Raw genomic sequence first — 144,179 nt, 5'->3', positions numbered from 1 at the left:
CTGTTTTCTCTTTAACTCTATCCTGGTAATTTCTTACTACATTGTCAATTCTTTGGTGCTTTGATGTTTTTCAAGAGGATGTTAAATAATTTAGTCAGCATTTTTAATTGTATGCAGTATAAGGTAACTTAGTTTTCAATTACCTTAACTAAAAGTCCTATGTTTTTGCTAATCCCACTCTTTTATTTAGGAGAGGGTCATGGTTTTTCTACTTTTTTTTTTTTCTAGTTTTTGAGATAAAAGTAAGGCTTGCTTATTCTCACTTTTCTAGTGAATGCATCTAGCTGTATCATTCTCTAAGTACTGCTTTGGCTGCGTACTGAAAGTTTTAAAATGTTAATTAATTTTAAATAGTAATTTTTTCTTTACCTAGCAGTTATTGTCTTTTTTCCTAAGGCTGCCATAACAAAATATCACAAACTGGGTGGCTTTGAAATACAGAAATTCATTGTCTCACAGTCCCGGAGACTTAGAATCTGAATTCAAGGCATCAGCAGCAGCATGCTCCCCCTGTTTGCTCTAGGAGAAGATTCTTCTTGTTTCTTCCAGCTTCTGGGAGGCCAGGGCATTTCTTGTTGTCCCTTGGCTTGTAGATGTATCTTCATGTAGCCTTTCCTCCTGTGCGATTCTGTTTCTGTGTGTGTTCTCTCCTTTGACAAGACATCACTCAGAAAGGACCATGACCCACCCTACTCCAGTCTGACTTTGTTAGTTGATCACTTCTTCAAAGAAAGATCCTATTTTCAGCAAGGTCACATTTGTTGGTACAGAGGTTAGGACTTACAACATATCTTTTGGGGGAACACAATTCAATCCGTAACAGTTATTAAAAAGGGTTTCCAGAAGAACTAGGTGGTGCCCAGCTGCAACCACCGACAGCTTTGACAGGGATCACAGTATAGGGTCCCAGGCAGAGCAGGAGAAAAATGTAGAACGAAATTCAAATTCACAAAAAAAGACCAGAATTACTGGTCTGGTAATGACTATAGGAACCCCCAAGACTATGACCCCCAAATACCCTGCTAACTCAGAACTGAATCCATTCCAGAAGTCCACTTTTCAGCCAAAGATTATAAACAGGAGCACTGCTGGTATAGTGGCTAAGAACTCAGCTGCTAACCAAAAGGTCAACAGTTTGAATCCACCAGCTGCTTCTTGGAAACCCTATAGGGCAGCTCTACTCTGTCTATAGGGTCACAATGAGTCAGAATCTGCTCGACAGCAACATTTTTTATATTTCGTTTTGTTTTTTACAAAACAAACAATAACACATGTGAGGAACATGCTTCTTAGTTCAATCAAGTATGTGAGACCAAATGGGCGACAACTGCCCAAAAGCAAAGATGAGAAGGCTGAAAGGGACAGAAAAACTGGATGAATGGACACTGAGAACCCAGGGTAGACAGAGAAAAGGCTGAGAGTGTTAACACATTTCTGGGATTGCAACCAATGTCACAAAACAATTTGTGTATAAAATTTTTGAATGAAAAACTAATTCACGCTATAAACTTTCACCTAAAACACAATAAAATTTTAAAAAGGGGGAGGTTTCTCTTTACATTGTTTAGATATTTTAGGATCTTCCCCACCTTATTAATTTCTTATTTCTATTTACTTCGTGTTATTACTTATTATATGAGTTGTTTTTTGAAATTTATTTATATTAACTTTGTTCCCTAATACTTAAACAATTTTTGAAACTTAGATATTTTTAAAGGCATCAAATATTCCCTTTTTCTGGGATTAGAGTTAAGTTTTCATTTCTCTCTATTAGTTTATCATATAGATATTTATTGAAGGAGCTCTGGTGGCTAGCCATTGCTTAACTGAAAGGTCAGCTACTCTGGAAGAAAGACCTGATCATCTGCTCCCATAAAGATAACAGCCTAGAAAACCTTATGTGGAAGTTCTACTGTGTCACATGAGTTCTCTCTTGAGTAGAAAATTGACTCAACGGCCCCCAACAACAATAACAACCTTAAGTGCCAACCTCTGTCTTGGGCTATGAGGCCAGAAAAGCCAACATAACTGACAGTTCCTCTGCCCTCAATGGAATGTACATTCTAGTGAAGGAAAAACCAATAAATAAATAAATGTACAGTGTATCGTCCGTGATAATTTCTATGAAAAAAATAAAGTGCTATAAGGAAATGGAGAGCAACAAAAGTGTTAGTGGGGTCATCAGGGAAACTTTTCTTCAAGTCAGACATGGAAAACAGACCTGTATGAAGTTGGGAGTGAGCCACATAGTGATGTAGAGGGCAAGAACCTTCCAGGAAGAAGAAATAGCAAGTTATAGATACAGCTCATTAATTATATTATTTAAATCCTCCATATCCTTACTTTTTTTTTTTTGGCTATTCTCAGTTTCTCAGTAAGAGGTTTTTAAAACCTCTACCATGATCAGGCTTTGTAAAGTTGACATGTTTAAAACAGGAATAAATTGAATAAAATGAAATATTTGTGCTAGTATTCCACTAGCTCTTAGTATGGATTTATTGACAGCTTGGCCTATGTATTCATCCTGGAAAAAATTCAGAATGTTTAACTTTAAAGAAATTAACTGCCCTGGTTGCGAAGTGGTTAAGAGCTCAGGATGTTAACCAAAATGCTGGCAGTTTGAATCCACCAGCCAGTCCTTGGAAGCACTATGGGGTAGTTCTACTCTGTCCTATAGCTTCATTATGAGTCGGAATGAACTCCATAGTACACAACAACAACAGGGAAGTATTGGTGGAATTGCCTCCAGCATAAAGCTCCTCTTATTTTAGTTGAACAGTCAGATCCTTGTCTAAGTAACCCAGAGTAAAGTCAAACAATTGTCAAGGTCAGGTACACAGAGCTCCCAAGTATTCTTCCAATTCAGACAAAATGGGAAACCACACCACCCACACAACAGTGGAGAAGGCCCAAAATACCTACCAAGGAAAAGAATCTATCCCATAATTCTTAAGTATAAAAGGACAACCAAGGATAACGAGACCCCAACAGTGTCATAAAAGAGAAAAATCAAGTTATACAAACAGAAGAAATGATCCTGGCGTAATTCATGAAAGGCAAGAGAACTTAAATCTTGTAGTTATTATCCCAGAGAAATTTGAGAAGATATTGCAGAGTACACAGAAGTTTAAAATATGAGGGCTAAAATACAAATGTCAATACGAAAGCTGGATGAATCTGGGTTAGTCAGAAGATAAAATCAAAGACATTCTGGAGAACTGGAAGAAAAAGGTAAAGACATAAAATATAGGAAAGGAAAGAGTAGGGACAGTGAACACATATCGTTGCACCAATGTCCAGCTAATAAGAATCCCAGAAGAAAAAAGGGGGGGGGGTGGGGAAGGAAGAAAGAAATGGACCAAAGAAATATGAAAGAAAATTTCCTGAGATAAATGCACTTACCAGGTCATATATTAAGGCCTTCTTTGCCATATTAAAGAATTTGAAATTAATCATATAGACACTGGAGAACCACTAGTAGAATAAAAAAAATTTTTTTTTTCTAAGAAGTTATTTCCTATCAATAAGGTGGATTGTAGGCAGGTAAAAATTTAGTTAAATATCTTATGAGTTTGCATTTTACCAAATTCTTTCATATCTATTTTCTTTTTACATCAATTATATGAAAGATATCTGTTATTACCATTTTGACAGTTGGAATTTAGAGAGGTCCTATCGTCCATAATTGAAAATCTGAGACCAAAACTCTGTTTTTCTGATTCGAATAGTGCATCCTCTTTCTTCTCTATTATCCTTTGCTCTTTACTGGTATTTCTTACGTATGGCACCATTTTTGCAACAACACTTAGTTTGTTATTCACAAGGAAAATTTATCTTGGATAAATTTAAGGACATGTCAGAGGCTTGCTTGCTCTTCAATAAACCTGTTTTCTCTTATTCCTGGGAACACAGATAATATTTTCCATATCCCTTAAAATAAGGTATGGTCAAGTACTAATTTCTAACCAATGAATGTGAAAGGGAGTTGTGTATGCCTCTTCCATCTGTGGTTCCTAAGAACCTTTTGCGCTCTTTCCGCTTTTGCCATCTTGAACTAGATAAGCAGAAAAACATTGGAAGCTAAGTGCTGAATAGGACAGAGCAATGGGATGGAAGAAGCCTGACTGGGTCATCATTAGGAGGAAAGCCATCTGATAATCAGGATTATGTCTTATGAATTTGACACAATAAATAAATTGCTATCCTTTTCTGAGAAATCAGAATTTTAATACATGTAATATAATTATGTTATAATTATAATCACAAATATTATAATTGTGTGCATAAACAGCAGCTAACTAAAACTAAGGAAAATCTGAAATCTGCATGTCATGCTATTTCATCATTTCAGAGTGAAAACAAATGCTTAAAGTGAAAAAGGCTTAATTTCCAATGTTACGTAAGGATTAAAGAAAAAGATCCTGAGAGCAGTGCCTGCCGCACAGTTGGCCTTCAATGTATTGCACTTCTTACATCTGTGGATATTGCCATGAAGTCAGCCAAGATTAGAAAATGTTGCAGTTTAAAAAAAAAAAAAAAAAAGGTTAAAAACATGTACATTCATGATGTCCTGGTGTGATCTGACATGGAATCAATAGCTCCCGTGATTTCCCGAAATCTAGTGAATCACAAATATATCTCTATTAGTTTATGGTAGTTCACTGTCTTACCTAAATTAGGTTAAAACTTGAATTTTCTAGAACAAATGAAGTGTAAACCTACAAATGGGGAAAAAATCGATACCTTAACAAAATACATTTCATTAGGATGTTCTTTCATTTCCTATTTACTCCCCAGGGCCTCATAGAACACAGCCAAATTTGAATCCATGATTATAAGTAGTCATTTGGAATTGCTTGATCAATGCTGACTTACAACGGAATATGTAGACAAATTTTCTCACAGCTACTTTCCAAACGAATCTGTAAGGATATATGTCTCAATGTATAATGTAACTTTCTTTTTATTTCTCTAGATAGCATCAATTAAGCGGATTAGAAGTAGACCTAAGTACCCAAAGTATAGGGACATGCTTTCTTATGAGGAGTGGAGGATTTATTTCTAACGAAATATTTACCCTGGAAGTGGCCATGTTCTTCATAGCCATGGAGAGCTCGTACTGAGGGCTGTCAGGGTATAAATGTGCCAATGTTTCTGGAAGGAGTCCTGGTGGCCCAGTGGTTAGTTAAGTGCTCGGCTACTAACCAAAAGGTCTGCGGTTCGAACCTACCAGCTGCTCCGTGGGAGAATAATGTGACAGTCTGCTTCTGCTCAGATTACAACCTTGATAACCTTATGGGGCAGTTCTGCTGTGTCCTGTGAATTGGAATCGACTCGACAGCGTACAACAACAACCTGATTCTCGGTAATCTTATGTCTTTGAAAAAATCTTAAAATGGTTTTATAATAAAAAGATCTAGAGGGTTTTCAAACCAAGCAACAATGGAGAAAAATATTTATGCAGTTTTATAACGGCCTTTATATCCTGCTAGGTTTGTTGCCCCTAAATAATCTGGCAGCTCTTGAATGGTGTCGTCTTATTTGGGTTTGGTTCCCCTAGGGATGTTTAACTGAGGAAAAGAGACCACCATGTTTTTCCACTCAAGAGATGCTTTCCTTTATTCAAACAAACTGTATATTTAATACTGTTAAATTAGGCCAAGTAGGATTCTTAAGATATGCTTACTTATAATTAGGGGCTCCCTTACTAATGTCCCTGGCTTGAAAAAAAAAAAAATCCCTGAAATCTTTTAATTTGTACTCAAAACAGTCTCAAGGCATATGCATGTTGATTAATATAATTGATATCACTAAGTTGTACACCTGAAAGATATTGAATTAGCAAATGCTTCATATATGTATTTTTATAAAAAACAAACAAAAAAAAATCAGTGAGTAGAAAAAAAATAATAACCTATATGTCTGTTACACCTTTCCTTAGCACTTGATTTAGGAGGTGATATTGGAGCCATTATTCCCTGTCCTTGGGTATAAAGAATGTGACCCAGATGGAGCTGGACTCACAAGGACCCACAAAGATGCACAAGGACATATCAACTGGGCCCTGAGGTATAAAGACAATAGCTAGGACAACCTTGGAAAATATCTTTCAGGGAACCTTTCACATAAACTAATCAAACAGCAGAAAAGACTCACAATCTTTCTGCTCTTATCTTTTTCTTTTTGGACTGGTACTCAAATTTTATTCCATATTTGATGAAACCAGGAAACATCATTAATTCCTTATCTTAATATCAAGAGAAGAAAAGCAGATGTAGGAATGCTAACTGACCTAGCAGAATGGAAGAAAGTATATCCTAGGTGTTCACGAAAGGAGATACCAATGAAAAGCAAGTCGATTCTCCCTGCAAAACCCCAGATAGTCTCAGGAATTGGAGGAGCCATGTAAATTTGACAGTGGATACAGGGTTGAATACTTGGAAAATATTTAGAACTCTTGTTTACAGAATAGTTAGGCCTCCAAATCCTTAAGCCCATCCAGCACAAGGAAGTCCCCAAACCACACAACAGACAGGAGGAATAATCTTTAGAGGAACTGAAGCTGGGAAGCTCTGAGCGCTAGCAAGCCAGTCACAGAATAGTGACGCATGAGACTGAAAAAAGGAAAAATAATTGAAAAATCTGCTTCTGAAATGAGATACCCTCTTGCCTTACATCAGAATGCAAGCAACCAGGCTTACCTGGTTTCCCCACAAACAGTTGATTAAAGAAACTGTCTCTGGAGAAACTGAACAGCCCAGTGATGCTGATATTTAGAGGATCCTACCAAAGAAACCAAAAGGCCACATGTTGATAGTATCCTTTGAAACACAAAAGTTTTTAATTTTGATGAAGTCCAATTTACCCTTTTTTTTTTTTTTTTTTTGGTTGCTTTTGCTTTAAGTGGAGCCCTGGTGGGTAAGTGGTTTAGAGCTACAGCTGCTAACCAAAATGTGGACAGTTCAATTCTACCAGCTACCCCTTGTAAACCCTATAGGGGCAGTTCTATGTCCTGTAGGGTCACTATTGAGTCAGAACTGACTTGGCAGCAATGGGTTTGGCTTGTTTTTTTGGTGTGCTTTAGGTGTCATATCTAAGAAACCATTGCCTAACCCAAAGTCGTCAAGATTTACCCCTATGTTTTCTTCTAAAAGTTTTATAGTTTTTGCTCTTACCTCTAAGTCTGAACCATTTTGAGTAATTTTGTATATGGTATGAGGTAAGGGTACAACTTCATTCTTTTGCATGTGGATATTCAGTTGTTCCAGCACCATTTATTGAAAAGGCCATTCTTTCCTCATTGAATTAACACCTTTGTTACCTCTGGACTTTCAATTCGTTCTCTTCCACCAATCTATATCTATTCTTATGCCAACACCACACTGTCTTGATTGCTATAGCTTTGTAATAAGTTTTGTTTTGTTTTTTAATTATTACCGTACTTTAGGTGAAGGTTTACAGAACAAACTAGCTTCTCATTAAACAGGTAGTTGTCATATTGTTTGATGACATTGGTTAACACCCCCATGACATGTCAACACCCTCCCTTCTTGACTTTGAGTTCCCTGTTACCAGCTTTCATGTCCCCTCCTGCCTTCTAGTCCTTGGCCCTGGGCTGGTGTGCTCCTTTAGTCTCATTTTATTTTATGGGCCTGTCTAACCTTTGGCTGAAGCGTGAACCTCAGAAATACTCTTATCTTTTTCTTTTAGCTTTTAGTGAATAGTAAGCTTTGTTGAACCAATGAAGACCCTCCAGACTGAAACCTGTATTCAGAAAGACAATTCAAAATGTAGAATCACAGTGATTTGGCAGTTTTTACTCAGTCTGTGAAAAGGTGAAGCTTTTGATGATTTTACACATTTGTAATGTTAATATATACTGATGATTCTGTAATGTTCTTCAGACTTGGACAGGCACAGCTCTGGCAGCATAGTTGTCCATTTTTGACTTTTGCCTCTTTGAACATGTGCCAAATAAAACCTTTCTTTTTCCTTTACTGTAACTTCGTGGTGATTTTACCCTACAACATACTTCAGAGCAGTTCTGGTATCAAATTCCTTTTAGGTAGGATTTTTTTTTTTTTTTTCCATCAACTTCCATTTGTCATTGACACAATTAGTCTGCAGATAATGTAAAAAAAAAAAAAAAAAAAAGAGATAAACAGATACCTCTCTCTCTCTTTTTTTTTTTTTTTTTTAAGTGACTCAACTTGAGCTTAAAGGCTTTAGACAGCTGGTCAACATCAGGGAACACCTGAAGACTAGGTAACTCTCCAAGTGGAAGCAAGGTTGATATTCTACCTGATGAGGAAGAGAGAAGTAAGTGTTCTTGTGGTTTGGCTCAGGTAGCAGGTTTCATCTTTAATTGCTTTGAAACTTATAGTTGGAGTTTCCCAGTTTTTGTGCCTCTTGCTCAGGATGGTTAGTGCAATTTCATCTTGATAATTGTCTTAACAGTACTCTCCAGTTGTTCTTGTAAGCCTTATGGTTTGTTGGTTAAGCAAGTTTGGAGTAGGGTGGAGTACGGAAGTAGGAAGAAAAAGGAAGGAGACAAAGGGAAAACTGGGGACTTCCTATCATGTCTGTTTTGGTCCTTATACATAGTATAAGGCTCTGAATTTAATAGACAAGGAACATGTCCCTTATCCTTACAGGTTTCTTCATTTATATTTTTCTTGCTTTTTAACTCACAACAGAAAAAAAAAATCCTTATTATGTAACACATCTGCATTTCTACAGTCACAACGATGCTTTTTCTATAGTAGCAAAATTTCCTATCGCATTCTTCCTGTAAACTAACTAACTTTATTAGTTTTTAAGGTCTCTTTCCTGTCTTCCACTCAGTTATTAATATAGCTTGCATCCCATGGTTAAATTTACGCATTCAATTCTCCCCTTAACAACATTGTTAGTGCCCTAAAACTTTCATGATTTCACTTTTGACCTAGAATACTTTCTTAAAGACATTAGAATGATAAGATCTCAGCAATATCAGAGCATGACTTTGAAATACACATTTAAGGTAAAATGTAAATTTTCAAAAAGAAAACATTGCCTTCCCCAAACATGGCAATAATTTTAAAATCTACATAGATAGTATGACTGTATCACAAGGGTCTTTCGAAGCTTTCAGCAATCATTGGGCCATCTATATATATTTGGAAGTTAAAAACATATATTATGAATTTTTTTTAACAAGGCATATTTTTCATACAAATGAAATGGTCACAGGCTTGTAGAAGTTCAAACACACAAATACTATATTGGAACTACTGATTGGGATATTGTCCCTTCTACCTTCATTCTCCCTCCAAGAAAAATGATTTACACACATAGGACCAAAAGTGAACGAAAGCCAATCATTATAAACATTATTCCTCTTCATTGGATTTATAATTTATAAGGATTTTCTATGCTTTTTAAAAACAAAAATCTCTGAGAGAAACTGCTTTGACAATGTTTAAGGCTTCTCATAGCAACTGAGATGCGTGAGCAATCACTAAGGATTGATTGGTTTTTTTTTTTTTATACCGTAAACTACTGAAGTATGTTATCATAACATTAATTTAGGGACAAGTCATTTTACTTTACATTCCAGCTCAGACTTGTCTGCCCATCAAGTAGATGGACCTAGCACTTTGCTGAAATCCAATAAATATTAAGTCAATCTATTTGCTGTCTTGATGGTTTGACCTGCCCCAGAAGGCTGTACACTATTCATTTCAATTCCTTAGAGTCATTTGCAAGAGCTTAATGGTTTGTGTTTTCTACTCTGAAGAGTGCCATAGCACTTAGCTGCCCTACGTGGAGAGAGAAGAAAACTTTTGATAACTGGATAGTAAAACTCACAATCAGAAAGGGAAACCATTTCCTAGGTCAGCAATCTGCATGAGATCCAAGCCATGAAAGGCCATCTTCTGCAGGATTTTTTCTTTTCCTTCCATTATTTACAGCTTGAACCACTTGCGTTGTATGTGTTGAATTCCCGTAAATGGAACTGAACCACATTGTTGTTGCCATTGGGGACTGGCATGGGTGATCTAGAAAATGCAGGTGGTTGGTGGGTGTGTGGAATGGGCAGTATAGGCCTTTGGAGAAAATAAAACTGCCCACCATAGGTTAAGTCCTAAGTACTGGTGATAATTAACACATTTTATAACAATTTCAGTTCAGACCAATGTTTTCCATACTCTAACTTACAATAAGAGGGCAGTGGTTCAGTTCCAGAATTCTTGCCTTGCAAGCAAGAGATGGGTTTGATTCCCAGCCAATGGACCTCAAGCACAGCCACCACTCACCTGTAAATGGAAGCTTGCACGATGTGGTGATGCTGGACAGGGTTCAGTGGGACTTCCAGACTAAGAATAGGAAGAAAGCCCTGGAAATCTATTTCTAAAAGTCAGCAAAAGAAAACTCTATGAATTGCAACAGTTTGAGCCCACTCTACATGGGGTCACCATGTCAGGGGCTGACTTGACAGCAGCTCACAACTACTTAGAACTGCACATTCTGCCCAGTTGTTTGGAATTCTGTTATTTTGAATTATGATGTTGAACAATGAAGAAGGGGAAAAGAATTTTTGATTTCACACTGGTTATGTGACTACTGACATGAAAATAAACTACCCCTCAGCACTTTTTTATATGACTACTGACATGAAAATAAACTACTCCTCAGCACTTTAGAACTAGAACATGGTAAATAATACCATCAACGTGATTTATGAGCAAACTTTCAACAATAGGGGGTTTTCTACTAGAATTCTTAAAGTTTTGAGATTTATCTTGGATTAAGTGAGAAATAGAATTTTAGATTATTAGGTTGGAATGGTTTTAAAGGCCTCAACGATTTGTTAAGCAGCATCGATCAGTAGTAGGTTGGACACCTTAGTGGCCTCTAATGACTTGGGAAGGAAGGAAGGATAAACACGAGGAAAGCAGCCCCATTCTCTGACCAATAGGTCTAATATTAAACTTACGTAAATTCACAGAGGATAAACTTCCACACGTTTACACCTGAGAGGGCAAACATTTTCTCTCTCTTCTCTCTTCTCCCCTCTGCACTTTTCCAGGTAGGAGCAGGGTAGCTCATTATTCAGCTGCTCAAATCTATCTCTATGGATTTTGAAGCCACCAGTTCAGCTGTTCCTTAAGCAAAGAGATAACTTCTAGAATTTAAGAATCTTTGCAGGTGCACAACACTTACTGTCTGTCCTAGCACTTCTGCCTCCATTCCAAGGACAATTAATTTAGTGATAGAGCCAAATGGCCTCACCTACATCAGGTTGATGCTTAAACGTTTCAGATGGAAAAGAAGACCTCAAACACACTCTTTCTGGATTTCTTTTGTCAGAATTGCTAAAATTAATAGTATCGTCAAAGTGGCAGACTTAATATTTACCAGAGGACCTCATCTAGGCTTTGGGTCAATGAGTTGTTGAGTTTATAGGAAATTTTCATGAAATGAATCCTGTCTCTCCAAAATACCATTATACTTGAAAGCTAACAGCCTAAAACTGTAGTACTTTTCAAGCTGTTTGCTGAATCTGGAAGCTTTGTGATTCAGATTAATCCCCTGGTGGCTGCCTCCACCCCCATTGTTTTCTTTATTAGGAAGGAAAGATTCCCATATGTTTCCATGTAAGACAGAATGACTCAACTGTTTTATATTTAATGCACCCTTGGATTTTTTTTTTTTTTTTGGATAGCATCTTTAGATTTCATATGCTGGTACAAGAGTACAGAAATTGACTGTGACACCATCTGTTGATTAATGCAGGGAATGACCCTGGAGACAGAGAATTTTATGTTCTAATTGAAAATATGCAGAAAATATGAATCTGTTCAATGCTATTATCTGCCAGTATCTCTCAAATAGATGTTTGGTTCCAGCATCAAATCTAATCAAATAATAGAAGTGATGAGATTGTTCTGATAGTTGTAATGATCAGGTAATGGAAGGTGCTTATACCCTGATACTCCTCAACAACTAGTAACATATTTACAGGAAGTCATGGTCAGTACTGAAAGGGAGAGCTAAGTGAGAGGGCCTCCATTTTCCTCAAGATGAGTCTGCCAAAACTATCTTTCTCTTCTCTATATCTGCATTCAATACATGTGGGGGAACTTGGACTGAAGTGTATAGTATGTACAGGTCTTCAAATATCAACCCAGAAAATTGGACAGAGAAAAATGCACCTGTTGTCAGTTTCTTTTGAGTTGATTCCAACTCATGGAGACCCATGTGTCCAAAGTAGAACTGCTCCATAAGGTTTTCAGAAGCAGATCACCAGGCCTGCCTTCTGAGGTGCATCTAGGTGGGTTAGATCCACCAATCTTTCAGCTAGTAGTCAACTGCTTAACGATTTGCACCACCCGGGGACTTCAAAAATGAACCCACCCCCCTCCATTTTAATACACGATTTTTTGTGCCCTTTGTTAGTGAACTTCAGAACCATTCACCCAGTTTTTTCATTCCTGTCAAAAACCTGAAGATCATTGTCCATTCATATCTTACAAATCCATAGTCACCAAGTCCTAAAGACTCTGCTCACTAAATATAGACACCTGTCCTTTCTGCTAATTTCTTAATTTAGGCCCAATACCCTGGTGGTGTAGTGGTTAAGCACTACAGCTGCTAACCAAAAGGTTGGCAGTTTGAATCTGCCAGGCACTCTTTGGAAACTCTATGGGGCAGTTCTACTCTGTCCTAGAGGGTTGCTATGAGTAGGAATCAACTCGACGGCACTGGGTTTTGTTTTGGTTTTTTGGTTTAGCTCTACTACTGCATTATGGTAATATATTCTTAATTCTTTTCTGTCCATTATCCACGCCCCCATCCATTGTCCCAACAAACCATTGTCCAAGCTGGTAACAAAAGTATCTTTCTAAAATACAAATTTGGCCATATTAATTCCCCACTTAAGATTCTTTGATTCCTGTCCTCATATAGGATAAAACTGAAACTCCTAACTTGTCTTTTGAGAATTTTTTTTATCATCTGACCCCCTAACTACAGTTGCCTCTCAGTATCTGCACGGGATTGGATCCAGGACCCCCTGCAGATACCAAAATCCAAGAAAGCCCAAATCCCTTATATAAAATGGTGTAGTATTTGCATATAATCTACAAACATCCTCTGTATACTTTAAATCATCTCTGGATTACTTATGATACCTAATGCAATGTAGATATTATGTAAATAGTTATTTCATCACACTTGAAGACTTGCTCTGAAAGGTAGTTTATCTCTTCTATGAGTTTCTTGAACTCTTTTGGGGACGCTGAAGTTGCCTTAGCATCAGCCACTGCTGATTTTCCCATGATCTTTAAGTTCTTGAGGCTGTTGCACTTTACAAGGCCTGGAAGCTATGATGGTTAAGGTTGTGTGTCAACTTGCTAAGGCCACTCTTCTCAGAGGTTTGGCAGTTATGATGTAGTTTGGCAGTTATGTAATGATGTAAAATCAATTCCACTATGAGATCAGCTATGAGCAGCCAATCAGAAGAAAGGGAGTTTCTTTGGGGCTATGGCCTGCCTCCAGTATATAAATAGATGTTCCTGCAAGGCTCTTGATCTGGATCCCACCTCCAGCTCGTCATAATATGACCTCCAGTTCTTGGCACTTAAGCTAGCAGCTTACCTTGGGATTCATAAGCCAGTGCAGCCTATGAGCCAGCCACCTGCCTTCTGACCTGCCGATCTTGGGTCCTTCAGCCCCTGCAGCTGTGTGAGTCAGGAGAAGCTCCTAGGCTGATGCCTGACCCATGGAATTGAGACTTGCTAGCCTCTAAAACTGCCTGAGCCATCTCTCTCTCTCTCTGTGTGTGTGTATATATATATATATATATATATATATATATATATATAAATAAATCTATTTCACATGATAGAATTTTGCAAGACATTCATGACAAATGCCTTTTTCAACAACATAAATGGTGACTATACACGTGGACCTCACCAGATGGAATACACAGGGATTAAATTGACTACATCTGTGGAAAGAGACAATGAAAAAGTTCAATTTCATCACTCAGAATAAGGCCAGAGGCTGATTGTGGAACAAACCATCACTTGCTCATACACAAGTTCAAGCTGAAGGTGAAGAAAATCAGAACAAGTGCACGAGAACCAAAGTATGATTTAAGTATATCCCACCTGAATTTAGAGACAATCTCAAGAACAGATTTGACGTGTTGAACACTAATGACTGAAGACCAGACCAGATGTGGAATGCCATCAAGGATACCATGCATGAAAAAAGCAAGAGATCATTAAAAAGACAGGAAAGAAAGAAAAGACAAAAATGGATGTCAGAAGAGACTCTGAAACTTGCTCTTGAACGTCAAGTAGCTAAAGCAAACAGAAGAAATGATGAAGTAAAAGAGCTGAGCAAAAGATTTCAAAGGGTTGCTGGAGAAGACAAAGTAAAGTATAATGACATGTGCGAAGATTTGGTGTTAGAAAACCGAAAGGAAGAACGCTCTTGGCATTTCTCAAGCTGAAAGAACTGAGGAAAAAATTCAAGCCTCGAGTTGCAATGTTAAAGGATTCAATGGGGAAAATACCAAACAACACAGAACGTATCAAAAGAAGATAGAAGGAATACAGAGTCACTATACCAAAAAGCATTTGTCGATATTCAACCATTTTAGAAGGTAGTATATGACTAGGGACCGATGGTTCTGAAGGAAAAGGTCCAAGCTGCACTGAAGGCATTGGCAAAAAATAAAACTCCAGGAATTGACAAAATACCAATTGAGTTCTTTCAACAAATGAATGCAGTGTTGGAGGTGCTCACTCATCTATGCCAAGAAATTAGGAAGACAGCTGCCCGACCAAACATCTCAAAGAGATCCATACTTATGTCTATTCCAAACAAAGGTGATACCACTGAATATGGAAATTATTGAGCAATATCATTAACACCACACAAAAGTAAAATTTTGCAAATCATTCAAAAATGGCTGCAGCAGTATATTGACAGGGAACTGCCAGAAATTCAAGCCAGATTCAGAAGAGGATGTGGAATCATTACTGACGTCAGATGGACCTTGGCTGAAAGCAGAGAATACCAGAAAGACGCTTACCTGCGTTTATTGTCTGTGCAAAGGCATTAGACTGTGTGGATCATAAAAAATTATGGATAACATTGCAAAGAATGGGAATTCCAGAACACTTAATTGTGCTCATGAGGAACTTGTACAAAGATCAAGAGGCAGTCATTTGAACAAAACAAGGGAATACTGAGTGGTTTCAGTCAGGAAAGGTGTGTGTCAGGGTTGTATCCTTTCACCTACCTGTTAAATCTGTATGCTGAGTAAATAATCCAAGAAGCTGGACTATATGAAGAAGAATGGGCATAAAGATTGGAGGAAGACTCATTAACAATCTATGTTATGTAAATGACACAACCTTGCTTGCTGAAAGTAAAGAGAACTTGAAGCACTTACTGATGAAGATCAAAGACAGTCTTCAATATGGATTAAATCTCAACATAAAGAAAACAAAAATCCTCATAACTAGACCGATAAGCTGATTGTGGATAAATGGAGAAATGGAGAAAAGGTTGAAGTTGTCAAGGATTTCATTTTACTTGCATCCACAGTCAACACCCATGGAAACAGCCATCAGGAAATCAAAAGACACATTGCATTGGGCAAATCAGCCACAAAAGACCTTTTTAAAGTGTTAAAAAGCAAAAATGTCGCCTTAAAGACTAAAGTGCATCTGACTCAAGTCATGGTGTTTTTAGTTGTCTCATATGCATGTGAAAGCTGGACAATGAATAAGGAAAACCAAAGAAGAATTGACACCTTTGGATTATGGTATTGGCAAAGAATATTGAATATACCATGCACTGCCAAAAGAACAAACAAATCTGTCTTGGAAGAAGTACAGTTAGAATGCTCCTTAGAAGCAAGGATGGCAAGACTACATCTTAAGTACTTTGGAAGTGTTATCAGGAGGGATCAACCCCTGGAGAAGGACATCATGGTTGGTAAAGTAGAGGATCAGCAAAAAAGAGGAGGACTCTCAAGGAGATGGATTGACACAGTGGCTGCAAAAGTGAGCTCAACACAACAACGATTGTGAGGATGGCACAAGACCAGACAGTGTTTCCTTCTGTTGTACATAGGGTCTCTATGAGTTAGAACTGACTCAATAGCACCTAACAACAACAATCAATCAATAGATAGATACAGGCTTCACTGGTGTTCTTCAGAGAATCCAGCCTAAGACATTTGGTACCGAGAGTAGTTCTAAAAGTTCTAGAGAAACAAAATTGTAAGGATGAGTTTTCTAAATTGGTTCTCAAGTCTGGTTAGTCTTAAAGGTGTTGATGACTGTGCTTCCAGTAGTAAAGAGGGCACTGCCAATCATGGTGTGAAGTGGCAATAGAAATACAAAAAATATTACCACAAATAGATCAAACTTTGGCAAGAGACGAGACTCTGGGTGATCACATATTTGATATTTTTTACAATTTTGTTAGAATGAGAAGTGTAAGGAAGCTGATTGGGTGGTCCTACTTTCCCTAGACAAAGTGGTAGAAGAAAGAGATCAGCTCAGGGATTGAGAATAATAGCTCAATCATCACATAAATTACCTCAAAGTTACCACTTATGCCCTGAAGAAAGCCTTATTCCTTGTAGTAACAGAGCTGATATTGCCAAAAACCAAACACAGAGTCTTATGATAAGATTGGCTGAATTACAATGCCAATTGAATTTCCAACCTCAAATCTTGTCTGAAGTTAAAGTGAGGGCATTGATTGGGAAGAAATGGGAATCTAAAATTTGGGACAGAAACATATGGGCAGATAATCAGGAAGCTGGGGGCACTGAGCCCCTAAATTCCATTAAATCACTCCTGCCAAGAGAAGGAACCCTCTCACTCCCATCTGAAGATATTACTCCATCTTTGTCACCTAAGCCACCATCCCAGTAAAACCATTAGCCCCTCCAACCCATCCGATGAGATTAACCTAATTGTGTCTGAAGAACCTTTGTCTGAGTCATTGCCTGGGAAAGCATCTAAGTTATTGCCTGGGGCATTGACTGAGACAGATGCTTTACGAGACATTGCTGAATGTTCTCAGAACACATTCCACAACCCATTTTTTTTCCTTCTAGACCTATAACTAGACTTAAGTCCCAGCCAGCCCCAAAATGTGATCCAGGAGGAGGTACACTGCACTCCAAATGAATTTCTGGAGTTTTCTAATAAGTACAAACATAAACCTGAAGAATATGTGTGGGAATGGCTATTAAGAAAATGGGATAATGGTACAAGGAACATAAAGTTGGGTCAATCAGAGTTTATTGATATGGGTCCACTAAGCACAGATTCTTCATTCAGTGTTTTAGTATGAAAGATTAGGAAAGGACTTAATAGTTCTAGTAGTTTATTTCATTGGGTCGCTGAAGCATGGATTACAGAGTGGCCTAAATTAAGTCAAGCTGAAGTACCAGACCTGCCTTGGAATACTCTACAAGAAGGAATCCAAAGCCTTAGGGATATTGATATGTTACAGTGGATTTTTCAGGTTAGGCCCACAGACCCACACATGGCATGCCCAGAGAACATACTTTTTACTGCAACGGTGAAGAACAAATTTGTGAAGGGACCCCCAGCATCCTTGAAGACTGCTGTGATTGCTATTTTATGTAAGTCAGATTCAACAGTGGGAACTGCCCCAACTGAATTAAGACACTTAACTGTAATGAGGCTGATTGGACCCTGTGATGGTAGGAGTCAACTGGCAGCACTCAATTGCCAAAGACAAGGTGGATGTGGCTACCATAATGAACAGCAAAGTCAAAACAGTAATCAGAATTTTCCAGATTTTATGGACTTATGGCATTGACTATTTATTCATTATACCCCTAGGAGTGAAATACATGGGAAATCTACTAAAGATTTACTTGATTTGTACAAGTGCAAGAATTCCAGGTCAGGTGAATGGCAGTCTACCTCAAATTGTCAGAATAGGGAGTCACAGATCCTCAATCAATTCCCAGACTTGAGCCAGTTTACAGACCCACAATGCTTTGAATGGAGGGGAGGCCAAGTTCCCTTGAGGAAGACCCCAGTACACTGCCAAAAATTTATACTGTTAATCTTTCTCCAAGACTTTCCCATAGAGAACTACAACCTTTTACAAAAGTTATTGTATTGGCTCTGACTTAACACTAATTCCAGGAGCCACAAAACATCACTGTGGCCCCCACCAGTCAGAATGGGGGCATATGGAGGTCAAGTTATTAATGGAGTCTTAGCTCATGCCTGTCTCAACGGGTCCAGTGGGTCCCCAAATCTATCCTATATTGATTTTCCAAGTTCCAGAATGCATAATTGGAGCAGACATTCTTAGCAACTTGCAGAACCCCCACACTGGATCCCTGACAGGTGGAGTAAGGGCTATTATGGCAGAAAAGGTTAAGTGGAAGCCATTAGAACTGCCTAGGAGAATATTAAACCAAAAGCAATATTGCATTCCTATAGGGATTGCAGAGATTACTGCCACCATCAAGGACTTTAAGGATGCAGAAGTAGTAATTCCCACCACATCCCCATTGAACTGACCTATTAGGCCTGTGCAAAAAACAGATGGGTCTTGGAAAATGACAGTGGATTATTGAAAACTTAACCAGGTGGTGAATCTAATTGCAGCTACTGTTCCAGATGTGATTTCATTGCTTGAGCAAATTAATTCATCTGCTGGTACCTGGTATGCAACTATTGACCTGGCTAATACCTTTTTTTCCATAGCCATTTCAAAGGACCACTAGAAGGAGTTTGGCTTCAGCTGACAAGGACAGCAACACATCTTCAATGTCCTGACTCCTGGTATATCAACTCTCTAGTCTTAGGTTATAATTTAGTTTTCAGGGAACTTGATCTCCTCTCCTTTCCACAAGACATCACGCTGGTCCATTACATTGATGATATTATGTTGACTGGACCTAGTAAGGATGAAGTATCAATGACTCTATATTTATTGGCAAGACATTTGTGTGTTAAACATAGGAAAATACCAGAAAATTCAGGTGTCTTCCACCTAGGTGAAATTTCCAGGGGTCCAATGATGTGGGACATGTTTTAAGTAAAGGATAAATTGTTACAACTCGTCCCTCCCACAACTGAAAGCACAATGTTTGGTGGGCCTCTTTGAATTTTGGAGTCAGCATATCCATCATTTGGGTGTGCTACTCTGGCCAATTATTGAGTGACTCCAAAAGCTACTACTTTTGAGTAGGAACCAAAATGAGCGAAGGCTCTGCAACAGGTTCAGGCTGCCGTGCAAGCCGCTCTGCCACTTGGGCCATATGATCCAGCTGATCCAAATGATACTCGAAATGTCAATGACAGAGAGAAAGTCTGTTTGGTGTTCTTAGCAGGACCCTATTGGTGAATCACAGAACAGATCCTTAGGATTTCGGAGCAAAATCCTGCCATCCTCTGTAGATAATTACTCTCCTTTTGAAAAAGTGCTTTTGGCTTGTTGCTAGGCCTTACTAGAGACTGAATGTTAAACCACGGGCTACCAAGCCACTACATGGCCTGAGCTGCCCATCATGAACTGGGTATTGTCCGACTCACAGAGTCACAAAGTTAGATGTGCACAGCAGCATTCCGTCATTAAATAGAACTGGTACATACAAGATCGGGCCTGAGCAGGACCTGAAGGCACAAGTAAATTGCATGAGGAAGTGGCCCAAATGCCCATGGTTTCTATTCCTGTCACTTTATCTGCCCTCTACCAGTCTGTACCTATGGCCTCATGGGGAGTTCCTTATGATCAGCTGACTGAGAAAGAAAAAACTCAGGCCTGGTTTACAGATGAGTCTAAGAGATATGCAGGCAGCACTTGAAGTGGAAAGTGGACAGCGGCAGCACTTCAGCCCCTTTCTAGGACCTTGCTAAAAGCCTGTGGTGAAGGGAAATCCTCCCAATGGAAAGAACTTTGAGCAGTGCACCTGGTTATTTACTTTTCTTGGAAGGAGAAATGGTCAGATGTGCGATTGTATACTGATTCACGGGCTGTGGCCAATAGGTGGGCTGAATGGTCAGGAACTTGGAAGGAACATGATTGGAAAATTGGTGATGAGGAGCCATGGGGAAAAGATATGTTAATAGATCTCTCTGAATAGGCCAAAGAAGTGAAGATATTTGTTTCTCATGTAAATGCTCACCAAAGGGTGGTCTCCGCAGAGGAGGATTTTAATAATCAAGCATAGGCTGATGAATTCTGTGGTAACCAGTCATCCTCTTTCTCTAGCCATTCCTGTCATTGTCCAGTGGGCTCATGAATAAAGTGGCTATGATGGAAGGAGTGGACCTTATACATGAGCTCATCAACATGGACTTCCACTTAACAATTGCAACTTGGCTACAGCCAGTGCTGAGCGCCCAATCTGCCAGGAGCAGAGACCAGCACTGAGTCCCTGATACGGCACCATTACTCAAGGCAATTAGCCAGCAACCTGGCTGCAGCTTGATTTCACTGGATCACTTCCATCATGGATAAGGCAGCATTTTGTTCTTACTGGAATACATACTTACTCTGAGTATGGATTTGCATTCCCTGCATGCAATGCTTCTTCCAAAACTACCATCTGTGGATTTACAGAATACCTTGTCAACATCATGGTAACTCGCACAGCATTGCCTTAGATCAAAAGACTCACTTCACAGCACATGAAGAGTGGCAATGGGCCCATGCTCCTGAAATTCACTGGTCTTACTGTGTTCCCTATCATTCTGAAACAACTGGCTTGATCGAACGACTGTGTGGCCTTCTAAAGGTACAATTACTGCACCATGTAGGTGGCAATACCTTGCAGATTTGGGTCAACGTTTTTCAGAAGGCCATATTTTCTCAAACCAACATCCAATATATGGTGCCGGTTCCCCCATACCATAGGTTCCAGGTGCAGGTGGGAGTGGCACCATTCACTATTACCCCTAGTGACCCACTTGCAATTTTTTTGCATCCTGTCCCAGCAGCCTTATGCTCTGCAGGTTTAGAGGTCATAGCTCCAATGGAAGGAATGCTCCCACCTGGAGAAACAATATAGATTCCATTGAACTGGAAGTTAAGAATGCCTCCAAGCCACTTGGGTCTCCTCATGACTTTAGATCAACAGGCAAAGAAGGGAGTTACCATATTGGCTTGTGTAATTGATCCTGATTACCAAAAGGAAATCAGATTGATATTACATGATGGAGGTAAAGAAGAATATGTTTGGATTACGGGAGCTCCCTTAGGGTATCTCTTAGTACTGCCATGCGCAGTGATTAAAGTCAATGGAAAACTGTAGCAACTCAATTCTTACATGGATTCTGGTGGCCCAGACCCTTCAGGAATGAAGATTTGGGTCACCCTACCAGGCAAAGAGCCACAATCAGCTGAGGTGCTTGCTCAGGTTAAAGGGAATAGAGAATGGGTGATAGAAGAAAGTAGTTCTAAATAGCAGCTATGACCACATAACCAGTTGCAGATACGAAGACTGTAATTATTATATGAGTATTCCTTCCTTTTATGTGTACATCAAATATTTTTGTTTTCTTCACTTATATAAGATGTGAACAGAGCTAGTGCTTTTTCAGTTTATGCATGTTAGTTGTATCATGTTAGATAAAGTGTAATTTTTAAGTTGCCTTTACTTACAGATTGTGTATGGTTTAAGGAGATGTGTACAGATGCCAAGTTGACAAGGAGCCATTTGTGATGGTTAAGATGGTGTGTCAACTTGTCTGGGCCATGATTCTCAGTGGTTTGGCAGTTATGAGGCAGTTTGGAACTTATGTAATGATGTAACTTGGCAGTTATGTAATGATGTAATCAACTCCATGATGAGATCTGCTATGAGCAGCTGATCACTAGAAAGGGGGTTTCTTTGGGGATATCGGCTACCTCCAGTATATAAACGGATGTTCCCACAAAAGCTCTAAGTCTAGATCTTGCCTCTGGCTTGTCAAGATATCACCTCTAGTTCTTGGAACTTGAGCTAGCAGCTTACCTGCCAATCTTGGAATTTATCAGCTTGACGGCAGTGGGTGTGGGTGTGGTCTGTGAGCTAGCGGCTTGTGGTCTGACCCGTTGATCTTGGGTTCTTCAGCCCCTGTAGCTATGTAAGTTAGGAGAACCCTCCAGTTGATGCCTGCCCCATGAACTTGGGACTTGCTAACCTCTACAAGGCATAAGCCATTTCCTTGAGAAAAATCTCTCTCTCTCTCTCTCTTTCTATGTATATATATATATATATATATATATAAGCTTCACTGTTTTTGCTTCTCTAGAGAACCCAGGCTAAGATATCCATTAAACTCTTTCCTGTTGCTCTTCGAAACCTCCTCACACTTCACCTTTGTAGTATTGCTTAGACTACATGATTGTTTTTCAGAAGCCATTTTTCTACAGAAACAAAGGGTATACACAACACAAGTAGCAAACGAATGAGACTTGAGGGAACAATGCTCCAACAATGAGTGCTGGAGAGAGGCTGAGGATCTGTGAAATGGCAAGGGGCTATAGTAGGGTATGCCTACACATCTCTTCATTCGTGTGGGCTCAGCACAGTGCTCGGAGAGTGCCAAATTCAAGTTTTGCTTTTGCACCTATCTTTTCTTTTTTTTTCTGAATATTTTTAATCCACGGTTTGTTGAATCTGTGAATGTGGGACCCACAGGTAGATAGGACCAACTATATTTTTCTATGCTTCCCAATTTCAGACATATTGGATCATTTACAAGTCTCTATAACATATTCTTTCTTTGCTCTGTGTCTTTGCATCATCACACATTTTTTTTTTCCTTCTGGAGGTGATTTTTCCTGACTTATTTGACTACCAAACTCATATTTCTTCATTCTTACTGCCTCTGTGAAGCTTACCCTAGATCAAATTATTTACCCCTGCCCTGATCACATAGCACCTTTTACATCATTCTAGCTTGGACTTATAAAATTGTATTCTCACTGATTGTTTATGTGATCCTTGGAGGTTGTAGGGAGAGGTAGGTAGAAGTTGTATGTTTTTCATATCATCTTCCTAGCACCCATCATAGTATTATAGGCCTTGAAAATACTCTTGTAAAATGTTTCAACTAAATTAAGGAAATAACACCAAAAAAAAAAAAAAAAAAGCCTGTTGCTGTCGAATCAATTCTGACTCACAGTGACTCTATAGAACAGAGTAGAACTGCCCCATAGAGTTTCCAAGGAGCATCTGGTAGATTCGAACTGCTGACCTTTCGGTTAGCAGCTATAGCTAACCGTCAGGGTTTCCACACATAGCACCAGGGCCTAGAAATACAGACTTTAAGTGTTTTCAATAGTAGCAAATCTCCATTTTCTGAGGGTAGTTTTTTTTTTTTTTTTTTTAAATAATCAAGTACAGCTTGGAACTACATCTAATAAGGAATGTGAATAAGCCACAATTTTCAAAAATCTATAAGAAAAATATTTTTTCATGTGGTTTTAAATAATTAATTCTTAAGGTTTTAAGCAAAAAGCATATCAATTATATGAGGACTTATACCCATGGACTTCCAAGGACAGCACTGATTTGGATAAATGAGATTAATATGTTTTGTTAACAAATTAGTCTCAGTATTCTACTGATGTTTGCAAAGGTTATGTTCTCTGTGAGTTCTTAGTAAGTATATGTTGACAAAATATTTTGGAGTATTCCTATTGTTTCTAAAGCGTCACTGCAAAACGGGGATTAAGTTCCTTTGCATAACCAGTTTAACACATTGGCTGCACAGTAAAATCCTAACACATTGGCAGAGCTTTAAAATCCTGCTCCGCTCTGATAATGAATCCATTAGTTCGGCTTCTTGCAATGCTGAGGCACACCCCCACTAAACAGCCGCTTTACGTCTGCTAGTGAATTATCTTCACTCACTAAGCGTGCTTAGTCTGATTTAAAGTTGGGTTCACATCTGTGAGCATAACTTATTCAAATCCTCAAAGTCTTTGGAGGAAAAAAGATATTCTTTAAAAGAGAGCTCAAGTCTGGTTACATTAAATTAACTCCACAGAGAGAAAAACATGAGCCCAAGTGTAGTTGATAAAAAGTGAGACCGAAAAACTAAAAAAAGTAATAATTTAAAAAAAGATCTTTTGTTGAACATCATTTATATACAGTGAAATTCAGAAATCTTAAGTGTGCAGGACAAAAGTTTGGACAAATGCATGTTGTAGTTGTTGTCATTAGGTGCAATCAAGTCAGTTCCCACTCATAGCGACCCTACGTAAAACAGAAGGAAACACTGCCCAGTCCTGCACCATCTTCATAATTATCGCTATGTTTGAGCCCATTGTTACAGCCACTGCATCAGTCTGTATTATCAAGGGTCTTCCTCTTTTTCTCTGACCCTCTACTCTGACCCTGATACCAAGCATAATGTCCTTCTCGAGGGACTTGTTCCTCCTGATAACATGTCCAAAGTGCATGAGACAATGTTTGGCCATCCTCGCTCCTAAGGAGCATTCTGGCTGTACTTCTTCCAAAACAGATTTGTTTGTTCTTCTGGCATCCCACAGTATATTCAATATACTTCGCAAACATCATAATTCAAAGACATAATTCTTCTTTGGCCTTCTTTATTCATTGTCCAGTTTTTGTATGCATTTGAGGGAATTGAAAATTCTGTGGCTTGGGTCAGGCACGCCTTAGTCCTTAAAATGACATCTTTGCCTTTCAACACTTTAAAGAAGTCTTTTGCAGAAGATCTGCCTAATGCAATATGTCATTTGATTTCTTGACTGCTGCTTCCATGGTCATTGATTGTTGATCCAAGTAAAATGAAATCCTTGATGCCTTCAACCTTTCTTCCGTTTATCATGATGTTGCTTATTGGTCCAGATGTGAGGATTTCTGTTCTCTTTATGTTGAGATGTAATCCATATTGAAGACTGAAGTCTTTGATCTTCATTAGTAAGTACTTCAAGTCCTCTTTACTTTCAGCAAGCAAGGTTGTGTGATCTGAATAACGAAGGTTTTTAAAGAGTCTTCCTCCAATCTTGTCATCCCGTTCTAATTCATATAGTCCAGCATCTCAGATTACTTGCTGAGCATACAGATTGAATAACTACAGTGAAAGGATTCAGCCTTGACACATACGTATCCCCTTATCTGTTCAAACAACTGCCTCTTGGTCTTTTTACAGGTTCCTCATAAGCACAATTAAGTGTTCTGAAATTCCCATTCTTCGTAATGTTATCCATAATTTATTATGATCCACACAGTTGAATGCCTTTGCACAGTCAATGAAACACAGGTCAACATCTTTCTGATATTCTCTGCTTTCAGCCAAGATCCATCTGACATCAGCCATGATGTCCTTCATTCCATATCCTCATCTTAATCTGGCTTGAATTTCCGGCAGTTCCCTATCGATGTAGTGCTGCAACCATTTTTTAATTATCTTCAGCCAGATTTTACTTGTGTGTGATCTTAATGATATTGTTCAACAATTTCCACGTTGTAAAATTATTCAAATTTACACAACAACCTCTAATGCCAAGATGAAGGAATTGAAGATTTTTACCAATTTTGGCAGTCTGAAATTGATCAACCATGCAATTAAGATGCATTGATAATTACTGGCAATTGGAATGCGAAACTTGGAAACAAAGGAGAAGAATTGGTAGTTGGAAAATACAGCCTTGGTGATAGAAACAATGCTGGAGATTGTATGATAGAATTTTGCAAGACCAACAACTTCTTCATTGCAAACACCTTTTTTCAACAACATAAATGGTGACTATACATGTGGACCTCACCAGATGGAAACACAGGAGTCAAATCAACTACATGGAAAGAGACGATGGAGAAGCTCAATATTATCAGTTAGAAGAAGGCCAGGGGCCAGCCTCAGAACAGACCATCAATTGCTCACGTACAAGTTGAAACTGAAGCTGAAGAAAATTAGAACAAGTTCACGAGAGCCAAAGTATGACCTTGAGTATATCCCACCTGAATTTAGAGACCATCTCAAGAATAGATAAATGCATACATTAGTGTAAACCATACCTTTATCAAGACACAGAATATTTTCATCACCACAGAAATTTCCCTTGTTCGCCTTCCCGGTTAAAGCCCCACCTGAAGCAAATGCCATAGGTTTATTTTGTCCATCCTACAGATTCTTATATATCTTACAGTAATTACTTTTGTGTACGTGAATGTGTGTGTGTGGTCTGGTTTCATTCAGCATAATAGTTTTGGTGAATCTCATAATGGTGAATCTCAAGATTCACCCATATTATTGAACCTATCAATAGTTTGTTTCTTTTGGTTAAACCTAAACCAAACCCATTGCTGTCAAGTTGATTCTAACTCATAGCAACCCTATAGGACAGAGTAGAAGTGCCCCCACAGAATTTCCAATGTTGTAAATTTTTATGGAAGCCATTTGTCACATCTTTCTCCCTTGAAGCACTGGTGGGTTCAAACCACCAAGCTTCTGAGTATTATTTCATGATATGACTATACCACATTTTGTTAATCTTTTGTTTGTTTGTTTGTTTGTTTTGTTCTTGATTTGGTGTGCACCTCAGCTGTTCCCAGTTTGGAGATATTATGAATAAAGCTGCTATAAAAATATTGTACAAGGCAATTTGTGAATATCCATTTCTCTTGGATTGATACCTACAAGTGAAATTGGTATTGTATGGTAAGTATATGCTTAACTTCATATGAAATTGCCAAACTGTTGTCCAAAGTTCCTAACTGTTTAACACACCCAGAAGCAATGAGTGAGAATGCTAGTTGCTCCACATACTCTCCAACATTTGGTATTATCTGTCATTTTCATTGTAACCTTTTGTCTTAGTTATCTAGTGCTGCTATAACAGAAATACCGCAAGTGGATGGCTTTATTTAATAAATAATGTAATTTATTCTCTCACAGTAAAGAAGGCTAGAAGTCCAAATTCAGAGTGCCTGCTTCAGGGGAAACTTTCTCACTCTGTTGGCTCAGGGGGAAGGTCTTGTCATTAATCTTTCTCTGGTCTAGGAACTTCTCATTGCAGGGGCCCCGAGTCCAAAGGATGCACATGACCCTGGTTCTTCTTGCTTGGTGTTAATGAGGTCTCTCTCCTCCCTGCTCAGTTACCTCTTTTTACATCTCAAAAGAGTTTGACTTAAGATACAACCTAATCCTGCAGATTGAGTCCTGCCGTATTAACATAACTGCCTGTAATTCTGCCTCATCAACATTTTAGAGGTTAGGATTTACAATACATAGAATAATAACATCAGATCACAAAATGATGGACAATCATACAATACTGGGAGTCATGGCCTAGGCAAGTTAACACATTTTGGGGGGACACAATTTAATTCATGATACCATTCAAGCTGGTGTGTGGTAGATTCTCATTGTGGCTTTTTTTTTTTTTTTTTTTTTTGCGTTTCCATGATGACTAAGATGTTGAATATTTTTCATGTGCTTATTTTATTGGTCAAGTGGAAACCCTGATGGCATAGCGGTTAAGAGCTACAGCTGTTAACCAAAAGATCGACAGTTTGAAGACACCAGGCACTCCTTGGAAACCCTATGGGGCAGTTCTACCCTGTCCTATAGGGTCGCTATGAGTCGGGATCGACTTGACAGCAACAGGGTTTTTTGTTTTGTTTTTATTGGCCAATTGTATGTCTTCTTTGATGAAGTCAAAATTCTGTCAAGAATTTTGCTTGGATTTGTCTTTATGATTGAGTTGTAAGAGTTCTTTATATATTCTAGACACAAATTTTTCACCAGATATATTTGTTATAAATATTTTATCTAGACTGCACTTTGTCAATTTACTTTCTAAATAGTGTTTTTGGTGAGTACCCATAAACCCAGTACCTTCGTAGAAGTTTTAATTTTGATGAAGTACAGTTTATCTATTTTTTTTTTTAATGATTAATGTTTTTTGAACCTGCTCTAAGAAATCTTTGCCTACCCAAGGTAGTGAAGATTCTCTTAAGTTTTCTTCTAGAAATTTTACCTTTTAGGTTTAAGTCTGATTTATCTCAAATTATTTTTGGTTTATCATGTGCAGTAGAGCCTAAAGTTTTTCCTTTCTACATGGGTATTCAGTTATTCAAGCACTATTTGTTGGAAAGATCTTGATTTTCCCCCTAAGTTGCTTTGTTTCTCTTTTTTAAAATTATTTCCTATCGGAAAGATAAATTAATTTAAATTTGGGCTGAAGAAAGCCTTTCTAAGCAAGATTCCAAGGCTGGCACAATAAGGAAAAAAGAAAAAATAATTGATAGATTTTCCCATAGCTCCCTAGACATTAAAAATGTCTTCATATTGGGAATGATGTCACTAAGACGGCAGAGTAAGAAGCTACACACTCCCATCCCCCAAAATAAACATTTAAAAAATTAAAAAAAAGGAAACTGTCAGAACTTGGTAAACAGTCATGTGACCATTCACTCAAGAAAAAAGCAATGTCAAGAAAACAGTGGAAAGCTTTTGGCTTTCTGTTACTGGACCATGCCACTCCCTGATCCCAGCTAGGCAGCCAGCTTGAAGTAGCAGCCTACATTTCCAGTTGTGACCCCGGTCCTTAGTTCTAAAAAGAGCAGACCACACCTCATGTACAAATTATTACGTTTGTCTGTTTGAACCTGTTGGATGGCTACCTAAAGGACTGTGGCAAAGAGTGTGTCTCTGTTGCATCCATTTGGAAGTAGTACAAAGTGAAGGAGTGGCAAGCATAGCTTAGAGATGTTTAGGGATAACTAAAAGACCTGTTGCTTCCTGGGGCAAGATAGGTCAACACAGAGTAGAAAGCTTGGGACCAGGATTAAGGAACCAGGAAGAGAGTGTCTTTGGCAAGTTGGGGCATTTAAAAGCACCTACCTTATATTTTTTTTACCTTATAGGAATTAGAAAGCCACACTCATGCCCAGAGCAAATCTCATACCCGTAAAAGACCTGAGAAAATCCTAAACTTTCACGTAGTGCTGATCTCAGGTATAACGTAAGCCTGGGTGTTGAAGGGGTGCTACAGTAGAGCCAATAGGAAAAGACTGCAAGAGGTTTTTATGTTGTTTTTTTTTTTTTTTTCATTTTTAACTCCTGATGTTAAAGGAAATCTATGTCAGAAAAATAAATGAATAAAAAATAAAGCACAAGTCAAGTAGTCCAGTGTTAGCAAAAATACTTGGGAAATGTCATTAAACCAATGTAAAAAAAAAAAAAAAAATTTTTTTTTTTTTTACTACTACAGGCTTCAACAATAAAGAAAAGAAGCAAAGAAAGAAAGATAAATGGAAGGAAAGAAGAGAGGAAGGAAGAAAGGAAGAGAAGGAAGGAGAAATGGGTAGAAAAAGTGAGGGAAGAATAGAGAGAGAAAGAAAAAAGAGGAAGGAAGAAAGAAGGAAATAAAGAAAAATAGAAAAAAAAGGGAGGGTGGGAAAGAGGTAAGGAGGCAGGAAACCAGAAAACACTGAGGAAGGGGGATAACCTGATTTGCAGAGTAACCACATTATATTACTCAAATGCTCTGTTTTCAACAAAAACAAAAACACAAGGCATAGAGAAAAACAGAGAAGGATGGATCAAAGGAACAGAATTTACACACACAAGAAGCCCAAAGATTTCCAAGTTGGATAAACCCAAAGAGATTCCATTAAGACATAATCAAACTGTCAAAAAAGAAAGAAAAAATCTTGGAAGTAGCAAGAAAGAAGCAAATTGTAACATACAAAAACCCAGAACTAAACCCATTGCCATTGAGTCAATTCCAATTCATAATGACCCTGTCGAACAGACTATAATGGCCCCATAGGGTTTCCAAGGAGAACCTGGTGAATTTGAACTGCTGACCTTTTGGTTACCAGCCAAACTCTTAACCACCACACCAACAGGGTGTGTGTGTGTGTGTAACACACAAAGGATCCTCAAAAATATTAAATGCCAATTTCTCCTCAGAAATCATGGAGGCCCAGAAGGCAGTAGGATGACATATTTAAAATTCTGGGGGTGGGAGGAGGGAACTGTCAATGAAGAATTTTATATCTGGCAAAATGGTCCTTCAATGACAAGGGTAAAATTAAGGCATTCCCAGATAAACAAAAGCTGAGAGAGTTTGTTACCACTTGACCTGCTCTACAGGAAATACTAAAGGGAGTACTCAGGGTGAAATGAAAGAACATTTCATTTCTTCAGTGACTTGAAGCCTTGTGAAGAGACAAAAATCTACAATAAAGGTGATTTCATGGGAAAATATAAAAGCAGCTTTACTGTACTTTTGATAGGTAACTCTACTTATATACTAAAAAAAAAAATTTTTATACTACATAATATAAAACACAAATTCATAATAATAATTATAAATTTATATTATTGAGTGAGCAAGGTATAAAGATGTAATATTTTACTGCAACAACATAAAAGAGTGGGGGGTACTGAGCTGTATAGGGACAGAATTTTTATATGTATCGAAGTTAAGTTGGTATCATTTCAAAATAGATTATTATAAATTTAAGATATTAAGTGTGATCCTATGGTAACCACAAAGAAAATATCTTTAAAAATTTACACAAAATAAATGAAAATAGAGTCAAAATGGTTCACTACAAAAAATCGACTAAAAACAAGAGAAAGTAGTGTGGAAAAAAATGAGGGGCAAAAAAGGTATAAGACATACAGAAAACAAATGGCAGTAATTGCTGTACATACAAGGGAATATTATTCAGGCATAATGAGAAGTGAAGTTTGGATATATGCCCCAACATGGATGAAATTTGAAAACATTGTGCTACATGAAATAAGTCAGACCGACCTACAAAAGAACAAATATTGTATCATCTTGCTTACATGAAGCATCTAGAATAGGCAAACACATAGAGATAAAAAGTAGATGGGTGGTTACTAAGGGCTGAGGGAGGAAGGAAAGGGGAGTTATTACTTAATGGACACTGAGTTTCTGTTTTGAGTAAAGTGAAGGTTTTTGGAGGTGGATGGTGGCAGTGGTTTCACACCTTTGTGAATGCCATTAATGTTACTGAATTGTATACTTGCCGATTGGCAAGTTATGTGTTATATGTATTTTACCACGTTAAAATAAAAAATAATAACAAAAAACAATTTTATGTCAAAAACATGACAAGTGTACTCCATAATATGCTCTGAATCACTTTCATGCCCACAGCCTGTTTTGAAGGGAGTAGACATAATCTTTTTTTTTTTTTTTTCTAATATTCACTGTTCCCTAGCATCTACTGATGAGAGATGATACACAAAAGAAAGAGTAGGGAATAAAATTCTACTGTATCTAATATTGGCCAGTGTTTAATATCACAATTACCACTGCCTTCTATAAAAAACATTGCCACATGGAATTAGCTGAAACCATAGCTTAAGCCAGGAGTCTTAAAGGAGACTTAATCACTTCCTATGCCCTTACTTTTGAACCTAAATTCCGCTTATCCACACAACCACAAGACAAGAAGCTGGAGCCAGCGAGAAAATTGTTCCAATTCATTGACTCCCTCATTCACAATCATAACAAAAAAGCTGAGAGTATAGGCAGGTCAGAAAAAGCCAGAGAGATGGCTGCCTTCTGAGGTAAGCCCACCCTGGAAATCCAAGACGAGACAGGTTGCCATTATAAATGCAAGTATGACTTTAAATTTAATGATACTAACCAATAGTAGAGGAACCCTGGTGGTATAGTGGTTAAGAGCTATGGCTGCTAACCAATCAGCAGTTTGAATCCACCGGCTGCTCTTTGGAAACCCCATGGGGCAGTTCTACTCTGTCCTACAGGGTCACCAGGAGTTGGAATCGGGTCCGCGGCAATGGGTTTGTTTTGTTTTTTAACCACTAGTAAGTAGAAAGAGTTCTTGTGAATGTGCCCTCTGACCAGTTAAATTAGCCACTCTTCCTCCTCTGAGGAGGATTGTGATGGGTTGAAAAAAAAGTCAGATGTGTTGTTCCCTTAAACACATCCCTAAATGGGGAAGCTGGAGAGCATGTTTACTTTTTCCTATGGGCAGAAGCAAAACATGAAAAGGAGAGAAGGTTCCACTCAACAGTAATGTGTCCTTAAAAATATTCATATCTTTTGACTGAGAGGCATCTATCTGAAATGAATAATTGAATATACACTGGAAGATTTATTTCAAGAATATCCATTGAAGAGACACTATACAAAAATGAGAGAGTATAAAGTAACCAGTGTCTAACAATAGAAAAAAAAAAGGCTTTTAGTAAGAAAGCATATTATATTAATACAGTAAAAAACTAAACCCATTGCTGTCAAGTAGATTCTGACTCATAGTGACCCTATAGGACAGAGTAGAACTGCCCCACATGGTTTCTGAGGAGCACCTGGTGGATTCCAACTGCCAAATTTTGGTTAGCAGCCGTAGCTCTTAACAACTATGCCACCAGTGTTTCCATTAATACAATAAGCAGCTAAGCTGCTGTTGTTAGTTGCTGATTCATGGCAACCTTATAAATAACACAACAAAATGTTGCCAGTCCTATGCTATCTTCGTGATGGTTGGTATGCTTGAGTCCATTGTATGGCAATCAGTCATCCTTGGCCCTATACTTTCCCAAATATGATATCCTTTTCAAGTGATTGGTCTTTCCTGATAACATATCCAAAGTAAGCAGGTTGAAGTCTTGCCATCATCACTCCTAAAGAACATTCTGGTTTTATTTCAACTAAGTCGTATTTGTTCATTTATTTGGCAGTCCATGGCATATTCAATATTCTTCACTAATGGCACATTTTAAATGCATCAATTCGTCTTCTGTCTTCCTTTTTCACTATCTAACTTTTGAATGCATATGAGATGATTGAAAATACCATGGCTTAGATCAGGCACAAGTTAGTCACCAAAGTGACATCTTGCTTTTTAAGGCTTTAATGAGGTCTTCTGTAGCAGATTTTGCTCAATGCAAACATTTGATTTTTTGACGGCTACTTCCACAGATGGTGATTGTTGATCCAAGCAGAAAGTAGAGAGTAGAGTGCTACATAGCCATCAAAATAAGATTCAAAATAAATTAGGTTGAAATATCTTATAAAATATCATATAAAATATTGTTGTTGTTAGGTACAATTAGGTCGATTCCATCTCATAGAGATCCCATACACAACATGATAAAAAACTGCCTGGTCTTCCTGTGCCATCCTCACAATCATTGCTATGTTAGAGCCCATTGTTGCAGGCACTGTGTCAATCCGTCTCCTTGAGGGTCTTCCTCTTTTTCATTGACCCTCTATTTTACCAAGCATGATATCCTTCTCCAGGGACTGACCCCTCCTGATAACATGTGCAAAGCATGATAGACAAAGTCTCACCATCCTTGCTTCTAATGAGCATTCTGGCTGTACTTCTTCCAAGACAGATTTATTTGTTCTTCTAGCAATCCATGGTATATTCAATATTCTTCTCTGACACCATAATTCAAAGGCATCAATTCTTCTTTGGTCTTCCTTATTCATTGTCCAGCTTTCAGATGCGTATGAGGCAACTGAAAACTCCGTGGCTTGGGTCAGACACACCTTAGTCCTTAAAATCATATGTTTGTTTTTTAACACTTTAAAGAGATCTTTTGCAGCAGATTTGCATGATGCAATGTGTCATTTGATTTCTTGACTGCTGCTTCCATAGATGGTGATTGTGGATCCAAGTAAAATGAAATCCCTGACAGCTTCAATCTTTTCTCCATTTATCATGATGTTGCTTATTGGTCCAGTTGTGAGGCTTTTTGTTTTCTGTTGAAGTGCAATCCATACTAAAGACTGTGGTCTTTGATCTTCATCAATAAGTGCTTCAAGTCCTCTTCGCTTTCAGCAACCAAGGTAGTGTCATCTGCATAAGGCTGATTTTTAATGAGTCTTCCTCCAATCCTGATGCCTCATTCTTCTTCATATAGTAGAGCTTCTTGGATTATTTGCTCATTATACAGATTGAGTAAGTATGGTGAAAAGATATAACCATGTCACACATCTTTCCTAACTTTAAACCATGCAGTATCCCCTTGTTCTGTTCAAACAACTGCCTCTTGATCTATGTACAGATTCCTCATGAGCACAGTTAAGTGTTCTAGAATTCCCATTCTTTACAATATTATCCATAATTTGTTATGATCCACACTGTCTAATACCTTTGCATAGTCAACAAAACACAGGTAAACATCTTTCTGGCATTTTTTGCTTTCAGCCAGGGTCCATCTAACATCAGCAATGATATTCTTCTGAATCCAGCTTGAATTTCCGGCAATTCCCTGTCAAGGTACCGTTGCAACCACTTGTGAATGAACTTCAGCAAAAATTTTGCTTGTATATGATACTAATGTTATTACCTTTCTTTGGGATAGGCATAAATATGGATCTCTTGCAGTTGGTTGGGCCAGGCAGCTGTCTTCTAAATTTCTTGGCATAGATGAGTGAGCACTTCCAGGGCTGCATCCATTTGTTGAAATATCACAGTTGGTATTCCGTCAGTTCCTGGAGCCTTGTTTTTCACCAGTGCTTTCAGGGCAGCTTGAATTCTTCCTTCAGTACCGTTGGTTCTTGATCATATGCTACCTCCTGAAATGGCTGGATGTTGACAAATTCTTTTTGGTACAATGACTCTGTGTCATTTAATATTTTCCTGTAGAATTCTTCAGTATTGCAATTCGAGGCTTGGATTTTTTCCTCAGTTCTTTCAGCTTGAGAAATGCAGAAAGTGTTCTTCCCTTTTGGTTTTCTATCTCCAGGTCTTTGCACATTTCATTATAATACTTTGTCTTCTTGACCTGCACTTTGAAATCATATGTTCAGCTCTCTTACTTCATCATTTCTTCCTTTTGCTTTAGCTACTTGACTTTCAAGAGCTAGTTTCAGAGTCTCTTCTGACTTCCATTTTGGTCTTTTCTCTTCTTTCTTGTCTTTTTAATGACCTCTTGCCTTCTCCATGTATGGTGGCCTTGATGGCATTCCACAACTCATCTAGTCTTTGGTCATTAGTGTTCAATGCATCAAGTCTATTCCTGAGATGGTCTCTAACTTCAGGTAAGATACTCAACGTTGTACCCTGGCTCTCGTGAACTTGTTCTAATTTTCTTCAACTTCAACTTGAATTTGCATAAGAACAAATGATGGTGTGTTCCACGGTGGGCCCCTGGCCTTGTTCTGTATTCTATCTTGCGAGGTCCACATGTATAGTTGCCATTTATATTGTTGAAGAAAGGTATCTGTAATGAAGAAGTCTTTGGTTTTGCAAAATTCTGTCATGTGATCTCTGTTGTCATTTCTCTCACCAAGGTCATATTTTCCAACTACCAGTCCTTCTTTGTTCCCAACTGTCGCATTCCAATAACCAGTAATAAATCATTGCGTCTTGATTGCATGTTTGATCAGTTTCAGATTGCAGAAGTTGATAAAAATCTTCAGTTTCTTCATCTTTGGCCTTAGTGTTGAAGTGTAAATTTAAATAATAGTCATATTAACTGATGTTCCTTGTAGGTGTATGGATATTTTCCTGTCACTGACAGTGTTGTACTTCAATATAGATCTCGAAATGTTCTTTATGATGATGAACTCCATGCCGTTCCTCTTCAAACTGTCATTCCCGACATAGTAGACCATATGATTGTTCGATTCAAAATGGCCAACACTAGTCCATTTCAGCTCACTAGTGCCTAGAATACCTATGTTTATGCATTCCATTTCATTTTTTGACAACTTCCAATTTTCCTAGATTCATACTTTGTGTTTTCCACATTCTAATTATTAATGAATATTTGCAGCTTTTTTTTTTTCTCATTTTGAGTCACGCCACATCAGCAAATAAAGGTCCCGAAAGCTTGACTCCTTCCACATCATTAAAGTCAACTCTACTTTGAAGAGGCATTCTTCCCCAGTTGTCTTTTGAGTGCCTTCCAACCTGAGGGACTCATCTTCTAGCACTATATCAGACAATGTTCTGCTGCTATTCATAAGATTTTCATCAGCCAATTTTTTCAGAAGTAGACTGCCAGGTCATTCTTCCTTGTCTGCCTTATTCTAGAAGCTCAGCTGAAGCCTGCCCACCAAGGGCGACCCTGCTAGTATTTGAAATACCAGTGGTGAAGCTTCTAGTATCACAGCAACACACAAGTCACCATAGTAGGACAAACTGACAGACACATGGTGAACACATAATATTATTATTTTTTAATAAAAAAAGGAAACAGAAGAATGAAAGGCTATACAAAAAAAAATTTACAATGATCATCTCTAAGAGATAGCTCTATGTGTGATTTTAATTTTTTTTTAGTTAAATCTGAATCCTTTAATTTCCCCATAATAAACACGAAAGACTAACATTATCTTAAAAAACAGTTAAGAAAGGAAAAACAACTGATTGGATCAATTTCAATGAAACGTGCAGCTGTGTCAGGAATCAGGGAACAATATAAGTATCTGGTTTATCAGGAACCACTCTCCAACAACTCAATTATTTGCTCAAAAGCTTATATTGGACCTCCTACTAAAAATTGTAAGAGTCTCTAAAACTGGTTTCTTCTAAAGTAATTTTATCTAATTTTACCTTTTCCTTCCTGACATTACATATTCATTAGCACGTTCAAATGAAGTATTGCTGGAGATCTGCAGATTCATTGATCTAGCCATCTAGTCACAAACATTTTCAAATGGAATGAATACACGATTTACTAGGTGCCGTGGGATGCAAAAAGAAAAAGCTTATACTTCTGAGAGAAACTTGCCAAAAACTTGATGCCTACTTTGGGAAACAAATCATACCTGCTTAAAATAACTTCATTACACTCACAAGATAATATGATAATGTGTCATATACTTTATGCATAGATTTGTAAGAGGGAACTACAAAGAGTGGGACTGATCTGGTTTATCTAAGCGTGCCATGTTTAAAAGATTCTTGGAGAAGGTGTGTACCACCCTGAGCCTTACAGGGTACATGGGATTTCTATTTGCAGAAAGGAAGGGTTTAAGTATTCCAGGATGGCTCAGCTCATGAAGTTAGGGAGAAAAAGGAAGTTTTAAGGAAATAGAGAAAAGAGAGGTTAGAAAACTAAAGTGGGCCCACTTAAGGAAATCGGGATTTGAGGCATTTTCACTTGATTTCAAAGACAATAAGGAAGTTTTTGAACTGATCTCCATAATTCAAGTTTTCATAATTCTCCCAGAGCTTGTCTATGGAGTCCATTGTTGAAACTCTAGGAGAGCCCAAGACTCCTGCTTTTCCATTTTATCACTTCCAGGTAATATCACTGACCCAACAGCGGGGCCCCCTCCAGGACCACTGCTTAGAGCTGTGCAAGTTTGGACTTTGAGCATGACTTCTTAGCCAAATACATAGACACATCCTCTAAACTTCAAGATGTAACATAGTCAGGCTGAAAGGTGTACTGTTATAGATTATTATACTAAAAAAACAGAGAGGTTTATGTGACTGGGAAGGGATTAAAGGTCTGAGTCAATGAGTGTGTATGTTTTTTTTTTATTCTCTTAGGATTCTCTTCTCATGGAACTGGTCATGTAAGCACCTCAAAGAATGTTTGGGATAGGTATCCAGGCTAAGTCTCCTCTAAGGATTAAGGAAATTTTCCGTTTGATGTTTGCTTCTTCTCACTGAACTCTCCTGGCATTGGTGCAGAGCTCTGAGATTTAGGTCAAAGGTAAGAAAGACCATAGTGGCATCATAGCTTGCAAAGATTCAATACTGGGAATTTTGGGCCAAAATCCAAGTTGGTAATTGCTGCTGTTTCAAGTTCCTCTGTCTCCTTTTGTCTTTTGTGCATACAGATTTCTCAGAAACCTCTCTGGGATAGGCAGCACCCAATATAGTGGGTTCTAAATCCATGGTTTCTAAGATGACTCCTTAATGTAATATGTAAGTGGCATGGTTTTTCAGTGGTTGTACAATAGAATGGCTGCAGGTGCCAGGGAGTTATACCAGTGGGAAAAGCAGAAACACAATAATATTAAATATCAACTTCTCCTCAGAAATCATGGAGGCCCAGAAGGCAGTAGGATTACATATTTAAAATTCTGGGGGGGTGGGGGGGAACTGTCAACCAAGAGTTTTATATCTGGCAAAATGGCCTTTCAATGATGAGGGTAAAATTAAGGCATTTCCAGATAAGCAAAAGTTGAGAGAGTTTGTTACCACCAGACCTGCCCTACAAGAAATACTAAAGGGAGCACTCAGGTGAAATGAAAGAACACTAGACAGTGGCTTGAAGCCTTGTGAAGAGACAAAAATCTACAATAAAGGTGATTTCATGGGGAAATATAAAGGCAGTTTTATTGTACTTTTGATAGGTAACTCTACTTGTGGACTACATATTATAAAACACAAACTCATATTTAACTTCCATCAGGCTCCTTTCAAGACTCTGAGCTCTTATAGCACTCCCTGGAATACAGCTAATGGTGTTCTTTCATTTTGTGCTGTATTGGGTTTAGGGAGAGACATTAGCTCAAATTCTGACGATGCCACTTAATAAAAATATAACCTTGGTGAAGTTACTTAACCTCTCTAAGTCACAGGTTTTTTTTTTGTTGTTGTTGTTCATTAACTGAAGATATTAATGCAACTCATCTCATAACATTTTTGTGAGTAGTAATTAAAATACTCATATAAAGTGGTACATCTCAGTCTATCACAAAATAAGCATCTAATAAATATTTATAAATTAATTGGACTGTTGTCCTAGTCAGTGCCTTTGGCAGCCACATCATTGAACCAGTAATCATCTTAGAATCTTAGATGCCTACTGATGAGGTCTTAAAACTCCATTAAGAATCATTTCCCACTGAAGAGTGTCAATCAGGGTTCCTGCAATAGAATTTAGCCCAACAGAAAATTGTTAGTGACTTTTTTTGAATTCTTTCAAGGATGATATATAGATAATCTATTCTAGATGCATGGGAGAATTAATTTATCATCCATAATAAATGCCTTAGGGCACTACCCATTGCCCTCAAGTCCCCTTTTGGTTAGTAGTTGAGCACTTAACTACTGTGCCACCAAGGCATCCAAGTTGAGAAGGACTGAAGGTTCTTTCTGTCCACTCCAATATCACTAAACCTAAATAAAGCATCCCATTCTTGATATCCAGGGTCAGTCTTAAGGAGGTGTGGGCTTCTTTTGTAGGAAGAATGGGGCAGGGCCCATTATCAGCCTGCCTCCTGCAGTGGTCTTTCTGGCCCTCTGAAAAGTGGTCCCTTTAAGTATGATTCTGGGTCTTTCTTCCCCACCCCTCCTCTCTGAGGTCTAAGCAACTTCACTCTGAAAGGTGGAAAACCCAGAGTCATAATACCCAAAATTCTGCAGTATACATTATAAAGACCTAGAAAAATTGCTATTATAGTTTTGCATTTGCAAAATTTCCCAATGGCAAATTACCCATTAGAAAAAAATAAAAGTAAAACCTGTTGCTGTCAAGTGGATTCTGACTCACAGAGAATCCATACTCATAGTGAGTAGAACTGACCCATAGGGTTTCCAAAGAGCCAAGCTCTTAGCCACTGTGCCACCAGGGTACATTTGCTGTAGGAATTTGTTGGCCATGCAAATTCTTTAATCTTCGTAACAATGGTTTCCATAAACTTTAATTGCTTTTGGGATCACAAGAATATTCCATTGCCCCAATTTATGGCTAATGAGCAATCATCAAGTTCATTCTTGTCATCAGGTGGCATAGTCAACGTTTATATTCATGCTTTGCAACGTAATAATTGAGTGACTGAAAATTCATACAATTTTTTACGAGTTTCATTCCAAAAGATTTATTTTTCAGACTGCCTCTTTAAGGTTCTGAAAATAGCTTTCTTTCCTGTAGCTGCCGATGGACTGCCACATATACATATTTAAGACTAGTGGAGTGTTATAAAAACTGATGTAGTTATCTTTGACTGAGTAGTCAAGAATTTGGGGAATTCTTTCTGCAGGGTAATATAACTCACTGAAGGTGAGCCATAGACACTGAAGAACATCAAAACACCCTGGAATTCAGACCCAGGAGGAATTGGGTAGATAAGTTAAATACTCCTTTTTAAGACTAGAACCAACCTAACCCACTACTATGGAGTCAATTCGAGCTCATAGCAACCCTATAGGACAGAGCATAATGTCTCTACAGGGTTTCCAAGGCTGTAGATCTTTACAGAAGCAGACTGTCACATCTTTTTCCCATGGAGTGGCTGGTGGGTTTGAACCACCGAATTTTTGGTTAGCAGTCAAGCGCTTTAAACATTGCATCACTAGGGCTACTTTTTTAGACAAAGACCCTAAAATTAAACAATTCCAGCATATAGAATCATTCATTCTTCTTTTTCTTTTGTGGATCAGTACCCAGAACTCCATTCAGAAAGGAGAAGGATAGCACTCTGACAGATGCCCCAGAAGGGAAGCAGTCACCTTGTCTGGATGGCACCCATCCAACAATGCTATGGCTTCCAGGGAGAGCTCAGAGGCAATATGCTGATGTACTTACTAACTCGGGGGTCCCTTTGAAAAGAGTATTCACTTTGTACCTAATGTAATTACAGGGACTATCTTTGTATTTCAGTGATTTGAAATGACATTCTATTAAAGGTATTCAGAACAAAAACAAGATTAAGTAGAAATGGGAGAATTAAACAAAAATTATGCTTGGCTGGTAATCTTGAGCCTAATAGTATTCAAGAATAACACAAGTTTTTCTATTTTTTTTTTACATTGTATGAATTGTGACTAATTCATACAAATGCAACTTCAATAGTTGAAAAATTATGGGTTAGTACCTCCATTTTCCACATTTGTTTATTACCATCTGCTCAGAAACCTTGTCAATGATAAGAATTTGATAGTTCTGTTTTACCTCTAGAATGTAAATTCCACAGTAACCATGACCTTGATACTTTGCTAATAAAAAAGTAGTGATCAAATTGCTCTGCCTTTGTAGTTTAATCGTGACAACATGGAATCACTCATTAGCAAGGGCAATGACTAAACTACAAGAAGGAATAATAGTTGCATATTTCAAAGCTTTTAAGCCCTCAGCTTCACCTGGCTGTTGGGAGTTGTAATGCAATGCAACCTACACATATTTAACTCTAGACAAATTAAAGGAAGAAATGAGAAGACAAGTAACCAAGGTCATACATCAAATTAATAATTAATACGAATAATGTAAGCAATTACTTCCAGTGACAGCAATAGCTAAGTCAGTTCGTGTTGTAGTGAGATCGGTAAAATCTAGCTGATGGAATAGTTTGAAAAGGAGCTGGAAGAGGGGATAGAAATTTGAGAATATTGTCGTAGTTTCTGTAGAAGGTGACATTTCACCGATATAACTGGTGCAAATTAATGTTGAAGTTGGAGTGAGAGGTGACTGTGGTCAGGTTAGCCTAAAGGCTGCAGTTCTAGAGGCAACCAGCATCTAAGTGAAAAAGCACAACGCATCACCAATTTGTTTTGGCAGTTTATTGATGAAATTTGATGGATAGAAATGGCTTGAACTCTTAAATCGGCCTGAGACCAGGACGTATAAAAAGAGAGAAAATTTTGCCAAGGAACTCTGGGTATATGTAATGCTGTACTTGTTTTACACTTGAGGCTATGCTCAGTTATGTTTATTATAACTCCTTTAAGCAATCACCTTGTTGCCGGGTGAAGACCCCAGATTCCACTCAGTGTGACTTGTTACAGCCAATAAACAAGAGGCCAAGCTGGGAGAGAAGAAAGGCTCCTTTTATTTCCTTGCACAAGGAAAGGAGCAATTGGGGCTGCTGCACCCAAGAATGCTCTCAGGCAGCCTGGGAGGTGGGCTTTTACAGAGAGCAGACAAGGAAATTCATATTCATCAGGAATATTCAGAATTGACCTTCACACAAGTGTTCAGGGCTTGGGGATGACTACGCATTTTCTCTAGACAGGGGTTCTATTCTCTGGGTTGGAGGAAGAGGTCTATTTTTCTTCATTAGCATGTTGTCTCTACCCAGAGACGGGGTGCTTTCATGTATTTTGCACTGAATGAGTTCATAGGTTATTTGAAGTGCTAAGATGGTGTAGAAAACCTGCTAAAACAGGTTGAGACCCATTATGACATGTCCTGTGGTTATCTTGTCAAGGACAATTTCAGAACAATGTGCGGTCTATTCTGCTCCCTGTAGGAGGATAAGCCACAGCAGGTGTCTCTTAGAAGGGTTGGGCTCTGAGGCTACCTGCCTCAACCTCACAAGAGTAGAAGCAAGCCAAAAAGTGCTTCAGGGCAGGGGGTAGGGAAGAAAGTTATTTAGTACCTATTCTGTACCAAGAGGAAACCCTGGTGGCATAGTGGTTAAGAGCTACAGCTGCCAACAAAAAGGTCAGCAGTTCAAATCCACCAGGTACTCCTTGGAAACTCTCTGGGGCAGTTCTACTCTGTCCTATAGGGTGGCTATGAGTTGCAATCAACTCAATGGCAACAGGTTTGGTTTTTTGGGGTTTCTGTACCAAGAACTATAGTGGCATTTTGCATATAATCTAATTTAACTCATAACCCCATTGGTCAGGTAATACTGTTACTGCCTTTTTAGAGACAAGAAAATAGGCTCAGGGTGGCTAAGCAACTTGCCCAAGATCAAATAACAAAAACCCCACCTTGTCCCAGGTCTCTCTGAATGCTGTTCATTCAGTAATGGCTATAGTTTCTAGAAATAGTTCTGAGGCAAAAGTTCTCTGATGTCAATATTTATGAGTTTTATGCCCTGTTGCTCAAAGTGCGACCTATGGACCAGGAGCATCACATTTCCTGGGAGTTACTGAGTCAAGTTCTGCATCTTAACTAGATCCTGAGATGCACATTAAAGTGCATAGGCAAGCTTTACCAGATACAACACTATTTGACCCTTCGAATCAATAGGGAGGATAAGGGTTTAGAGAGGCATTCTTAACAGCCCGCCTTGTTTCTTTTCATTTGTTTTTAACTGAGGTAAAATATATCAAACATAAAATTTACCATTTAACTGTTTTAAGTGTAGGATTTAGTGCCATTAGTTATATTCACAACATTGTACAACCATTACCACTATGTATTTCTAAAACTTTTTCATCACCATACACAAAAACTCTGTATCTTAAACTCTTTTTGGTTCATGGAACACTCCAAGAATCTGATGAAAACTATGAACTCTCTCCTCAAAAGAAAAAAAAAAAAAAGCACACTGATACTTATACATACTTTCCAAGTGTTAGCAAACCAAACCCATTGGCATTGAGTCGATCCCAACTCAGTGGTCCTGTAGTCTGGAGTAGAACTGCCCCATACAGTTTCCAATGCTGTCATTTTTATGAAAGCAGACTGCCACCTCTATCTCCCAAGGAGCAGCTGATGGATTCAAACTGCCGGCCCTTCAATTACCAGCTGAGCTTTAACCACTGCACCACTAGGGCTCCCCTAATGGTTAGAGATCCCCTGAAGCCCATATGGAAACCCTAGTGACATAGTGGTTAAGTGCTATGGCTGCTAACCAAAGGGTCGGCAGTTCTAATCCACCAGGTGCTCCTTAGAAACTCTATGGGGTGGTTCTACTCTGTCCTATAGGGTTGCTATGAGTCAGAATCAACTCAAAGGCCCTGGGTTTGGTATTTTGTTTGTTTGTTTTGAAGCCCATTTCTGGACCGTCTAGGTATCTGTAACTTCAGGTTAAGAATGCCTTCTAGAGGCATTAAAGTAACAGGGAGAAATCAAAATCATCATAAAATAGAGTTCAGGAAGTGAAAACTCATTGCATAAGAAAAAAGTGACTTCTTTTTCTTCACAGTACTATCATTATATAAATTGAGCTGTATACATGTGGCTGGAAATTGGCAGAACATTTTCTTTAACTTATACAGACACAATGGATTTTCGTAGAAATTTCCTTCCCGTTTAGTTCTCTATTTATTTCTTCTGGATGAACTTTATCGATAGTTTTCTTTCTTTTTTTTTTTTTTTGAGGTAGTTAAGTCAAAAAGCCAAGATCCTCCCTATTTCTAAGCACTTTTATCTATCTATCTATCTATCTATCTATCTATCTATCTATCTATCTATCTATCTATCTATCTATCTATCTATCATCTATCTGTCTGTCTGTCATCTATGTATCTATCTGTCATCTATCACCTGTCTATCTGTCATCTATCACCTATCTATCTATCTATCATCTATCTATCTATCTATCTTTCTACCTATCTATCATCTATCTATCTACCCTTCTATCCATCCGTCCATCCGTCCATCCATCCATCCATCTATCATCTATTTATTTATCCTAACATGATGTTTGGATGAACTCCGGGATGTAATTTTAACCATGTTTTCAAGTTAGTCATAAAGCTGAATATTCCAAATTTTGTCTTATTATCTGCAAAATCTGTAACAAAAAGAAAACAAATCCTTTTTTGATTTTGAATAAACTATTCAAGATCTCAACCTTTTTTCACCATTTGGTAAAGATTTCTAAAACCATAAACTAATCAAGCGCTGACTACCTCCTTTCCCTCTTTTCCCCTTCTCTTTGAACTTCAGAGAAAGGCCTTCCTTTATTCTGAAGAGATTCACTTACCTCCTAACCAGATTAACTCTCAGGCCACCTGGAACCAATTTTGGACAATTTTTTTTTTTTTTTTTTTTCTGGTATGTCAGAATAGATTTAGTTGTCAGCCATGCACTCTTCCTTATTAAAATCTTGGTCTTGCCCAACTGTCCTAGTGTCTTGGTTTACCTTTACCTGGTCCTTGCTAGTGTTTCTCACTTTTCCATTATTTTTTAAAAATCTTTTTAGTTTTTAATCTTGGTAAAATTTACTCCCCCTCACTGCCAGTGCCGGTAGAAGAAAATTTCTTGTCAATGTAGTTTAATTGTGGTACTAGTTCTCCCCTTCAATTTCTTTATAAAATTCAGAATAATAATGAGCCATTTCTAGTTTCACAAAACACTACAAATAATTTTAAGTTCCTCTAATTTCATATTGGAAACCCTGGTGGTGTAGTGCTTAAGAGCTACTGCTGCTAACCAAAAGGTCACCAGTTCGAATCCACTAGGTGCTCCTTGGAAACCCTATGGGGCAGTTCTACTCTGTCCCATAGGGCTGTTGTGAGTAGAAATCTTAATGGCAATGGATTTCGTTTGCTTTTTGGTAACTTCATATAAGAACCCTAGTGGCATAGTGGCAACCTTGGTGGCATAGTAGTTAAGAGCTATGGCTGCTAACTAAGAGGTCAGCAGTTCAAATCCACCAGGAACTCCTTGGAAACCCTAAAGGTCAGCTCTACTTTGTCCTATAGGGTCATTGTGAGTTGGAATCGACTCCATGGCAATGCTTGCTTTTTTCGGTTTAGTGGCATAGTGGGTAAGAGCTTGGCTGCTAACCAAAAGGTCGGCTGCTCAAATCCATCAGCCACTCCTTGGAAACGCAATTCTACTTTGTCCTATAGGGTCTCTATGAGTCGAAATCGACTTGACAGCAATGGGGTGTTCATAACTTCATATAAAACAAAAAACAACTATTTAACTGACGTATCTGTTTAAAAGTTTAAACTTTGATCTTTTAATAACAATCTGATAAAATATTTTTGTAAATAATTGTACTGTAACTAATAAGTAAATTTTAATAAAACTGAAACAGCTGCAAAAATGATACAATTGAAACAACTACAAAATCATTGATGTATAACATTTTATTTTCTCCATTTTTCTTTAGATTTAAATCAAACAATTGACAATGTAAAAGCAGAATAAATCTCAGTGTTAAACATTATATTCATATTCAGTGAACTATCCCATGAATGAACTAAAATGTCAACTTACTAAAACAGAAATACCACACCTTGTAGTTTGCACTCTTTCTCACTGTTAGCTTTTTATTTAAACACAAATAAAAATTCCAAGTGGCCGGCAGAATGACAAAATTTAGGTAAGTAAAGGTTAGTCTACTTGTCTTCACAATTACTGTGAAATTATTGTTTATTTCAATCTGTTTAAATGTAAGACTATGCAACACAACTGTGCCCAAAAGCCAGTGTGAACAAGTTCAAACTCTTTAGAACTGCCTGAGTCCTTCCTCTAGGGTTGAAGGCAAACGGTGTGACTGAGCCCTCTAAATGAGATTCCATGTAAAATACAGTGTTTATTAAAGGGTACATAATATACATGTGGGAACCCTGGTGACATAGTGGTTAAGTGCTATAGCTGCTAACCAAAGTGTCGGCAGTCCAAATCTGCCAGGCGCTCCTTGGAAACTCTACGGGGCAGTTCCACTCTATCCTATAGGGTCGCTATGAGTCAGAATCGACTCGACGGCACTGGGTTTGGTTTGGTAATATACATGTGCTAATTTGAATATTACCTAGACATTATTAAAACTGTATCCTGAGCAATTGTCTAGAACTTAGACAAAAACATTTTTTTCCAGGAAAGAATATATTATCGGTAATATCATTTAGAATTGTTGATGCGTAGTGATCATAAAGGCAGACAGACTTTTCCTCAGATTTGTTATTGTCTTTAAATTCCTTGTACAGACAATGGCCTCTCTCAAAGCCTGAAGCTGGGGGCAGACGGCTGGCTCTGCCCAGCCCTTGTCACGTCACTGCTTATAAATATTCATTCTTCGAGCACATTTCACGTTTGTTGTTAGAAATAAAATAAAAAACACTAAGCCGTGAAATGAATCCCTAGGGACTAGTGGGCTCTGCTGAGAAGCAGTGTAACTTCATGAGAAAACAAGTTCTTTCCAACAGTTCTGATGCCCATTCAGACCTGCCTTGAGGTCATCACAGTGACGAAGAGTTATACTTTGTCTCACTTTTTCTGGCTTACAGTTTAGAAGGTCCCTCTGTGAGGCGAAATGGTTCCTCTTCTTTGCAAAGGAAAAATCCGTTCTACAATGGCAGTTTCACCTATCAAAAAGTCACTCAGCTGAAAAGCAGGAAATAGCATTATTATGGCTATTTAGGGTGAAGCCTGGGGAAAGCTGCTTTGCTGGTATCCAGATTCTGAACCTGTGAAGCACTGAAGAATGGGCCAAGCGACCAGCAAAGACAATAACCATTTCAAAGAGCATTTGGCCTTGTGTTTGCAATTTTGAATTGAGTGCCTTGTAGAAAGTAGGATATTTTTTATCACGCTGCAGTGTGGATAATAGGTCTGTAGCTTTCCCTCTTTAATAAACTCTGGGACACCAAGAGCTTACATTACATTGAAAAGAGTGGATTTCTTTTCAGAGGAGATGTTTAGAGCAATGCTCTTAATAATGCTGTGTATCACAGCTGCCTTTATTTATTCATAAATACAGCACAAACATCTTACTTGTCAAAAGGAGAGGATTTTCTTTCACTATAAAAAGGTAATGAATTCAGGCTGGATAAATTTAATGGCGCCTTTACCGTCTGGGCAAAGCAAACAACAGACCAGAATATAGTTGTGTGAAGAAAAAATAACCAAAATATGGAATAAAAATACATGCTTAAACTGTGTTTTGATCTTTTGAACAACAAATAATTTTCCACCCCAAGTATTATGTGCATGTTTTTTATGGGAAAGGGAATATAAGATGCAATAGGGCTTAGAAAAATGCACAGCTGAGCTTGGACAAAAACTCCAGGTGGTTTCTTTCTATTTTTCTGTTCTTTTCTTTTTTCTTTATGTATCAGTAACGTAAACAAAATGTTTCAGAGCCTCTGCTTCTGCTTTCTTCTATGCCATGAGGGACAGAAACTATTACTATGTAAAACAATGTAGATAAAAGCACTTTGTGAATTTAGAGAACCATACAGGTATAGGAGAATTATTATTATTATTACCCACAGCCGATTGTGTTCTTTGAGAGCAGAGCTCAAAAACATACTGGGGACTTCTACTTTATTGAATCAACTCAGCAAACTGAACTTGGCTGATGATCATGATCTTTAAAACCATTGAAAAGACAGTGCTTTTCATGCAGAATCATTGGTACGCTGATATTCTAGTCTCATCTTTAGGGTCTCAGCTGTCACTTATTTGGAAATGTTGTTTCTTTCTTATCCATTCCTTGAACATATCAGCATTTGTCCCTTCAAAGCCAATGACATCCCTGGGCAGCACAAAGAGTTAAGTGCTTACTACTGGCAGAAAGTTGGTGGCTTAAGCCCACCCAAAGGTACCTCAGAAGAAAGGCCTGGTGACCTCCTTCTGAAAGGTGACAGCTTGGAAAACCCTTTGGAGCAGTTCTACTCTACACACGTGGGGTTGCCATGAGTCAGAACCTGGAAACGAACAACAGCGACAAGGAGCTAATGACAGCCTAAACCCATGAATTCCTGATTGTGTGTAGTGCGATTGTGCTTTCAAGGCTTCTGGTGTCTCTACTCAGCAGCACCTGCTTTATTTTCTTTCCATTTCCCCTGTGGTGACTGTGCCCTGTCATTCAGTCAGCAGAGCACTCTCATCATGCCCTTCGTCCCTTCCTCTACACCAATTTTTTTGATGAAAATGATTGGCCTCCCTTACATCAAATGGTTCTCATTAAAAAGTGATTTAGAAAGTTATTCCTTTCTCAGGAAGCCTTCCCTTTGTTAAGATTTTGATGAAAGAGCGATTCTAACTGTCTTTCGAAGCCTGTGTTGGACTTCTCTCTTAACCCTTACAACTTTAGCCTTTCAGATGATATATACTATCAACATGCTTGTTGTTTTTGACAAGGAACAAATAATCACTTGCCTAAATTGGTCGTCACTGCACTGCAAGGAACTCATTAAATGACTGCAATGATAAGATCCCTGTGAGATGACATTATTTGTTGTTGCTGTTAGGTGCTGTCAAATTGGTTGTGGCTTGTAATGACCCTATATACAACAGAATGAAACACTGCCCGGTCCTGCATCATCCTCACAATCTTTGTTATGCTTGAGCCCATTGTTGCAGCCACTATGCCAATCCATCCATCTCATTGACGGACTTCTTCTCTTTCAGCTGACTCTCTACTTTACCAAGCATGATGTTCTTCTCTAGGGACTGGTCCTTCCTGATAACATGTACAAAGTATGAGAGACAAAGTGTCACCATTCTTGCTTCTAAGGAGCATTTTGGCTGTACTTCTTCCAAGACAGATTTGTTTTTTTTGTTTTTTTGGCAGTCGGTGGTTTATTCAATATTCTTTGCCAACACCACAATTCAGAGGCATCAATTCTTGTTTGGTCTTTCTTAATCATTTGGTCCAGTTTTCACATGCATACAAGGTAATTGAAAACTCCATGGTTTGGGTCAGGCGCACTTTAGTCCTCAAAGTGACCTTTGTTCTTTAACACTTTAAAGAGGTCTTTTGCAGCAGATTTGCTCAATGCAATGCGTTATTTGATTTCTTGACTGATGCTTCCATGGGCCTTGATTGTGGATCCAAGTAAAATGAAATCCTTGACAACTTCAACCTTTTCTCTGTTTATCATGATATTGTTTATTGGTCCAGTTGTAAGGATTTTTTGTTTTCTTTATGTTGAAGTGTAATCAATACTGAAGGCTGTGATCTTTGATCTCCATCAGTAAGTGCTTCAGCTCCTCTTCACTTGTGTACTTTTAATGCATGTCTAATAAAAATGTCATTTCTTTTAGGGTATAAAGCAAAATCTTTGCCAGAGCTTGTGAGGTCAGTTGATGCCTACCTTACTAGCTTCCTCTTTCAGTCCCTTTGCTCCAGCCTAGCCATACTGGTCTTCCTTCTGCTCTTTGAACACATCATTATCCTCCCTATCTGAAGATTTTGGTAGACTGTTTCTCTATTTGAGACTCCTCACTTCTTCCCAGATGATCCCTAATCATAATTCATAGATGAGCTCAAATATCACTTGCTCAAAGAAGCATTATCTGACACCCATTGAATGAATCTACTCCCTCCGTATGTAGTCTCTTGGGGGTCTGTATTTCTCATTCATAGAACTGATACTAAACTGAATAAGAACTTGATTTTTTTTTTTTTTTTGGGTAATATGACTACCTTGTTATAATGTAAACTCTCTGAATTCTGAGGCTATAGCTTTCTTATTCACAGCTGTAGTCATGGCACCCAGCATAATGTTTATACCCAGTAGGTAGGCTTTCAATAAATACCATTATGATATGGCTGAAGGACTGTTAATGAAAGAAAACAGCAATGATGATGACGGTGAAGGCAAACAACCTGTAGAGTAAAAATGATTTCTTTCATGCTAATATTATGAAAGTCTTGACAGAGCTTATAAAAATTAAATACACAATTTTCAATTTTGCTTCCAGGTAACAATTTCCTCTCCAATTCCTCTAAAATTTAACTTATTTTAAAATCCAAGACTGAAAAAATAAGATACAGAACAAAATCAAGACTCTTTATTGATGATTTATAAATCTTTCTTGTACGTGCCATCAGTTAGATTATACAATTACAGGGCTTTTCTACAAGGTTGAGGTTTACCGGGCATAATAAATTCCTCAGTGAGAACACAATTAAGTCATCAGACATATTCAGAACCATTGAGCCAAATCTTTATGGTAGTTGAATTTCCTCTGGGCAAATATTTACATGTAACCTGCATATGTTAACCGTGACTCACATATGACTGTATATGAGCTTACGCTAAACTTGATATAGCAGATATATGAATGTATCATATATAACAGATGAAGAAGCAATAATGCATTCTTAAGTATTTGTGTGTGGGGGGGGAGGAATGGAAACTCAAAAGACTAGATAAGAAACTTAGGGGACTGTGTTTATGTTAATGAGGGAGAAACAACTAAGAAAAAGAGGGTGAGAATGGTTGTGTAACTCAAAGAATGTAATTAATGTCACTAAATTGTACATGTAGAACTGTTGAATTTGTGTATGTTTTGCTGTGTACACTTTCAACAACAACAAAATAATTTAAAAAAAAAGTACAAACATCAAAAATTAAATTCAGATTGGTTTACATGATTACTTTGTTTCTCAAGGTAACTAAAGGTGTTTTAAGAACAAGTTGCAGATCTATGCCTTAAGTTTCCTAAGATCAACCGAAGTTATCCATATTAAGTAACTAATGGGGGATGAAGTCAAAATTTCAAGCACTGCAAAATTCCAAAGGTTAAGTTCACTGGTTTGCTTATATAACCAAAATGGGTTATTGAGCACTATCAGATATGATTGGTGATGTGATTGGCATGACAATTTTCATTCACCCTACCAATAGTACCTGGAAAGGGAGCTAACCCTTGTCTAAGGACTGGACTGGAAATTTCTGATTAAAAGTGGTCCAATTTTCATGAAAAAAAGGAAAACATAAAAAAATAAGACAAAAAGACAAATTAAAAAAAAATTTCCATTGCAATGGAAATTTTTAAATAGTTGCCACAATCCTGAAATTTTGAAATGTGCTGCCAAATAGTGCAAAGTATGGACTGAGATTAGGAAACAACCCGAGAGCCAATATATGACTCCTTTAAAGTCAACTAGGATATAAATTTGTCCTAAATGATCTTGAAGAAATGTATAAGCATACTTTGACTACAGGACTGAGATATATGAGCATGGATGGAGAACACTGGGTGGTAAAATAATGTTTCAACAGAGAAACACTTCGTACTGGAGAATGCAGTGGGAACTTAAAAGAGAAATAGCATTCTTAGGTGATCACTATTCCTACTCCATAGTATATCAGCGAAGACCCCCAGAGTGAATCAGGGTGAAAGAGAACAGAGAGCAATTGCCAGGCTGCAATGCTGCTTGTGATTTAAATGTTTTGTCACTGAGTCAACTTATCTTGGGAAGACTGACAAGTGAAGAGAGATACCATTCCAGGGAAAAGGAAAGGCTGAATCTGGTAAAATGGCTTTCAAGATAGCAAACCCGTGAATAGACTTTTACAGCTTTGCTGTCACTGCCCCTCTTTCATTGCCCTGCTGGAGGAAAGGAGCGGTGAAGGTGGATACCGCAAGACAATGTAGGCAAAGAACACAGAAAAAGTTGTGAAAATTGTTCTCCACAAAGGCAAAGAAAGGCAACCTAAACTCTTGATTAAAAGAGGATTAAAACAGTCAATTATTGAAAAAGAAAGATACAGGACAAGAGAAGAGATATAAGACAGTTAGCTGGAAGAAAATAAAAGGGAAGAGAAAAAGCTCTATCAAAATCTGCCAACAATAGAATAGTCATGGCTGAAATACAGCAGACTGGCTCAAGAAAATAAAACCAGAAGAAATGTAAAAGAATAATGATATAAAATGATTACAGACAAGATGATGGATATGAAGACAAAAAGGACACTCAAGAAATGCATACATTGTATTCCTAAACTAGTAACAATTGTATAACACAAACAAAGAGGAAGACCCTCAACGAGATGGGTTGATACAGTGGCTGCAACAATGGGCTCAAACATAGTAACAACTCTGAGGATGCTGCAGGTCCAGGCAGAGCTTTGTTCTGTTGTACCTAGGGTCACTATAGGTAGGAACCAACTTGATAGCACCTAACAACAACAATATTATTATTATTATTAGTTGCTACTACTACTCTTATTATTGAATGCATACTATGTGTTAGAAATTCTAAGCACTTTGCATGAATTAACTTACTTAAATATCATAGCACTATTCTGACCTAGACATCATTATCATTCACTTTTTATATTTGAAAAGGTAATGCTATAGGGACAGACCCGAGAGCAGAGGGATAAGATGTATTACAAACAGACCTGAGAAGAAGGAAACGAGGCTATGTCTCAGATGGGCAGACTATGAAAGCTTTAATTTCTTGGTTTTTCTGACTTTGGATTATGGGAAAAGTGATATTTAGTAAAGCGTTTTAAATCTCTCCATCCTCACCTCTCTCTAATTCCCTTTTGTTACTCTGAGCCTGCAGTAAGTTCTAATACAAATATAGAGCCTGGTGAGGGCAGGGTTGTGGAGACTGAAGTGTAAGATGGTGCAGGAAAGTGCAGCCAGTTCCCATTAGCCCTTGGTGGGAGCTCATGAGAATGGATATGCATCCTACCAAGAGGCCTGACTAGGAGCACCAGGCAGCGACCACCCATGAAATAAGCAGTGACCACAGTAGAGTTGAAAGTGGCAGCAGATACTAAGTAGGAACTGCCAGATGAAACATGGAGAAGACCTATAAGACAAATACCCAATTTTTCATGTATACTGTACCTTTGGGTGGGCTGGGTGGGAGATAGGTCAAAGCTTACTACTACTAAGACTGAAGCATCGCATTGGTTCTACTATCCTTAAAATTTACTCTTAATTTTGTTGCATTCATGAATCGTTTACATCACAGTCATAATGTTTATTACCAAACAAAGAGATATATTGAGAAAAACCCCTTGCTACATCCAATTCTGAGATAGACCAGGTTAATACACACTCAAAGCTCTGATATTTCTGTAGGTATGGCGTTAAAACAAATTCATAATGAGACAAGAGTTTCATTTTATTTATCATTCCATTACAAAAGAACTCACTAATTTTAGACAGTGAATTGTGATGAAACATTATAAACAATTATTTTCTATCAGATAATAGTGAGTTCAACAAATCAGCAGTTTATTCTATACACATGGCAAAAATAATGTAAAAATAAAATACTGTAATTGGGAAGGCACAAAGTATAAACACCATCATAACTGTTCATTTTCTGTACACAATTGAACCTGTGAATGCTGATGTTGTCATCACCACCCAAAATCTACTGATTCACATTATGTGCCAGGTACTTAAAATTTGAGTATTTCCTTCATAACAGGTGCTTTATATATATATATATATATATATATCTCAATAACTAGATTATGGATTAAAGGACAGTGCTCCGACATAGTCTTCCTTTTCTCATTGGTAGTCAACACTTCTTCTAGTGTTACAGCTAATGGAGAAGTAAAAGTGGGCTGGTGGTCAGTGGTTAGAGACTTGCAGGATCATAACAACATAGCTGTTTGCACCCAACATTGATAACCAGTTGTCGTTAAATAATTCTCAAATATTTCGATTCTCACTCCTCAATAAATGTCTCCTATTTCCTTATAAGAGGTAAGATATCAGTGCACTTCCAAATGTTAAAATATGTTACAGAATTCTATTCAACATTTTATATTATACTACAGATATGTACACTTTCAATAATAAATTAAAAATAAAAAAGCAAAATAAGTCTGAGGACAGTTTATAGTTACTTTGTTACTCAATGGAGTCCCTGGGTAGTGCAAATGGTTCATGAGCTTGGCTGTTAACCAAAAGGTTGGAGTTTTCAGTCCACCCAGAGGTGCCTTGGAAGAAAAGCTTGAGAGGATCTACTTCCAGGAAGAAAAAAAGAAAAAAAAAAAATCACCCATTGAAAACTCTGTGGAGAAAGCTGTAGTCTGAGTCTGACACACATGGGGTCATCATGAGTCAGAATTGACTGGACGGCCACTAGGTTTTTACTATGTTATTCAATGATATTTTTCTGTCTTCTTTTCTAAGAGTTCATCTGATCCAAGATCCTGATTACCTTCTTGGTAGAAAAACTTGTTTTGGCAGCACATTTGAAATGCAGAGTGTTTTGTTGCCTCTAGGCTGCGGGAAGATGTTTCTTAATAACAGAAATGCTGAAGATGACCAACGGCAATCAAGGAGAGTTGATGAACATTTGTACAATATGAAAAAAACTTCGTAAAAACTCTTTAATATTCTTTTCCTCCAGTTCCTCACATTCTTTGCATCCATATTCTATTATATTCTGCCAAATAAAAAGAAAGGGTTAAATTAGGTAGTCTAATTTAGTTCTTTCCTGGGAATATCACATCATCTGAACTGTATGGTGAGGGCTTGAGACATGAAAACTGGCAAATTGACATCGTATGAGGAAGAACAATGGGAAAAGAGAGCTGAGGGATTCAATGTGGGCTTATTTTTCCCATCAGGGATTAAGAATATTGATTAAAAAAAAATACTAAACAAGCCATGTTTATTGAACCACCAACTTCCTACTTAGAGCCCTTGAATGATGTCCCATCATCTACCCTTGGGATAAGTCCATGCCTCCCTGCGTGGCACACAGGTCCTGCATGAGCTGTTTCTTACCCATCTCTTCCACCTTTTCCTACTGCCTTAAACATTTAAGGCCTGGGAACTCTGAGCTCATGCCTTTCCTTTCCACCACATGTCATGCTATTCCATGCCTCCCTGCTTTGCTTCCTATTCTAGCTACTACTCCTCACACCTAAGATTACTTAGCTGCTGTCTCCTTTAGGAAGGCTTCTCTGAACCCCTGAGACCCCAGGTCTGTCTCTGCATTCTCAGAGTCCCTTAATTAGACTTCTATCACAGCACTTCATATATTAAATTAATATTATGGGTTTGTATGCTTTTTATACCACTATTGTCTAAGCTTTCCCAGGAGGGCAAGGACATATATTTTTGTTTCCTCAGCATTTAGCATAGTGCCTGGCACATAGCAATCAACCAATCATTATTGGTTAAATTGAATTATTCAGGTGGATACCACACATTGTTGTAATTCAAACAGTTTCATGGATAACTAGAATATTCCAAATGTGGCAATCACAAATGAGCCTTCTTAGAGAAACCTAAACCATGAAAGCTGTACCAGTGAAAGTCAAAATTAGATTTTATGTTCATGAACATGTGGAATGCAGGTTCACCAATGTGTATCAAGCATTGACTCCATGTCAGGCCCTGCTATATTTCACACAATGCTGTCCTATTTGATATTCACTATAATCGTGTCAGATAGGGGGGCAGAGATGTTCAACGATTCATCTCATGTGACATAATCAATTGAAATTCTTCATACCCAGGTCTTTTGACTATGCGGTTCTGGCACCCATTCTACCACATACCCCATCCTATGTTCTGATAAGGGTGACTGAAAAGGAACTTGAAAGAGTTTATCATGGCTATGGTCATGAGCTATTTGCTGTGTGGCTGTCCTTCCATTGATAAGGTGGAGATACTAGAATGGATAACTAGAATACTCTAGTATTTTAAACATTAATGTATTTGTTTCATAAATGTACAGAGTATCTAGTAGATGCCAAGCACTGTTCTGAAGTTGGACTATAACACTGGAAACAAACAAAACAAACAAGACAAAAACACCAGCCCTCTTGAAGCTGACATTCTAGCAGAGAGAACCAGAAAACATCTGTTAGGCAAGTAAAATGTGTAGTGTGTCAGATGGCAGGACATGCCACGGAAGCGTGAAGGCCTATGGTAAGGGGACAGGGAATGCCTGCAATAGAGATGGAATTGTGACTGTAAATAGGTGACATAACTGAGAAGTGGTATTTAAGCAAATACCTTAAGCAGCCTGGCATTTTAAGAGAAAATTCAAGGTGTCCAGCCACACTGGCTTGGAGTTTTTGCATTTCACTTCCCTCTGCCTGAATATACTTCCCCAGGTATAAGCAAGCTCACTCCCTCGTGTGTCTGCCAAATGTCATCTTAATAGTTAAATCTTCTCTGACCATCCAGTATAAACTAGAAACCCAAGCCCCCAACCCACCTCATCTTTCTCAATTGGACTTAATAAAAAAACTTATACATTTGCATATAAAAACTGGTTTATTTATGGTTCCTCCCTCCTTAAGAGCAGATACCACGTGTGTTTTTTAATTACTATATCCTTACCATGGGGCCCCAAAGTATTGCTAAATTAACTAATTTTTACTATGCCTTCTTTATTTATAAAAGGTTGAGTTTACAGAGCCTCATGTTTCTTTGGCCATGTAAGCCATAAGCCTTTGTACTTAAGGCCTTTGCATATCTGAGCCCCCAGTCTACTAGGGGAGTCCTTAGTATTTGCTCTCCAGAACCCTCCACTGCTCATGTTTTTTGGCACGGAAGTGCTCAACTTATCAATACCTTTATCATTACTCTTTTATATCATTTATTCTTTCAAGAGATAAGAGTACAGACTCTAGAGTGAAACTGCTTGGGTATGAACCCCTGTTTTCCATGGCTAGCTGTATGATCTCGGGCCAGTTGCTCAAGCTCTCGGTGTCTTCATTTCTTTAACCCTCAAATAGACACAAGGATGCTGAGTTCACAAAGTCACTGTGAGCATTAAATGAATTATCAATTGAAAGATCAAAGAACAGTGTCTGACACTTAGTGATAAACCAGTTAATGTCAGTTTATAGTTAAATAATTATGCAATTACGTTAATGTCTATCCAGTCCACTTGACCATGAACGTTTTGAGGTCAGCAACCACGTGGTACCTGGCATTATTCAATAAATATTTGTTGAATGAAAAAAATTAAAAACAGTTTAGGATTGCATACCTGAGAGAGTTTCACTTGTAGGTGTCCCTCCATTGGAACTCAACTCCCTCTCCTCTCCTGGGCACCTCTTTAGAGTATCTGCTTATTTATTATACCCAGTTAATGACTCTCCCAATCAAGCCCAAAACATCAGATGTACCTCTGTATGACTATTGGATAACTCACCCCATTAGAAGGTAAACTGCTGTTTGCTAGGATGATAAGGTTTTCTACTGTTTCATCAATGGCCATATTCCTGGATTCATGTGAAATAACGCGTAACTCCAGGAGAAAGCACTTCATTGCTGTTACTTTGCAATTAGGCTAAAAACAGAGTTACAAAGAACCATTTTGAAAAACCTTATTTTCTGATTGTTCATTTTCACATGGATGTAGCTTTGATTTTTAAAGCCAATCCAAGTATTTTACAAAAAAAAAAAAAAAAAAATCCACAATACCTCTAAGAAGTTTCACATAGGAATCAGCTTGATTTCCCCCCCGCCCCCCCCACTTCTGACTTTGAAATCAAAGCCAAACAGAACACAATCAAGAAGCATAGTGATACTGTACAGAAAAAAGAACATAAAGTTGGAAAACCTGGAAGAAGCCACTTTTTTCACTGAGGACATTTATTTCTCCCTGTGTAAAAGGGTGACCACGTCGGCCCTAGCCTCTCAAAACATTGATATAGATGGTGTGTATGTAAGAATTTTTTACATCGGATTGTACCGTTAGCATTTTACAGAGTGGTGGCTGCTAACCATTCTACTCCTGCAAGATTAAAAGTTCTAGATGCAGAATTGATTCCAAGAAATTCATTAGAAAAACAAAAGCAGGAGTGCCATCTACTCACAGACTGGGGAGTTCAGGAAGGGACCGCTAAGGCACTACAGAAATATATTTCCCACACCAGTTACTTTAACAAAGATCTTCTAAGCTTAAAAGGAAAGAAACACTTGATGAACCTCTGGAAATTTGACCATGGCTTGTTTGACTCTGTGTTCTCAATACCTAGCAGAGTGCCTTGGAATTTGCAGGCACTTAATAAATGCTTACTGAACTGGTGAATAAAGTAAGGAAGACATCCACGTGCCAGGCACTGGCAATCACCCTCATCCCCATAGCAGCCGCATAGGATGCAAAGGGTAGATGCTGCCATCATGCTTGTGGTAGTGAAACTGAGGTTCAGAACTGTTCAGTGACTTAGGAGGTACCACAGCCAGGAAGTGGTTGAGTCAGTGTTTATATTTCAATCTCAGGTTCTTTCTACAACCCAAGAGTTGCAAGGTAACTTTCTTTCAAAAAGCAATCCCAGAATGCTGACTGTTGGTAGTTAATTGACAGCTTTCTACTTTCAGAAAATGCAAAGAAAAATGGGAAAGATGCTGAAGACAGAGGAGGAAGGTAATCTTTAGACACAGCAGCACTATTTAGGTAGTTAATCAGTATTTTTTTTTTTTTTTCCATTTTCCCGCTATGGCTTCCAATGCTTAGGAAGTCTCGGTAGGGGCAATACCTTATATTTCAGAGTTCTAATGGACGAATGACAAAATAACTATTCTCACTGTTCAGAACACATACAACATAGGGTTTGTTTTCCATAAGGTAAGGAAGATGGGGACTTATTTCTTGGTTTTTAGTTACCAATCCATAGGGAAAGGATTAGCAACATGACTGAAATCATACAAGCCTTAGGCGATGTCAGTGGATTCATGCAGCAAGTTTAAGATCGCTTTTGAATTCTGATCGATTTTAGGGGTTATGATTATTACTTTTCTCACACGAAAAGTAACTGGTCAGAATTCTCTTTGACCAATGTAGAGATACATGAAGAATGTAGAACGTGGACATATTTAAGCAATTTGTAGAAAATATGATTTGAGATGGTAATACAATCCAAAACCCAAACCCACTGCTGTTGAGTCAGTTTCAACTCATAGCGTCCCTATAGGTCAGAGTAGAACTGCCCCATAGAGTTTCCAAGGAGTGCTTTGTGGGTTCAAACTGCCGATCTTTTGGTTAGCAGCTGTAGCTTTTAACCACTACACCACCAAGGTTTCCAGTAATATACTACAACACTGCAAATGAGTGATATGTTGGATACTTTGAATCAATTACCTGGTTCTTGCATCTAACTGCATCATGATCTAATGGCATCACAAAAACATTAAGTACATATTATGTTTGACATTGATAGAAAAGGCTTTTTTATATTTTTATTTTGGGCTATCACCAAAGTAGCTTTTTGTCCTCAAGTTCCACCACATGAACAATTACTTATCAAATTAATTGATCACGTGTGGTAGAAGCACACCCAAGTAGATTTAAAGACTGTACCTATTTCAGTTAAGTTGTGAAAATAGTTTCTAGACTTTTTAAAGCTAGAAAATACAGCAATTTTGAAAAAAATTAAACTACACTTACGTGAGCATCACTTTCAGTATATAAAGTGGCATCAACATGCATAACCTAAAAGAGAGCAAAATTAGGTAATATAAAAAATTATGCCCTACTTTTAGGTATAATGAAAACAACTTACTGGACATATTCAATTAAATTTGTTAATTATAGTTTTAATTTTGAGATGATTTTTGATTCGTATGGAATTGTAAGAGAAAATACAGAGGCATTCTGTGTATTCTTTACACGTTTCCTCCAATGGTACCATCATGCCTAACCATAAAAAAAATTACAACTATGAAATTGACACAATCCACCCACCTTATTGAATTTCATCAGATTTACACACACTAATGGGTGAGCGTTTGTGTGTATGTGTTGTTGTTTCTAGGTGCTCTCCAGTTGGTTTCAACACAAAGAGACCCTATGTACGACAGAGTGAAACACTGCCTGGTCCTGAACCATCCTCATAATCGCTGTCATGCTTAAGCCCATTGTTGCAGCCACTGTGTCAATCCATTCCAGTGAGGGTCTTCTTCTTTTCTGTTGACCTTCTACTTTACCAAGAATGATGTCCTTCTCCAGGGACTGGTCCCTCCTGATAACATGTCTGAAGTACACGAGACGAAGTCTCATCATTCTTGCTTCTAAGCAGCATTCTGGCTGTACTTCTTCCAAGACAGATTTATTCAATTGCTCATATGCAAGCTCAAGTTGAAGCTGAAGAAAATTAAAAGAGGTCTGTGAAAGCCACAGTATATTCCACCTGAATTTAGAGACCATCTGAAGAATAGATTTGATGCATTGACTAAAACCAGACAAGTTGTGGGATAACATCAAAGACACCACCCATGAAGAAAGCAAAAGGTCATCAAAACAACAGGAAAGAAAGAAAAGATCAAAATAAATGTCAAAAGAGACTCTGAAACTTGCCCTTGAATGTAGAGTAGCTAAAATGACTGGAAGAAATGATGAAGTAAAAGAGGTAAACAGAAGATTTTAAAGGGCGGATGGAGAAGACAAAGTAAAGTATTATAATGAAATATGCAAAGACATGGAGTTAGAAAACCAAAAGGTAGTATTTCTCAAGTTGAAAGAACTGAAGAAAAAAATAAAGGCCCTAGTTGCAATACTAAAGGATTCTATGGGCAAAAAAATTGAATGATGCAGGACACATCAAAAGAATATGAAAGAAATACAGAGTCACTGTACCAAAAAGAACTGGTCGATGTTCAAACAATTCAGGAGGTAGCACATGATCAAGAACCAATGGTTTGAAGGAAGAAGTCCAAGTTGCAATGGAGGCATTAGCAAAAAACAAGACTCCAGAAACTAATGGAATATAAATTGAGATGTTTCAACAAACGAATGCAATGCTGGAAGTGCTCACTCATCTATGCCAAGAAATTTGGAAGAACTGACCAATGGCTGGAAGAGATCCATATTTGTGCAAATTCCAAAGTAAGGTAATCCAACAGAATGAGGAGATTATCGAGCAATGTCATTAATATCACATGCAGGTAAAAGTTTGCTGTAGATAATTCTAAACGATTGCAGCAATATATTGATTAGAACTGCCAAAAATTCAAGCCAGACTCAGAAGAGGACTTGGAACAAGGGATACCATTGCTGATGTCCTATAAATCTTGGCTGAAAGCAGAGAATACCAGAAAGATGTTTCTTAGTTATCTAGTGCTGCTATAACAGAAACACCACAAGTGGATGGATTTAACAAAGAGAAATTTATTCTTTCACAGTCTAGGGGGCTAGAAGTCCAAATTCAGGGTGCCAGCTCCAGTGGAAGGCTTTCTTTCTCTGTCAACTCTGGAGGAAGGTCCACGTCATCAATCTTACCTGGTCGAGGAGCTTCTCAGCACAGAGACCCAGGGTCCTAAGGACACGTTATTTCCTGGCTTTTGTTTCTTGGTGGTATGAGGTCCCCAGATCTCTTTGTTTGCTTCTTTCTTTTATATCTCAAAAGACATTGACTTAAGACACAATCTAATCTTATAGATTGAGCCCTGCCTCGTTAACATAACTGCCACTGATTCCACTTCATTAACATCATATAGGTAGAAGTTATACCACATAGGAAAATCACATCAGATGACAAAATGGTGGACAATCGCACAATACTGGGAATCATGGACTAGCCAAGTTCACACACACTTTTGAGGAAGACACAATTCAATCCATAACAGATGTTTACATCTGTTTTACTGACTATGCAAAAGCATTTGACTGGGTGGATCACAACAAATTATGTATAACATTGTAAAGAATGGAAATTCCAGAACACTTAATTTTTCTCATGCAAAGCCTGTACATAAACCAAGAGGCAGTCTTTGAACAGAACAAGGTGATACTGCGTGGTTTCAAATCAGGAAAGGTAGGCATTAGGGCTGTACCTTTTCGCCATACTTATTCAATCTGTATGTTGAGCAAATGTCATGGATTGAATTATATCCCCCCAAAAATGTGTGTGTTAGCTTTGTTAGGCCATGATTCCCAGTACTCTGTGTTGTCCTCCATTTTGTGATTACAATTTTTTGTTAAGAGGATTAGGGTGGGATTGTAACACCACCCTTACTCAGGTCACCTCCCTAATCCAGTGTAAAGGGAGTTTCCCTGGGGTGTGGCCTGCACCACCTTTTATCTCTCAAGAGATAAAAGGAAAGAGAAGCAAGCAGAGAGTTGGGGGCCTCATACCACCAAGAAAGAAACACCAGGAGCAGAGTGTGTCCTTTAGACCTGGGGTCCCTGCATGAAGAAACTCCTTGTCTGGGAGAACATTGATGAGAAGGCCAACAGAAAAAGAAAGCCTTCCCCTGCACCCGACACCCTGAATTTGGACTTGTAACCTACTGGACCATGAAAAAATAAATTTCTCTTTGTTAAAGCCATCCACTTGTGGTATTGCTGTTATAGCAGCACTAGGTAACTAAGACAGCAAATAATCTGAGAAGCTGGACTATATGAAGAAGAATGGGGCATCAGGATTGGAGGAAGACTCATTAACGACGTGCATTATGCAGATGACAACCTTGCTGAAAGTGAAGAGGACTTGAAGCACTTACTGATGAAGATCAAAGACCAAGGCCTTCACTATGGATTATACCTCAAAATAAAGAAAACAAAAATCCTCACAAGTGGATCAATAAGCAACATCATAATAAACAGAGAAAATACCGAAGTTCTCAAGGGTTTCATTTTACTTGGATCCACAACCAAAGCCCATGGAAGCAGCAATCAAGAAATTAAAATGACCCATTGCATTGAGCAAATCTGCTGCAAAAGACCTCTTTAAAGTATTAAAATGCAAAGATGTCACCTTGAGGACTAAAGTGCTCCTGACTCTATCCATGGTATTTTCAATCACCTTATATGCATGCAAAAGCTAGACAATGAAAGACGAAGACTGAAGAAGAATTCATGCCTTTGAATTATGGTGCTGGAAAAGAATATTGAATATACCATAGGCTGCCCTAAGAAAAAACAATTCTGTCTTAGAAGTACAGCCAGAATGTTCTTAGAAGTGAGGATGAAGAGACTTCATCTCATGTACTTTAGACATGTTATCAGGAGGGACCAGTCCCTGGAGAAGGACATTATGCTTGGTAAAGTTGAAGGTCTACAAAAAAAGGAAGGTCCTTAAGGAGATGGATTGATACAGTGGCTACAACTATGGGCTCAAAGAGCAATGGCTGTGAGGATGAAGCAGGACCAGGCGGTGTTTCATTCTGTTGTACATAGGGTCACTATGAGTCAGATTGGACTTGGTGGCATCTAACGACTACCTTCCAAATTCCTATTTCATTGTATTTGAAGTGTGTTTCCTGTAGACAGCATATATTTCAGTTGTGTTATGTTATGTGCTCTGATAATCTGTCTTTTATGTGGTGCATTTAGACCATTTATTTATAATGCCATTACTAATATATTTTTTTAATATTTTAGGGCTTAAATAAGCTATTTAAATTTTTTCCCCATTTCTCATTCCTATCTTTCTCTTTTCTTGCCTTCCTATGGATTACTTGAACTTTTTTTTTTTAAGTTTCTTCTTCATTTATTCATAGTATCTTTGAGTATACTGCTTTGTATCATTTTCTTAGTGGTTACATTAAAATTCAAAACCCACTGCCATCGAGTGAATTCTGACTCATAGTGAACTTGATAGGATATAGTATAACTGCCTGTAGAGTTTCCAAGGAGCAGCTGGTGGACTCAAACTGCCGAACTTTTGGTTAGCAGCTGTAACATAGGTACCTAAGTTATCATAGTCCACTGGTGTCAACATTTTACCAGTGCAAGTGAAGTGAGGAGAGTTTTCCTCTCTTTACATCTTCTATTCATCATATAATTGTCTTGAGTATTTCCTCTTCACACACTGAGAAACCACTGTTATAATTTTAGCTTCAATTATCAAACATAATTTAGAAAACTCAGGAAAAGAATGAAAGTTCATTATATTTACTCATATTTTTACTCTTTCCATTGTTACTTCTGCCTTAGTGATGTTCCAAGGTTTCTTCTTTCATCATTTCTTTTCCATTTAGAGAAATTCCTTTAAGACATAATTGTTGTCACTGGCAAGAAATTCTCTTATTTTTCCATCACCTGAGAATGGCTTGATCGCCTCTTCATCACTAAAGGATAATTTATCTGGAAATAGAATTTTGGATTGACAGTCAGTTTCTTCCATCCCTTGAAAAATGTGCCACTTCCTTCTGGCCTGCATGATTTCTGATGAGAAAATTGTCGTCATTCAAATCGTTTCCCCTATAAGTAAGGTATCACTTCTCTTGTGCTGCCTTCAAGATTTTTTTCTTTGTCTTTAGTTTTCTGGAGAGTAATTATGATGTGTTTTAGTATGGATTTCTTTGGGCTTTTTCCTCTTTGAGATTCACTCTTTTTCTTGAAGGGGTAGGTTTATGTCTTTCACTACATTTGGAGAATTTTCACTCATAATTCTCCACATGTTTTCAACCCCACTCTCTTTCTTCTTGCCTTATGGGACCCTGATGACACAAATATTAGATTTTTATTGTTGTTGTTATTGTCCCCAGATCCATAAGGTACCATTTTCCTGTTTTCTCTCTAGAGTTCTATCATCAAGTTCATTGTCTTTCACCCTGCTATAAAGCCTCTCCAATGAGTTTTGTATTTCTGTAATTGTATTTTTAGTTCTGTAATACTCATTTGTTTCCTTTTTATATCTTCTATTTCTTTGCTGAGGCTTTTAAATCTTGATAACTGCTTTTAAACCTTGTCAGATAATTCCAATACATGATTCATCTCTGTTTTGGGCTCTGCTGATATCTTTTCTTCTTCAAGCTGTCATTTTCCTGCTTCTTGGCATGATGAGTGATTTTCAATTGTATCCTCGGTATTGTGGCTATGTTAGGAGATTCTGGTGCTTTTTAAATCTTCTATTTTAGCATCTCTTAATCCCACTTAGATTTACCATGAAGATTCTGATCTACTTTGTGTTCTGTGATTCCAATGGCAGTTTAGCTTTCAGAATCTTTGTGGTGTTATTGTCTTATGTTTGGTTCTTCTGGTGTAGCCAAGTCATCCATTGCTCTCTGTTGGTGTTGCCCACAGCCAAGTCTCCAGCCTGCAGGACAGAGAGCACTTCCGAGCACTTCCCTGGGTCAGGCCATTTTGTTTGTGATGGAATTCTCCCTTCAGGTGTCACCAAGCCACCTTGTTTCTTTAGGTAGGTGAAGATAGTCTCTGGCCTGCAAAGACAGAGAGCTCTTTGCTGGGCTGGGCTACTTGTAGACTAAGTTTTAGAGAAAATTAGAATCTGAAAGCTGTCAACAAAAAGACTTCATTTAAGGCTTTACAAGGCTCATTAATTTCTTTAAAAATATTGTTTCAGGTGATATTTCATTAAGACTGACAACAAAACACAAGGAGAGGCCTATTCTATAGCAATTATACAAGATATTTTATGGAAGAATGGGTGCTTACTTGAGTAAGATTTTCAATTATTTCCAAATCTTTTATTACGTACTGCCAGTTAGCCTCTGTTTTAGGAAGACTTGCACTAAAGCACCTGAAAGCAAAACCAAAGATTAAAGCATTTTGATGTCTTGATGAACACTATAGGCAAAAAAGCAATCAAGATTTTTTATTCTGACCAGTGAAAAGATCACTGTTATCCCTGTCTGTGTGCCTTGTAGATGAATATGAACACCAAACGTAAAGTATAACCTTGATACGTTAGATTAACTAGAAGAAAGACAAATGTGGATTAGAGAAAAGCCTAATCAGAGGAATAATTTATAAATAACCTGGTGTATTTTATCACAATGAAATAGAAACAGTGCCTGATAATGTGGGAAATGCTCATTAATGTTTTTGAATGAGTTATTAGTTTTCTCCAAAGAGAGGCCCATGAGACTTTTAAATCAAATTAGTAAAATTTTTAAAATAAGCAATAATCACTTTCATGTAACGATTGTGACAAGAATTGTTCATTACAGTGGACTGAATATGTCCTTTGCATGCAGCTCAGGCTATCACTATGCTTGCCAGTCCTTTCTGCATAAACATCAGAGGCTTCACCCAGTCAAGGCTTAAGAATCATATACTTCCTCATTTTAGTACAATCTAAATTTAATATCTGAATGAAAGACACTTATACTGACCAAAACTGTGAAATAACTTTAGAGCTTCAGGAAAAATAGTCAATCTCTTATGGATCCTGTATAGCAGAATGATAGCCAACACTAATCTGTCTTAGGAGAAAGATTTACCTGCAGAAATCTATGGTTCCCCATACCATGAAGGTGTTAGTAGAGTAAAACTGAACTGGGAACCAGTCTATATACTACACAGTGGGTGCTTTTGGCCAATTGGGTGCATCTAAGAGAGAAGGAAAAAAGTGAATAGGCAGGGAAAAATATGAATTTTTTTAAGGAGGAAAAACAAAGAGTGTAAATAATAATAAAAAAAATGTTTTAAACAGAACTAGGACAGAGATTCAAAAGACAGGAATCATCAGTGCCAGGAATGGATAAACAAAGCAACACAGACAAGTTCTAAATACCTACTTTTTGCTTCTATGAAAAGAACGTGGTTATCAAATTAAGGGATGTACTTTAATGTTTAGTTACAAACCAAGGAGTCCAATTTACTTGGGGGATATAATGCTCATTTGGATTATTTCCAAAATATAGAAATGCTAAGTTAGGTGTTTACCAAATCTCCTTTCATTCTCCATACTCTTCCCACTCACCTCACACATACACCTGTTGCCGTCAAGTAGATTCCGCCTCATAGCGACCCTATAGGACAGAGTAGAACTGCCCCATAAAGTTTCCAAGGAGTGCCCGGTGTGTTCGTACTGCCAACCTTTTCATTAGTAGCCGTAGCTCTTAACCACTATGCCACCAAGGTTTCCCTCTGTCCACTATCATACCCCAAATACTGAGTACTCAAAGACTTAAGCAAACTGAATTAAATACACCAATAAAGTATAAAAGATATTTTAAAAGGACAGTGCTTATAGATATGAACATAATGATATTTATGTCTAAATTGAAATTACCCCAAAATGAAGACTTGAATGCCAGCCTCAGTTAAAAAATGACTGTTTAGAAGTAAACACAAATAGCACTGGATAGAGGTACTTCTCAAACACGGTTTCTGAAAAATATAATCAAAGAAAAAATGATTAAAATTTGTTCAGTTAAAAAGTGAGATGTTAAAACAACATTTTATTTCTAGGTCCAAAAGGTGTAAATTTATCATCATTTCAGAATTAATGAAACTAGAATTTATCTTTTGTGCTTTTCCCCCATCTCCACCTCTGTCCTCTGTGCAGAATTCTTTAATCAGCATTTCTCCAGTTGGATTTTAATGACAATAGTTTTAACAGAGTTTACGTATTTACTCATTTACATATATACGAAGGTCACCTCCTAATTTTTTCTATTATTCTTGACTTCCCCTGCACCCTTCTCTCCTTTTTAATTGGTTGACATATTTTATACAGCACAGATTAAAAACATGCAATACTAATGTAGGTTTATTATTACTATATTAATTTCATGTAACTATATGCAAATCCATTATATATTAATATAATTTGAAGAAAAGCTGGACTGAAATGAAACCAACTAAAGATACTATATGCCATCCTGAGAACAACCACTATGTAATCATTGTTTTGATGATTTAGGAAAAGTCTTATCTTAGAACTTCTCAGAGATTTATTATTTTTGCCCACCTCCTTCATGCTGTCAAAGCCTTCACAGGCCCATGTACAGTTTCAGAGAGCAGCGCTGACTACCACCGTAACCACTAACAGTCTATACTTCATTTAGTCTACCCTGAGGGAAGAATAATAGACAGAACTTGTCCTAACAGAATACAAAATTGCCTGAATAGATAGACATTTAAAGAACAAAATAGAGTAGAATATAAAATATTTAAAATGATGTGAAAAGTATAGCAAGGTTGTTAAGAGAGTTAAAAATCTATTTTATTTATTTTCAAAATAAGCACAATCCATGCATGGAGAGATATCTGTGACTCCCAAGATCTTTAGAGAATAATTATAAAATTTATTATGAAGTATCTGAGATTCAAGTGATCTTTAAAGAAAAGTCCATATACTATCTTCATCTAGTTTTTCTCACCAAAATTCTCATTACTCAATGCCACGGTGAATCTGTAAGTGTTGAAGAAGAGCTGGCTATGACAATGGGTTTCCAGCAGCCATCCATCCAGAATACCTCCTGCAATACAATGCAGAGTAAAAAATGATCCGTTAAAAACAGAAGTGAACTACTAGGGCAAAAGAAAAGGAAGGGTATTAATATTTATTGAGCACTTATTTATTTTTTTGATGAGCTCTGTTGCAGTCATTTAATATATGTATCATATTTAATCCTCACAACAAACCTGTGGGGAAGAATTAGCAGCACCTGGGCAGGCTGACCAGTCCCACATCAAGTACGTGATAACCAGGATTTGAAACAAAGTCTGTCTGATTACAAAGCTCAAACCCCTTCTTCTATATTACATCTCTGAATTGGCAGATTCCAAAGCCATATTAGTGAAAACTAGAAGCATCCAAATACCTGGATTTATATAAACTATTGATTGTTAGTCTGATTTACAATAGCAGTAGCTGCTTCTACAGACAAGAATTGATGTTCTCAGTCTATGAAATAAATACTGTTAATTAAAACATCATTTGAGAATTGAGAATTTCATAAGTGGAAAAACTATTTTTTTTTTCTGATTTAAAGAGGATGAAGAATGTGACGATTACACATTCCCATATTCAACATTATTTCATAAAAGTAAAATTTATTACCAAAGTGTATAAAACATAAACAATTATGCTATTGTTTTAAAATGCTATGTGTTTTTTTAGAAAAAAATATTCAAAGTATGCCACTTCCCTTGACATAATTATTCACTGCAACCAAGTTTCACAAACTCAAATGATTAAATTATTTTATTTCTCAAATATTTCTGAAATATAAAAATGACTCTAAAATATGTATATATGTGTGTGTGTGTATTTTCTCTACCCACATTAAATTGCCAGGGTAGAGGTCTGGAATAGGTGGAAAACTGGATTTAAACATGGTTGTGTGTGACAAGGAAGTACAGGCAAGAGGGGAAAAATAAAGGGTTTTAGCATATATGTAAGTGTGTGATTGAGAGATTTAACCAGGGAATTTAATGCCCTTCCCCCCCCCTTTTTTTTTAATCATATGGCTTTGTGGAGAAAGCGTTATTTAAAATATATCAAAGAATGAGTAGATTTTTTTCATGAATGAAAGGAGAGACACAGCATTCTGGGTGGAGGAAAGGGCATGCACGATGGCATACACAGACAAGTGTAGTGTGCACTCAGAAAACAGTGAGTCATTTTGATTAATTACACTGTAAAAGTAGTGATGGATAAGAATGAACAAAACTGTCACGTTGTATAAAGCAGGAATTAGTAAACTTTTTCTGTAAAGGGCCAGGTAGTAAAAACTTTAGGTTTTGAAGGTGAAGTGGTCCTTGCTGCAACTACTTAATTCTGCCATTGAAGTGTGAAAGTGGCTAACGACAATGAAAAAATTAATGTAGGTGGTTATATTCCGACACAATTTTATGTATAAAAACAGGTAATTGGTGGCTCTGGTCCACGGGCTGCAATTTTTTGACTCCTGGCCCCTACGAATCTCTTAATAAGTCCTAACTTAAGTATAGCTGAGAGAGTGATATCTTTAAAAGTCTTAAATCTTCCCATCATCAATTTTACTAGCAATTTTCCTGTAATTGCTCCCAGGCTGTTTTCAATCGACACCAATATTATGAAATTTTCAAGTAAATAAAATTCCTCAAACACAATCTGTTTACTAAAACTAAAAATAAACAAAATGACCTATGTTACCATGGATTACTAGTGGTAAGATTTTGAAAAATTATTCATAAAAACATAAGACTTAAAGTTGATATTTAATTCTCTTATAAGACAAAACAACATTTTAAGAGGTCCTATAAATCTCAAGAAGCCCTGATGGCACAGTGATTAAGGACTCAGCTGCTAACCAGAAGGTTGGCAGTTCAAATCCTCAAGCCACTCCTTGGAAACCCTATGGGGCAGCTCTACCCTGTCCTGTAGGGTCACTATGAGTCGGAATTGACCCAACGGCAACGGGTTTAGTTTTGATTTTGTTTATAAAATCTCAAAGTTTATTTAAAAAAAAAAAGTTCAGGTAAGATGAAGCAAGATGGAGGAGTAGGCAGCTCCATGCTTTTGTCCCCATTTTAACCCATCGCCACTGAGTCTATTCCAACTCATAGTGACCCCATAGGACAGAGTTGAACAGCTCCATAGGGTTTCCAAGGAGCAGCTGGTAGATTTGAACTGCTGACCTTTTGGTTAGCAGCTGAATGCTTAACCCGTGTGCCACCAGGCATCCATTTTGTCCCCATAAAACCCATAATATAATAACATTTATTATAGATCCATCAAAAAACAAGTGGAAACTGTCAAAAACAACTATATTAGAACTCTGGAAATCAAAAGTTTACAGCAACAAAGTGAATTCTGAACTAATAGAAAAGGCAATTTCAAAACAGTGCAAAAGTTTCATTGCATTTTTACTTGCCTGTATCCCACCCCTTTTCAGCACAGCAGCAGCAGCGGCAGCCCTACTCCAGTGTAAACCCCAGAGCATGTTCAAGAGGAAGCAGAGCAAATCTTATCGCAAATACCCATTTGCGGTTGTTCTCGCTGGTCTTACAGCTACCCAGAAGACTGAAACGAGGCACTTGTTTCTGTTTTGCCTGACTCAGAGCTCAGGCTGGAAAAGTGGTGGGTCTTGTTCAGAAACAGCAAGTTGACCTAACAATGCACAGATGCTTGGAACAAAAGATTATGGCCAAAACATTTAACAGGCCACCTAAATCCTGGCAATAAAAACTGGGGAGAATTTGTTTAAGATAATCGGACATTAAAAACCACTCATGTATAAGGGGGAATTAAGCAGGCTATACACATGCCCAGGGGAAGATGCACATGCAGGAAATGTCTGAGAGGACCACACAATTTTTCCTTGGGCTGATTCATAGGCTCAGTGAAAGACTGATTAAGAGGGAAAGGAGTGCCCAGCAAACAGCCAATATGCAAAGACTGGGAAGATATTTTTAATTGTTTTTCTTATCTTCTGGCAATCAAGGAAATGTGTCGAGACACTAGCTGCACACAAACTAAGGAACAAAGATTTTAATGACTACACATTACCAGGAATACGGTCTTTGGAAAAATAGGAAAAGTCACTAAACAAATTAACTACTACAGCCTTCAACAACCAAAAAACAGAAAACCCTGGAGAAGGCAGAGAATCTGATTTCTATATTTGTCACTTTATAATACTTAAATGTCTGGTTCTCAACAGCAACAGCAACCACAAATCACACAGCATACCAAAAAACAGGAAAAGATAGCTCATTCAAAAAAAATAAAAAAGCATTGAAAGAAACCATCCCTGAGGAAGTCCAGGATCCAGCCTAATTAGATAAAGACTTTAAAATAACTGTTTTAAAAAATGCTCAGAGAGCTAAATGAAGCATTGACAAAGGTCCAATAAAGGATGTCAGGTAAATGATGCATGAATAAAATGAGATTATCAATAAAGAAACAGAAATTATAAAAAGGAATTAAACATAAATTCTGAACGTGAAAAGTACAATAACTGAAATGCTGCATTTTATTTCCAAAAGTATTTAAAAATGCAAAAAAAAATTATAAATAATGTTATTGAGGACACAATGTATCAAGATGTAATTTGTGATGACAAAAATATAAAGAAGGGGAGGGTGGAACTGTACAGGAGGAGAGTTTTGTATTTTATTGAAGTCAACTTGGTATCAATTTATACTAGACTGTTATAAATTTAGAATGATAAAAACAATTCTCATGGTAATCACAAAGAAATTATCTCTTAAAAATATACACAAGGAAAGGAGAAGGAAATTAAAATGGTTCACTACAAATATCAACTGAACACAAAAGATAGTATAGGACAAAACAAAGAAGAAAAACTGTGTAAGACACGCAAAAAAAATAAGACACACATGCAAAATGTCAGAAGTAAGTTCTTCCTTACCATTAATTAGTTTAAATGTAAATGGATTAAATTTTCCAATCAAAAGGTGGAGGCTGCCAGAATATACACAAAACATATGACCCAACTACATGCTGTCTAAATGACACTCACTTTAGATCAAAGATACAGTCTGAGAGTTAAAGGATGGAAAAAGCATATCCAATGCAAACAGTAACCAAAAGGGAGCTTAGGTGGCTCTACCAAAATCAGGCAAAACAGGCTTTAAGTCAAAACTTTTACAAGAGACAAAGAAGGACAGTATATATTGATAGAAGGGCCAATTCAAGAAGATATAACAATTATAAGCATATGTGCACTTTCTTAGTTTGCTAGTGCTGCTATAACAAAATACACTAAGTGGGTGGCTTTAAACCTCAGGCACTTATTTTCCCAAAATGCAAGAGGCTAGAAGTCTGAATTTAGGGTGTTGGTTCTAGAGGAAAGTCCTTCTTTGTCTCTTTCAGCTTTTAGCAACTGCCAGCAATCCCTGGCACTCCTGAGCTTACAGATGCATCTGTGTTACCGCTGTGTCTATTTTGCTCTTTCAAAAAAATTTGTAAAGACTCCAGTAAGAAGCGGTTAGATTTAAGACACACACTAATCTGGCAGACCTAATTAATATAACAAAACAAAACAAAAAACCCTATTTCCAAAGAGGATCACAGTCACAGGTACAGGGCTTAGGATTTCAACATAACTTTTTTGGAGCACATAATTCAATATACTACATGCACCAACCACCCAAAAAAAAAAAAACTAAGCCCGTTGCCAGTGAGTTGATTCCAACTCATAATGACCCTATAGGACAGAGTAGAACTGCCCCATAGTGTTTCCAAGTTACAGCTGGTGGATTGGAACTGCCAACCTTTTGGGTGGCAGCCAAGCACTTTTAACCACTGTGCCACCAGGGCTCCAAAATATATGAAGCAAACATTGATAGAACTGAAGGGAGAAATTGAAAGTTCTATAAGAATAGTTGGAGACATCAACACACCATGTTCAATTTTAAATAGAACATAGGGAAAGATCAGAAAGGAAACAGAGGATGTGAACAACACCATAAACCAACTAGACCTTAGAGACATATCTAGAACACTCTTCCTGTCAACAGGAGAATACACATTCTTCTCAAGTGAACAAAAACATTTTCCAGGACAGACCATGTGTTAGGACACAAAGCAAGTCTCAATTAATTTAAAAAGATTGAAATCATACAATGTATCTTCTCCAACCATAATTGGATGAAACTAGAAATTAATAACAGAAGGAAAAGTAGAAACTTCACAAATATGTGGAAATTAAACAACACACTAGTAAACAACTGATGAGTCAGAGAGGGAGTTACAAGGAATATCAGAAAATACTTAGGATGAATGAAAATAAAAGCACAACATACAATACTTATGGTATGCAATGAAGGCAGTGCTCAGAGGGAAATTTCTAGGTATATAACAGCCTATATTAAAAAAGAAGAAAGATCACCAATAAATAACCTAACTTTACACCTTAAGGAACTAGAAAAAAAGAAGAGAAAACTAACCCCAAAACTACCAGAAGGATGTACCTAATAGATATTGGAGCAGAGATAAACAGAATGGAGAATTGGAAAAAAAAAAATTAGAATCAATGACCAGAGGTTGGTTCTCTGGAAAAGCAATAAAAATGACAAATCTTTAGTTAGAATGACAATTTGTGCAGAAGGGGGGGACAGAGGCAAGACACAAATAACTGAAACCATAAATGAAAGTGGGGATATTACTGCCAACCCTTCAAAAATAAAGAATGCACACCAAAAAATTTAATAACCTAGGTGAAATGGACAAATTACTGAAAACACACAAACTATTTAAATTGACTTAAGAGGAAACTGAAAGTCTCAATAAACGTATAACAAGTGAAGAGATTAAATCAGTAATAAAAAAACTCACAACAAAAAAAGTCCAGGATTAGATGGCTTCATGGGTGAATTCTACTAACATTTAAAGTAGAATTAACACCAATCCTTCTCAAATTCTTCCAAAAATTAGAAGACGAGGGAACACTTTCTAATTCATTCTAGTGAGGTCAGGATTACCCTGATACCAAAGCCAGATAAAAACACCACAAAAAAAGAGAACTTCAGACCAATATTCCTCATGAATATAGATATAAAGCTCCTCAACAGAATACCAGCAAGCTGAATCCAACAGCATATTAAAAGAACTGCACACCATGACCTAGTGGGAGTTATCCCAGGAATGCAAGGATGGCTGGACATAAGAAAAGCTATGAATGTAATACACCACATTAATAGAACAAAGAAAAGAACCACATGATCTTATCAATTGATGTAGAAAAGACATTTGACAAAATCTAACACCTTTTTAAGATAAAAGCACTCAGCAAACTAGGAATAGAATGAAAATTCCTCAGCATTATAAAGGGCATCGATGAAAAACTCACAGCTGACATCAAAATCAATGGTGAAAGACTAAAAGTTTTCCCCTGAAAATCAAGAACAAGGATGCCTGCTTTCAATACTGTCACTTAACATTGTACTGGAAGTCCCAGCCAAAGCAATTGGCAAGGAAAATAAACAAAAAGCATCCAAATTGGAAACAAAGAACGAAAACTATATTCACAGATGACATGATCCTATATACAGAAATTCTCAAAAAATCCACAATAAAGTTACTAAACCAAAACAAAACCTGTTGCTGTCGATTTCAACTCATAGTGACCCTGTAAGACAGAGCAGAGCTGTCCACAGGGTTTCCAAGGAGCAGCTGGTAGGTTCGAACCGATGACCTTTTGGTTAGCAGCCAGACTCTTAACCACTGTGCCACCAGAGCTCCAATAAAGCTACTAAATTCAGCAAAGTTGAAGGGTATAAGATCGTTCTTTCATACCAGTCCTCAGAAAACCTAAGACCCACAGACTATCTATGAAATAATTACGTGAAAATGCATTCCAGGAAAATAATAAAATTATTCAAGAACTAAAGATGTGAAATATAAGAAAGAATGGAGCATAAAACAAGTAACACATATTTGGAGCTAAATAACTAATGAAATAAATATTTTATTTTATTTATTTATTTTTTACCTCATTCATTTATTTATGTCAGTGAAATGTGAGATTCTTGTGGTTAGAAACCTTGTTTGTCTTCTTCATTACTGTACCTCCAGCACCTAGAAGCATGCCAGGTACATAAAAAGCATATATTACATGTTTGTTGGGTTTGAATTTTCATTGGTTTACGATCACATCATCCCTGTTCTCACATTCTGTGACTTCTGGGATCTTACCCCTGCAAGAGATCATGGCTGGTGAAATACAGTCTTACCGAATGATGAAGCTTGCTTTAAATTCATGACCTCAAGAAATGCAACCCTTAGTAATGCCCAACAATTTTAGTACCTTATATGAGTCTATAATTTTCTGATTTGACCATAATCCTCCTTCTCCTTTCTCCTCAAACCCATACTTTCTCCATCCTTACGTGTGATGATTACTTGTTTCCTATTTCACTAACAGGACCCACCAGAGGACTTCCACTTCTTGTCACCTGCCTGTATCCGTGCCCATATGCTTTGCTTTCCCTTTTGTAACATGGATAAACTGTATACTTATCTTAGTTCAAACCATCCATTTGTACACTAGGTCCTATCCTTTCTCACTTTCTTAAGGCCATGAATCTAGCAATTGAACTTGTCTCCAGTATCACCAATTTTTCTGACTCTGGTGTATTATTCATATCAGTCTTACCTGCATGCTGATATTTTTCTCACCATATACAGAAAAACTCTTAGCCCCACATCTTCCTCTAACTACTATCTAAAATTTCTACCCTCTGTATAATGGAAGTACTCTTAAAAATACTCTATACAATAAATGGTGCTGAGACAACTAGGTCTCCACATACAAAAGGGTGAAGTTGGACTCATAAGTCACATTACATGTAAAAATTCACTCAAAATGGATCAATGACTTAAATATAAGAACTAAAATTACAAAACTCTTAGAAGGAAACACAAGACTAAAACTTCAAGACCTTGTTTTTTGGTAATGGGTTCTTAGACATGACATCAAAAGCCTGATCAACAAAAGGAAAAATAGTTAAACTGGACTTCTTCAAAATGAAAAACTTCTGTGAATCAAAGGACTTATTCAACAAAGTGAAGAGTCAATCTACAGAATGAGAGAAAATATTTGGGAATATATGTCTGATAAGAGTTTAATATCCAGAATATATAAAGAACTCCTACAACTCAACAACACAAAGACAAACAACCCAATGAAAAAATGAGCAAAGGATTGAATAGATTTCTCCAAAGAAGACACACGAATTGCCAATAAACACATGACAAGATGCTCAACATCGTTAGTAATTATAAAAATGCAAATAAAATTCACAATGAGATACCACCTTATACTCACTATCAGAAAAATGGAAATTGACAAGTTTTGCCAATGATGTAGAGAAAATGGACACCTTGTGCACTGTTTATGGGAGCATAAAATGGTGCAGCCATTATCGAAAAAGCTTGGAGGTTCCTCAAAAAGTTACACATGGAATTACCATATGAGCCAACGATTCCACGCTTAGGTATATACCCCAGATATTTGAAAGCAGGGATTCACACAGATACTTGTACATCAGTGGTCACTGCAGCATCATTCACAATAGCCAAAAGGTAGAAAGTTTCTAAGTGGTCATCAACAGATGAATGGATAAGCAAAACGGGGTGTATACATACAATGGAATATCACCCAGCCATAAAGAGAAGTGAAATTCTGGTATGTGCTATGACATGGATAAACCTCCAAAACATTATATTGAGTGGAAAGAGACACAAAAAGGCAAATACTGTATGATCCCACTTAGCTAAAATATTTAGAACAGGCAAATACATACAGAGAAAAAGTTTATTAGTAGTTCCCAGGGAATGGGGTAAGGAGGGAAAGGGAGTTATTGTTGAAGGGATACTGAGTTTCTGTGTGGGATGATGTAAAACTTTTGGAAATGGATAGTGGTAGCACAGCATGGTGTATATAATTAAAGTCACAAATTTCATGTTTTGTTGTTATTGATAGCTGGCATCAAGTCGGCCCCTGATTCATGGTGTCTTAGTTATCTAGTGCTGCCATAACAGAAGTACCACAAGTGAGTGGCTTTAACCAACGGAAATTCATTTTCTCATAGTCTAGGAAGTCTGAATTCAGGGTGCCAGCTTTATGGGAAGGCTTTCCCTCTCTGTCAGCTCTGGAGGAAGGTCTTTTTCTCTTTTAGCTTCTGCTCCTGGGTGATCTTCATGTGGTTTGGCATCTCTCTTCCCCCACCTCTGCTCTACTCCCTTGTTTAATCTCTTTTATATTTCAAAAGACATTGACTTGATATACAATAACCCTGATCGTTAACGTAACAAAGACAACCCATTCCCCAATGGGATTGTAAGGGTGACAAACAAGAAACTCTGCCACGCCCACTAAAGATATTTTTTAGTTGCTTTTCAGCTTCTAACTTTCCTGGAAAATCCCTGCCTAGGTGTTAGAGACTGGGGGCTCTAACGGGTTAAGACCAGCTGCAGCCCCCATCACATGCACAGGAAGCTCCTCGAGTTCTTAAAATGACCTATCTGGAAGAAAAGTGCTATTGAAAGACTAGAAGGAACCAAAGTGCCACAGTACAAAACTAAGGAAAACATTCAGAAGCGAAAGGTCCAAAACCAGCACCCAGACCAGAGATCTTTCCCCGCCCCACTGTTATTACGCATATAATTCCCTGGAAACTTAATACATATAACTTCCTTATTATTACATAAATGTGTAGCACACCCCTGGAGCAGGAAGCCTGACCTGAGAAAATTTCTCCTGGCTCCTTGCTTGCCAGCTTGCAATAAACGTTGCTTTTGATTTCCCAAAGGCCAGTGTCTTGGTCACTGGCTTTCCTTGCACGCCAAGCAAGGCTCACATTTGGCCTGTTTACAGGATTACAATCCCAGGCACAGAGGTTAGTATTTACAACATATACATTGAAAGAACATAATTCAATCCATAACACAGGGTGATCCTGTGTGTCGGAGTAGAACTGTACTTGCTAGGGTTTTCACTGACCAATTTTAAGAAACAGACAGCCAGGTCTTTCCTCCTGGTCTGGAACCTCTGCTCAAGACTGTTCAACATCACAGCAAAAGCCTCCACAGATAAACAATTGGCGGCTGCGCGTGAGGTACATTGGCCAGGAACTGAACCTGGGTCTTCAAACAGCAAACTTTTTGTTATATATATTTTGCCACAATTTTTTTTTTTTTTTAAAGTATACATGCTGTCTCTAAATCCTCACCTCCTAGAATTTTCTTTGTCCTCAAATACTGTCTGGAACATAATAGGTGTTCACAACACTTTTGTTGAGTGACTAATGAAATTGTCTTATTTTACTTAGAGACATGCCCTGAAATTTTTTAATATTAGGTCATCCCACTACCTAGAGGTTTCTTTCACCTACTTGCCGTTCAATAAATGCTTACTGAATGAGTTTAAAACTCATTGATTTCCCCAATCATGGGACTAGTAATAATAACCAAATAAGCAATAAAAGAGTAGATGCAAAGGCATCCAGGCATGTATTGGACTTCACATATTCAGCTCCGTTCAGCAGAAATTTACTGAGTATCCCCTACGTGCCTGGCACTAGGGTTACAAAGGTAAATAAACACAGTCCCTGTCTTTTAGGAAATTATAGAAACTTAGCGGATAATTTCATGATAGTATTATAAGTGTTGAGATAGTTTACATTCCATGGATTTTTAGTTTGAGGAAAACATCCTAGAGGAGATGACAAAAACAAATTACCTTAGAGGAGGATTAAAGTTAGCCACTCTAAGAAAGGAAAAAAGGGCTCCAGGCAGAGGGAAAATAATGAGAAAAAGCACAGAGGCATGAAACAATATAAAGCATGCAGGTAAACTCCACACGGTTCAATTTTACTAGCACATAATGCTGGGGAAAGGTAGTGGTAGCGGTATGGTAAATGATAAAGTGGACCAAGTCATGGAGAGGCTTGCTTGACAAGAGAAGCTGCCGTGCACTGTGTCCGTGAGTGCAATGGCATCATCAGATTTGTATCTGACATAGATGATCCTGCCACTGTGCAGGGGGTGAAGAGTCCCTGGGTGGCATATGGGTGACACAAAGGGTTAAGAAACTTAAGGAACTGAAAGATTGCTGGTTCAAGTATACCCAGAGGCTCCTCAGAAAAAAAAAAAATCCCTGGCAATCTACTTCCTTAAAAAATCAGCCACTGAAAACCCAATGGAGCACAGGTTCTACTCTGACACACGTGGGGTCACCCTGAGTTGGAATCAATTTAAGGGCAACTGGTACTTGTACCCTGGTGGCATTGTGCGTAAGAGCTCGGCTAACTATAAGCTGGGCAGTTTAAATCCACTAGCTGGTCATTGGAAACCCTGTGGGGCAGTTCTACTCTGTCCTATAGGGTTGTTATTAGTTGGAATGCACTTCACAGCAACGGGTTTGTTTGTTTGTTTTGGTGCTGGTACTGGTGGCCTGGTGGCGTGGTTGTTAAAAGTGCTAGCCAAAGTGTAGGCAGTTGAAATCCACCAGCTGCCCCTTGGGAACCCTAAGGGGCATTTCTACTCTGTCTTATAGGGTTGCTGTGGGTTAGAATTGACTTGATGGCAATGGATTTGGTTTGGTTTGGTACTGATGCAGAGGGTGTACATATAGGAGGCAAGGCTGAAGGAAGGAGAAGTAGCTAATTATTACTTTAAGAGTCCACGTAAGGACTTAAATTGGATGACAAGGAATAGGAATTGAAAAGACTAGACCCATTAGAGTAATACTTCTCGGGGAAACTGGTAGGTCTTTTGACAGTCTGGTAAGGGAGGAGGATGAGTGTAGGGTGACCAACAGGATTTTGGCTTGAATGTCAGGGTAGCGGGGCCACTAATTGAGACTGGAAATAAGGCAGGGCTGGCTTGAGGGGAAGACGATTCACTCAGTATTAGGTACCTTACATTCTGATGCCTGAAGGATATCAAACAACTGTGTCTGCCAGACAGGTGAATATGCAAATCAGAAGCTCAAGAGATGGCCGGGCGGGAGATGTAACAAACTGGCCTAAAACCATGAGATCAGATGAGATCAAACTAGGAGAACGTGTAAACAGAAAATTGTAGTAAGAACAGGAAAGAACCACCACATGAATCTTTAACCTTTCTTCAGATAATGGCTTCAGTGAAAGGCTTCTAATTGCTTAAGGTTATTGGTCACTGCTAATATGATCCTATAGCAAGCAGTTACATTACCCTCAGGTTCTCTGATAGCAAACTTTCTTCTATGTAAGAAGCACTTTTTTTTTTTTTTCAATTTGAATATTTCTGAAATTGGACCACATCTTACAAATGGTTCCAACCCTCATCCCTCGAAAAGCTGCTATTAAAAAGATTGTACTTCTTAAGAAAGCATGATGATGTTTCAGGTCAGGTTCTCTGGGAAGGGAATTCTGAGACAGAGACTTCTGTGCAGGAAGGATCCTGGGAAATGCTTTCAGGATTGCTACCTGTGGGGGAAGAGGGCAGGCTGGACCTGGCAGACGGAGAAACGTGGCCTTGATTTGGTTGCTACAGAAGGTCTCAGTAGGCCTTGTGGAGCCTGAAGCTGGGATGGTCCTTCAAAGTTGTGACAAGTTGGAGGTAGGGGACCAGCCTGCATGGGACACTGAAAGCAGGCTGCCCGGGGGCGTGGATGTGACCCAGAGTGGAAATCAGCTGAGGTCTAGAGCAATGATCCCAGCAGCTGGGATAACACATTCTTCATTCCTCAAGGGGAATCTGGCCACAGCACAGTGTCCACTACAAATGATATTTAAGAACGCAGGAAATAGGATCTTTTGATCTCAATACAATATGATCTCAATACGATCATGAAGTATTAAACGTAAACTTGCTCTGGTACAACATTTTTCAAAGTCCATTTTAGTAAAAGTTTGGGTCATCTCTGTTTTGGATAAAGAAGAGAATGAGAATTATTCCCAGAAATAATAAAAATAAAATTATATAATCAAGTAATACATTCACTGCAAAATTCCTATAGATTTATTAAAAATATTATTTGACAACGAAAGAGTAAAAACAACGATAAATGCTAATTTAGTGAGCACTTCCAATCAGAGGATGATTTACCTTGAAATTAGTGGAGCCATAAGCTTCGGAAGAGTCTCTGGGTGGTATAAACAATTAATGCTCTCAGATGCTACCTAAAATGTTGGAGGTTCAAGTCCACCCAGAGGCCTTTTGGAAGAAATGCCTGGGGATGGATTTCTGAAAAATCAGCCACTGAAAACCTTATGGTCTACTCTGACACAGACAGGGTCAACAGGAGTTGGAGCTGACTTGACGGCAACTGGTTTTTGGTTTAAGCTTCAAAGCCCCTCACTTATATTGCCGGTAGTGAGGAAGGAACTGCCTAGCCCTGTAGTGGAGGGCAGTCCCAGCCTGAAGTCATCCTGGGTTTGCAGCAGGCCCTGTGGACAGGCAGACTGCCGGCACTTCCTTCAATTTATCTGTACTCTAACGACTACCTAATCTCAATCCTGGCTTTATCTGTGACCTTGGGATGTAAATAAAATGCTTGGAGGCCACTTGACTCAGACCTTTCTCTACATTATACCCCTCCTCCCAACTCTCACAGCAAGATCTACCGGTAAAGTAAGCGTGAGAGCAAGAGTGAGGGTGAGCAGAGAGACCTGGCCAGGCTGGAGCAGCAGCGTGTCACTGACCTGTCTGAGACCAGTCAAGCGAGACTCAAGAGCTGGACTTCCCTGAGGCTTCTCTCTCGGCAAGAAACTGGAGGATGTTGGAAATGTAGGATTTCCCGTAATGCATTATGAAACATTATGAAAGTGAAAGAATGCTTTCTAAATCATCAATAATAAAAACAAATCTCAATCTGTTCTGCTAGAGAAAAGAATGGATTTTCTTTACACTCTCTCTATAGAAAATCTCCAAAATCAGGATCGCATAAAAGAGAAAATCTAAGTCTGTGCAGCCCAATTTTTGTATGATATAAAGTATTATAAAGATGAATCAGGGAGTTTCATGATAATGATGATAATATTTTGTGATGTTTGTGGCATTTTTAAATTTTTTGGATATCTGTAATTTGTGATTTCTTTCCCGACTTCATTAAATAATTTACAAAAGTTCTAACTGACTAATTTTATATTATTTTTCCTAATGAGGGCCCCAGATAATGTATAAGTTTGAGGCCCCACACACCTAGATTCTTGCTTGTGTATGATGTGCTGAGCACTTAATTTCATCCTCACAATAACCCTAGGAAGTAGACACTGGCATTGTCCCCACTTTACAGATAAGTAAGCTGAGGACAAAGAATTTAAGGAATGCTAGCCCTGGTGGCTCAGCGGTTAAGAGCTACGGGGAGCCACAGCTGCTAACCAAAAAGTCGGCAGTCCAAATCCACCAGCCACTCCTTGGAAGCCCAACTAGGCAGTTCTACTCTGTCCTATAGGGTCTCCACGTGTCAGAATTGACTCAATGGCCATGGGTTTGGTTTTTTTGGTTTCAAGGAAATTTAAAGGAAAAAAAAAGTCAATGTCAAGATTTGAACCTGCAGTCTCTTTAAATTCTGTGCTGTCCTGAAATAGCCAACCTATAGGTTATTTTGAATGCATTTGGACATGCAGCCTTTCATTTTTCCATTCAGCATTTATTAAGTCTCTTTGTGGAAGGGAATGAGCTAGGAGCTGGATAATATCAAGCACACACACACAAAAAGTTACTGTCAATTCCAGCTCATGGCAACCCCGTGTGTTACAGAGTAGAACCCCTCCATGGGGTTTTCTTGGCTGTAATCTTCATAGCAGCAGTTCACCAGGCCTTGCTTTCGTAAAGCCGCTGGGTAGGTTCGAACTGTCAACCTTTAGGTTAGCAGCTGATACCAAATTGCTTGTGCCACCCAGGCTCCTTAACATCAAGCAGGTTTGAGATAATCATTATCCCCACAAAGCATACAGACTAATACAGAGACCCAAATTGCTATAATGGAATAACAAAATGCAAACATATTTTAAAATACTGTGAAAGAATAAAGGAAAAAGAATGAATTAGACATTCTGATCTGCAAGTGAAAGAGTGCAAGCAATGGTATATAAACATCTGATACAGCCTGCTTTCATTCAGGGAACATTTGGAAGCCAGTGCTATAATATTCTAAAATTTCAATTTGAGATAATGGATATGTTTTGGGGACAACAAATTTTTAAAGTTTCATTTTGGGACTTACTAAATAGCAGATGTTTTCTGAGTACCTATGATGTGACTGGCACTTTGATGAACACTTGGCTATCTAATTGAGAAATAACAAATTTTAGAACTGAAAAGAATAACAAAGATCCACCCTCTTTTGCACTGAGGAGACTGAGGCCAAAAGATGCATGACCTATATTCTAAAGAGTGTCCTCCTTTAGGAAACCTTCCTCTAAACAACCACAGTCAGAAATCATTCCACCTTCTGTCTTAGGCTGGGTTCTCTAGAGAAGCAAAACCAGTAATGCATATAAATACATAGAGATTTGTATTAAGGAAACAGCTCACACGATTGCAGGGGTTGGAGCGTCCCAAGTCCTAGGATCAGGATAGAGTCCTTTCCCAATTCACGGAGCCGCAGAAGCTGGTTGACCCAAGATGAGCAGGTTGGGCAGCAGGGATCCTGCTCTAAGGAGTCCCCAAGATCGGCAGGCAAGACCACAAGGTTTCTCCTGAGTCACTTAGCTGCAGGGGCTGGCAAACCCCAGATAGGCAGATCGGCAAATCTGAAGACGGACAGGTCAGCTGCTAGCTCAAGTCCCAAGAACCAGAAGTCACACAAGAGAGAGCTGCTGGATCCAGAGCAAGCCAACAACCTTTGCAAGGCAAGCAGGAAGGAAGTAGGCAGCAGGAGGCGGAGAGATAAAGGCTGAGGGGGCGTTGAGCTGCCACAGGCCCTACCCCAACAGGTACCACTCAGCAGATTCCATCACGGGGGTGATCACATATCACATTTCAACAGGGAAGTGATGAAAACTTTATACAACTGCCAAAACACTGAGAATCATGGCCTAGCTAAGTTGGCACACAATCTTAACCATCACACCTTCTAAACCCTGCTTAGGAGGTTGTTGCTTCTCTATGGTTCTTGTCCTTTAGTTGTTTACTTGTGTTGTACATGTTCTAGATCATAAACCTTTTTTGTTAATATACTTTATTTTTTAGAGACTTTTAGGTTTATAAGAAAACTGCACAGCAAGTTCCTGTATACCCCATTTCCCTCCTGTACAGCTTCCCCTATTATTAATACCTTGCATTCATGTGGTACACTTGCTACAACTGATGAACCAATACTGATGCATTATGGTTAACTAAAGTCTATAGCTTCCATTAAAGTTCACTTTTTCTGTTGCACAATTCTACAGGTTTTGACAAATGTGTAATGTCATGTATCCACCATAACGGTATCATGCAGAATAGTTTCACTGCCCTGAAAATGCCCTGTGCTCCACTTATTCATCCCTGTCTTAGTCATCTAGTGCTGCTATAACAGAAATACCACAAGGGGATGGCTTTAACAAAGAGAAATTTATTTTCTCACATCTAATAGGCTAGAGGTCCAAATTCAGGGTATCGGCTCCAGGGGAAGGCTTTCTCTCTCTGTTGACTCTAGAGGAAGGTCCTTCTCGTCAATCTTCCCCTGGGCTAGAAGTTTCTCTGCACAGGATCCCTGGGCCCAAAGGATGCACTCTGCTCCCAGTGCTTCTTTCTTGATGGTATGAGGTCCCTAACTCTGCTTGCTTCCCTTTCGCTTTATCTCTTGTAAGATAAAAGGTGGTGCAGGCCACACCCCAGGGAAACTCCCTTAATATTGGATCAGGGATGTGACCTTAGTAAGGGTGTAACAATTCCACACTAATCCTCTCTAACATAAAATTATAATCATAAAATGGAGGACAATCACACAATACTGGGAATCATGGCCCAGGCAAATTGATACACATTTTTGGGGGGACATAATTCAATCCAGGGCACCCTCTTTCCCCCTGGCAGCTACTAATCTTTTACTGTCATTATAGTTGTACATTTTACAGAATGACATATAGTTGGAATCATACAGACTGGCTTCTTAATTATGAGCTTTTTAACTTTTTTTTTTAATGATCAACAACACCTGTAACATCTAATACTACAAAATGTACTCTTTCCCTAGTAAAATGTAAGTAAGCACATACTCCAAAATTTAGATTAAAGCCTTATGAAGCTAAAACACTGAACCCTCTAGGAATATCAGGACCCCAGATTAAGGTCTCTCTTCTAGATTGTTGACAGTATAAAATGATTTATCTGCATATCTCCTATAGTGTCTAACATTGCAATGAACATGATAGCTTAATAAATGTCCATTGATTTGAATTAACCAAGGACTAAATATTATGATTCTACAGCAGGCCTCATGACTCCCTGGTCTGGTCATGTCAAACTATTTCATGACCTCTCATAATTGTGATATGATCACTGCCATTGTGGGCTCAGTTTTATAGAGGAGATCAAAGGAAATAAAGTAAACACTAAACTACAAACTCAGTATCATGGTTATATATGAAATGGAGCCCTGGTGGTGCAGTGGTTAAGAGTCTGGCTCTAATCAAAAGGTTGGCAGTTCAAATCCACCAGCAGCAATTTGGAAATCTTATGGGGTAGTTCTACTCTGATCTATAGGGCTGCTATAAGTTGGAATCGACTCAGTGGCAATAGGGTTGGTTTGGTTTTAGTATATATGCAATAAAATTTCATGTTTAGCAGCAAACAACACGTGTAACATAGAAGGCACTCAATACATATATTTGTTGAGTGATTCTGAGTACATGAATAAATGAATAATAAATAATGAATACTTAAAAAACACTACTGCAAATGGAGAAAGCTTTTGGATGGGGTGGCAATTAAGGGTGGCTTTGAAGGGTGGATAAAATTTAAATAGAAGAAGGAAGGTATTCCAAGTGAATGCAGAGCCAGCATAAATAATGCCATGAAAGTATGAGGAAACCTAAGAGATGCCACTGATTGAAAAGTATTAAAAGAAGTCAAAGGAGCTACATTTTAATAGGCAGATTGGAGCCAGATTGCATTGGATCTTCAAAGCCAACCTAAGGAATCTGATTTGATTTGCTAGGCAATGGAATACCACTTTAGATTCTTGGGTAGCAATATTATCTAACAATTGTACTTGACAGGGATTAGTCAGTAAATAAACACATAACTGAAGAGAAAAACACACACACATAATTTCTTATTGGTTAGTACAAAAACTCAGACCAGTTGTTTACCTATTAAATGTACTATTCTCAATCTGATACACAGTCCCTCTACTTGAATACATTTATTTATGATTCCTGGTCATCAACAGTTACCCTTTGTACAGGAAAAAAACAGTGTTGATTATTCAAAGTGAGAATTTATGGTTGATTGCATGCTGAATTGATGCCTTACTTATTAGCTGGATAGGCACACGACTGAATCATAATCAGTTGAGATCTAGGCATCAAATCTCCCAGCCTCCCTAACACATATGCCAACATGAGTCTCCATCTGGATTGTGACATTCTTTGTTGCTGTTGCTTCTTTATGTCAACTTAAAAGAAAATCTGCTCTATGAAATATTTATATTGTTTGTGCATATTGACCTTCCTACTAATGCTGGCCATTATTCAATCTCTCTAACCCATACACAGATTTGTTGGGTTATAGCTCCCTTTAGAACTCTATTTTTTCTCTGAAAATTTGTACCACCCCCTCTGCTATCTAAGCCTTTATCCTATCCCTTCAGCATCACCTTCTCCACCTTCAAACAACTGTTATTCTAATAATGGAATGTGAAAAGAAACTGGGGAATATTGTCCTATTATACAGAAGAGATAAACTTAAGCCAAACGTTAAAACGTTAAAACAATGACTCGTCCCAGGTTCCCACAGTGTAGTTAGTAGAAAGACCAAGAGGAGAACCAAGTCCATCTGTTTCCATTACACGACATTGCCTCTCACCTTTTCCTAACTGCCCACAGGAACTTTCCAGTGTTGACTTTCTACTGTGTGTGTGTGTTCCACTGTAGCGAACAGGATAGGCAAAAATCCCTGCTCTTATAAAAAAAAAATATGTTTTTTAATATGACTGTTTTTTTGTACATGTTGTATGTGTGTTATGGGCATGGGATAGTGACTTTCTGACAGGTATATTCTAGCTAGCACCTTGTACCTTAAATAGTTTTGATCAAAAGTTTGATGGGGGAAAAAATTGTAACTCTTGATAAAATGACTTTTATCTGTGGAATGCAATTATCAATATTTTCCAAGTTTAGGCTTGGCAAAGAAAATTCAGCTAGACCTCATCAAGTACAGTTTTCCTATTCACATTTTCTTAGAACAAATTGGGGTCTGAATGCAAGAAAGGGAGGTAGATGTGAGAAGAACAAAGCTGGACACCGGAGTATTAATCTTTTACATGTGAAGATAATAGTTAAACCTGTCTTTGTTATTAGCTCTGAATAAATGCCCAGGAAAACCACAAGTCAGCAAAAACTATTTTTGAAGGGGAAAAGGTATGCTAAAATGATGAAATCTTACATTAATAATCTCTGCAGGAATATTGCAGTTCAAATATTGTATCTAATGTTGACTCTTAATCAAAAGGCTTGAACAATTGTCTAGAAAAATGACTTCTCGGCAAAAATTACTTCTACATGAGCTCTAAGTTTGTGAATTAAGTGGAAAGCCACATCTGTGTGGTGCCAAAAGAAAATAATAATTCTTGGCCTCAGGAACAACAAAATGGGTCACATCATGTCTGGGAGTTACATACAACCAACGGAGAGCATAAGCTTTCTGCATTAATAATCCTGTAGCCAAGCCAATTAATGACTTAACTTGAGTATTCAAAGAGGTTCTGTAGGTTATTATCTGAAAGAAGGAAAGACCCTACAATAGGGTAAAAAGGCCATGGTGAGTAATTGCCTTTGGAAAAATATTTTTTCAGTTTTCAGTAAAAATATACAAAGCATAAATTATATGGGAATGGAAAATATGTTAAGAATCCTGTTATTGACTTTAATTCCCTCAGGCACCCATTATCGTGTGAGAACTGAATATTTTTTATCAAGTAAACAACATTAGGAGCAACCAAGACGAAAGAAAATTCTTTTCCCATTCATAGTGTTCCAATACCTGAGTGATGGTTGACCATTAAGGCACAACTAAACAGCCTGTCTGTACTGCCACTTATCCTTTTCTTTATTTATTTTTAGAGGAAAATGTGAAGAAATAGTTTAGGCTCCCTTTGGACACTGAACAACCTGCTTTCCAGGCAAAGCAAAAGACTACTATGAATTCTATTAGCCTTTAGAAAACTTTGTTCTCCCCCTTCCTTTCACTCAGGCTAATTAAACTTATACCAAGTTATCAGAGAAATAAAAAAAAGGAAAGACATGTTTTACCCTGGATCTCTCGTAAGAGTTCAGAGCTGGAATCAAAAGGCATTCTGGGGGAAAAAGGAAAATGTACAGTAATGGGAGACAGGCATTGTCTCAGGCTCAGCTTAATTATGTTAGAACAAGACCATGCTGGAAACTAATAAATTATGGAATTACAGAGACAATATAGGTGCCGACTGGCTGGGCTGAACATCTTAAATGCCAGCTAAGAAAGCTATAAAGCTAGGGTGACATGGCCACAAAATGTAAGTGGAGAATGGGAAGTTTCTATAGGAAAGAATTAGCATTAAAACATCATCATTTCTTTAAAAATATACCCAAGCTGTTCAATGAATATTCATTGAGAATTCCTTGATGGAAAGTGCCTTATAGGAACTATTTCTGGAAATAATAAAAGAGACGAACTGTTGAACATAGACGATACTTGGTCCTTTCCATCGCAAATACCCAAGGAAGACATCCAAAGAGCTTGGTGCTGGGGTAGAGCAAAGAAGGGCTGAAAGAGACTATTTAAGCCTCTGAAGGAAGGCTGGTGGGAGAGATGTTATGTAGGAAGAGAGTGGTAAGATATGTCCAGATATACAGGGCAAAGACAGTTCTGAGCTAAAACTAACACCCAGGTTCTGAGCTTTTAATAGCACACAGGATGACAACCCATAAAGACAATTTCCGATCAAATCTTATGAAACTGTACTTTATATCCTAGACATTAAGCCATCTCCACTCAGGAAGCTTTACAACAAGGCTTTCCATCAAGTGTTTGACAAAAACAGAACCAGCTGACAAGTCTCTGATTTTCCAACAAAAGAATAGAAACAGTAATACAATATTCACTCAGTAGAACGAAGCACATAAAAAACAGGCGATAGCTCACTTCTGGACACGGTGTTGACAGCGTTAGCCTCCCTGCTTCCAACACTCAGAGTCACACTCTCCCTCCAGGTACAATAAAATATTGCTACTGAGCTTTTTTACTGAGCTAAAAGATCAATGCATTGGCTTCCAAAGCACATGGACTCCGTAGTTTTCCTATCACAGTCCTACAGCTTTATGAAGCCACGTACTGACAGAATAGCAACGTAAAAAGAAAATAAAACCAAAAGAAAAACAGATAAACAGCTGTGTGCCTTGCACTGATTAAGGCATATTGCAAATATATACAAGCATAGGTTCTTGCATAGTGGAAACCGTTTTTTGTTCTCTATACACTGAATGACAGTGTGAAGAGTTTTGTTCTGTTTAGGTTGCTATTTTCCAAACTTTATTACCAGAAAAATCATTCCCCATGTGCATGTTACCCATAATACGTTCTCCTCCAGGGAGAGAAGTTAGAGCTCAGCCCATTTCTAATTTAACTGTTCACTTAAATTTCTTTAACACTTTGAAACATCACGTGATGTCACAACTGGGACATCACCCTTTGGGATAATTCATCAAAATGACAATGCCATTGTTTCGTGCAATATATTTCACAAAGAAAGACAAAAACAAGGGCAAAGTAAGGCATAACCACGCTGGTCATAGTCTGCAACCATCATGACATGTCTTTTTTTTTTTTAATATTTTGATAACGTATCCTAGATAATAGGAATGTTCACATCTCATTAATAAGCACATTCATACATAAGTTGCTACAAAAAAAAAAGAAGATGATAATTCTGGTTAATTAAGAAAAAGGAAAAAATCAAACACTTATTTGAGAAGACCAGAGTGTGAAAATTTGAAACCCAAGAAAGAGTTTTACGGTTTGTAGAAAGAAAAACAATCCTATAATTTGATAATGCGTGACAAATCCCAAGCACATTCCTATCAGTTTCTTCATGATAGTCACACACATTCATCTGTACAAATTTCTCACATTTTCATGAGACCCAGCAAACAAATTTCCTAGCAGTCAAACCAACAGAAGTTAAATATTTCCAGCAACTTGAATACAGATTGAAGAATGTCATAGAGGACGTCCTTTAAAATAGCTGAAGTTTGGAACTGTTCATTTTATAACTGGTGACAATAAGGTCCAGAGACATTTAATGACTTGTCCCAAACTGTGGAGTTATCAAATAAACCAAGACTGGATTTTTGTTTCTTCTAATTCTTGTGTGGTGCTCTTGCCATGATCCACACTACTTCTAATACAACTGAGCTGGTCATAGTCAGTGACCTGGTAAATCATGGGGAAAAAAACAGATCCTTATTATTGTCTTTTAGAGCCCTTGGGTGGTGCAAATGGTTAATAGCTAACACACAGCTGCTAACCAAAAGGTTGGAAGTTAGAGTCAAGAGGTGCCTTGAAAGAAAAGCCTGTTGACCTACTTCCAAATGGTCACAGACATGAAAACCACGTGGAGCACAGTTCTACTCTGATGAACACGGGGTTGCCATGAGTCAGAATCGACTTGACAGCAACTGGCTATCCTTGTCTTAATTGAAGTAAAAAAAGAAGATTCAAAAGCTGTCACAAAGAAATTCTCCCCCAAAAATGTTACATTCAAGAGCCTAAGAAATGTCTGCCATATATTTGCATGTTACTTAAAGTCAATAAAATAACACTTATCTACTTTTTTCATTGTACACCAGATCAAATATTCTGCTTCATAAGTATACACGTGGTCTCTAGTTGAATGGTACTTTTGTGTGATTAAGGATGTGATATTTTTTTATTGACTAACATTGTATCTTTTGCAATTCCTTTAGCATATTACTATGGCAACTGAGGTCACTCAAATCAATTACTTCTGAAAAGAATACAAATAAAGAAAAAATTGTGATTACACTCAAATTTACCTACCCAGGAAAAGAAACTGCAATGAGCATGACTCTTAGTCAGCCAACTTTTTAAGGTGTGTTTATAAAATAAGCAGAGGGGAGACAGGGTCCAAAGTAGAGATAAAAGCATGAAACAAAATAAGGCAGGCTAGACCAACTAACAGAAGTGCACATCACAGAAATATGTAAGGCATGTTGCTGTTGTCGTTAGCTGCCTGGGAGTCAGCTCCAGCTCAAGGCGATGTTATGTACAGGCAGTTCCCAGGTTAAGAATGTCCAACTTACATACAACCCATAGTTAAGTACCAACTCCCGTAAAAACTTTTATATTAAAACTTTGAGGTACATACAATGGTTCATAATAACAAACAGCACTACGTAATGATGTACATCAAGACATTATTATTATTATTAATGTATTATTATGTTAAAGGTGTTTCAGAGTACCTAGAAGTGTTTCTTTAATGTTTTTTATTCATAGAAAGGTACACTATCTACTAATACTAAGACATTTGCCTAACCGACGTTTTATACGAACTGTACCTAACTGTTTCGACTTACATACAAATTTGACTTGAAGACAGATTTAGAAATGAAACTTCTTTGCAATCCAGGAACTGCCTGTATAACAGAACAAAATGTTGTCTGGTCCTGTGACATCTTCATGATCTTTGATACGTGTGAACACATTGCTGAGGCTATTATGCAAAGCATAACATAATTTACGTGACCCCTGACCATCTCCTATTTTAGAGGACCAGTTTGCATGGAAAGCTTGTGCTGGAACCTTCTTTTACGAGTATGTGTTTGTCTATATAGCAGTACGGCTGATTTCCATAATGCCCATGGATGAAATCAGGCTTTCTGATGAATGTGGTATAAGGGCAAGACTCTGGAGTTCAGCCAAAGCCAGGCTAGACTCTCAACTCTTCCAACCATTGGTCTTGAGAAACAGGGTGTAGCAGGCAGAATTATGACCTCCTCCAACAATGTCTCACTCTATTTCCAGAACCTGTGAATATGATATCACTCCTATGGCTGTGTTATGTTAAACCCAAAACCCATAGTCATCAAGTTGATCTGACTCATAGTGACCCTATAGGACAGAGGAGAGCTGCCCCATAGGGTTTCCAAGGAGCAGCTGGTGGATTCAAACTGCTGACCTTTTGGTTAGCAGCCAAACTCTCAACCACTGCATCACTAGGGCTTCTGTGTTACGTTATACAGCACCATAAAAACAAATATATTGCCATCAAGTGGATTCTGACTCACAGGGACCCCATAGGACAGAGTAGAACTGCCCCATAGGGTTTCCAAAGAGTGGCTGGTGAACTCAAACTGCCAGCCTTTTGGTTATCAGCTGAATTCTTAACCACTGCGCCACCAGGGTTATACGGCACAGTTGACTTTAAAACAGTGAAATTATCTGGAGGGGGTAAGAAGCAGAAGTTAATCTAATCCCATGAACTCTTAAAAGCAGAGAACATTCTGGCTTGTGGCAAAAGAAGAAGTCAGATAGATCTGAATCCTGAGGAGGGTCTAGACATGCCATTGCTGGTCTGGAGGCGGAAAGGGCCAAATGGGAAGGAATATGGGAAGCTTCTAGGAGCAGTGAGCGACCCCTGGCTGACAGCCAATACAGAAATAGGGACCTCAGTCATACAACTGCAAGGAACTGAATTCTGCCACAACCTGAATGAGCTCAGAAGTGGATTCTTTCCAGAGTCACCAGTTAAGAACCCTAAATAGATAATCCTGTTGATCTCACCTGGACTTCTGACACGCAGACCTGCGAGGTAATTTATGGATAATATTTTAAGTTCTGTTGGTGCAGTAATTAAGAGCTCGGCTGCTAGCCAAAAGGTTGGCAGTTAAAATCCATCACCTGCTCCTTGAAAACCCTATGGGGCAGTTCTACGCTTTCCTATAGGGTCACCATAAGTCAAAATCAACTCAACAGCAATGGGTTTGGATTTTGGATATTTTAAGTCACTAGGTTTGTGAAAATTTTTTACACAGCAATAGAAACTAATACATGGAGTAATTGTTCTAACTTCTGATGAAAACCAGATAATAATACAAATCACAAATGCTTATAAAAAGGAGTAAATGATACTACATATGCAAAGTGGCTAGCTCGGTATTTAGAACACTGTAAGGTGTCAATTACTATACTTTTAAATCCTTTATTTTATGAAATTTCAGAGATTTCTGACACATTTTATTAGTTAATCTTGCTGATAGCCCTTGCAAGGCTGATATTCCCTGTCTGGTTATTACTTCTGTCTAGATTTCCCTACAGTCTCTTGAACAGACTTACAATTTACTATAAATTAATAAAGTTTCATGTGAGACGTCAAAATAATATAATCAGATGACTCCACAAAGCCCATGTGAAAATCAGTCTTGTTAATTTACATTTGCATCCTACACATGCTGCAGTTCAGGTAAGCATTTATGAAAGGACTAGAAATCGTTCAGAAGCACTGGGATCCTGGTAAGTAACCAAAGGTCGTGAGTGCTGCACGTTGTGGTTCTGCTATTACAATAAAGGACAACTGAAGATTATCGGAAATCTCTATGTATCTAATGTCAACTTTAGCTAAATTTTCTAAATTTCAGGATCCAGACATAAAAGATCAACTACTTTGTTCACAAATGTTCAATTCACTTACATTGTTTAGCTGGTCCAAATAATTCTTAGTGATGAAAGTACACAATTCTAATTCAAAAAGAAAGACCAGACTTGCTGGCCTGACAGAGACTGGAGAAACTCTGAGAGTATGGCCCCCAGACACCCTTTCAGCTCAGTAATGAAGTCACTCCTGAGGTTCACTCCTCAGCCAAAGATTAGACAGGTCCATAAAACAAAATGAGACTAAAGGGGCACACCAGCCCAGGGGCAAGGACTAGAAGGCAGGAGGGGACAGGGATGCTGGTAACAGGGAAGCCAAGATTGAGAAGAGAATGTTGACATGGGGTTGTTAACTAATGTCATAAAACAATTATATATTAACATAAAACATAAAAACAATATGTGTACTAACTGTTTAATGAGAAATTAGTTTGGTCTGTAAAGCTTCATCTAAAGTACAATAAAAAAAAGTACAAATGTGGGCTGAGAGAAAAGGACAGATCATTAATTATGCTGGAATATTAAGTATGGCATGAGAAACTAGAATGTTTTTGGAGGAGACAAACCATAAAATGAGGTTTAAAAGAGACTGAAACCTATACTTCTGTCAGGATGAGTAGTTTTATACCTAAGATAACTTGGACATAAGTTAGGAAAAAGTGGCCAAGTACATAATGTGAGTTGAAATATATTGTGAGATGGAAATAAACTCATTGTCTCTTATGTTGGTTGTAAGACTCAGATGTAGTAAAAGAAAAGACATCTAATAGTGAAGAGCTCTGAGGACAGGAGGGCAATAGGTTATTATTTTATGGAGGATGAAGGGAAGCCATAGAAAGATTGTAGAAGCGGAAAGACATGGACAAAGCAGGAAGTAGGGTGATGAGATAGGATGCTGGGTTAGTTACCTAGTGCTGCTGTAACACAAATATCACCAGTGGGTTTTTTTTTTTTTTAATTTTCTCCCCCCCTTTTTTTTTATTGTGCTTTAAGTGAAAGTTTACAATTCAAGTTAGTTTCTCATACAAAAATTTATACACACATTGTTATGTAACCTTAGTTGTTCTCTCTATACTATGACAGCACACTCTGCCTTTCCATCCCAGATTTTCCCTGTCCTTCCAACCAGCTCCTGTCTCTTTTTGCCTTCTTTCTTACCTCTGGACAGGAGCCACCCATTTAGTCTCATGTATCTACTTGAGCTAAGAAGCACTCTCTTCAGGAGTATCATTTTATGTCTTATACTCCAGTCTAATCTTTGTCTGAAGAGTTGGCTTCGGGAATGGTTTCAGTTCTGGGCTAAAAGAGTCAGGGGGCTATGTCTTCCGGGCTCCCTTCAGTCTCAGTCAAACCATTAAGTCTGGTGTTTTTACTAGAATTTGAATCCTGCACCCCACTTTTCTCCTGCCCCATCAGGGATGTCTGTTATGTTCCCTGTCAGGGTGGTCATTGGTGGTAGCAAGACATCATCTAGTTCTTCTGGTCTCAGACTGATGGAATCTCTAGTTTATGTAGTCCTTTCTGTCTCTTGGGCTAATATCTTCCTAGTGTCTTTGGTGTTCTTCATTCTCCTCTGCTCCAGGTAGGTTGGGACAAATTGATGCATCTTACATGGCCGCTTGCTAGTTTTTAAGACCCCAGATGCCACTGACCAAAGTGGGATGCAGAACATTTTCTTAAAAACTTTATTATGCCATTTGACCTAGAAGTCCCCTGAAAGCATGGTCCCCAGACCCCTGTCCCTGCTACTCTGTCCCTTGAAGTGTTTGGTTGTGTTCAGGAAACTTCTTAGCTTTTAGCTTAGTCCAGTTGTGCTGACTGCCTGTGTATTGTCTTTTGTCCTTCCCTTCACCTAAGATAATTCATATCTTTTTTATTTAGTTAGTGAATACCCCTCTCCCTCCCTCTCCACCCTCATAATCATCAAAGAATGTTTTCTTCCGTGTTTAAATCTTTTCTTGAGTTCTTATGATAGTGGCTCACACACTATTTGTCCTTTTGTGACTAATTTCACTCAGCATAATCCCTTCCAGATTCATCCATGTTATGTTTCACAGATTCATCCTTGTTCTTTATCTTTTTGTGGTATTCCATTGTATGAAAACACTATAATTTGTTCATCCATTCATCCATCGATGGGTGTCTAGGTTGTTTCTATCTTTTTTCTATAGTGAACAGTGCTGCTATGAACATCGGTGTGGATATATCTGTTCGTGTGATGGCTCTTATTTCTCTAGGTTGTACTCCAAGGAGTGGGATTGCTGGATCCTATGGTACTTCTATTTCTAGCTTTTTAAGGAAGCACCAATGGATTTCCAAAGTGGTTGTACCAATTTACATTCCCACCAGCAGTGTACAAGTGTTCAGTCTCTCCACAACCTGACCAACATTTATTAGTTTGTGTTTTTTTGATTTATGCTAAGCTTAAAAAAAAAAAAATTTTTTTTTTTTTTTTTTTTTTATTAGGGTGAGATGGTATCTCATTGTAGTTTTGGTTTGCATTTCTCCAATGGCTAAAGATTGTGAGCATTTCCTCAAGTATCTGGTAGCTGCCTGAATGTCTTCTTTGGTGAAGTGCCTGTTTATATCCTTTACCCATTTTTTAATTGGGTTGTCTTTTCATTGTTGAGGTTTTGCAGTATCTTACAGATTTTAGAGATTAGATGCTGATTAGATTTGTTGTAGCCAAATTTTTTTTCCCAGTCTGTAGGTTGTAAACTCTTTGGATGAAGTCTTTGGATAAGCATAAGTGTTTGATTTTTAGGAGCTCCCAGTTGTCTAATTTCTCTTCTGGTGTTTGTGCATTATTAGTAATGTTTTATATTATCTTTATGCCACCTATCAGGGCTCCTAGTGTTGTCCCTGTTTTTTCTTCTACGATCTTTATCGTTTTAGATTCTATATTTATGCCTTTGATCCATTTTGAGCTAGTTTTTGTGCATGGCATGAGGTATGGGTCTTGTTTCATTTTTTTGCAGATGGTTATCCAGTTATGCTGGCACCATTTGTTAAAGAGGCTGTCTTTTCCCCCATTAATGGACTTTGGGCCTTTGGCAAATATCAGCTGCTCAGAGGTGGATGAATTTACATCTGGATTCTCAATTCTGCTCCATTGGTCTATGTATATGTTGTCGTACCAGTACCAAGCTGTTTTGACTACTGTGGCGGTATAAAAAAAAAAAAAAAACAGGTTCTAAAATCAGGTAGTATGAGACCTCCCACTTTGCTGTTCTTCTTCTGTAATGCTTACGTATCTGGGATGCCTTCCCTTTCCATATGAAATTGGTGATTTGTTTCTCCATCTCATTAAAAAAATACTATTGGAATTTGGATTGGGATTGCATTTTATGTGTAGATCACTTTGGGTAGAATAGACATTTTCACAATGTTCAGTCTTCCTGTCATGAGCAAGGTGTATTTTTCCACTTGTGTAGGTCTCTTTCGGTTTCTTGCAATAGTGTCTTGTAGTTTTCTTTGTATACGTCTTTTACGTCTCTGGTTAGATTTATTTCTAAGCATTTTATCTTCTTGGCAGCTATTGTAAATGATACTGATTTGGTGATTTCCTCTTTGACGTTCTCTTTGTTGGGGTAGAGGAATACAACTGATTTTTGTATGTTTACCTTTATACTGATACTTCGCTGAACTCTTCAATTAGTTCCAGTAGTGTTCTTGTGAATTCTTTAGGGTTTTCTGTGTATAAGATCATATCATCTTCAAATAGAGGTACTTTCACTTCTTTTTTGCCAATCTGGATGCCCTTTATTTCTTTTTTCTAGCCTTATTGCTCTGGCTAGGACCTCTAGCACAATTCTGAATCAGAGTGGTGATAAAGGGCATCTTTGTCTGGGTTCCGTTCTCGAGGGGAATGCTTTCAGGCTCTCTCCATTTAGGATCATGTTGGCTGTTGGCTTTGTATAAATGCCCTTTATTGTGTTGAGGAATTTCCCTTCTATTCCTATTTTGCTGAGAATTTTTTTCATGAATGGGTGTTGAACTTTGTCAAATGCCTTTTCTACATCAATTGATAAGATCATGTGGTTCTTGTCTTTTGTTTTATTTATGTGATGGATTACATTGATTGTTTTTCTAACGTTGAACCATTCCTGTATACCTGATATGAATCCTACTTGGTCATGGTGAATTATTTTTTTGATATGTTGTGGAATTCTATTGGCTAGAATTTTGTGGAGGATTTTTACATCTAAGTTCATGAGGGATATTTGTCTGGAACTTTTTTTTGTGGTGTCTTTACCTGTTTTTGGTATAAGGGTTATACTGGCTTCATGGAATGAGTTTGGGAGTATTCTATCCTTTTCTATATTCTGAAATGCCTTTAGTAGTAGTGGTGTTAACTCTCCTCTGAAAGTTTGGTAGAATCCTCCAGTGAAACTGTCAGGACCAGGGCTTTTTGTTGTTGTTGTTGTTGTTAGGAGCTTTTTAATTACCTTTTCGATCTCTTCTTTTGTTATAGGTTTATTTAGTTGTTCTACTTCTGTTTGTGTTAGTTCAGTTAATTTGTCCACTTCTTCCAGGTTTTCAAATTTGTTAGAGTAGAATTTTTCATAGTATTCTGTCATGATTCTTTTAATTTCAGTTGAGTCTGTTGTGATAACGTCCACCTCATTTCTTATTCAGGCTATTTGTTTCCTCTCTCTGTTTTTCTTTTGTCAGTTTGGCAAATGGTTTATCAATTTTATTGATCTTTTCAAAGAACCAGCCTTTGGTCTTGTTAACTCTTTCAATCGTTTTTCTATTTCATTTAATTTGGCTCTGATTTTTATTATTTGCTTTCTTTTGGTGCCCAAGGGCTTCTTTTGCTGCTCCCTTTCTCTTTGAGTTGTTCGGTTAATGTTTTGATTTTGGCCTTTTCTTCTTTTTGGATGTGTGCATTTATTGCTATAAATTGACCGTTGAGCACTGTTTTTGCTGTTTCCCAAAGGTTCTGGTAGGATGTGTTTTCATTCTCATTTGATTCTGTGAATTTCTTTATTCATCTTTAATTTCTTCTGTAACCCAGTAGTTTTCGAGCAAGGTGTTGTTCAGTTTTCATGCGTCTGATTTTTTTCCTTGCTTTCCCTGTTATTGATTTCTACTTTCATGGCTTTATGGTCAGAAAAGATGCTTTGTAATATTTCCATGTTTTTGCTTCTGTTAAGGCTTGTTTTATGGCCTAATATGTGGTCTGTTCTGGATAATGTTCCATGTGCCTTGGAAAAGAAAGTATACTTGCCTGTTGTTTGGTGCAGGGTTCTTTATATGTCTTTGAGATCAAGTTGGTTGACTGTGGCATTTAGATCTCCTGTGACTTTATTGAGCTTCTTTCTGGGTGTTCTGTCCTTCACTAAGAGTGGTGCGTTGAAGTCTCCTACTATTATTGTGGAGCTATCACTCTTATTGAATGCTATTACAGTTGGTTTTAAGTATTTTGGAGCCCTGTCGTTGGGTGCGTAAATATTTATTATGGTTATGTCCTCCTGGTGTACTGACCCTTTAATCATATAGTGTCCTTCCTTATTCTTTGTGGTGGATTTTGCTTTAAAGTCTATTTTGTCAGAAATTAATATTGCCACTCCTGTTTTTGATTGCTGTTTGCTTGATATATTTTTTTCCCCATCCTTTGGTTTTTAGTTTGTTTGTGTCTTTAAGTCCAAGATGTGTCTCTTGTAGACAGCATATAGTCAGATCTTGTTTTTTTATCCACTCTGCCACTCTCTGCCTCTTTATTGGTGCATTCAGTCCATGTACACTCAGCGTAATTATTGATAGGTATGAGTTTAGCGGTGTCATTTTGATGTTCTTTTTTGTGTTGTTGACAATTTCTTTGTTCCACTCAATTTTCTGTGCTGAGTCATTTTTCTTTATGTATTTTCTTTTCATCCTTTTCCTTGTCGCTGATTTTGTATTTGTTGAGTCTTTATGTTTTTCACTTTGTTATGAAGACTATTAGTTTCCTTTGTGGTTACTTAATATTTACCCCTGTTTTTCTAAGTTTAAACCAACCTTCAATTTCTTTATATAGTCATGACTTCCTCTCCACATGAAAGATCTATGACTACATTTTTCAGTCCCTCTTTTTTATCTTGTCATCTTTTACATAATGACATCTCTGTTTCATTGTTTTGAGCATTTTAGCTTTGATTTATTTTTGTGATTTCCCTATCTGGGTTGACACCTGCTTGCTTTGTCCTGTGTCCTAGTCTTGGGTTGTTATCTGATGTTACTGATTTTCTAACTTTCGTATTTCTTGTAATTTTGGTTTGGTTTTTGCAAACTCCCTAAACTTCTGTTTATGTGGAAATGTCTCAATTTTGCCTTCATGTTTGAGAGAGAGTTTTGCTAGATATATAATTCTTGGGTGGCAATTTTTTTTTTCCTTCAAGGCTTTATACATGTCATCCCATTGCCTTCTTGCCTGCATGTTTTCTGCCAGGTAGTTGGAGCTTAGTCTTATTGGCTCTCCTTTGTCAATGACTTTTCATTTATCCCTAGCTGCTCTTCAAATTCTCTCTTTATCTTTGGTTTGGTAAGTTTGATTATATCTTGGTGACTTTCTTTTAGGTTCTATCTTATGTGGGGTTTGATAAGCATCTTGGATAGATATCTTCTCATCTTTCATGATATCAGCAAAGTTTTCCACCAAAAGATCTTCAACAATTCTCTGTGTATTTTCTGTTATCCTCCTTTGTTCTGGTATCCCAATCACTCATAGGTTATTCCTCTTGAAAGAGTCCCACATACTTCTCATGGTTTCATTTTTTTTAATTCTTTTATCTGATTTTTCCTCAAATAAGTTGGTGTCAAATGCTTTATCTTCAATTTCACTAATTCTGACTTCCATTGCCTCAATTTTGCTCCTATGGCTTTCTATTGAGTTGTCTAATGCTGAAATTTTATTGTTAATTTTCTGGATTGTTGTTGGCTATCTCTCTAGGGACTCTTGCAGCCTGTTAAATTTGTCATTATGGTCTTGTATAACCTTCTTGAGTTCCTCTGTTGGAGTCTGTGTGTTCTTTAGCTTGTTTGGCATTTTGCCTGATCTCCTTCCTGAACTCTTGAAGAGTTCTGTATATTAATCTTCTGTATTCTGCCTCTGATAATTCCAGGAAGTTCTCTTCCTCTGAAAAATTTCTTGATTCTTTGTTTTTGGAGCTTGCTGAAGCCATCATGATCTGACTTTTTATGTGATTTGATATTGACTGTTGTCTCCAAGCCATCAATAAGTTATTGTATTTTTTTTATGTTTGCTTACTGTATCCTAGCTTCTTGTTTTTTTGTTTTTTTTTTTTAATATATATACCCAAATAGGCTCTCCATGTGAGCTAGTTTGATTATTGGCGCCTTTGAAGCTCTAACATCCTGTCACCAGGTGGTTAGATTTGTTACTAGGTATGTAAGCCCAGGAGTCCATTTACTTTTCTTGTATGCGTTAGCTCCAGTGTCCAGATAGTTGGTCACCAAGTGTGTGGTGCAGGCCCTCATGTACAGTCCTAGACAGGCAGGGTGATTAGAGTAGGCACAGGTATCTGGTTGCAGTAGGGGGTCATGTGCTGAGCTAGACAGGGGGCTGACAGCTGCCCTTAGCATCTGGGAGGAAAGTGTGTCCCTGTTCCCTAGAGTACATAGGTGCGTGGGTTTTCCACCCAGACTATGGGCACCCAATGCTGTTGGCTGTTAGGACTGGGAGGCAGAACTTATTCTTGGGCCCTTCTTGCAGGTGGCTAGGTGGCATGGGTGGAGCCAGCAGCCCTCAGGCCCCTGATGTGGGTAAGGACCCTGCTTAATGGGTGGAGTGGTGTCAAATGTCACAAACCTGCCACTTCTTCATATAGCTGATACAGTGAAGTTAGGCTTCAGGTATATACCCTGTTGCACTGTGCTAATGAGGGCCTACACTGTTGAAATGGGCCACACTTGTCTATGCAGGGGGGAAAGGCATTCAAAGTCTTTGGACTCCTTATGTCTGTGCCTAGGCAAAGGAGCTGTCCCTGCCTCGAGTTCCCAGCTTAGGGGAACTGGCAGATTATTTTTTCCTGTTTGTTAATTTGTTCCTTCTCCCACACCAATACAATGGCTCAGGACACTGACAGGCCCTACTTCCAGCCTAGAGGAAGCAGCAAGTGGCAATCACTGAAGCAGGTCTGGGACCCATTACGGAGCAAAGAGCAGGGAGAGAGGTTCTTCCCGAATGGGGTGTTTTCTGATCCAGGTGGTAGGTTAAAAGCATATACTTATCTTTTGCTGATTGAGGGCCTCTTCTCATTGGTTCTGGAGGGTTGAGCAGACTCTCTGTTGCTCAGTCTCTACTGATGTGGAAAACCCATTCCAAACACCACTGCTTGCCTCACCACACTCGTCAGGTGATCTGGCCTGCAGTTTGCTGGGTCCCACCGGGTCAAGTCTAGCAATTTCTTGTTGCTTCTGAACCATCTTTCCCTTCCCCTGCCACTCAATCTGATTCCTCAACTTTGCCTTTGATGTTCAGAGCTCCTAGATTGTCACATATAATCAATTCACTTGTTTTTTCATGTCTTTGTTGTAAGAGGGACCACTGGAATGTCTGACTAAGCCACCATCTTGGCCCCACCTCACAAGTGAGTGGTTTTAAAGAGCAGAAATTTAGTTTCTCACAGTTTTGGAAACTAAAAGTCCAAATTGGGGTCTCAACCATGTTAATTCCTTCCTCATCTATAATCCTGGGCATTCCTTGGCGATCCTTGGCTTGTAGACAATCTTCATATGGTGTCCGTATTCTCCTGAGTGTACCTCTGTTTCTATTTTGGCCCTTTTATAACTCAGAAGTGATTAGGTTTAGGAGCCACCCTACACTGGTGTGACTTCATTAACATAATAAAAGTCCATATTAACACTAAAGACTATGTTGGCAGATAGGATCACACCTGCAGATACAAGAGATAGAATTTCTACACATATTTTTTGGGAGGGCACAATTCAACCTATAACAGATGCCAAAGGCTAAGGGGCCAAAGAGATGGCAACATGTTCTCTGTAGAGCCCACAGAAGAAATTCCACTAGCAAATTCAGGCAATGTGGTGGGAAAAATAGGGACTAGGCTGGTTTGTGACAAAACACGTACAGAGTAAATACAAGCATGATTAAAGAATGTCTCTGGCTTTGACTGCTATATGCATGACTGATGATGACAGGGAAATTGAACAATGCTCAAGTCATATTTGACAGCCTACCTGAATTTGTGTATGAAAATTCTAAGGTCTCTTTTGAGGGACATAATCAAGAAGAACTTAGAATATGAATACTTACAATATAGACTCCAAGAGACTTTTTTTTCCAGCTTTTTTTTTTTTTTTTTTTAAGATTCATGAAAATATCCAGTGGGGTATGTAAAAATATAATTAGGGCTTAAAGATGTATGCATATGTAAAATTGCTGATCTTGTTAATCTGTTCCTTTTCTCTTCATTATTAGAATCGTTCTCAGTTCCTTACCCTATAGCCATGAAATTGTGCCCAAATATAATTATCAGCTCTGCCAGTGTAATCACTGTCAATTAAGATGCAACATTTGTTTCAGCAAACACTGTCTTAATCAACCTCCGTTTCGTCAACTTGCAGAATCTACCATCACCACATACATTATGCCCAAGGCACACTCACAGACAGTAGGCAACTCTTATGGCAGCAGTGCACCACTGCTCTCACTAGCTGAGGTCCATGCTTGCCAAGAATAACTAGTGTTTGTTCTCAAACATGTTTATGCTAATTCCTTTCTTGTTGTAATTAAATATTACATAAGCCTAAGCTCTGGTAGCATAGTGGTTAAGAGCTCAGGCTGCTAGCCAAAAGGATAGCAGTTCAAATCCACCAGGTGGAAACCCTATGGGGCAGTTCTACTCTGTCCTATATGGTCGCTATGAGTTGGAATAGACTCGGTGACAATGGGTTTGGTTTTTTTGTTATTACATAAGCCAGTGAAATGTGAATACACAAAGAAAGAGAATTGATTCTCCAAAATAAAGACGTAATTTAGGCAACATACACATACACACACATACATATATATTATGTATCTTAGAATGGATAAATATATATACATAATATATCATATATTACATGTTATATATGTATATATATTATAGATACCAAACCAAAACCCAAACTCGTTACCATTGAGTTGATTCCAATTGATAACAACCCTATAGCAACTCTATATGAACTAGTAAATCTGTATATAGAATGAGCAAAATATTGGGAAGAATTTTGAAAATTGAGATTCTGTACTCAGATTACTTCCCAAGAGTCTTTAAGTTCTCACTATAACTAAAGGTTAAATTATAGGGAATAAGGCAGTATACACTATGGGCGAGTTTTATATGAGACAACCTGGAAATCCAATCAGAAAATGTTACAAGATCACCGTATGCTTCTCCACTTTTTCAATGTCAAACAACTCTGAGTACTGATCTAGAAAAGAAGGTTTCTACTGTATTTCTATTTGAATGAAAAAAAAAGGAAAAAGAGGAATTTTATGCAGTCTACCCCAAATTGATTTATTAAACAAATACCAGTTACCCACTACAATGCTCTGACTATTGTGGCAGGAGCTGAAGACACGACCATGAGCAAGTTCAACATTATACCTGCCCTCACTAAGTTTACACTCCAGTGAGGAAGACAGACAAACCACAGCAATTACATAATCCTAGAAAGTGTCATGGATTAAATTGTGTCCCCCAAAAATATTTGTCAACTTGGCTAGGTCATGATTCCCAGTATTGTATGATTGTCTACCATTTTGTCATGTGATGTGATTTCCCCATGTGTTGTAAATTCTATCACTATGATGTAATGAAATGGATTAGTGGCAGTTATATTGATGAGTTCTACAAAATCAGATAGTGTCTTAAGCCAATCTCATCTGAGATATAAAAGAGAGAAGGGAGCAGAGAGACATGGGGACCACATACCACCAAGAAAGTAGTGCCAGGAGCAGAGTACATCCAGAGGTCCCTGTGCTGAGAAGCTCCCAGACCAAGGGAAGACTGATGACACTGACCTTCCTTCAGAGCTGACAGAGAAAGCCATCCCCTGGAGCTGGTGCCATGAATTCGGACTTCTAGCCTACTCAAATGTGAGAGAATAAACTTCACTTTGTTAAAGCCATTCTTGTGGTATTTCTGTTATAGCAGCACTAGATGACCAAAACAGAAAGTACTAGGGAAGGGCACTACGACAACATACAAGATAGATGTCCAGCCTGGGGAAGACTTTCTGGAGGAAGTAACATTGAAGATGGAACCTAGATGAAAGAGGGCATTCCATAAGTAAAACGCAAGTGACCAGTGTTCCAGGTTGAAGAAACACCATATCTAAATGCCAAAAGATAAGAAACTTAGCTGGCATTTTCAAGCCATTCCTTATAGCTAGAGACTATCAGCATACATAATTGGCTGTAAACTGGTAAGTTTTACTTTATTATCACTCTTTTTATGTACTTAAAGTCTGCTCAATCTAGATACAGTGAATATTTTTCAATGTAAAATTTGTGTTACTTCAAAATGTTTGAAATCTTACTTTTAGCAAAATGAGCAAGTCTGTGTTTTCTGATGTGGCATGCATATCCTCAAGAGATTATGGTATATAAATTATAAAGTCACTGAGACTACAAAACAACAAAGATAAATGCAACAAAATATATTGCTGTGAGCTCATTTAAAAAGAAAAGATCAAATGAGGCATTCCTGGAAACTACCAGCTTAAAACAAAAATGAAAACAAAACCATTCCCCATGCCTGTCTCATGCCCTCTAACCCATTGGTATGCTACACTGAAATAAAAGGAAAACTGAATTAAAATATAATTAACTTTTTTGGTATGAAGCAATAAAAGTGATAGCTATTAAGAGACAGAATTTATCTCTTATAGCTAAGCCTCTTAATGGTCAATAACAAGACCTCTAAAACACTAGAACTATTAGGTTTTCTCATAGATACACACAGATCCTCTATTCATAACACACCTATTAGAAGCTGCTGGAATATTTCTTTAATTGCAAACAATTACTATGAACCAAGGAGCCCTGTTGCAGCAGAGGTTAAAGTGCTGGGGGCTGTTCAAACTCACCAGCAGCTCCATGAGAGAAAGATGTGGCAGTCTGTTTCTGTAAAGATTTACAGCCTTGAAAAAATTGAGGCCATTCCACTCCATCCTATAGGGTTGCTAGGAGTTGGAATCAACTCCACAGCAGTGGTTTGGGTTTAGTATTAATCATATAGTATGCCTTAAACCATCTTTTTCATACTATTATTTGCTAGTAATGATCAACGAAATACAAAGAAATAAATAAAATGATTAGCCATAGTACATGGTCAAAAAAAGAAAATTAAAACCTGTCATGCATACCTATGGTAGACTGTTTGCAATGATGATGTTGTTAGCTGAGTTGCTTCCTGCTCATAGTGACCCTATGTGTGCAGAGTAGAACTGCTCCATACAGTTTTCAAGGCTGTGACCTTTCAGAAGCAGACAGCCAGGTCTGTCTTCCAAGGCACCTCTGATGGGTTCAACTCACCAACCTTTGAGCTATTAGTGAAGTGCTTAATCATTTATGCCAACCAGGGATTCTGTTCACAGTGATAATCACAATAATTCCTCCCCTCCCATGTGAACTTTTGCAATATGACTTTGTGACTCCTTCCATCCAGAGGTGGACTCTGTTTCCCCTCTCCTTGCATTTGGGCTGTCCCTGACCCTATGACTTGCTATGACCAAGAGGATGTGACAAAAATAATGTTGTATAACTGCCAAGGCTAGGCCTTAAGAGGCCTTGCCATACTGTTTTCTCCATTTTTGAATGGTTCTGCTATCATATAAGGAAATACAGTGAGACTGCTGGATAGAGAAGCTCCCTGGAGAGAGAAGCCCAGAACCAGTCAGCATCAAGGCCCCATACATGCAAGTGAGAAGATCTTGAACCAGCCCAGACAGGACCAACAGAAAAACTCCCCAACCAACAGAATCATGAGACATAATAAAACATTGTGATTTTAAGCCACTAAGTTTTGGATGATTCATTACACAGCAATAGATAACTGACTCACCCTGTATAAATTTTTAAATCACATGGTTTAGTGAATAGGAGTTAATAATCTCTTGTCAAGAAATCCCTCAGTCTATAATCATAAAGTCATCTCACCTTCTTTGCAGTATTTTTCATGATCTCATTTTACAACTTTATGAGCTAGCATTATCATTCAGATTTACAGAGGAGAAAACAAAGGGTGATTAATTTACCTAACTAAAAGTGTACTCACAGTTGTAAGCTTCACCATTATTAGCCTGTGAGCTTCTTTAGGTAAGGACTACCTTACTCATCTTTGTATCTCTAGCCCATGCATGAATGACTAGCAAACAGAATGTTATTTTCAAAAGACTGGATGGATGGATGAATGAATCTTATACTTCTGATACTATTTTTAAATATTTAAGACAACTCTGATATGCATGCAGACCACGCCCATGCCCAACCCCACCAAAGTCTCCATGCTAGTTGCATCAGCAATTCTTCACTTGAGCTACTACCTAGATATTTCACCTTCCTGGTTGTCTTCTTTGAGGAAAAATCCCATTTGTCATTGTTTCTTTCAAAACTTAGTATCTGAAATTAGGCATAATACTGAATCTACCTAAAACTACTTTCTATATTATGAACTTTGCATCCATATGGAAGCAACACTTTTCATAGGTTTCAAAAGTTTACCTGAAATAAGTTAACATTTTAAATAATTTCTAGGTTGTATTGGGAAAAAAGTGAGTCTTTCTTTCTAGAAATCCGTTGTACAAAGCAAAACACTTTGACTAAACTCACAATCAATAAAGTTCAGTTAGGAAAACAGACTTACACGCTAGCAATCTACTTAAATTGAGGGAAGAAATTGACTCATCAATTATTGCTAGATTAATTCTTAATAGGTTTCTTCAAATTGTACCATTGGTTACGGTTAATTTGGATAGAATTAAAGAATACAGGTTTTTTTTTTTTTTTTTTTTTTAACATTCTTCATATAAGGTAGCCCTGGTACACAGTGGTTAAGTGTTTGGTTGCTAACCAAATAACCAAAAGGTCAGCAGTTTGAATCCACCAGCTGCTCCTTGGATACCCCATCAGACAGTTCTACACTATAAGGTTGCTATGAGTAGGAATCAACTCAATGGCAATGGGTTTGTTTTTTTATAATGCATTTACTTTGTCTAACTTTAAAAGAATATAACCTCCTTCAATTCTGTAATTAAAGGATAACTAATCTCAATTCCTGGGCAACATATGCAGCTGCCTGTAATTTGTATGGCCTGATTCATGCTATCATGTATCATGATCTTCTCATAAACCACATACAGAATTTTTGTCTTTATAACACACAATGAGTCAAGCATTATTCTACCTTCATTTCCATGGCATCATAAAATTGGGAATCTTTTAAACTTATTATGTTAAATCCTGATCAACATTCTCAAAAAAAATCTATATTAATTTTATTGAACTTACTTCTATATCTAGTTGATAGAAGTTCTTATACAGTAATTTTATAGGGCTTATGAGAAGTATGAATCTATAAATCTATTTCTGGGCAAAATTCTTTTAATTTAAATATTTACATAATTGCATTTTCACAATAATATTGTCTTAATTCATATGTTGCATCTAACAGTCATGCTCACTTATAATATTTTCAACTATCTGTATGCTAAAGATTAAGCAATCTAGATCTCTACCCTCAACAGCTCAGCTAAGATTCTACTCTTTTTGCCAATAGGCTATACGAGGTCTTCCTCCAATGCCTGATGCTTCAGGATAATGAAGACTCTTAATAACCTGTGTTATGCAGATTACAACCTTGCTTGCTGAAAGTGAACAGGACTTGAAGCACTTACTGATGAAGACCAAAGACCACAGCCTTCAGTATGGATTACAACTCATCATAAAGAAAACAAAAATCCTCACAACTGAACCAATAAGCAACATCGTGATGAACAGAGAAAAGATTGAAATTGTCAAGGATTTCATTCTACTTGGATCTACAATCAACACCCATGGAAGCAGCAGTCAAGAAATCAAAAGACACATTGCATTGAGCAAATCTGCTGCAAAAGATCTCTTTAAAGTGTTAAAAAGCAATGATATTACCTTGAAGACTAAGGTACGCCTGACCCAAGCCATAGTGTTTTCAATCACCTCATACGCATGCGATGAATAAGGAAGACCAAAGAATTGATGTCTTTAAATTGCAGTGTTGGTGAAGAATATCAAATATACCATGGGCTGCCAAAAGGATGAACAGATCTGTCTTGGAAGAAGTACAACCAGAATGTTTCTTAGAAGCAAGAATGGTGACACTATGTCTCACCTACTTCAGATATGTTATCAGGAGGGATCAGTCCCTGGAGAAGGACATCATGCTTGGTAGAGGGTTGGTGAAAAAGCGGAAGATACTCAACGAGATGGATTGACACAGTGGCTGCAACAATGGGCTCAAGCATAACAACAGTTGGGAGGATGGGGCAGGACCTGGCAGTTTCATTCTGTTGTACATAGGATCACTCCAAGTCGGAATCAACTCAACAGTACCTAACAACTACAAAAACATACGGAGTTGGGCAAACAAATGGGACAAATCAGGTTGTGGCTTGATCCCCTTCTTCCAGCTTTCCATTTCTGTATAATACAATATGATTCAACTATTATCCTTGGCTCAGGAACACCCTTGGCCAGAAACTCTCTCAAACCTTCCATGTGCTTTTCTTTGCCATTTCTGCCATTTGTAACAACTTATTCTAGGCCTGTGTCACCTCAAAGCTGAAATCCTATAACTACTATCTCTATTTCACCCTTTGATTCCATTGTGTGTGCTCCTAATGGGTTAATTTAAAACATCATTCCTTTTATCATATACTCTTTCAGATTCTGTCAAGTCTTCCTGTTGCTTATTACTGTCTATCTAAATTCTAAGGCACTTTCAAAGTCCTATTTAAACAGACAGCTGCATTTCCAACTTTATTTTCCATTTAGTGTCCAACAAGAAATCACTTCTGCCCTCCAGTTAGGTTAACCGCTTTGTATAGTCTACTTATGCTTTATGTGCTCAAATATATAAGAGAAGGATAACTATTGACTATTAATAATAACATCAAATGAATAAACTAGTTGCCATTGAGTCAATTCCAACTCATGGTGACCCCATGTGTGTATCAGAGTAGAACTGTGCCCCACAAGATTTTCAATGGTTAATTTTTTGGAAGTAGACTGCCAAACCTTTCTTTCCAGGTGACTCTGGGTGAACTCGAACTGCTAAACTTTTATTTAGTATCCGAGCATGTTAACCATTTGTACCACACACGGATTCCAATAAATGAATTTAAAAAATCAGTAAAAAACCCATTGCCAAACCTATTGCCGTTGAGTTGATTCCGACTCATATTGACCCTATAGGACATAGGCTTTCCAAGGAGTGGCTGGTGGATTTGAACTGCTGACCTTTTGATTAGCAGCTGAGCTCTTAACCACTGAGTCACCAGGGCCCCATAAATGAATAATAGCTAACAATAACTAATTACTGTTATCAGTTACTGTTCTAAGATATTTGTGTGTTAACTAATTTTTTTCATTACAAACTTATAGGGAAAGTACTGTTATTATCATCATTCTGAAGATAAAAAATCTTAGGAACAAAGAAATTGTATAATTTGTCCAAAGTTACACAGCTTGTAAGCAGCAGCACTAGGGCAGGAAACCAGCCAGCCCAGCACCCATGCTATGCAAGGCTATGCTCCTCTCAGAATTAAACCAATGTCACCTCCTATCTAAGGCTCCCACCTAAAAATGGACTTGACTTAAACAGAGTTTTTTTCTACAGTAGAGAGTGTGTACACCACTGCCTGCCTATGAAGGCTAAACATGAGGTTGTCCCCAGGAAGAAGAGAGGTGATGCAAGGAGGTATTTCAACCAGAAAGGTGGGATGGCTGGAGAAACAGGGGTAGAAGACATGTATGGGTAAATTCTCCACCCAGGGTTGATATCCTTGAGTGAGTAGACTGAGAGTGCATTAAGTGGTAGGGCTTAGTCCTGGCCCCCATGAGGAATTCCTGACAGATACCAACATGAACCATAATCCCACTCAAGAAGCAGCCAAATATGACAGAGTAACAAAGGTGAGGATTAGTTAGGCAGAGAGAAGGATAGAGTTAACATGTCCAAGCCTCCTCTCTAGAAGGAATCCAGAGGTTTCTGCCAAGCCCACAGGGAACATGGAAGGTAGCCGAGGAGAAGGCCAGAGGCTTGCACTGGAGAGGCAACAGCGAGATGGCAAAAGGGAAGCTGAACACACCACAGGAGAGACAGCTTAAAAACATGGCCCAGTAAGGTAGGCAGGTGGCTGAGGCTCAGTGGATGGGCAGCATCTCTGTCTCAAAGGGTCTTCTATTCAAAAGAAAATATCTCCTAACAAGGACCTGCATATATTTTCCTGCACGTGTGGCACTAAGCATTATTTCTATCACAAAATCAATCACTTTAATAAGTTTAATAAAATTACAAAGTGATTAACCCACAAGTCTAAAATATGTTTTACTAAAAGGCAATTGCATATCCTGCATACAATTTTTAAGGCATAAATTGCATTTCTTTAAAGTGAGCTTTACTAAAAGTGACAGTAGACAAAGCTTAATTTCCCATAAAAACATTAAAAATGCCAGGCTAGGTTTCCACAGCACATTAAAATAGCCTATTATACCAGAAAATTAAAATAAGAGACAAGATTAAACAATGAGCTAAGGGTCAATGATGATAGCAAATACCCTGTTTACATATATGTGTATACGTGACTAAGTCCCAGAGTGTTTTGACAACCTGCAAAGTATTACATGCATTAGGCTACCCATATGTTTCAAGACAAAAGGAAGTATACTCCACATTATCCACCACCTATTACAAAAGAACTAAGAAAAACAAATGAAGTATTTCAAAAATTAGTACTTGATGTAACTCCACCCTTCCTTCCTATGATTGAATAAACAGTCTCTTACTCTTTTCAAAAGCTGTGAAAAGCAAAGGACAAACTTGTTCCTTAATCTTGCTGACTAGACAAAACAAACTTTTTTTTTTTTTTTTTTTAGTGAGTGGCATACTCAGGATGAAAAAAAAAACAGTGTGAATTAAACCATAAATGTTCAAACACAAGGTGGACAGATCTATGCTCCTTATAAGATGAACCACTGCTCTTCAGTTTTGTCAGACTTGCTTTGCTCAAATTCTTTCATCTTAAATTCTCCCATAGAAAAAATAATACAATTATGTCAATAGAAAATAACAATAGCTCTTGATTATTGAATGTCGACTATATTCCAAGTTCAATGTATAACACATTAAAGACTGTAGCTCATGTACCACTTACAGAGCCCCCATGTGGCAGCTATGCAGATTATGATCACTATCCCCATTTTTCAAATGATGAAACTGGCAACATAAGCATCTAGTCCCAGGTGGTGATGCAATGGTACCAAGTGGTAAAGATGGACTTCAAATTCTGGCGAGTCTGATTCCAGCCGAAGCTCTTAAATACTACACCAGTAGTGCCCTATTAAGGCATTCACTCCCCCTCTCAAAAAAAAGACCAGTGCTCATTCTTTCTTAAGATATAATAACTTATTAATAAAAGGAATACAGGGACAATTGCTTAATGTAATCATATCTTCCTCTAATTCCAGCTACTAGCAAATCAATACAGGTAACCCCATTGTAACAGGAATGAAAACAATATATTCAGGTGGTATTTTCCCAGAATTTCTGATTAATGCAAATGAGACAGAAAATGATAAAATATAGTTATAACTATTAAAGAGAAGAAAACAAAATGGACATTACTTGCAACTTTCACGATTACATAATTACCAAATTATATACTAAGCAAATTACTTGAGAAATCCTAAGGACTAAAATACAAACTTCTACGAGAAGATCTGGGGCAAAATAAATGATAAATAATAATTACATACCCAATAAATTTCAAATTTATCATTCCATATCTCAGCAGTATGTAGGGGACATTATCTAATCCACGTTAGCATCAAAATTATATAATACTTGGGGATGAATATAATAAAGTACTAGAATTACATAATTAAATCAATGAAACTACATAGAAAAGTAAATAGTTAAGTAAAAACAGAAAAGTAAAAAAGACAATTACGTAATTTGGGAAGCACACTTTATTCCAGGATGAAAACACTATACATTACGGAGATATCAATTTTTACAAAGTATTTCATGGGATGCTGTCTTGGTTAAAATCCTCAATCACTATTTTGTGAAACTGATATTATGATCCTTAAGTTCATTTGGAAAAATCCACTGGAGGAAAGCTGTTTTGTAATAAAAAAGTTTAAAAAAAAAAAGAGGAACTAGACCGAGAGGATGTTAAAAGTTAAGACAAAATGACAGTAAGTTTGGCACTGACATATTCATAGGTGACTTAATGAAGCACTGTAACTGCATTTTGAAGCAGCTAGTAAGGGAAGAGTTATTTTTGAATAAAGATTCTGTGAAGCAATTGATTAGCTATTTAGGAGAAAAATTACATTTTCATCTCACATAATAGGCTAAATATATTGCAGCTTTTTAAAACAACACATATAGAAAAAATATGTAGGTACCTATTTATCTGATTTAGACAATAAGAAAAGCTATCAAGGAGTGATTGATAGATTTGACAAAAATTATTAAGTTCTGTAAGTTAATGTATAATAAGAAAAATGACAGGATGAAGGGACTAAAAAAAGTAAAATAAATATGTTAAAACAGTGCTAACCCATTGCCATCGAGTCAGTTCCAACGCATAGTGACCCTATAGGACAGAGTAGAACTGCCCCACAGGGTTTCAAATGCTGTAATCTTTACAGAAGCAGACTGCTACATCTTTCTTCCAAGGAGCAGCTGGTGGATTTGAACCATTTACCTTTTTACCTTTTGGTTAGCAGATGAGTGCCACCAGGGCACCTTCTGGTCTCTTTAGTCAACCATTTTTATTAGTTGCTGTGTATCCTTGGAATTTTTCTTATGAAATGCAAACAAATTAAACAAATATATTCTTTTATTTCTACATTTCTTAAATAAAACTGAACAACCTCCAGTATTTTGTGTGTGGTTGAGCATCTTTTTCTGAGTTGAAGTGCTATTTGTACCTCTTTTATGCAAACTGTCTTTTCATGTGCTTTGCCCATTGGTCTATTGCTTTGTCCTACCTCCCACATCTCTACAATTTCTAAAAGCTCTTGATATGTTAGAGAAATAGCCCTTGGCGATTTGTGAGGCAAATATTTTTTCCCAGTTGATCATCTTCCTTTTGAATTTCCCCACAGTGTTTTATGCCAACCAAAGGATCTTTCTTAATGAGTGAAACTGATTAATGATTATTTCTTTATTTTCTATTCTAAATGCAGGAATTAAGCCATACTTAGCAATTTTTCAGTTGGTTCTTTGGAGTTTTCTAAGAATGAAATCATCTACAAATTACATTTTTACTTACATTTTTCTAAGTTATATGATTCATTTTTCTCATCCAGTTTTGTTAGCTAATATCTGTGGTACAACATTCACGTAGTGGTGAGAGCTGTGCATTCTTATTTCATTTGTACTTTGAGCAAAATAGCAGAAATGCCCTCTAGCATTTTGCCATTAAGTATTATGCTGTGTTTGGGCTCAGATTGTGTGTATATGTGCGTGTGTGTGTGTATGTGTGTGAGTGTGTCTATAGAAATCATTTGTCATGGCTATAGATTGTTTAACTGTTATTGAGCACTTTAAAAAAAAAATCCAGAATGACTAAATTTTGGCAAATAAATACTTAGCACCTAAGAACCTGTGTTGCCATCGAGCCGATTCCAACTCATAGCAGCTCTATAGAATGAACCTTGTAGAGATGAACAAGGAGCCCTGTGGGTGCGGTGGTTAAAGAGCTTTTGGCTGCTAACCGAAAGGTCGGCAGTTTAAACCCACCATCCACTCTGCTCCCATAAAGATTTGCAGCATTGGAAACCCTATGGGAGGGACAGTTCTACTCTTCCTACAGGGTCTCTATGCGTTGGAATCAACTCAATGGCAGTGGGTTTGGTTTTTTGTATAGAGATAAACATACGATTTTTTTCCTTAGATCAATTAATATGATGAATTATTCTAATAGAGTTCATAATCCTGCATTCCTGGAATTAACCCTACTTTGCCATGATACATTACTCCTTTCTTGAGTCACTGGATTCTTTCTGCTAATATTTCATTGTAGATTGTTGCATTGATATTCATAAATGAAATTAGAAAATTTTGATCAAGCTTGGTATTCAAAGATACTCTCACTTGATGAAAATAATTTGAAGTTTATATTCCTCTGGAAGGGTTTAAATCACGTTGTAATTATCTTCTCTTAAAAAATTATTAAACAGTGTTTAATATACATAGGATGCATGTTGTAATATCTGAACCATGAAAAAATGAGTAAAATAGTATTAACTAACAAATTAAAGGGAGAAAGGAATAATAAAAAGTTGATTAATCCAAATAAAAGCAAACTAAGGAGAAAAAAGCTACCTAAAGAAATGGGTGAAATAGAAAAAAGATGAAAAGTATAAACACAACTATATTAGTAATTACATTAAATGAAAACGAACTAAATACTCTAATAAAAGGCAAAAATTGTAAGACTAGAATAAAAACATAAACATAAAACACTACAACCAACTATTTACAAGAGACACACTTTATCATGAGGACAAAGATAAGCTGAAGGACAAATACGTATCATCCAACACAAAATGAAAGAAAGCTGGGACAGTTATACTAGTATCAGAAGCAGCATCCTTTAAGGCAAGCAGCTTTATTACAAAGATGGGGGACATTAAATAACTATGAAAAAGTCAATCCCCCCAAAAGGTATCAGAATCCAAAACCTATAACCTCCCAAAATCATAGTTTTAAATTTTATACAGCAAAATCGATAGCGCAAGAGAAAGGAGAAATAGGCAAATTCTCAATCATTGTGGGTGATTTTAAAACATCTCTTTCAAAATCGAATAGAAGACACAGAAAAGAAAAATTCATCAAGCATAGAGTGGGTCTGAAAAGAACAATTTATAACAATTAATACAAATAAGTTTGATCCACCTAATACGTACAACGCATTGCACACAACAGTGGCAATATTCACACTGTTTTCAAGTCGTCAAACGTTTATTAAAATTGACCTTCCTTTGAGCCATAAAGCAAGTCATAACACCATTAACAGAACTGAAATTATTCAATGTTTATTCTGACAGAAATCTGGCTGTGAAATCTATAACAACAGCAACAACAAAAAAAGATAACTAGAAAATTCTCAGTGGCTTTAAAATTAGGCAGTAGCATTTTTAAAATAATCCATGGATCAAAGAAGAAATCCCAGTGGAAATCAGACAAACAATGAAGGTATATCATCTTTACACACAGAAAAAGTAAGTTATTAAGGAGTGTGATTCCAGGGAAAGAGGAGGAATTGAAAGTGAGAAACAAAAAAGAGGGAAAGCCAATACGAAGGCATGCTGCGGAGCTGGCCGCTTGTAAGTGTGACTGAGAAGTTGCACAAACTGCACCTTAAGTAGTCACTCCCATGCAGAGAAAAGATGGAAGAATTTATTACCAACTCCTGTATCAAAGATTAGCTACAAATGGCTGTTTACTTGTCCACATTTCCATAACAAGAGAAAGGCCCAGGCAAGACCCCTATACTGCAGGCAGAGATCTGACTCTACCTGTCGGGATGTACCTGGTGAAGCTCCTTGGAGGTTATGAGAGATACCTTATGTACCATTCCTCAGCTCTTCCAGCTTCATCACTGCTAGCTGGCACCAAGGGACACAGCTCCTTCCTTTCAATGCATTTCCCTCCTTTTGAAAAGCATGCTTTTTTGTGATGCCCAGCTATGGGGACAAAAGAATCTTTCTCCATTTCTCCCAGCCTTCACTCCCTGTTAGAGCTAGTTTTCACTCAGAACAAGGCTCTTTCCTTCTTGTAATACACATCACTAACTTGTCTCTGCCATCACGTGATTCCAACTCATAGTGACCCTATAGGATAGAGTAGAACTGCCCCATAGTTTCCAAGGAGCACCTGGCAGATTTGAACTGCTGACCTCTTGGTTAGCAGCCATAGCACTTAACCACTACACCACCAGGGTTTCCCTGCCATCACTAGGCCTCCTCTACTCTTCCATTCCTCCCTGCCACCAGGTAGGGCTGGCTTCCTGCACAAATTCCCTTGGCCTCAGCAGCTTCTGCCTACACTTGCACATGCTTTGGATTTTATGACTTTTCCCTACCACAGCTTTGTTGTAAACTTAGTCTGTGGGTCTTCCCCGAAACCCATTCTCCTGTTTTTCATATGGTTTCCAATAGGAGAATCACATTTGACGTAAACTACTGCCATGTGCCTTATGGAACCAGGAAGGATTGTTTTAAAACTGTAAAATCTCAGCATTGGTGAAGAAGATGCAACGTCGCCAAGACTTACAGAGATGATGAAGGTGTAAATTTGTACATATTTTCTGAAATATGTGTTGAGCATCATTAAACTACACAACTTTAGACATCTTAATTCCTCACCTAGGAAATTTTCCTAGAGAAATTGCAGAAATCTGGACAGAGATTTATTAAAAAATATTTTTAAAAATTTACTAACTAAAAATTGGAGAAATTAACAATGAATTGTCATACCTTTTAAGCTGAGGTATTAGGTATAAATCAAAAATCTTTACTTGTGTAATGTCACAGTTAGCTGTTAAACAAAACCATGAGGCAGATTTTCAATCTTATCAATCTCAACCATGTAGAAAAAAATAGCCTGGAAAGAACCATGTAATAAATTGTCTCTTAGTAACTGCACTATTTTTTTTTTCCTGCTTTAAATCTAGAGTTTTTATTAAGAATTCAAGAAACAATTCACGAATGGTCTAATATGTTGCTCTTGTGTGCCATGAGTCGATTTCGACTCAAAGCTAGAAGAACTAGCCTGTAGGGTTTCCTAGGCTGTAATCTTTAGGGAAGCAGATTGCCAATCTTTCTCCCAAGGAGCTGCCGGGTTCGGATCACACCTTCCTGTAGTTTTCACTTTCAGTACCAAAAAAAAAAAAAAAAAAACCGCTGCCTTCTAGTCGATTACGACTCCTAGCGACCCTATAGGACAGAGGAGAATAGCCCATGTGATTTCCAAGGAGCACCTGGTGGACTCAAACTGCCAGCCTTTTGGTTAGCAGCCTGAGCCCTTAACCACTACACCACCAGGATTTCTACTTTTACTACAATGAGTGCACGTTACTTTAACCATCAGGAAAACAGTAAGAAGTAAAATAAAAGCTTGAGACAAATTGAATTAAATATGATGATTTGTGGCCACCCAGTATGTAGGTTGCAGGCCTGGCTAAAATCAAAGAGGAGGGGGCCCTGACTGAAAGTATGTACAGATGAGATCCTTACTAATTTACTATATCTCCAAATTCAGCTTTATAAATAGGTTTATTCTCAGAACGTAAAAACTAAAGAAAACCATGATAAATACTACAGTTGAGATTGAGTTAGCACACATGTCATCGCAGCCAAGAACGCTTTTTTATAAAGCCTCTTTTCCTGCCCTGGTGGCATAGTAGTTAAGCGTTTGGCTGCTAACCAAAAGGTGGGCAGTTCGAATTCACCAGACCCTCCTTGGAAACCTTAGGGGGAAGTTCTACTCTGTCCTATAGGGCCGCTATGAGTCCGAATCCACTCAAAGGCAATGGGTTTGCGTTTGTTTGTTTTTTGCTTCCCAATTAATGATCCAACACAAAAGCTGTCTTCCAGTGAATGGATTCTGTGGGATTCAAAGGAATTCTGTACAAATAGTGCTTTTCTGGGTCCTTGTTACAGTAACAACAGAACTCACCATGAAACATCTTACAGTTGATTGCAGGCTTTTATTTTGCAAATTGAGAAGCGAAAAATGAGACCAACCAAAAAACCCGTTGCCATGGAGTCAATTCCGAAAGTGAGAAGTAAGGTTTTAATGCTACTTAAATTCTTCTCAGTCCTCACGTCAGACCTGAGCAGCTGTCACTGGCCCCCACTAAATCACCACGTTAAAATGTCTGTTTTTTAAGTATCCCGACTGAAGAAGCCAAAACTAAAAATCTAGGAATAGAGGCAAATTCAGGAAAAGAAAAACAGAAAACACTGGACACGTTTCTCCTAAGTTCAGAGCAATTACTCATTATCATAACATCAGGGGAGATTCCAGTTTGATTTCCTACATGGTTGGGGTATGATTTCATTTGTTAAAAATTTCTCTGAAAACCTTGTTTGCCCCAGATGTGATGAAAGTGGGCCTTTTTAAAAAATAACAGGTTTATTCATTTTCATAAGTACCTCACAGTGACAATTAGGATCTATGTCGCTATTGTGAAAAACATCCCCAGCTCTGTACCTCAGTATCCAAATGCTCTGCTGCCGCTTTGACACCGCGATGGTAGCAAACCTGATATGTGTGGAAACCTGGTGGTGCGGTGGTTCGGAGCTCGGCTGCTAACCAAAAGGTTGTCAGTTTGAATGCACCAGCTGCTCCTTGGGAACCCCTAGGGTCGCTATAAGTCGGAATCGACTAAATGGCAACAAGTTTGGTTTTTCGTTGTTGTTGCTGCTGCTGCTGCTAATTAGACCCTCAGGAGCTTTGGTGGCACAACGGCTGAGTGCTCGGCTGCTAACCAAAAGATGAAGGTTCGAACCCACCCAGCAGCTCCTTGGGAAAAAAACCTGGCAGTCTGCTTCCCTGAAGATTACGGTCTAGGAAACCCCATGAGGCAGTTCTACTCACCGGGAGTTAGAATCGGCTCATGGCACACAAAAACAACTTACTAGCTCATCAGGAAATTGTTTCTTGAGTTTGGGGAATTCTTAATAAAAATTCTAGGAAATAGCAGTTTCAAAGAAGCATGTGAAGTTAAGGGGTAAGTTTTCCTTTATATGTAATTATTACTAAAGGGCATGTTCTTGATACTTTTTCTTTCAGTTCACTTTTTTTTATAACTTCTAATGCCAAAAATGTTTGAGCAAAAAAAACAATTATCTTTTTCCTCTAAGGATTCTTGTAAAGAGCTTCAGTTCCCATAAACCCCTTTACTTTACTTCTTTGGCTATTTACCCTGATCTACAGGATTTTATTTAAAGGAGTTAAGTATATATTGAATCTGTTAGGTATAAATTATAACTGAAAGTAAAAATGAAGTGGGTAGCTTGGATTTCTATTTCTGTGGCTGTATTTTGTTTAGTTCTTGAGACTGACCTTGATCTTTTGAATTGGATCTTACATTGCTCTCAGATATTTTTCTAAAGTTCCAATTTGTCATTCAGAAACGTAATCTACATTATCTTCTAAATGCATTACATTAGTAAACTCATTCAGAAATTAACTGTTAACAGTAATATAGCAGAAAGTAAGATGCAAAGTTTCTTCATCTTAGATGGCCGGGGTTTGCAAACTGTGGGCCACAGGTCAAATCCTGTTTTTGTATATAAAGTTCTCCTGACATACAGCCACACCTATCCATATCGCGGACTGCTTTCAAGTTATAAGTGCAGAGTTGAATAGCTGCAACAGAAATCATATGACTCACAAAGACTAAAATATTTACTCTCTGGCTCTTTTGTGAAAGTTTGCCTGCCTCTTTTACTCTCCGTCCTCGGAAATTATACTAAATACATTTTACGGCAAGTAGCATTAAATCTTTTTTTTTTTTTTTTTTAGCATTTTCAGCCAGGATTTTTATTTTTGAATTCTGAGATACAAAACCTTGGGGGTCCCAGGGTGGGATAAATGGTTTTCTCTCAGCTACTAAACTAAAGCTTAGTGGCTTGAACTCACTCAGAGGTGCCACGGAAGAAGACTCTGATGATCTGCTTCTGTAAAAACTAAAAAAAAAAACAAAACTACAGCTGAGAAAATCACTCTACTTTGTAACACCCGGAGTTACCATGAGTTAGAATTGACTCAACGGCAATAGGTTTGTTTTTCTGGTGTTTCTACATAGCTTCATCTGGTTTGCCTCACCTTTATTATTATTAATTAGATTATTACATAATAATTTCTATATTGTGCAATAACATTACAAAACTTTTACTTACGTGGCCTCTTCTAGGCTGGCTATATGTTACCATTGACTTTGGTGCTTCCTGTGACATCACCAGTAAGCTACATGTTTTCACACTCCTTCAAAGAGCCAAATGGCCACATATGGGACTAGATTCTGGAAGAGTGAAAAGTAGGGGTAAAAAGATGAAGAATCATGTGCCGAATAAACCCTCCCTTCTTCAGATTTCTGATTATTACCTATATACCTGCTCATGGTAGAAGAGACAAAGACCCTAATGGAGAAAAGTTCAGAAGTCAATCCTGAATTTCTAGGATCAATCATTCTTATAATGTTCATAGTTTCCATAGTTTAACTCATACCCACGTTGATTACAGCTACTTCATTTTGGAATACCAATAATCATATATATTTTATAGAAGCCATAATGCTTCATACAGTCCTCTAGTAAAATGTTTGTGCTGTTTTTTCCCCATAAAGCAAATGTGATGTCAAATATATTTGTAGAGTTGATAATTAAATTACTAACCAAGTCTAAGGAAGATGCTGAAGATAATTTGTAAACATCTAAGAGAGAACTGTCAAAGTCTCCACTCATACACTCAGTAGTAAAACACAATAATGTCATATTTTCAAGGTATACGTGATTCTGAAGGGATTAGGATATGCCAGGAGTCCCTGGGTGGCACAGACAATAAGCACTCAGCTACTAATCAAAAGATTGGTGGTTCAATCCACCCAGAGATGCCTCAGAAGAAAGGTTTGCTGACCTGCTTCCAAAAGACCAAAGTCACTGAAAACTCTGTAGAGCACAGTTCTACTCTGAAACACGTGGGGTTATCATAGGTCAGGCTGACTTGACGGCAACTATTGTGTTTGTTTTAGAACATGGCAACAGAGTATGCAATTAGAATACTTGAAAGTAGTATATAACCTTTACTTTAAAAAAAAAAAATTAGTCCAACTTACTATGCCATTTAAAAAAGTAACCCAAACCCCACTGCCGTTGAGTCGATTCCGACTCATAGCAACCCTATAGGACAGAGTGGAACTGCCCTATAGAGTTTACAAGGAGCACCTGGAGGATTCGAACTGCTGACCTCTTGGTTAGCAACTGTAGCACTTAACCACTACACCACCAGGGTTTCCTAAAAAAAAAGGAAAGGCAGTATAAACTCCTATTTTATAAAATAAGTTAGGCAACATCTTAACCACATTTCAGTGTTGTCCATTCTATAAAGGATATTGATAATAATAATAAAGTTATCTTAGACCAAAAAACCCAGTGCCATTGAGTCGATTCTGACTCATGGTGACCCTATAGGACAGACTAGAACTGCCCCATAGAGTTACCAAGGAGCACCTGGTGGATTCGAACTGCCGACCCTTTGGTTAGCAGCTGTAGCACTTAACCACTATGCCAGCAGGGTTTCCAAAATTATCTTAGATATTCATATTTCTGACTGTTAGTAAGTTAGTAAAAGTTTACTATAATCATAAATGCAAAAGTTTTGCCTTTCTGTAAACATGTCTGCAGACTGGTATTTTCCTGCATTGTTTATTAAAAAATGTTCACTCAAAAACTTACTGTGTATAAGGACCCATGCTAGATGCTCAGATAACTGGTTTTAATCCTTAAGGAACTCACTGATCAGTAGAAAACAAAAACTGTAAACAACTAACTAATCCTCTGAGTGTTTAAACAGAGGAATAAGGAAAGCCATCTGTGAAAACAGAGTACTTGGTGATTAATTCTATAATAGGGATAAGAAGGAGGATGGATAAGGGACTTGCAAAGACTTCAGTGAGAAGCTGACATTTGAGCTGGACTTAAAGGATAAGTGTTAGCCTGGCAAAGGTAAGACTGCAGAGGCTCAGAGTTCAGGTTGTGTAAGGAATAATATTTTAATGTGATTTTGAAAGTGGATTTACTCCTGCCCTGGAACCCTAATGTTGAGAATAAAGAAGCATTGTTAACCCACATTTTAAAGACAGTGTTGTAGCTGGGTCCAGATACCTGCTCTGGGGCTAACTGTGAGACAGTCATGCCTCTATTTCTACTACCTTTAACCACCCATCCCAAACCAAGACTCCATCCCCAGGCCATATTTTGTGATTAATTGTAATAGAGTTAACTCCAACTCATATGGCCCCATGTACAAAAGAATGAAACATTGCCCAGTCTTAAGCCCTATTTGGAAACCCTGGTGGCGTAGTAGTTAAGTGCTACGGCTGCTAACCAAAAGGCCAGCAGTTCGAATCCACCAGGTGCTCCTTGGAAACTCTATGGGGCAGTTCTACTCTGTCCTATAGGGTCGCTATGAGAAGGAATCAACTCGACGGCAATGGGTGTTTTTTTGGGTGAAGCTCTATTCATGATTAATGGTATGTTTGAGTCCATTGTTGTAACTATTGGGTCAATCCATCTTATTGGGGGTTTCTCTCAGTGTCTCTGACCCTCTACTTTACCAATAATGATACCTGTCCCTTTCACTCTATGTCACCCTCCCAGTCCCCTATGTCCAGCAGTTATAACCAGAAGAAAGAGGGTAGAAGGCAAGAAAAAGTGGACCACACCCTCTTAGCCCCACTAGTCCCACAGGTTTAATTTGAGCTAGAGGAACATATGAAAATGAGGCTTACATTTTAAGTGGACTATACAATTTAATAATTGAAAGTGACCAGAATGCTACAGGAACTGCCTGAGATGGGGGTGATGGTTTTGAAAATGGATTATGAAGAAATGGATCCCAGAAACATTTCAAAATGACTAAAAACAGGTCGTAGATACTACTTCTTATGAAGGAAAGGGTGCTCAGAAACTATTCTGGATCTGTTTAAGGCAAATTCCTATTCCAACGTTTTCTCCTACTCCTTACAATATCTTTTCTAGTTTATCCCCCTTTAAATTCCCTTTTAATACCTTGATCTATTTCTTTTATACAATCATAAGACTAACAAGAAGCCTTGTGAAGCTTTGTGTTGAAAGAAAGGATTAGGGCTTTTGAGAAAAAGTTTTTGTTGTATTTAAAAGTTGATCTTAGACACAGACACCCATCAGTCTCAGAACTGTGTTCTTTTGTTTTTCTTTCTCTTCTGCATCATGTTTTTATAATACCCAACATATGAATCCTGGTTTTACTCCCTACTTCATTATCTCCTTTGTTATCTTACAAGAACTTTTTCTTTTCCTTTCAGGTTTTGCTTGGATGTTCTTTCCATCCTCTCTAGAAACCTTCGCTGACTCTATTAAACTCCGAAAACCAAACTCATTGCCATTGAGTCAATTTCAACTCATAATGAACCTAAAGAACAGAGTAGAACTACCCCATGGAGTTTCCAGGAAGGTCCTGGTGGATTCAAACTGCCAAGCTCTTAACCACTACATCACCAGGGTTTCCATGGACTCTATTAGGCACACCCAAACCATTCGTTCGGCCTTTTTCGTTTTTGAACCAAGAAACAAGCAGCCATTTATTGCCACCACACTGATGAATTCTGCATGAAGCATGTAAATGAAATTAGCAAGTATCTTAAGAAGTGCAGGTCTGGCACTTAGACCCATTTCATCCTCAAATGGAAGGTTCCTGAGAAACCACTATGTTTTTTTTGGCCACACTCATCTATCCCCTGAGCTTCTAAAAGGCGGGTGAATAAGAGCTCCTATGACTGCAAATGTATTTTCCTGATTTGGTTTTCCTGTTATTAGCTTAAGTCAGCAACATATAAAGAGTATCTGGAGCTATGCTGTCCAATATATTAGCCACATGAGGCTACGTAAGTTTAAATGTAAATTAATTAAAATTTTAAAAAACTAAAAATGCAGTTCCTCAGTAGAATCAGCAACATTTCAGGGGCCTAAAAGCCACATGTGGCTCGTGGCTACCATATTGGACACAGTAGATACCGAACATTCCTCTGGTTGCAGAAAGTTCTATTGGACAGCACTGATCCTACACCACAGTACAGGCTTTGATTTCAGACAGACGTGGGTTTGAGTTCTAATTTAGCCATTTAACAACAGTTAGATTTGGGGCAAGTTAATTAATCTCTCAGAGCCTCAGTTTCTTTTTTTTTCTGAAGAATGGGGATAACGGTATATTACAGGATTATTGTGAGGCTTACATGAGCTCATTCATGCCAACTATTTCAAACAGCCCTTGTCACACAGTGAACTTTGAAAAATGTTAGCTCTTCTTTGCAATTATCACCCACTGTGAATGTAACACCTCACCATGAACCAGTCATCTCACCCCTCACAGATTATCCCACACTTCCAAGAGAACTCTGAGAGAAAAAAAAATGGCCATCAACATCCTTGTAATCTCGGTGGTTCAGTGGTAGAACTCCCGCTTTCCATGCAAGAGATCTGGGTTTGATTCTGGACCAATGGCCTTCATATGCAGACACCACCTGTCTTTTGTGGGGGCTTATGTGTTGCTATGATGCCCAACAGGTTTTGGTGAACTTCCTGACTAGGAAATGCACTTCCAGAAACCAGCCAATGAATGCCCTCTGGATCACAACAGTCCGATCTGCAATCATAGGACCTGGCGGCTTTTTGTTCTGTTGGGCACGAGGTCTCCATGAGGGGACCTACTCAATGGGCAGCTATCAACAACCGTCTTAGTTCACTGTTTGAACTTAGGATCCTTTAGGATCTAAGGAACTTGCAACTATTCCTTCTTCAAGAAAGTCTTGCTATGAAAACAAGCCCTTTATGTTGGAGACTGGTAAACAGTTTCATACTTTGGATTGAGCTGGTCTAGTTGGGAAGACATATTCCCTTGATATGAGTTTAAAACTCTCACCAAATAGAAGGCTGTCAAAATTAACCATGAAAAGGGGAACAGCCTGGTACAGCAGAACTAGAGGCCAGAGACAAGCTGTGTCAGTCAAGATGAGATCGTCTTGTGGGTAAAATTTGAGCCAAGTTTTGAAGGACAAAAAAATATGATGGGGGAAGGGAGATGATTGCAGAAGAATGACTAAGGGACAATACCAAAGGAAAAGAAAGACGGAGAAGGGAGAGAAGGCTTGTAGCTTTTGCCCTTCAAGAATAAAGAATATTTTCTTTTTCTCCCATAGGCCAAGCCATTGCCTTGGTTACCAGTGGCTTCCAATATCTGAAAAGTAGACAGGCCTGAACTTAGCAGTGACCAGTTTGGACCTTTTTAGCTCTCCTGTACAGCATCTTCATATAATAGAAATACCCTCAAAATATTAATAATAATTTAAACTCTAACAAATACATATGGAAAGCTATTGTGGCGATTTTCTGGCACTGCCAACACTAGCAGTTAAAGATAAATGAGCCAAAAAAAAAAAAAAACTCTTCCAAAGTATGTGTTTAAAATGAATGTTCTTCTGTTCAATTCTTCAAGCATTTATATAAAAAAATTCTGTATAAAAATTACTCTTCATCATAAAAATCAACCAATCATTTCTAATCAATTTTCCAGTACTGCCACTATAGATAATTGTTTAACTATTAAAGTGTATGTTGTGATTTGTGACAGCCAAGATAGCATCAATCTCTTTGTGATCGCTCGGTGGTGTCACGGAAGACGTGCCTCATCTGTTGTAGCATGAAATAACCGCACGGCAGTCTGTAATGATGCACAGTTCTTATATTCTTATTACCTGCTGATAATAGCCCATCAAGGAAAATGACAGCTTAATTATATAGCACATCACCCGCTGGCAAATAACTGGATTCAAACAGTTCTATTGTTTTCCGAGAATCTTATAGAAGCCAAGAGGTGTGACTGCCACAATCCTGAGGTTAACACTTATAATAAGTTTAAAAAAAAAAAAAAAAAAACAAACACTAAAGCAAAGCTGGTCATTTATTAAATACAGATGCACTGTAGACCACATAAGCCCTCAGCACACTTTCCCCAGACAGGTTCACTAAAGCTGGCTGTCACTCTCCTAACATTTTATTACGCTTGCTGATTAAGGATCTGGCATCTCCCATTCCAAATATTTGGCCTTCTATGAAATGCATCAAGTAGTTCACCCCGAACTTTGTATTTCTGAGTCAACATTAGTAGCCACAAATTTCCTGTAGCGGTCCCAAACGTCTTGGTTCTAAAGCACTGTTTGCCGAGCTCTTTCCTGACAAGTAAATGAAACTTCCCAAGTCTATATCGCAAAGCAGTAGTGCTTATGAAACTGCTAAGAGGCAGACTGTTTCTATTAATAAAGCCTATTTGGCAATCAGCAGAGTGTTTGAACTCCTAAGCTCTAGCATGCTGCACGTGGCTACTGGCCTTCTTTTCCCTGGGCTGTGCAGGGGAACTGGTTCTTTCTTCTCCACCAGGGCTGTATGCAATTACCTGGGACACAGCTAACAGAGTGCCTGCTCACAGGTAGGAGACCTGGTCAGTTTTAGTTCTTTCCGTTTGTGTTTTATCAGCCTCATTAAAGATCCTAGTTACCAGAATTACTACTATGAATAGATTTTCATTCCTTACTTCTTTCTAATCTTTGCTTTTCATTTTTTCTCTGCATTCTATCACTTCTCCCATGCTCCTCATCTGTTTGTGCCAAGAAAACAGGTTTTTATAGACATCGTCAAACACTCAACGTGCCACATTCCCTCTGTAGGATTATACATTGCTACAATCTTTAAGATTTTGACCCTTTCTGCTGGGTGTACTTTTTGCAGGATGACCAAGGTGGCTTCATTTGTATAGTCTATGATGTCAGATTTCTTTTGAGTTTTTATTTTATTTTTATTTTTTAGGGAGACGGGGTAGAGAGTTATAGGAGGTAGAAGTGGGTAGCTGCTTCTTGTACCAGGGTCAACGCTAAACAACTCAGGCTGTATAATTAACCTATGTGACAAAATTACTAATAAGTAGATGTGTTGATAAACATGAAATGGGAGCAAAGGAAATCGGAAAGTCTTATGAAATATATCATCTAGGTTAGAACAACATAGACGATTATGGCCATTCGGTTATAGAACACACTTCTCCAGACAAGCCACAATAAGTGTGTCATTACCATGTGCTGGGACCACAATCACTACAGACACAGAATCTCTCTCTTCAGACATGTTGTATAAACAATGGTGGCAGTGTTCCATCTTCTCTTCTACTGGACTCCATCCAGATTACCAACTTCCCACTCTATTTGTAATTAGAATATTACAATTGCCAAAATTGCCATTCATGTAATATTGGGACTTAAGGCTCCTTGATGAAAGATGAAAACTGGAGCTTTCCCAATCTTATCAGGACCATGGAATAATTACAAAGGCACTGGATGGAAGTCTAGAAACTTGGGCCCTGGTGCTGGTCCTGTTTTTAAACAGTGATTTGATCTTAGCAAGCCACTTCACGTTTCTAAGCTTTAACTTACTTATTTTCAACATACAGAGGGCTAGCTTGAAACATATCTAAAGTTCCTTCCTGTGTCCAAGTTTCATAACACTATAAAAGGTCACGGGCTGGGTTATCTCAGCCTATGATCCAATTCATCCATGTTATATTTATCCCCAGAATCACCAGATTCGATACCTGGACAAGTCATCTAACCTGCTGGTGCTTCAGTTTACTTATCTGAGAAGTGGGGAGGAAAGTGCCTTATGGAGTTTGGGGGGAGTACCAAAGTTAAAGAGCTTGGTGCAATGGCTGACAATAAACATTAATTACTGAATGAAGCTAAGAACAAGAGATACCTAACCCAATCTCAAAGGTCTAAGGAAATATTCCCAGAGAAAGCCGGGAAAGGGGGAAACAGAAAGTTATTACTTAAGGGGTACTAAATATTTCTTTAGGTGCTGAAAAACATTTGGAAATGCTTAGTAGCAAAGGTGGCACAACATGGTGAATGTAATTAATGTCACCGAATTTTACACTTAAAAATGGTTAAGATAGAAAATTCTTTGTAATATATATTTTACCTCAATAAAGAAAATAAATTAATTAAAACAACAAACCTTAGCCTGGAAGCCAATGCTTTATAAACTGAAGAAGCTGAGACTGATGTGCCTTAAATCAAATCAAAGTCATCAGCAAAATCATTTGTCTGGCATTTAAAGGTGCTTCACACAACGATGAGAATTAGTTAGGATCTGGCTTTCCAGGAGTGGAGTCTAAAGACATAAAGTATAGATTTTTTTAAAATGACATTTGGGGTTACTGGAAATTTTAAGGTAAGATTGTATGTAATGTTAGTAGAATTGTGTATTTGTTCTCTTGGATTCCCGGAAGAAGAGGCACTAAATGAATTAAATGATAGAAATACTACCATTTTTATAAAATTTCTCCCATCTTTTTTTTTTTTTTACTACCGAAATCAGTTTTTTTCAAAATACTTCTTTTGCAAATAGACTTAAAAAACTAGGTGAGTTCTGCTTGTAAGAATTTAGAAAGCAGGGAGCACCTTGTTTAAATTTTCTTTCATTTATTGAAATTTATTAAGTTATCCCCTCGCTAATAAAACTGGCATAAAATATTAAGCAGTCTTATTTGTTTTAGGTTCTAAAATCCATGTTGTTTAGAATACTAATAATGAATGTAAAATTCAACCTGCAATCTGGCCCTAACTAGACTCTCAACAAATTCCATTGCCCTTCCTGACCCTGACAATAAGGAATATGCTCCGAATAGTTTTTCAACAACCATATCATTAAAAAAGGATGCAATGTTTCCCAAACTCCAGCCCGTCTAACTCCACCATCACAATTCTTGTTTTACCCTTGTACCACCTTTACTATTTACCTGAGGCGAGAGGCAATAAGAACGCAAGTCCATGTGATAGAATACTGCAGATACTGTTAGAGAAGTATCTGTCAAGTGGAGAGGGCACAAAAGGAGGATGTGGTCAATATTTCTTGGAGGTCAGAATGGAAGTAAAGTTGGGATTTTGTCAGAAAACAAATCACAGATGAAGTGACACTTTAGCAACACAGTGGTTAAGAGATCGACTGCTAACCAAAAGGTCAGCAGTTCAAATCCACTAGCTGCTTCTTGGAAACCCTACTCTGTCCTACAGGGTCCCTATGAGTTGGAATCAAATCGATGGCAACAGGTTTGGTTTTTATTTTTTTGTGTGTAAAACTAGGTATATGAGGGATATAAAACCCCTCAAGAGAACAGCAGGCCAAGGAGGATGACAGGCAAACAAGGACCAGAAGGTGTAAAAAGCCTTACATTCTCTTTTGAAGACCTGGACTCTGGCTAACCCTTTCTTGAAGCCCTTCTCTAAACATTTTCTCTTTCACAGTGCCACCATGATGACTAAGATGTGCCTGACCCGAGCCATGGCCTTTTCAATCACCACATATGAATGTGAAAGATGCACAATGAAAAAAGAAGACAGGAAAAGAATTAATACCCTCAAATTGTGCTGCTGGTGAAGAATATTGTATATACCATGGACTGCCAGAAGAACTAACAAATCGGTCTTAGAAGAAATACAACCTGAGTGCTCTTCAGAAGCAAGGATAGCAAGGCTGTGACTCACTTACTTTGGACAAAAATGAGGGAAACCCTCAATGAGATGGATTGATACAATAGCCACAACAATGGACTCAAACACACCAACAATCAGGAAGATGGCACAGAATCAGGCAACGTTTTGCTCTGTTCTACACAAAGTCATGAGGAGTCAGTGCTAACTTAATGGCAACCAGCAACAAGCTCAATAACAATCCCCCTGTCTTCTTAAGTGGCCCCAAACCTTCTACACATGTATACCTTTGCCTCCTGGTGAAATATTCTGACAATTGGCTTAAAATCAGTAGTTCTTTACTGTTAACTCACCAATCAAAATCACTTGCACAAAGAGCCCACCCAATCTTCTGCCCAGAACTTCTAATTACTTCACAGGGCATTTTCAGTTGTATGTTCTATTCTTATCTCAATCAACATTCCCAAAATCAAGTTCATCCATTCTGCCACCTTGCCCCAAGCCTTAGCTCTACCCCACATATTCAAGGCCTGAGTATATGTCCTGTCTCCCGTGATTAAAATTTTGAAGTCACCTTTGACTCCTCCCTGTGTCCTTTGTCCCCCTTCCACTGAAACAAAACCAGTCAAGTGCCTAGAAGAGTGCCTAAACCATTCTAGGCACTCAAAATTATTTGTCGCTGAGTGAAATAAATCAATTTGATGAATAAATGAAAAGTATAAGCAAATTAAATCTTCCTTGAAAAAACTCTTCTTTCTCTTCCCCATTACTTGGCATTCTATAATCATTTCCCTACTCTTTAGCATTCATCCATTCATTCAACAAATATTTATGAAGGGACTACCATATGCCAGTCACTGAGAGATGATGGGTATATACTAATGAACAAAACAGACAAAAATACATCTCTCAAGTAACCCATTTTTAAATGAGAGGGAAAGGTGACAGGTAATGCATAATTAATTAAAAGGTATACGAGTCCATAGTCCCTTAACTTTAAATCTGAAATCAAGAAAACTAAAACTGAAAGTTTTCACTTAATTTATTGGCTAGCAAAATCTGAACTGAACTCTCATATGACTATTTATAGCATGTAGTTACTTCACTTTGTAAGAATATCTGTTTGGGGGAGTGGCCTGAATCAACTTGGTTATTACATAACATATTGTAAAGGCGCTATATTACCTATCCAAAAGGATAAGAATCCTGAAACACATCTGGCCCTAAGAGTTTTAGATGAGGTATTATAAACCTAGGAGTATGTTAGACAATGGTAGGCTCTATGGAGAAACAGTCAAGCAGGGAAAGCCTGTAAGATTGCAACTTGAAGTACACCAGACAGGGAAAAACCTCACCGAAAAGGGGAAATTTGACCTAAACCCTAAAAGAAGTAAGGAAGTGGGGTCATATTCACAAGAAGAACAATCTAGGCAGGAGGAACAGCAAGTGCAAAGACTCTTCAACAAAAATACACCAGTTGGTTGATGAATAGAAATGTTGTCCATGTGGCTCAATTCAGTAGCTAAGGGAAGAGTAGTAGTTGAGATAATAAGGGTACAAATCACTTAGGGCCTTGCTGACTATTGTAACAAAATTTGGCTTTTATTGAAGTGAGATGAGAAGGCAGTGGAGGGTTTTGAATAGAGGAGTGGCATGATCTGATTAATGTTTTAACATTCTTAACCTGTGGTGGATAATCTCCAAAGATGACTGCCATCAATCAATCCCTTCCTCCATGAAAATATATGCCATTCTACCCATAAAGAGGTGGATTCTATGTCTTCTCTCCTTGAACCTGGGATGGCCTTGTGACTTGCTTTTCCCAGTAGAAGGAGACAAAAGTGGCAGTCTGGGAATTCCACACCCAGGCCTTAAGCTGCTTGCTGTCCCCACTTCCTCTCTGTTAAAAGCTGGATGTTATGTAAGGGGTCTAACAACCCTGAGACCATCACATTTTAAAGAATCCCAATCTAGCCATGAGGAAAGGTCAAGTGGAAGAAAACCAAGGAACCCATCCAACAGCCATGACTTAAGTTCAGCCATCTCAGACAGCACTCAGACGTTTGAGTCACACCAGACATTTGACGCTGCAGACGTGTAGAGACAAGTTGTCACCACTCTGTCCTGTCTAAATTTCTATCTAACTTCAGAATCTTGAGCAAATGAAATAGTTGCTATTTCAAGCCACTAAGGTTTGTGTTAGTTCATTACATAGCAATTAATAAACTAGAAATGAAATTGATATGAGACCGGGCAGTGGGTAGAGGACTTAAGAGTGGCAAGGAGACTGTCAGTGAAGGCTAGAAAGGCAGTGATGCAATTGATATTGGAGGCTAGAGAGAGGGCAGCTCACGTAGTAGCAAGATGTTTCACAACACTCACCTGCAATAACGCAGAAGAAAGAAAATGTACCAATGAACTTGTAGGTCTGGCTAAGAAGATTTATGAAAGTGATAATTGGCTTCATTTAGCTGCCTATGATAAAGTACAGGAAGAGGAAGACAAACTGAAAAACTGTTCAAGCACAATTTAGAGGAAATATTTAAACCCAAGACTTGCTGGGAAAATAAAACTATTTCTCACTCTTGCCTCTCTAGCCAGCATAAGATTCTCGAAGAAAGAAGTAATGTCAAGGCAAAAATCAAATCCAGGATCTGCCAGTACAACGTGGACTCAGGTTAAAGATCCAATCAAGTCTATGGCTCTTCTAGTCTCATTAAGATTTCCGAGAGATTTAAGGTGGTGCCAGATAGACCCCCTCAGCTAGATAAAAAGGCTTCTAAAAATTTTAAGGATTTCTTCTACAGCACACTATCTTACAGCTAAAGTAAAGAGAAGCTTGCCTCAACAGTGTGGTGGGCATGACCTTTATCTAAGCAGGTGAACCCCAACGGAATTCATACAAAGCCACCAAATTTCTTAAGAGAACTAAAACAAGTAAGTAAATGAATAAATAAGCATCAACTAAACAAAACGGAATACAAAAAAATTCTCTGGGTCCCTAATTCTTTATGAGAAGGGAGCAGAAAGCAGACTACTCATTGCCAACATGGGCTATTTCTATGAAAACATAAGGATGAATCGGAGGTGGAGTCCAAAGTCCAAAGGGTGGAGCTAAAAGCCAGGGAGAACCATTCCCAGGGAACAAGTTGGAACCTTAATCAGGGTCATTCCTTACCTCCAGAGCAAAGAGAGCCGAGGACATATGCCTAGCTGGATTTTAGAATTGCTATGGACTAATAACTGTTCTATGCCTTCCAGTTTCCAGTAATGAGATGGTATTGTCTATTGGAATTGTCCTATCTGTCTATCTCTTATCTTTGTATGTTAGGGCAGGAAGAAAGTGGCAAATAACTTTGTCTTTTTTAGTTCACAGGTCTCTGCACTCAATAATCACACCCCCAAAATTCCATCTATACCTGGATCTAATTTAGAGAATGAAATCCTAGACTTTAAGTCTGGGCTTGATGCTGTAATGGAATGAGGTATTGAGGATCTTGAGTCAACCACCATGGAAGAAATTCAACTACCCTGAGACCAGCATCCTGTAATGAAACACAAGCTAGTAATGTAGAGAGGCCACACAGAGTGAGGCAGATGTCTGGCCAGCCTCTAGCTTTCCAGTAGTTCCAGCTAAGGTACCAGACATGTGAATGAAGAAGTCTTCTTGGATATTTCAACCCCAATAGGAGGAACTAATGAGCTTAATGTAGTCCAGACTGTAGAACAATGACAAATAACTAATTATTATTTTTTAAGCCGCTGAGTTCAGTGCTTTGTTTCAGGGGCCATGGTAATTCAGACACCATGGGTAGGGTGTAGGGGATAAGTCTAAAGCAGAGCAGAGATCTTCTAACTGAAGAACACACACTACTGTAGTGGCCTATGAATGACATTCCAAGGGGTATATAGGCTTAGTGAGTTCTAATGGAACCCATTTCCTGATCTACTACTTCCAGAGGAACCCCTTGTTAAAAGTAATATGCCTGAACAGTGACTGAGACAAACATTTCTAGCAAGTTCTCCTCTCTTCCACTTCCCTTTTCATAACTACCCTCCTCCTACTTCAACAAAGAAAGACATATCTGTCTCCCATCCAGAATCTTACCAGGTGCCTGGCCTCAAGATTTTAAAATCACCAGGGTGGCAAAATAAGGGGCAATTTGAAGTGCTGATATTAAAGAAACCTTCTTTAATCAATGTATTAATGCCAACACTACTTACATCTACTTCTATGATATGCATTTTCAATGTAATTTTATTTTTACGCCTAATACTTACTTAAGGGGCTCTGGTGGTGCAGTGTTTAAGTACTCAGCTGCTAACCAAAAGGTCAGCAGTTTGAGCCCACCAGCTGCTCTGCAGGAGAAAGATGTGGCAGTTTGCTTCTGTAAAGATTTATAGCCTTGGAAATCCTACGGGGCAGTTGTGCTCTGTTTTATAGGTCAAAAAAAAAAAAAAAATTTTTTTTTTTTTATGAGTCAGAATTCAACTCTAAGGCAACAGGTTTTAATGCTTACTTGTCAAATGTTAATGAGTTATTACAGTTAATTGTGTAGTGATAATATTTTAAATAACATAACCTAGAACAATGTTTTGGAGCTCTGGTGGCGCAGTGGTTAAGAGCTTGGCTGCTAACCAAACAGTTGGCAGTTCAAATCCACCAGCCACTTCTTACAAACCCTACAGAGCAGTTCTACTCTGTCTTATAGGGTCGTGATGAATTGGAATAGCACTACAATCTTTATTTTGAAAAATTAAATTTCAATTTACACATCTAACTTTGTGGTAGAGAATAAGAGCGAAGAAATTGGAAAAATATAAAACATGACTATAAAATGTTCAATTAATGAATAATTTGAAAATTTTAGAGGTAGTGCTAACAGACTGCAAAGGGTATTTAGCTTTTCAAATTTCAGTTATAAGGTATATGAGCAAAACGTCCACCAAGGAGAAGTATAATTCAATGTTGCAGGGAGCTCTGGCCTTCTCCGGGCTCCTTTCATGTGTCATGATTCTAAACAGAGCTTGTCCCCCACCAACCTTACAATCATCAGTTTTCTTCTTCTAGGACCAGTTTCAGTTTCAATTCCTTCATTTGATAAAATAATTCCTGTCACTCCCCCTGGTCTTCTCTGTGTTTTGTCAGGACTTGGAAGAACCACTGGCATTCAGAAGAAACAACTATATATTGTTAGAACATTGTTGGCTAAAAGGCATTCAAAGTTTTTTGTCCATTTGTATATGATCTATAGATAGCCTTGGTTGCTAACTGAAAGGCTGGCAGTTTGAGTCCACCTGGAGAAGCCTTGGAAGAAAGGCTTGGTGACCTACTTCCAAAAAATCAGCCTTTGAAAATCCTGTGGGGTCGCGATGAGTTGGAGTCAGCTTGATAGCAACTGGTACTGGTATATACAGTCCTCTACTCCTCCATAAATCACCCACGTGACACCAGCAGACTTGTGGTGGGATAGAACATTGTAAAATATATGCATAGAAATATCTTCCTCTAGACATAAAATGTGAATAAATAATATTGCTGAGTTGAACTGAGATCAAAACCTCTTATTTCCTCTTTTTGATTCAAGTACTGAATAACTTTTTTTTTTTTTTTTAAGGATAACATGCTTTGTCAGAAAACAAAATGATCAATGACATTCAGTCACCTCAAATGGTGGTCAGCCTCTATCTGAAGGCAAGACTATGAGCATTATTTTTTCCCTTGTACAGAACACCTGGCTTTTCTTATAAATCACATGGTGTATATATATATATATATATACAAAAAAAAACCATGAACTTTGAAACCAAGATAAACCTCAGGTAATTGTCTCACTAGTTGCATCCTGATCTAAGAGAAGCTCTCTGCATGCAATGCCTGTATTTGCAAAGTGAAGATAAAAATGTAATGGCCTTAGAATTAAGTGAGGTCATGAAGGTAAAAGTGCCAGCACGGGGCTGGGAACACAGTGGTGACTTTCTGTTTGTAACTTTCAAATCACATTAGGTTTGTACTGAAGCGATACTGTTAATAACTATAATTTCTACTTCAGTCTCTCTGTCAAGATTTCTTGAATATTTTGATTTCTCCACCCAATACAAAATCTGGAAACCAAGTAAAAAGAGCCTTTGTATTTGTCCACAGCTGTTGACAAATGATACAGAATTCTGGAATCACCATACAGGAAATACACATACACATATTTATGTCTCTGTGTGTATTTATATACATATATACATTGTTCTTGTGTGCCTTCGAGTCAATTTTTAACTCATAGCAACCCCATGTGACACAGTAGAACTGCCCCATAGGGTTTCCTAGGCTGTAATCTTTATGGAAACAGATTATCAGGTCTTTTTTCCTACAGAGTCATTGTTGGGTTTGAACGGTCAACCTTTCAGTTAGCAGCTGATCGCTTAACTGTTAAAACACCAAGGCTCCCTTATATATGTGTATATATGTACACAGAGACATATAATACATACAATTGAGTAACAGTTAATTAGTAAGCTTCACCATTCCCCGTTAAATTGTTATTAGTCAATGTATTCCAGTACTAGCTAAATACTAAATACTAGCTAAAATGAAAAATGTTCTCTCTATACCCCTGTGGAATTTCTCCATCCAACCCATTCAAGTAGTATACAAACAAGCATTTAAGGAATGTTCAACATCAATAATCTCATGCAGTCACTGTAATCACTGAGTAAATAAATTTAAGAGCTAATATTGAGATACAGAAAGAAATTGGCTTTTTTGCCAACCTTCACACCATAAAGCCTTTGGAAAAAGGGACTTCCCAAATAGTTGACTAACCCTCTCCATATAATGGAGAAGTCTTCTGCCTTGATCTCTCCATCAATTCTAGCCTTCTGCTTTTCTGGCTGGCTAGCTGGCTGGCTAGACAGACAGACATATAGATCAATCCATATTTGCCTACTATTTGCCAATTTCTATCAACAAATTAGGCAACTGTCTTAATTTAAGGGCCATAAGAGAAATTTCACCAAGGAGTCAAATACATACACTCATGTGAATATTATTTAATTACAAAGATAAACTTTAAATATATAATTAATAATGTCAGTCACGCAAGTACCATATAACCATTACTTTAAAACTAACATTCTATCACAATACTTTGCATCAAAATGAAATCATATCATCCTTCATTGATACCAGTAATCTTAAACCAATCTTGGTTCAAATCCCAGCTCTACCACTTTCTAGTTCTGTAACCTTATACAACTTATTTAATTACCCTATGCTTCAATTTCCTCAGGTGTAAGACATAATTCCTACCACAAAATTTACTAGGATGGTTAAAAAACAAAACAAAACACATACTTGTCATAATGTCTTAGAACTCAATTGCTAGCTATTGTTAGTATTATTTCCCATATTTCAAGTTGTTGGCCAAAAGACAATACTCTTTTTTTTTTTTAATCATTAACTAACCTTCAAAAGAAATACTCATGTAATGTGTAAAATTTAACAGTAAACTCTAGGAGAGAGAGAAAGAAAAGGGCAGTCTTCTAAGCTTCAAAACAGTTTGAATCCTCTAACCAGAGACCAGAAGTAGATGATGCCTGGCTACCACTACTGATCATTCTGACCAGAGACACGATAGAAGGTCCTGGATAGAATGGAAGAAAAAATGTGGAACAAAACTCAGATCTCTACAAAAGGGGAGACCTACTGGACCTACAGTGACTAGAGGAAATTCCGAGACTACCGCCCTAAGATAAACTTTGGACTTGAATTTGAAGCTATTTCTGCAGGTTACCTTTCAGCCAAACGATAGATTGGTTTATAAAATAAAAAAAAACATCACCAGTGAGTAAGGCGCTCCCTTAAACAATTAACTACATTCACCCAAAAGCAAAGATGAGAAGGCAAGGAGCGGAAGGCAAGCTAGATTAATGGAAACAGAACAAACAAAACGGAAATAATGAGAATGCTGACACATTGTAAAAATTGTAACCAATGGCACGTAACAATTTGTATAAAAATTATTACTCAGGAACCTAATTTGCTGTTTAAGCTTTCAACTAAAACCTAATAAAATATTACTTTTCTTCAAAAAAGAATAACCTTGATTTATACATACTTTGAATTTTTTTTTTTTTTAATGTCATTTTAAGCGCCTGGAAGTATTGAGTTACCTGCAACAGGCAGTCTCAATAACACTTGAAAAAGTTAGCTGGGTTTTCCTTTATAGTCACCTTGAGTAAGGATTGTATTTCAATACAAATAGCCTGCGTTTCTTCCAAGTTGCTCTGGCATTCCAAAAACTGCCCTTCTAAGAGATAAGTGGAAACCCTGGTGCCATAGTGGTTAAGAGCTACGGCTGCTAACCAAAATGGCTTGTCCAGGACTGGAAATTTAATAGAGATCCAGGCCTGATTGCCAAGCAGTGACCATTTCTGCAACTTATCTCTCCAGGAAGACAAGTACCCTGATCAAAAAAGAGAGGCAGTAATTTGCAAGCCAAAGTAGAGACAAAAGGCGGCGCGCTCACACACCCTGCCCGGGAAGGAGTTTGGGACCGGGCTAAGAGTGCCTGCAATACCTTTCCTGAACTTCTCGAGCTCGGCGAGGTGCAGGACGCAGCGCACCGTGCGGCCGGACTGTGTCTTCTCTGAAGCCAGCAGCTTGGAGGGGACAGCCAGGCGCACGTCCCTCCACCCTCTCTGCCTGCCGGCCCTAGAGCCAGCGGCGTTAGGGGTTCCCGGAGCTGCCTCCTGCTCCCCCGACGCAGGAATGCCGAAAGAGCGGAGCGCGCCGCCAAGCTTCTCCCCGGAGCTGCACTTGGGGGACCAATCTGTGCTGCTCCGGAAGCAGGAGGATAAAAATCTGGCGAGTAATAAAGGGTCGGGAAGGGGAAAACCTTTGCACGTATCGCAGCCCAAGACTGAAGTCGTGCCAAATGCTCCCTATAGGAGGTGGGGCGGCTGGGCCAGCAGCGGGTCGCAGGATGCGGGTGGGTCCCGCCGGAGCTGGGAGGGGCTCGGGGCGTAGGCTGTCGGGGAAAATTGCGCCGCCCTCTCAGCCACCACCACCTTCCAATTCAAAGCAAAGACGCCGAACTCCGTACCTCCATTAAGTGCGGGGTGCAGCGTGGGGAGAGCCAGCCAGCGCAGCCGGACGGACGCGGCCACCTGGCTCCCTTCCCGTAGCGTCGGGCTTAGACGGCTGCGAGCAAGTCTGCTAGGGTTCCCTGAGCACCCTGAGCCTAGGGAGTCCCCACCCACAGTGAAAAGAAAAGTGAAAGAGGAAAGAGCGCAAAGCAGAGGCGAAGAAGATAAACAGTCCCAGCAGAGGCTGGGGGAGGTGCGGGATGGCAGCGGACTTCTGGTCGACTGTCCAGGTGTCGCGGGTCCCCGCCCGTTGGACTGGGGAGCAGGTCAGGTTTTCGCTCCTGCCGGGTGTCTGGGGCCCAGAACCAGGACGGTGAGTAGGGGAAGTCAGGGAGCGCCAGCCCCGCCTCCCAAGGACGCCGGCCAGGGGTTTTGGCCCTGATCTCCTGGGGCACGTCAGAAAAGGCACAAGGAGATGGTCTTGAGCCCACTTGAAGCATCCATCCCCAGCGCCTGGCACCTCGCGGGAGGCTTCCCCATGAAGCCTGGAGACCCGGGCGCTGCGCGGGTCCAAGTCGTCCAGAGGAAAAGGACCTTGAACCCGGATAGGCAGCAGCTACTTTAGACTAGCCCCTCGGGATTACCTCGGGCCAGCACCACAGTCTGGAAGAAGTCTTACTAGAAACGTTAGAAGGCACCTGGGGTCCGGTTTTTCCTAGGCAATTTCAGGGAGGGTGAACTTGCAGGAATTAGCCTGTTTGTGGATGACTGTTCCAGTCGAGTGTAAAACACATTATACATGATCCCATTTAATGAGATCTTGAGATGTTGTTGTAGTAGCTTACAGATGGAGGAAGGGACGGAGTTCCTTTGGAACTGAGCAGTTAGCATTGCCACTGGGAATCAGCAGCAAAAACCTCAGGCCCAGTTCTGCAAGCGCTTCGGAGAACCCTGCAAGCAGTGTGAATCACTGACATGCCCTAATGGACGGTGCTTCCCCAAACTTTTCACAGCGTCATGGCACTGAGTAAACGATAAGCCTCGGTGGAGCTTAGCCAAAAAAATAAAATAAAATAAATAATAATAATAATAAATTAAGTACTTTTTTGTGTTACATAATTATAACAAAATAAAATAGAAAAAATAGTATAAGTGGTTACATATTAAATTTGCATAAAATTCCACAATCATTTCAAACATGTTAAATGAGAAATTTGAGTTTGTTTCCATAAATTTAACTTTTCTGTGCAAGGTTTTAGGAGCCCCTGGGTGGTGGAAACCCTGGTGGTGTAGTGGTTAAGAGCTACAGCTGCTAACCAAGAGGTTGGCAGTTCGGATCCACCAGGCGCCCCTTGGAAACTCTATGGGGCAGCTCTACTCTGTCCTATCGGGTCGCTATGAGTCGGAATCGACTTGATGGCAGTGGGTGTGGGGTTTTTTTTTTCGGGTGGTGGAAAAGGAGCCCTCGTGGTGAAGTGGTTAAAGCATTCTGCTACTCACCAAAAGGTGGTCAGTTGGAACCCACCAGCTGCTCTGGGAGAGAAAGAAGAGGCAGTCTGCTTCGGTAAAGATTTGCAGGGTTGGAAACACTGTGGGGCAGTTCTGCTCTGTCCTATAAGGTGGCTATGAGTTGGAATTGACTAGAAGCCAGTGGGTTTGGTTTGGGTAGTAGAAAGGTTAACCAAAACGTGGATTTAAGTCCACCTTAGAGAAAAAGTCCTGGTGATCAACTTCGGAAAAATCAGCCATTGAAAACCCTGTGGGGCACAATTCTACTGGGACACACGTGGGGTCGTCATGAGTTGGAATCTACACACTGGCAACCGGTAAGGTAATGCAAAGTTTTGTTTAAAATTATAATTACAGATAAACTTTTGACGTTAATCCCTTCAAACTCTGGATAGTCACCATCACTAAGGACAAATAAGATATAAAAGTGTAAAAAAATTTTACACCCATTCAAAATTTTACCATAGTTGGGAATGATGTTCAAAGAAATAAAACAATCTTTCTTTTCTGCCTATGACAATGTAGAATTTTCTTGTGATGATGACAATGGATTCCAAATGCAATCACACTTTTTCATAGCAGTATGCCGAAGCTCTGGTTTGACAATGCACTGAGCCTGCATTGTGAAAGCAGGCCTGCAGCTCACTTAGATTCCATCACAAGGGCATACCAGCCATGGAAGGACTGAAGTATGCATATGTGTGATGACAGCTTAGAGACAGACAACTGTGGAGCTCTTAGGCTCCTGCCATGCAAAGTCCCCCTGCACTTCCTCTAGCCCCCTTATAAATGTGTGCTCTTCAGCTGGCAGCCAAAGCGGCTGTCCAAGGAATAAGGCACCTCACTGGCCTCACTCAGCACAGCCTAACAGAGCTACCTATTGCCTCTGACTGAGAACACCCCAACACATGCCAGATCCTGCTCCTCTTTGGTCATCCAGGAGCTCTGAGGAAGGCTCTCTCAGCTGGAGCTCACTAGCCTGTGGGCTCCAGGACCTTGTCAGCTGTCGATTGGGCTGAAGGGTATCCCTGTCTGACAGCATACTTTTTGCACATTGAGGCCACCATGAAACTTCTGAGGTACTGGAGAGGTGCCACAACACTCTCGGAAACTAATGGGAGCTTTCATAACACTGAGCTTTAAAGTATACCCTCTGTACGGAAGAATAATAAACTGGTCTACAAATAGTGCTGAGCGTATAATACATGCAAGGCCTGGTACAAGATGGGCTGAATGATACCTAAAGCGTTTATTGAGTTTAGGGAGATAAAATAACAACAAAAAAATGAAGCTGTAGAGTTTTATAGCTGTAAGATATGCCTTGCTCTACTACTTGCTTCCCAAATATGTAGGTCAAATTTGTTTTCTTGATTACAGAAAGGAAGTATTTTTGAATTAAGTATATGAGTGCCTGCAGTTAAAATAAGTTGGGTTTGCGGCATAATCTGTTTCTGTTGCATTGTGCTCAAACAGAAAAGTCTAATGTATGCAACTTGTATTTTCAGTTGCCACAGGCTGCTTGGCAAGATACTGAAAATTACTCACACCAGTGAACAAGTAAATTCTACTGTATAAATTAAAAAGCAAAGACCAAGATTGATGAAATAATTTGAACCTGCCTTAAATAAGATTAGAGTGCGGGAAAAGGAAAAGATTAACTAAACCTCACAGAGGTAACCGTAATATTAATCTTTCTTTGAATTAAAAAAAAAAAATTAACTCTAAAACCATAGTTTGATGAACTTTTAATATTTAGAATTTTACTGCAAAGACAATGTTTGCCAGATAGGCTGTTTTCTTTAAAATAAATTACTAATATTTTCCGTGGCTTTGCAACTATGTGGAAGAAGTTGAAAGTTAGAGTTCAAAGTCCGTGATCGTGGCCTTCTTTATGGTCCTCATACTATCAAACCAGAGCTCTGGTGGCACAGTAGTTAAGAGTTCAGCTGCTAAACAAAAGGTTGGCAGTTTGAATCTACCAGCCACTCCTTGGAAAGTCTATGGGGCAGTTCTACTCTGTCCTAAAGGATCGTGCTGATTCAGAATTGATTTGTTGGCAATGGGTTTGGCTTGGTTTGGGGTAAGATCAAACCACAAGCCAAGAACAAGTTGATCTTCTGTCTTTGAAAAACATGGCCTGAAACCCCTCCAGTTTCCATTTTGGTTAAAGTGTGCCTAAAATGCAAACTTACATCAAGTTTGTCCCACACTTAAATTTTTTTTTTGTGGTCCTGACCATAGAGGAACACTCTTCCTCTTGAAAATTACTGAGTTCCCAAGAGTCTCCTATGATGCTGATTTTTCAAAGGTACGGTAACACTAGCTAACATATCTCTAGCTCCTGCAATGTGTTTCCAATGCTGTGCTAAGCACAAATATTAACTTATTGAATCCTCACAATGATACTACAAGATAGGAACTATTATTATGTCCATTCCACAGATAAACTGAGGCCTAGACAGATTAACCAACTTGCCTAAGATTACATGGCATGGAATGGTCCAGCAAGGATTTGAACTCTGGTAGTCTGATGGGCCAGAGTTCCTATATGGCATAAATGGTTAAGTGCTTGATTACCAGCCAAAAGATTGGCGGTTTGAACCCACCCAGAGGTGCCTCAGAAGAAAGGCCAGGTGATCTACTTTGGAAAAATCAGTCATTGAAAACCTCATGAAGCATATAGTTCTACTCCAGCACACATGGGGCCACGAGGAGTTGGAATGGACTCGAAGACAACTAAGAACAACAAGAAGTCTGACTGCAGAACACACCCCTA

The 144,179-nt window shown here is 38.2% G+C and overlaps 1 protein-coding gene across 6 annotated transcripts; it reads right to left on the bottom strand.

The window, feature by feature from the left end:
- Positions 1-45,703: 45,703 nt before the first annotated feature.
- On the bottom strand, positions 45,704-140,173 carry IL15 (interleukin 15). 6 transcript variants are annotated; one of them, XM_023557158.2, is made up of 8 exons: positions 139,912-140,173; positions 121,422-121,543; positions 68,304-68,402; positions 67,211-67,308; positions 65,629-65,713; positions 59,677-59,721; positions 57,439-57,576; positions 45,704-54,705 (listed from the first exon to the last, which is right to left on the bottom strand). In XM_023557158.2, exons 3-8 carry the CDS (start codon positions 68,313-68,315, stop codon positions 54,595-54,597), a joined length of 489 nt encoding a protein of 162 aa, XP_023412926.1. In that variant the 5' UTR covers positions 68,316-68,402; positions 121,422-121,543; positions 139,912-140,173; the 3' UTR covers positions 45,704-54,594. The 6 variants fall into 6 exon arrangements, with proteins under 6 accessions (XP_023412926.1, XP_023412927.1, XP_010595526.1 ...); XM_023557159.2 differs by lacking the exon at positions 139,912-140,173 and adding an exon at positions 139,387-139,905; XM_010597224.3 differs by lacking the exon at positions 121,422-121,543.
- Between the last annotated feature and the right edge of the window lie 4,006 nt (positions 140,174-144,179).

Source organism: Loxodonta africana, chromosome 13 (assembly GCF_030014295.1).
Source record: "Loxodonta africana isolate mLoxAfr1 chromosome 13, mLoxAfr1.hap2, whole genome shotgun sequence".
NCBI lineage: Eukaryota > Metazoa > Chordata > Mammalia > Proboscidea > Elephantidae > Loxodonta > Loxodonta africana.
The sequence above is the reverse complement of the archived record's forward strand: the minus strand, read 5'-3'. Positions and strand labels throughout refer to the sequence as shown.

Bases quoted from the DNA above. Each gene is read 5' to 3' on its own strand.
- IL15 (XM_023557158.2), bottom strand. The intron at 65,714-67,210 runs GTAATTTCAATT...TTTTGCTTTCAG, and splicing joins ATTCAAGTCTTCATTTTGGG to GTGCTTTAGTGCAAGTCTTC. The intron at 57,577-59,676 runs GTAAGTGTAGTT...CTCTGTTTTTAG, and splicing joins ATACTGAAAGTGATGCTCAC to CCTAATTGCAAAGTAACAGC.